General features: G+C 42.5%; 3 protein-coding genes across 6 annotated transcripts in view; 2 read left to right on the top strand and 1 right to left on the bottom strand.

Annotated features, from left to right (window-relative positions):
- LOC135511110 (attractin-like protein 1) overlaps positions 1-13,508 on the top strand; it is a 327,206-nt gene extending 313,698 nt beyond the window's left edge. For all 4 annotated transcript variants that reach the window (XM_064932650.1, XM_064932647.1, XM_064932648.1 and 1 more), the window contains 2 exons: positions 132-246; positions 11,647-13,508. In XM_064932650.1, the coding sequence (XP_064788722.1) occupies positions 132-246; positions 11,647-11,771 (240 nt within the window). In that variant the 3' untranslated portion in view covers positions 11,772-13,508. The remainder of the gene's footprint in view (positions 1-131; positions 247-11,646) is intronic.
- A 9,801-nt stretch (positions 13,509-23,309) lies between these two features.
- Positions 23,310-123,348, bottom strand: LOC135511109 (GDNF family receptor alpha-1-like). The gene is made up of 9 exons (XM_064932645.1): positions 122,186-123,348; positions 121,204-121,506; positions 120,450-120,533; positions 44,721-45,072; positions 42,606-42,715; positions 40,817-40,951; positions 30,018-30,217; positions 26,730-26,777; positions 23,310-25,786 (listed from the first exon to the last, which is right to left on the bottom strand). Exons 1-9 carry the CDS (start codon positions 122,223-122,225, stop codon positions 25,631-25,633), a joined length of 1,428 nt encoding a protein of 475 aa, XP_064788717.1. The 5' UTR covers positions 122,226-123,348; the 3' UTR covers positions 23,310-25,630.
- Positions 123,349-127,983: 4,635 nt separating this feature from the next.
- On the top strand, positions 127,984-132,870 carry ccdc172 (coiled-coil domain containing 172). The gene is made up of 8 exons (XM_064930912.1): positions 127,984-128,062; positions 128,243-128,328; positions 129,570-129,686; positions 129,823-129,988; positions 130,176-130,277; positions 130,469-130,571; positions 132,656-132,743; positions 132,826-132,870. The coding sequence occupies exons 1-8, from the start codon at positions 127,984-127,986 to the stop codon at positions 132,868-132,870; spliced, it is 786 nt and encodes a 261-aa protein (XP_064786984.1).
- The last annotated feature ends 9,811 nt before the right edge of the window (positions 132,871-142,681 follow it).

The raw sequence follows: 142,681 nt of genomic DNA, 5'->3' as shown, positions 1-142,681 counted from the left end.
CGGGGCAATGTTCTCATAGAAACAGTGGAACCATGTGGTGTGTGGAAATCTGACGCACCCCTTTGTGATGGGATTTGGGAGTGTTTATTGGTTGACAGGACTGACATGTTCCTTCCTCTCTCTCTGTGCAGGGTGTGCCCAAGCCTATAGCAGTGGAGCCATGTTGGGGGAGCAGGGCCGGCGTACTGACCGTCCTCATGTGTCTGCCCAGAGTCCCTTCAGGAATACCCCCACCTGGCCAGTCTGGTAAGCACCTGTCTCCTCTCCACTCAGTGTCTGGCCTCTAGACCAGCCCTTCTCCCAGATCTAACACATTCTTCAGATACCACTATTTCCCTCTACCATTCCAGATATATACTGAGTATACCAAACATAAGGAACATCTTCCGAATATTGAGTTGCACCCTTTTTGCCCTCAGAACAGCCTCAATTTGTCTGGGCATGGATTCTACAAGGTGTCGAAAACGTTCCACAGGGATGCTGGCCCAAGTTGACTCCAATGCTTCCCACAGTTGTGTATAGTTGGCTGGGTGTCCTTTAGGTGGTGGACCATTCTTGATACACACAGGAAACTGTGTGGAAAAACCCAGCAGCGTTACAGTTCCTGACGCAAACTGGTGTGTCTGGCACCTACTACCATACAAAGGCACTTAAATCTTTTGTCTTTCCTTTTCACTCTCTGAATGGCACACATACACTATCCATGTCTCAATTATCTAAAGGCTTAAACATCCTTCTTTAACCTGTCTCCTCCCCTTCATCTACACTGATTGAAGTGGATTTAACAAGGGACAATAAGGGATCATAACTTTCACCTGGTCAGTCTGTCATGGAAAGAGCTGGTGTTCCTAATGTTTTGTCCACTCAGTGTAGAACAAAAGAGAAAGAGAAAAAGTTTCATTTAGAAAATACTTCCTCCTATCTCTATGTCTCTCTCTGTCTTTATCTCTGTCTCTCTCTGTCTCTCTCTCTGCCTCTGTCTCTCTCTGTCTTTATCTCTGTCTCTCTCTGTCTCTCTCTCACTGCCTCTGTCTCACTCTGTCTTTATATCTCTCTGTTTTTATCTCTGTCTCTCTCTGTCTTTGTCTCTCTGTCTTTATCTCTGCCTCTGTCTCTCTCTGTCTCTCTCTCTCGCTCTCTCTCTGTCTCTCTCCCTTTATCTCTCCCTTTATCTCTGTCTCTCTTTCTCTCTCTCTCTCTCTCTGTCTCTCTCTGTCTTTATCTTTGTCTCTCACTCTCTCTCTCTCTGTCTTTATCTCTGTCTCTCTCTCTGTGTCTCTTTCTGTCTCTCTGTCTCTTTCTGTCTCTCTGTCTCTCTTTCTGTCTCTCTCTTTCTCTCTGTCTCTCTCTATCTCTCTGTCTCTCTCTCTGTCTCTCTCTCTCCCTGTCTCTCCCTGTCTCTCTCTGTCTCAATTCAAGGGGCTTTATTGGCATGGGTAACATGTGTTAACATTGCCAAAACAAGTAAGGTAGATAATATATAAAGTGAAATAAACAATAAAAATTAACAGTAGACATCACACATACAGAAGTTTCAAAACGATAAAGACATTACAAATGTCATATTATATTTATATATACAGTGTTTTTACAATGTACAAATGGTAAAGGACACAAGATAAAATAAATAAGCATAGATATGGGTTATATTTACAATGGTGCGTGTTCTTCACTGGTTGCCCTTTTCTCGTGGCAACAGGTCACAAATCTTGCTGCTCTGATGGCACACTGTGGAATTTCACCCAGTAGATATGGGAGTTTTTCAAAATTGAATTTGTTTTCGAATTCTTTGTGGATCTGTGTAATCTGAGGGAAATATGTCTCTCTAATATGGTCATACATTGGGCAGGAGGTTAGGAAGTGCAGCTCAGTTTCCACCTCATTTTGTGGGCAGTGAGCACATAGCCTGTCTTCTCTTGAGAGCCATGTCTGCCTACGGCGGCCTTTCTCAATAGCAAGGCTATGCTCGCTGAGTCTGTACATAGTCAAAGCTTTCCTTAATTTTGGGTCAGTCACAGTGGTCAGGTATTCTGCCGCTGTGTACTCTCTGTGTAGGGCCAAATAGCATTCTAGTTTGCTCTGTTTTTTTGTTAATTCTTTCCAATGTGTCAAGTAATTATCTTTTTGTTTTCTCATGATTTGGTTGGGTCTAATTGTGCTGCTGTCATGGGGCTCTGTAGGGTGTGTTTGTGTGTGTGTCTCTCTCTGTCTCTCTCTCTATCTCTCTCTCTGTCTCTCTGTCTCTCTCTATCTCCCTGCCTTCTTGCTTCAACCATCACTCCTCACCTCCACCTTGCCCAGACAGCTGCTGACTGAAGCATGACAGCATAGAGAGCTGAAAACCCTCCTCTCCTCCCCCAACCTCCCTTACCTATCCTCTTTCCCTGTTAGATCTCAGCCCCACCTCCTCTACAACCCAATCTCTGTCAGACTGTCTTTCTCTCCTTCAGGCAGTTACATTTGGAAACCTGTGTACCATCTTGTTTGACGGACACAGATCTACTAGCTATTCGGGGCTTTGATTTGAGTGAGAGAAGGAAACTTGTTAGACCGGGAGGAATTAGCAGGCTGTTGGATCGATTGTTGCCTCCAATAGGTTTTCCAGCAGAGCCCAGCTGACCTCCTGTTTCTCCTAAGAGGATACGTGATATTTCAGAGGTGCTGAATATGCCGCTGTGCTTTGGATAGATGAATAGGGAGATGACCATTTGAATGGCACACAGTGTCACAGAGATGAGCTAGGGACTGCTTTAGAACTTGTATCACTGACAGCACCCAGTTAAATATGTCTTTCCCTCTGTCACTCTTTCCCCTTAAACATACAAGCACACATGATCTCTATCTCTCACTCACACACTCCATCACTCACTCACTCACTCACTCACTCACTCACTCACTCACTCACTCACTCTATCACTCACTCTATCACTCACTTACTCACTCACTCTATCACTCACTCTCACTCACTCTATCACTCACTTACTCACTCACTCTATCACTCACTCAATCACTCACTCACTATCACTCACTCTCACTCACTCTATCTCTCACTCTCTATCACTCACTCTATCACTCTCTATCACTCACTCAGTATATCACTCAGTATATCTCTCACTCACTCACTATATCTCACTATCTCTCATTCACCTCTCTCTCTGCCTCTCGCTTTCTTTGTTTTTCAGTTTCCCTCTTTCTCGCTTATTTTATTCCTTTCCTTTTCTCTCCTATTTCCCCTGAAGCCCAAGTCTTTCTGAGAGAGTGCTGTCAGCTCATCATGCAGGTATAATAAACTAGCTGAAATACGAGCAGGTGTTAAAGTGACTGCAGCAGGAAGCCTGTAAAAGACGGTAGAAGTTAAGCACTTTGCAAGGCAGCGGGTTCTCATGCTGGGAAAAGCTGCTTATATTACATTTAGAGGAGCCTTAAAAGCCACCAGTACTGGGAAAATAGTAGCAGCTTATAAGTTCAGCCAGTAAGTGCAGGCTACGGTACTGGCCACTGCTGCTGGGTAAATGCATTCTGTACAGTCAGTCCCTTGAGGATTTCACAGAGTTTTTTGTGATAGTTGCGGCCAAAAATGCTTGATTTTGATTTTGCTCTGGTAATTCTGACATTTTGCATGTCAATTTGCGATTTTCATCAAATTTTTCAAGAAATGTGGGACGAGTGAAAAGTTTGTTGACGTTGAGCTTGATTGAACCATTTCATGCAGTCAAAGTGCGGTGATTGGTTAACATTGCTAGCCCTCTGTTTGTAGTGCAGTGGTCAGACAGTTTTATGTGGTAATATTGGGGTGATTAGGAATTTGATATGCATATCATACATGGAACTATAGTAATGAAAGTGTCACTCTGCAGTAAGTCCTGAAGCAGTGCTGTGATACCAGGAAGAGGGAAGGGATTGGAATGCCTCAGGGGCTTTATGGGACACTCGGGGTGTAAACTGGAAATGGCTATTTAGCTGGTCCCATCTGTTTAGCACATCCCATCTATTTAGCACATCCCATCTATTTAGCACATCCCATCTATTTAGCACATCCCGTCTGTTTAGCTGGTCCCATCTATTTAGCACATCCCATCTATTTAGCACATCCCATCTATTTAGCACATCCCGTCTATTTAGCTAGTCCCATCTATTTAGCACATCCCATCTATTTAGCACATCCCATCTATTTAGCACATCCCATCTATTTAGCACTTCCCATCTGTTTAGCACATCCCATCTATTTAGCACATCCCATCTGTTTAGCACATCCCATCTATTTAGCACATCCCATCTGTTTAGCACATCCCATCTATTTAGCACATCCCGTCTGTTTAGCACATCCCGTCTATTTAGCTGGTCCCATCTATTTAGCACATCCCATCTATTTAGCACATCCCATCTGTTTAGCACATCCCGTCTATTTAGCTGGTCCCATCTATTTAGCTGGTCCCATCTATTTAGCTGGTCCCATCTGTTTAGCACATCCCATCTATTTAGCACATCCCATCTATTTAGCACATCCCATCAATTTAGCACATCCCATCTATTTAGCACATCCCATCTATTTAGCACTTCCCATCTGTTTAGCACATCCCATCTATTTAGCACATCCCATCTATTTAGCACTTCCCATCTGTTTAGCACATCCCATCTATTTAGCACATCCCATCTATTTAGCACGTCCCATCTATTTAGCTGGTCCCATCTATTTAGCACATCCCATCAATTTAGCACATCCCATCTATTTAGCACATCCCATCTATTTAGCACATCCCATCTATTTAGCACATCCCATCTATTTAGCACATCCCATCTATTTAGCACATCCCATCTATTTAGCACATCCCATCTATTTAGCACTTCCCATCTGTTTAGCACATCCCATCTGTTTAGCACATCCCATCTGTTTAGCACATCCCATCTATTTAGCACATCCCATCTATTTAGCACATCCCATCAATTTAGCCTGTCCCATCTGTTTAGCACATCCCATCTGTTTAGCACATCCCATCTATTTAGCACATCCCATCTATTTAGCACATCCCATCTATTTAGCACATCCCATCTGATGTGGGCAAACTGGTTAGGGATAAATGCCTACACCAGTTAGTATGTGAGTGCATGTGGGTGTGTGTTTGTGCATAGGTGTGCTTTTCAGTTTGTGTTTGAATGTGTCAGTGTGTGATACATTAACTACCTTGTCATGTGCCCAGGAACCATCACTCTCCTCCTCTGAATATTCCAAAATACTAGACGCATTTAAAAGTGCAAATATAGTCAGATGTTAACCCAGTAACATCCTAACTTCAAAGACTAACGACATAGCCCCAGTCTGGATAATGTGGAGAGGATTATTCTGTGATGTAGAAAATAGTCAGAATTGTCACACTGTGTTATCACTTAGAAACATGTATAGTATGTATGATGATGCTGGACAATACAGTTTTGTGTAGATTCGTTTTTCCCTGAGTACTACGCTTTCATGTGTATGTCGCTGGAAGTTCTGGGAGGTATGTGAGAAAAGGGTCAGAGAAGATCAGAGAGATCGCTAGGAGTGCAAATGCACACTACACACTAGAGGGAAAGGAAGAGAATGGGTAGATAAAGTCCTCTCTGAATGAAACAGAATATTTCACCCTCCTACCCTTGCTTTATTTTCTCTCTCTCTCTCTCTCTCGTGCTCTCTCTCTCTCCCTCTCTCTCTCGCGCTCTCTTTCTCTCTCTCTCTCTCTCTCTGTCTCTCTGCCTCTCTGCCTCTCTGTCTCTGTCTCTCTCTCTCTCTCTGTCTCTCTCGCGCTCTCTTTCTCTCTCTCTCTCTCTCTCTCTCTCTCTCTCGCGCTCTCTTTCTCTCTCTCTCTGTCTCTGTCTCTCTGCCTCTGTCTCTCTCTCTCTCTCTCTCTCTCTCTCTCTCTCTCTCTCTCTCTCTCGCGCTCTCTTTCTCTCTCTCTCTCTCTCTGTCTCTGTCTCTCTGCCTCTCTGCCTCTGTCTCTCTGTCTCTCTCTCTCTCTCTCTCTCTCTCTCTCTCTCTCTCTCTCTCTCTCTCTCTCTCTCTCTCTCTCTCTCTCTCTCTCTCTCTCTCTCTCTCTCTCTCAATTCAATTCAAGGGCTTTATTGGCATGGGAAACATGTGTTAACATTGCCAAAGCAAGTAAGGTAGATAATATATAAAGTGAAATAAACAATAAAAATTAACAGTAAAATTAATATACAGAAGTTTCAAAACAATAAAGACATTACAAATGTCATATTATATATATATACAGTGTTTTAACAATGTATAATGGTAAAGGACACAAGATAAAATAAATAAGCATAGATATGGGTTGTATTTACAATGGTGCGTGTTCTTCACTGGTTGCCCTTTTCTCGTGGCAACAGGTCACAAATCTTGTTGCTGTGATGGCACACTGTGGAATTTCACCCAGTAGATATGGGAGTTTTTCAAAATTGGATTTGTTTTGAATTCTTTGTGGATCTGTGTAATCTGAGGGAAATATGTCTCTCTAATATGGTCATACATTGGGCAGGAGGTTAGGAAGTGCAGCTCAGTTTCCACCTCATTTTGTGGGCAGTGAGCACATAGCCTGTCTTCTCTTGAGAGCCATGTCTGCCTACGGCGGCCTTTCTCAATAGCAAGGCTATGCTCGCTGAGTCTGTACATAGTCAAAGCTTTCCTTAATTTTGGGTCAGTCACAGTGGTCAGGTATTCTGCCGACTCTGTACTCTCTGTGTAGGTCCAAATAGCATTCTAGTTTGCTCTGTTTTTTTGTTAATTCTTTCCAATGTGTCAAGTAATTATCTTTTTGTTTTCTCATGATTTGGTTGGGTCTAATTGTGCTGCTGTCATGGGGCTCTGTAGGGTGTGTTTGTGTTTGTGGACAGAGCCCCAGGATCAGCTTGCTTAGGGGACTCTTCTCCAGGTTCATCTCTCTGTATGTGATGGCTTTGTTGTGGAAGGTTTGGGAATCGCTTCCTTTTAGGTGGTTATAGAATTTAACGGCTCTTTTCTGGATTTTGATAATTAGTGGGTATCGGCCTAATTCTGCTCTGCATGCATTATTTGGTGTTCTAAGTTGTACACGGAGGATATTTTTGCAGAATTCTGCGTGCAGAGTCTCAATTTGGTGTTTGTCCCATTTTGTGAAGTCTTGGTTGGTGAGCGGACCCCAGACCTCACAACCATAAAGGGCACTGGGCTCTATGACTGATTCAAGTATTTTTAGCCAAATCCTAATTGGTATGTTGAAATTTATGTTCCTTTTGATGGCATAGAATGCCCTTCTTCTCTGTCTCTCTCTCTCTCTCTCTCTCTCTCTCTCTGTCTCTCTGTCTCTCTGCCTCTCTGTCTCTCTGCCTCTCTGTCTCTCTGCCTCTCTGTCTCTCTGCCTCTCTGTCTCTGTCTCTGTCTCTCTCTCTCTCTCTCTCTCTCTCTGTCTCTCTCTGTCTCGCTGTCTCTGTCTCTCTCTCTGTGTCTCTCTCTCTTTCTGTCTCTCTGTCTCTCTCTCTCTCTCTCTCTCTCTCTCTCTCTCTCTCTCTGTCTCTCTGTCTCTCTGTCTCTGCCTCTCTGCCTCTCTGTCTCTCTGCCTCTCTGCCTCTCTGTCTCTCTGCCTCGCTCTCACTCTGTCTCTCTCTCTGTCTCTCTGCCTCTCTGTCTCTCTCTCTCTGTCTCTATGTCTCTCTGCCTCTCTGTCTCTCTGCCTCTGTCTCTCTGCCTCTCTGTCTCTCTGCCTCTCTGCCTCTCTCTCTCTCTCTCTCTCTCTCTGTCTCTCTCTCTCTGTCTCTCTGCCTCTCTGTCTCTCTCTTTCTGTCGCTCTCTGTCTTTATATCTCTCTATCCTCTCTCTCCTCTCTCTCTCTCTTTCTCTCTCTCTCTCTCTCTCTCCTCTCTCTCTCTGGAGAGGCCCTTCTAGGATCAGAGCTATTCCACCATTGATCTGAGTGTGTGTGGAAGTGAAGTCACTTTAGGCGCGCTCAGCCCGTTCCCAGCGCTCTCTGTGGACTCACTTCAAGAGGAATGTTTCATGAGCACAAGCTATTTTTACCTCTCTTTGTTTTTTCTTCTGCTCTCTCGTCGTTCCTTCCCCTAGTAGCGTCACCATTATCTGACCCCCTTCCTAGAAGCGGGGAAGAGGAATGTATACAATTGTTTGTGTAGTGAAAGGCATCCCCTGCATGCAGTCCTTGTTTTAATATTTAAAAGCGCCAGTTTCAAACTGAGTCTCCTCTCTCTCCTTATGTGGTGGTTTAGAACTCCATAGTAATCCGCCTCTTAGAATCTTGACGCTTTTTCTGATTTTGGGAAGTGTGTGGATGTTGGGGTGCTGGAGTTTTTGTGCTGGGTAGAGCAGCCCTATCTGGTCCAGTGCTCTGACACATTGTTCTGTAATGCTGCTAACAGCAGAGCTGAGGCTCCCAGGATGGCACAGGTGGATACCGGGTTCATCTTCATAGGAAAAGGCACATATACCGACGATATCCATACATAACACCAGGGACAATATGTCACCTTTCAACTGTAGTTTCTGCTACAAGTAGTATATGTTTTTGTTGTATAGGTTGTTATCTGGTATAGACAATCTGCCTACATGTACACAAACATACCCACAAACACCCTCCTCTCCACAGGCCTCTCTCGAAGTCCACTTCTCTAAGCCCTTGTGTGACACTGCTTTAAAGTGCTCTGCCGAGGAGACTAGGTACACCTCCGTCTCTCCACCAACACACACACACACACACACACACACACACACACACACACACACACTCCCTTCTTATTCTGCCTAAGTCAGTGTAGGGATGGCTCTAACCAAACCTAATAATTCATTCAGACTAATAGTTGAGTGGGGAGTTATTGTAGGAATGTGCTAACTTTGATTCCAACCTACTGGGACTAGCTGCTTAGTGAGGAACTTCCCTTGAATGTAGGGAAGTTGGTTTCAACTTAATAATATGTCTGAGGAATGGTGTGTACTTCTAAAAGTCGGGCTTCTCAGACAGATTTACAGCTGGAGCTGGATTGGCACATGGATAAAATATCCGACAGACATGCTCCAATTTGCTGAAGGGACAGAGACTGACAGATGGTCAAATGGATGGACATATGTCTATCAGCCATCTACCTCTGTTTCCCTGCTACCTCTCATCCTTCCATCATGTCTACCTCCTCCTCCATTGTTGTGGGCCCCTAATGGATGAGAACTAGGTCAAGACAGGGAAGGAGCCATCTGCCTGCCAGATACCAGCATGTTCTCAGGGGTTTAAACATAGTCTCAATACAAACACAGCAATCCCCTTCTCATCAACGATAATCTGCCTATTCAGGAGGAGATGTGGACCAACCATGACAGAGAGAGTAAGAGAGAAAGGAAGCGGGAGAGAGAGAGAGCAGGATGGAGGTGTGAAGGAGATTTATTGAAGTGCGGTCTGAGGTAAGAGTCTGTGGTGGCACCCTCAACCCCCAGCGACTAGCGATTTGCATTTAGCTGTGGTGCCTGGAGAGACACGTCTTCCAGTCCCAGGTGGTTGATAAATCCCTTGGCGTTCCCCAAGCCAGTGGAGGAAAATGAAGAAAAAACACAATCAGTGCCCCTGTTATCTCTCCTGTTCTGCTCCATCTCTCTATCTCTCTCTCTGCCGTGTTGCCTCCAATGGTGCCCCGTTCCCCATCACAGCCTCGTGGTCCGGTGGCCTGGGCTTTTCCTGAGCGCATTAAACTAACGTGCTGCTGAGTGTGTCGAGGAAAGATTAAGCACACAAAATAAAGATATGAGTTAAACATTTTTCCTTAATCCCTTTTTCTTTTGGAATGATGTCACCATTATTGGGAATGTAAGGAAATGCTAGTGTATGGTGTTCTGTTTTCAGGCAGAGTGTCTATGAACATCCAGCCTCTGGGCTCTCTGTCTCTCTCTGGCCGACGGTGCAGGCTGGGTCCTCTACAGCTTTGTTCTGAGGGTACCACAAGCATCATCTTGTCTCCAGAGCGGATTGACCCAGAGTGGACCCTCTATGTAAACCTTTCATTGACTTCCAGTCTAAGATAGTATCTGTCCTGAAATGTTTGGTGATGGGGTTTTAAAGGACTATTAATAAGTAGTTATTTAACATGTGAAAAACAGTATGCATTAAATGTCGTTACTATAGGAACTGCCTTTGGGATGAAGCTAGCACATCTAATCTACATTGTCAACCACATTTTCCACATTGTCAGGTGAAGATATCAACCAATGACAAGGTTTCAACAAGGATTCTCACTCTCCTGTTTGATTTAATTTTCTGTGCATTTGGGGTCCCTTCCTGTTCGGAAGCACTTTGTACATTAATGGTCCAGGAACCTCACCTGACAAAACAATCCCATTTATAGGTTTCATTAGTAGGGAGCGCCCTTCACCTCCACTCATCTGTATCCTGATTTGATTATGTTGTCCAATTAATTGAATTTGAGATGGATATCTCATGTCATCCAGAAACCATTGGCTTTAAATAGTACTCTGTCATGACCAAAAAGCTATTTTGTAGTTAGCGTTCATCTTCGGTTGAGTTACCTCAACTGGCATCTAGAAAGACAACTTTGTCATGAAATGTTTTTAGTTTTTCATTAAAAAAATAATATTTTAAATATATATTTAAAAAAATATATATATTTAAAGTGTATAAAGTTTGTCTTTCAAGGGTTACACATGGTGGTGATTTCTATCCAAGAGTAGTGGTGGCTTTCAATCCCATGGTATTCAAGATCAGACATATTAGCTGCACTGTTACATGTAGTGATTGCTATAGAAAAGTGTCAGGTAACTGTGTTGGAAGGATCTAGTTGGGATTTGGAGTGAACTGGCTGACAGGTAATCTGGTCTGGGATGGTTCCACCAACCAGACACGTCAGACTGTAGACTAGAGTGTCGGGCCCAGGCTCTTTTCTCTCCTCCACCCCCATCTTCATCCCTCCATCCATCCCTGTTTAAGTCGTACATCTTGTTTTATAATCAATGCTGAAGGCCTGCCTTCTGTCCGTGGCAGCGGGCAGCGAAAGACGGTGGGAAAGGGCACTGAAGCGATTTTTGTGATGAAGGGCGCACTGTGGCTGGACCAGACAGACACACACACACACAATTGGTTTTCCCTCTGCAATAGCCCAGGAATCACTGGTGTGTGAAATGCTTAAGCATGTTGTGTCCAAATTGGTGAGCTTTTCCTTGTTTTTCTGCTTCTGTTTTTTTTGGCTGCATACAAGAATATTTAGTCCCTGTCCTAATGAGTATACTAGTCAAGCCTACTGCTGTACAGAGGGCAAGCCATGCTGAAAATCCATATGAATTACAGCATGCCAACAGAACGCAGGAACATCTGCTGTCATTGTGTTCTCTACTTGTCTGCCTTTTGGAGAAAATAGCTGACCAATCAGATTGTTGTATTGAGAGAAATAACAGCCCAGAGGGGTGTAGAGCTATGCTTCAGTGACCTGTAGGCTGTCGTTGCATCCTGCTGAACTCTGATATGTGAGGGCTTGGACTAGAGTTGGGGAAGTGGTGCTAAGGAGTTGGGAATGGGTTTAAGCCGGCGGGAGGCAGTGAGCTCATTACTGGTCACTGTGTTTTACCTGCCACGCTGCTGTTTACTTTGAAGCTCACCTTCATTTTTCTGTCTCTCTCCCTCCTCCTTGTAGGCATTGCCATCGCTAGTGCCCTGATCGACACCTCACAGCAGAAACCTGGAGACTTCAGAGACAAGTACCATGGCCTGAAGAACCGTAAACCGCACGCAGTAACGCATCAGGGGACCTGTGTTTGAAACACCTGACCAAAAGGGGAGCCTGAATGCACCTGAAAGGACCGCAAACGCTTCTGTTTTCTGACAAGTTCTTGCTCTCTTTTTACCCGTCTCTCAACAGCACGGCGTGCTGAAGTGAACCCGATGACAACGGAAGCCCTTTATTGTGACGTCGAGTGTCCACTACGTGTGCCTCCTCACCTCCACACTCTGTAATGGAGTTTATCCAGAGTGACTTGTCTGCTCCCTGGTTGGGTCTCTGCCCAGCCCAGCTGGGGGGGTTCTGCACATCCCATTGGCTCTCAGCCAGGAAGTTTGTAGTCTGCACTTCCTCCCTGTGGATACATCTCCTTAAGAGTTTAGGAGGAGCAGGTCGCCACTTGAGGTTTGACTGTCATGTGACGTGAGTCTGAAAGAACAATGTCACGGGTCTCGTGCTGGTGAGATATGTGCTCATTTTGATACAAAGACATTAGAGAGAAGAAAGCTCCCTCCTGTTTTCTGTTGTGTTTTCTTTTAATGTACGATCTGCCCAAATTCAATCCATGCTAAATAAACAGAGCAGCCTATGGGTCTAGAATAACTTGACTTGACTATAGGATGGCCTCACTCTGAGTTAGTATATCCTGTGCTGAGAGACGGTTCTGCACTGAGTTCCTCACAGTATGCACCAAGAGCCTTGACTTAGCCTACCAGCAGTAGAGTATGTCACGGGCCAATGAAGTAGTTGGATGCAAAGAACAGCAAAAAAAAGAAAGAAAACTTGTATATCAGAAACGAAACCTGCCTGTGTTTATTATGTTAAGGTCATTGTCAAAGCGCAATGGCATGACATGTATTCTGGCATTCAAATGCATGACCTTTCCATGTTTCATAGCTGTGATGTTTCAACATATTTCTCATTATCCGTCAACACATATCCTTTATACATTTCAAGGTTTATTTAATTATAGATTTAGAATATAAAATACTATTTTAATTACTACTCATATTGTTTTATTTTGCCATCTTTTATTGTGAATGATTGTGTTTCTAATGAAATGATGAAGACAATACGATCATAAAAGGTACTTAGTTCTAATGTTTTCTTGTACAGTATGTTAATAATACAAATAATTTTAAAAATGAAAAAAAATATATATATTAATTTAACCTCAAATCCAGGTCCATTAATTTGTTTTACACACTTACTCAGCTTCAATCATGCAACTCGATTCAGCCTATAACATTCTCAGGCCCTGTTCCAAAATGCTACATTCATTTCCTTTCCTACTCTCTGGGATTACTTCAAGGAAGAGAGGAAGGAAGCATAAATTGGAAGATATCCTCAGTCAGGGTGTGGGTCCTGTGGTTCATCCCACAGTATCATATGAAGAAATCTTTTTTTGTTTCCTTTTTTATATTTCTTTTACTTATTTTTGGCATTTAGACAGTTTGACTGTTTTCTCTGTATCACTTTGAAGTTCATTGTGTTTACACTTTTATCCGAAGCATCCCATATTCTGTCGCATTTTGTTCTGTCTTGTAAATCAGTGTAAACGTAACCTAATAAATGGTTTACGCTTTTAAATGTACATAAGAAATGTATAAATGTGAGAGATCTGATGTTTTCTGTTTAGGTGAACACTACATGTAATGTATCTTACACCGATCTGTTGAAATGTGTATGAATGAAGAGCGGCTCACCTCATTATTTTCTTCATATGGGCATATTGTGTAAAGTTGCAAATAAACATTTTGATGCTTCTTCATACTGTACTTTAGAAATCGCTCCTTCGTATTTTGTGGCTTCAAGTCTCAAGCTTTATTGATTTGATGCTCAGGATGTCAATATGATTGATTTACAAGCATAGCGCACATAAAGAAACTGACATCGGACACCTTGATGGATTCCCCTGAATGATGTCTTGGTTTGATCGCTCAGTTGAAGAACGTGTGTTGATTTGGAATGTTTCTTAAGACTAGTTATATTTCCTCAAACACTTACATTGAATGTCTAATGTTTGTGCGCTTGAATAGTCGGCGAATTGTGAAGACATTTCGATGGGCATGGGGAGTGTAGATCTCAAATGTTTGAGGTAGTGTTTAAGGTAGCAGTGCACCATCCAATGAGATACTGCCAATACATGCTGTCTTCTCCATTAGGAAGAGTTTGAAATGTACTGTGTGGCGGGGGCTTTAAAAATATTTACACTGTTCACACATTAGCCAGCTTTTGACATAGTTTGTTCCACTCAACAGCGCCGGTATATAAAAATGTGTTATCAGATACTCTTCTATTTTTAACAGTGAATATTAGAATCTCTGGCTATGGTATGATGCTGATGGACATCTCTAACAAATGAACAATTGTAAGATAGGTACCTGGCTGCCGAGTCTGTGATAATTCTGTGGACCAGACCAAGTTGAAATAATACTACTCTTTTGTTCCCCAGATAGCCAGACGCTATGTGTGTGGTTTTTACATTAGATCAAACCTATCACAGATAGGCTTGCAAAGGGTCAGAAACTTTCTGCTAAATATCCGTCATTTTTCCCAAAATCTTCAATGGGAAGTTAAGCTTGGGAATATGGGGGATTTTGCTGAAATTCATCAAAATTAGCTTATAACAGTGAATCTTTTTTTGTGGGATACACATAAGGCAATTCTCGGTCTTGTGGCATATTTTGGTTAAACTATCCCTAATTTAATGGAATTTCAACCCTCTATATGTACAGTGCATACTTCCATCACATGTGCAGTGCACTCTTCCATCACATGTACAGCTGATTCTCAAGACCTTGCACACTAATGAGATGCTATTGAGCCCACACTACACTGTCTGAGCCAAGGACTACATGCTTTCTGGTAAGTTTTGATTACAGTGCTGTTGCTGGTTGGGTGACTATCTTATATGACATACATTATTTGTTGTTAACTGGTATATAGTAGCCTACAGCAAAGTGTGTTTAAATCATTTCTAACTTGTTAACAATTTCTGCTAGTTCGTTTTTGCTACCATGTGGGTTTTAGCTTACTGAGAAGTGTTCATTCATCTGTTTCCATATATGTTTCATTTTAAAACATGTATCTTACAAAGAAATTGTTTAATCTAACTGCTTAACTATTTATCTGTACATGGAATTGATTATTTATTTATTTTTACAAAAGAAATTCTAGTCTTTAACAGGAAAATGCCACGGGCACTATTTGATGTGTGGAGACATTTCACTGCAGCTAATGTAGAAGGAAAAGCTGTGTACATTTGTGAATACTGTGCCAATCATATGTGAAGAATGCAACAAAGATGAGGAATTATCTAGCCAAGTGCATAAAGTTCCCTTAGAGCTCACAACAAGCAACCTCTGACAAAAGTCCCTCTACAACAATTTGAGGTGAAAATGATGAATCAGACACCTTATCGATAGCACAGCTCATGGTCCTCCTGGAATCACTCAATGGAGGAACATAGTCAGAGAAAGGCTGATGAATGTCTTTTTCGAGCTGTGTATGCAACTGGTTCACCTCTGATGCTCACAGGCAATGTGTATTGGAAGAGATTTCTGAATGTTCTTTGCCCAGCATACACCCCTCCAACCAGACATGCTTTATCTACTCTTGCTGGATGCAGAGTTCAACAGAGTTCAAGTGAAGGTCAAGCAAATCATAGAGAAACCAGACTGTATTGCAATCATCTCTGATGGGTGGTCGAATGTTCGTGGGCAAGGAATAATTAACTACATCTCCACCCCTTAACCAATATTCTACAAGAGCACAGATACAAGGGACAACAGACACAACGGTCTCTGCATTGCAGATGAGCTGAAGGCAGTCATCAATTACCTTTGACCACAGGAGGTATTTGCACTGGTGACAATGCTGCGAACATGAAGGCTGCTTGGTATAAAGTGGAGGAGTCCTACCCTGTCATCACACCCATTGGCTGTGCTGCTCATGCGTTGAATCTGCTCCTCAAGGACATCATGGCATTGAAAACAATGGATACACTCTACAAGAGAGCCAAGGAAATGGTTAGGTATGTGAAGGGTCATCAAGTTATAGCAGCAATCTACCTCACCAAGCAAAGTGAGAAGAATAAGAGCACCACATTGAAGCTGCCCAGCATCATGCGTTGGGATGATGTCATCATGTTTGACAGTGTCCTGGAGGAGATGGAGCCTCTCCCAAGAAATGGCCATATCACAGTCTGCCAATATAGACAGCTCCATCAAGAGGATCCTCCTGGATTATGTATTTTTGGAGAGTGGGGTAAACAGCCTGAAACTCCTGAAACCTATAGCAGTAGCCATTACACAGATTGAGGGAGACAATGTCATCCTGTCTGATGTTCAGACTCTGCTTGCAGATGTAAGAGAAGAAATCCGTACTGCCTTGCCCACCTCACTGTTGCTCCAAGCAGAGGAAACTGCAGTTCTGAAATACATAAAAAAGCATGAAGACTTCTGCCTGAAGCCCATACACACTGCAGCGTACATATTGGACCCCAAGTATGCTGGCAAGAGCATCCTGTCTGGTGCAGAGATCAACAAGGCCTATGGTGTCATCACTACTGTGTCTCGCCACCTTGGCCTGGATGAGGGCAAGGTTCTTGGCAGTTTTGTGAAGTACACTTCCAAGCAAGGTCTTTGGGATAGAGATGCAATATGGCAGTCGTGCCAACATATCTCATTAGCCACCTGGAGGAAGGGACATAGTGGATCTGAGGCTCTTTCCCCTGTTGCCTCCATCATCATCCAAATCCCACCAACATCAGGCACCTCAGAGCGCAACTGGTCCTTGTTTGGGAACACACACACCAAAGCACACAACAGGCTGACCAATACAAGGGTTGAAAAAATGGTGGCCAGCAGTGCAAATGTTTGGCTTTTTGAGCCAAAGAGTCATCCTCAACAAGGTTGGAAAGTGACAGTGAAGATGAGGCCTCAGAGTCTGATGTTCAAGAGGTGGACCTTGAGGAGGTCCAGGGAGAAGACATGGAAGCCTGAAGGGAAGACAACCAAAGCTTTAGTTTCTAGACTATTATTTTACAGATGTATGTTGAAAACGTTTTTGGGAGATGCGATGGATCATTGGGGATCATTCAATATTCCCTTTCTTTTGTTGTTTAGTGAAATCATCCCATGTGAAGAGTCAACTCATTTAATTAAAGTTAAAGTTAATTAAATTAAAATATTTTATTTTATTGTTATTTTATTTCTATTGGAAGGATTTAATCATTTGCAATTATGTCTACTTATGATAAGGTCAAATGTTTATGTTTCTGTCTCCATATGTTACGGTAAATTTATCCAATGCAAAAAGTATCTACACTTAAGAGGTATTAATATTAATTTGCATATATTTATGTTAATTCCCAAATATTCCCATTAATTCCCGCATATTCCCATTTAATTCCAACAGAAAGTTTCCACCTGAATATTCCCCAAAATGTGCAACCCTAGTCATGGATAATGTTTTGAAAATGTTACAAACACAAAATGGCAACTTGACCTATATCTGGGCCAACTGGCATGGCAAACACAAATGAAAAGTTTTAAGTGTACTGTAACAATGACAGGTCAGTGGCATCTGCTTAAAATGCTTGACCTCCAGGTGAGTATGAGGGGGGAGGTTAAGTAGAATTGTTACAAGCTTGTTTTGGCTGGTCTGTAGCTTATTCTTTAGATGTTTGGGGCTACTGCTGAACCATGATGTGCAGGCATAATCAAAGTGACACTAGACTAGCGCACTAGCCAGCATCTGAAGGGTGTCTATAGCTCGATGTCCTTCAGGGTGTCTATAGCTCGATGTCCTTCAGGGTGTCTATAGCTCGGTGTCCTTCAGGGTGTCTATAGCTCGGTTTCCTTCAGGGTGTCTATAACTAGGTTTCCTTCAGGGTGTCTATAGCTCCGTGTCCTTCAAGGTGTCTATAGCTCGGTTTATTTCAGGGTGTAACGGCGTTCTTCTGTTGAAGGAGGAGCGGACCAAAATGCAGCGTAGTGGTTACTCATGTTTATTGATGAAAAAATACTAGACACGAAATAACTGAAACGTACAAAAACAACAGACGGAAACGTGAAAAAACTATACAGCCTATCTGGTGAAAATAAACACAGAGACAGGAACAATCACCCACGAAACACTCAAAGAATATGGCTGCCTAAATATGGTTCCCAATCAAAGACAACGATAATCACCTGACTGATTGAGAACCGCCTCAGGCAGCCATAGACTACGCTAGACACCCCACAAAACCCCAAGACAAAAACACACCACAATAACCCATGTCACACCCTGGCCTGACCAAATAAATGAAGATAAACATAATATATTTCGACCAGGGCGTGACACAGGGTGTCTATAGCTAGGTTTCCTTCAGGGTGTCTATAGCTTGGTTTCCTTCAGGGTGTCTATAGCTAGGTTTTCTTCAGGGTGTAGCTAGGTTTACTTCAGGGTGTCTATAGCTAGGTTTTGTTCAGGGTGTCTATAGCTCGGTTTCCTTCAGGGTGTCTATAGCTAGGTTTCCATACACCTGGTGATAGATTTTCATGCAAATATTCAAAAATCCTCATAAAAACAATATGCAATATTTCCCATCAAATTGACTTGTTGGGGATAAAAGTCTGCTCGTAAATAGTAAATACGTAGTGCAGATATAAATAACTTTGTACCGAATAAAAAATACAAGTTAAATGGGTTTCCATTGCATTTTCAACTCTAGGCCTACTGATGGTTTTGTCACAGAAAATGTTGCATAGGTATAGCAAATGTGTCCACACTGGTACAGGCACCTGCGCTCTAGCTCACAACAGCTCAACAGCTCACAGATACAGTGCAGGTATAGCCAACTACATGATGAGATTATTATGGACAAAAGTGCAATACATTTTTTTATTTGTCAAATGGCGACCGAGCTTCGATCATCATGTCACCAGAATAAGACCTTCGAAATTTATTGGAAAGGAGCATCAAGCTCATCATCTTTCACCACCCTGTGAAGTTCATCATAACTTATTTTATAAGTACCCTAAAAAACTGCATGCTTTCCCGAGTCATAGTGGAAGGACCACACAACATATCATCGCGTGACTCCAAATTGACTTCGACATGATGGTTATTAAATAAATATTTGTAAAGGCATTTCCTCCACCATTTCTCATGTGATTCATTTTACCGTCACAAAAAGATCCAACTTTTTCTAGCAGGTTTAGTTTTGTCAACATTTGGAATGTACACTGTAAAATGTTCTGTTTCCATCAGGTCTGTCAAGACATTTTTTATCCAACTTTACTCACGTTAAAAGGTTGGATGGAAACCTGGTTAATGTCAAGCCATTTTGAGAATGCTGGAATTATATTTTTTAACCCCCTCGTGGGCCAAATGTTTGACACCCCTGCTTTAAATGGATTGTGACCGGCCGAACTCTCTCACCTCATTGTGAAGACTCGGGGCCAACCGACCCATGTTCACATGATTGATCCCACACCCAGAACTCAATCTTTACATCATTACGCCATTATGTTCCAAATGCGGAGGGTCATTTCCTCTCTGTAGATGACTGAGCAGGGCCGGCCCTCTTACAAAGCACATGGTTGTCCCCTGGACCCCCGTGTCCTCAGAAGAAGGGTCCTGTGTTCTATCCCATACAAACCTGACCAGTTTTACTTCATGCTCTTCACCACAACAAAAGGAGGCCTTCTCCTCACATCAGACCAAGAACAAAGAGAAAAGGAAAAAATGGAATATAATGACAAATTAGTATCTGATGAGATGGGGAAGAGTGATGGGAAAGTCTGGGTCTTCGGTCTGTGTGCGAGGGGGACTTCTATGTCAAGACTTTCGGGTAAAACTTTATTTGGATATTCCATCTGCTCTACAGACTATCAGTAACATTTCAACTAACTATCTACTAACACTAGCCCTAACTTTAACCCTAAACTAAACCCTTACCCTAACCCTTATTCTAACCCTAACCGTAACTTTAGCATGCAGTTGCTTATCAACAGGTTGTTTGTAGATAGTCTGACCATCTGAAGAGCATCTATAGATGGACTATCCAAATAAAGTGTGACCAAACTGAGGAGCGTTACTGGTTCATGCCGTTGGACAGGCTTTCATCTGAATCAATTAGTAATACATTTTCCCATAAGAGCTACCATGCATGACAATAACATTGGTCTTTGGTACTTTATTAGGATCCCTATTAGCTGTTGCTAAAACAGCAGCTACTCTTACTGGGGTCCACATTAAACATGACATAATACAGATCATTAATAGACAAGAACAGCTCAAGGACAGAACTACATCTATTTAAAAAAAAATGGTTACATTGTTATGTGAACTGTGGAATACAAGTTCATTTGTGAGCAAGATTCATCCAGGTCAGTATATCTTTACAATATCATTTGAAGGGATATACAGTATGGTTGTAAACTAGCCTCATTAGGGATTATAATACAGTGGAATAATTACAGCCTTAACATTTATTAGTATTCATAAACCATTTTTCCACCTGCCATTAACTGCCCCTGGGGGTTTCAGTGAGATACAGCAACCCACATGTGACATGTTTTTATAGATGTGAATTAATGTGTAAGAGGACTTGAAGTGTTTGATGCTCCCGTGACGTCTTTTCAGTTTTTAAAACCTATCAAGTAGTTTCAGAATTTACTTGCAGACTTATTCAGAGTATGGGTGTGGTCTCCACTAATAACAGCAATCTTTATGATCAGTTTAGTGCAAAGATTGACATGGTAAGGCTGGATGAAGGGAGCAATAAATTTCAGGGTTGTAATAGTTGTTGTTGAAATAATATCCAGGGCCTTCAGAAAGTATTAACACCCCTTGACTTTTTCCACATTTTGTGGAGTTACAGCCTGAATTTAAATGGACTAAATTGGGATTTGTTGTGTCACTGGCCTACAGACAATACCCCATAATATCAAAGTGGAATTATTTTTTTCTAAATGTTTACAAATTAATGTCACTAGCTGTGCCAATATCATATGCACACACACACACACACACACACACACACACACACACACACACACACACACACACACACACACACACACACACACACACACACACACACACACACACACACACACACACACACACACACACTCAGTGCATAGTTCTAGTGTATGCCTCTGGATATAGATGGACTGGCATAAATTGGGAGCTCATTAAACAGTATTTTACCACTGGTGTGATGGTGATCTTCACTGGGACAGCGTTGCTGTAAGTGATAGCTCTCTCCTGCTGCGGTGCTCTGGGAATGGTCAGGCCTGAGGCACAATGCAGACAGACAGTGTGGTCAGAATGAATGTTGAGGTTATTTCTGCTACTCAATATTATCTGTTGTCTTCATCTCAACTAAAATAGTGTACCATAATTTCTCCTTCGAATACTAACTCTGCCCATGGACACAACTACTGTAGTAACTACTGTAAAAACTACTGTAATAGCTTCTTCCAATATTAACTCTGCCCAGGGACACATAACTACTGTAATAACTACTGTAATAGCTTCTTCCAATACTAACTTTTTTAGATTAGACACGTCCTGTGCAAGGCCAGCTTTATACAAAATTAGTTTCAATATGACTTCCTTATAAAGCCAGCTCATCACATTCACCAATCTCCTCATTAGACCAGTCTCTTACAATACTATTTTGTTAGACCATTTTAGCCTTTTTAATTGCCTGAAAGATGTCTTCAGGTACTTCTGCTGATAGTCCAGTGTTTTCTTGAAGTGCAGTTAAAGGTCATCTCCATAGCAAAGGTTCCTTTAGGTCAGCACTATATAGAAGCCTCCTCAAGGTCTAGGCCAATAGATTAGGTAACACTTCTTAGTAAGCACATCTCCAATGTGAATTGCTGTTTGATTCTCATTATCAAACATCTAATTCCCCACATTTACGAGAACTAATGCTCAATATCTTTATTTTACTGTTCCATTTTTTTGCCAGAGGGCTTTTTCATTTCAAGGTTGTGTATTGCATTTGTTTGACATTTATACCTTTTATCCTTCTGCTTGAAAAGGCATTATCCACCTTTAGCAACTATTTTTCGCTTTTATATGATTGGAAATATTGTGCGTGTGTGTTCGGGGGGGGGGGGGGTTACATAACATTGGTATTATTTGGAACACATTCCATTCAACCTCAACTGATTTTTTATTTTACTAGGCAAGTCAGTTAAGAACAAATTCTTATTTTCAATGACGGCCTAAGAACAGTGCCTGTTCAGGGACAGAACGGCAGATTTGTACTTTGTCAGCTCGGGGATTTGAACTTGCAACCTTTCGGTTACTAGTCCAACGCTCTAACCACTAGGCTACCCTGCCGCCCCAATACATATTCGTCTCAGAAACCCAGGACTGAAATCTTGACTAGTTGCGTTAGATGCTTGATCAATGTTACGTGTATCTGTCCACGAGAGATTATCCATATCACTCAGACCCATTTCAATGTACGTTTATCTCAGCTGCTGATGCTGCTGCTGCATCTGTCAATGTCTGTATCACATGTTATCCCATACTCATTATTTCTGTCCATCTTGAGATGAAGAAAATACCTGCAAGAAACACAGACTTACATGAAGTACCAGGTGACAACTGATATACTGTTGAAACAACCACACCAGTGACATTTTAGCCCTGTTTATACCTGCCGCTTACATACGTCCTAATATTGTTCTGATCACGCCAGTTCACTGTACACTTATAAGATCTGATCAAAATCAGTTCACAATGTGATTTTTAATCGTCTACACCTGTCTAAAAATGTGGGCACAATCGGAATGAGGAGAAGAACAGGACAAATGACGCATGTTAGAACCAGGTATAAACGGGGCTTTTGAGTTGATTTCTGAAAATAAAACTGAACAACTTGATGTAATAATTGTGAAGCTTTCTCTAATCTGAGGGATTGGAAAGGTCAACCCCGTTGGCTGTCTTTCTACCCATTGCAACTAAACAACCCCCTCCTGCGCCCAGGAAAAGGCCATAACTACAGCCATTGGATACTATTTTCTTGCGTCCCTGTGGAAAGGTGCATGCATGACATTTACCCTCCTTTCTGTCACGTTTTCTGTGTTTATGCATCTGAATTTATCTGTTTTTGCATTCCATGTTTCGTTCCTAGAATATTTCAAGTGGGATTACCTTGAATTTGACCAGATGTGTTCTGAGAATAATCTAGGCCCAGGGAACAGTCAAACATTTTCAGAACTTTATTGTGTTTAAATCATGACCCGAAGCTAATTTTTCATTTGACATTGTTGAACATTTTTCCTGGGAACATTGGAGCTGTTTAGCTGACATGGTAAAGCCAAGGCTGATGTCCGGCTCTCAGCATGTCATAGATAAACTGTTGTGTGTCAACATGGCCAATCTGTTCAGCACAGCTCCAGATCCCACCACTCACACAGCACATCCACAGGTACCAGACAATGGCTACACATGTGTCTAATTAAGCAGACTCTCTCTGTCTCTCTCTCAGCCAGCAAAACAGAGTTATAACAGGCCACAAAACAACCCCTAAGCAACAAAAAAAACAACCTCACTGTTGGATGAGTCAACATTTTAATTATAATTTTATTTAGATTGTACATTTTCACAGGCTAAGAAGTATTGTGGATAGCTTAGGGATTCTTTGTTTTCAATCTGTATAAACATTGCAATTAGTTTCTTCTAGTTAAACAACCAATGTGATGTAAATGAATACAAATACTCTAGGGTATTTTATTTCTTCACCTGCCTCTTAGTGGGCTTATTATCCTTCCTCACCCACAAATTCCAACACATTCATCCTCTGTCACTGTGAAATATCAGCAATCTGACTACAGATAGCAATGCGTTAAACCACCCAGCTGCCTCAGACCTCATAGATAAAATGTTTGTCTTTATCCTTTATTGCATTTCCTATCACCCATGTGATTTTTTTGTACTTTAACCTCTGGGTACGGTCCTATATGCTCCTTACTTGTGCAGGACGTCAAAGTGTAATAAATAAAGGCCCAAATAGTAAAAGATAGAAAGAATAAGATGTTATATACCAAAAAACAATATCATATTCAGGCAACTGCACAAATGAAACTATGGTAGAATATTTGTTGGCTCAGGAAATATAACAGGAGAGCTAGATCGATATCTTATCATTTACAATAGTTCCATCATATGTACTGGGGAAAATATGTAGCTTGCTGTAAAACAAAAATGCTATTCTCTAATGTGATGTATTTCATGGGGAATTTGAATCTGATCTAAATTGCTCACAATGCTCCTGAGCAGGATAGAAAAAGACATTTCTTATCCAAGTACTGTTTCAATCAAGTACACACATCTAATTTGAATGCCTAGTAAATAACATGTAATATACATTGTTTTGAAAAGCCACACGAACCCAAGCAGCATGTCACAAATGCTTTAAAATGTCCAGTAGCTAAAGTAATGTGTCGCACATGCCACATGTATGTGTGAAGTGACTGTGTGCTGGGTTATCCACATGAGGAAATTATTATTTCAAATGTATCTCAAAATGAATTGACATTTTCAACTTGCACATTACATCTGAGAAGTTACATATGGTTATGATACAAGGTTGATACTTTCTCAGCAATTCTCAGGAGACATACAAAATGCTACAATTTAAGTACAAGAGTCACATGTTCTGCGTCAGCTTGACTCAGATGCCAATCGTATAAGATTTACAAGGCTTTGTTCCAATAATATTGACAGTTTTATTGTGAAGGCAACATGACAATAGATTGAGAGCAAATTGATGTTAGTGTGTTGAATGGTTGTGTGTAATTAAAGTGTACACAACAGAGCGGTGAGTATGAGAATCCGTCTGTCACGTGATCTGTTAGAACTCTTAACGCCGTCATCTGTACGGCTGTTGTCAACAGCTCCAGAGCGCTTTACCACGCGTACAGAGCAGAGAGTATAAATTCATTCAGGTAGGAATGGTCTGTCTACCAGAGAAAACCCTACACCCATTCCCCCCCTTTCATCCAGTATAGAGAAAATATGTCAAACAGCTTTGATAGACCAAAATAATGTTTGACTCCATAATGTACATTCGCCATATCCCCCAAATAGCTTATTGTACATGTTAGGAAGAAACTAACCTTGACATGTGAGTGTGTACTGCATGTGTCTTTGCGTGTGTGTTTTTTGCATGCGCTACAATGTCAAAGTGAGCTCTTGAAATTAGTGTTTTGCTGCAGAGGGCCGAGTTAGTGATAAAATGGTGGCGTCCCAACAGAATAATGAGTTCTGTAGACCATTCTAGATGAAAGGTTCCATGGTGGTCTAGCCATCTATACTGTCTGTCCTCTGGGCCTTCGTAACTCCATCCCCATCTCCATCTCCAAATGATACCATATCAAAACACACACACAGACCACAGATGAGATATATTGACACCTAATACGCTGCCTACCTCATTTAAACCACTGCCATCAAAGTGATGGGGATTTTTTGCTTCTTCAAAGACCTCAGCCTTAACACACAAAGTCCCTTGGATAAAAGCGCCTGCCTAATGACCGTACCATTATTAATACAGTAAATCCCATTGTACCAGGAACTGACAAAAAGCCACCCGCCATTGTGTATTGGAATGTAGCAATGCATCCTATATTCTCATGATCGCCCAGTGACCGACACAGAAGCTTTTCCCTTTGTAAAACAGAAACGGGAGAAACACAGCGAAACTGAGTTACATTGAGATCACTTTAGCACACTGCTTCAACGTAAGCCTCTTCAAACTAGAGTTTAAAAATAATCAGAGAGAAGGGAAATAAAAATACAACAGGTATACTGGGAACAGAGAATATAATTTCATCTTTTTACAAATTTAGTCTGTCCATGCTTTTGAAAGGTAGCATGGCTACAAGACTGCCGCGGGGTAGAGCGCCGCCAGGGTGCAGTGTAGCAGCGCGACCAGCAGGGGCAGCAGTGAGTATAGGTGTGTATTAGATGATGGCAGACCGGCTGAATTCCTGGCGATGGAGTTGGAGGTACCGGAGTCGTCGATCTGTGGGTCCTGTGGAGGGAGGGACAGAGAATGTCAGAGGAGCAATAGAACAAGTTAACTTAGGCCTGATCAAATGCTTTTTTCTGGGGGGACATTTGTGCCATCACTTTGCTTGCTTTTAGACTTTTGTCCAACTGTCAAATTGAAGCAATCTGACAAATCCCGGCTGCATCTATAACCCCTGCATTTACATTGTCCACGTTCATGCTCTCTTGGGGCTACACTCGCAAAACACTATAATAAAGAAAAATAAACAATTAGAGAACTGACATAATCCAAATCAAATAAGAATGTCTTAATAACACCACAAAAGTGTGTGATTAAATTGGCCCATTAGATTAGAAAAAAAGGTTGTTTTGAAAACCAAAATGCCAGTTGGCTCTATCATATCCATGTGTTGCTTTGGAGATGAGATAAAAAATCAAAAAGGTATTTAACGCACTAATGAAACGTTGAGCTGAAAAGGGGCCATCTCTTCTCAGGCTGTTTGAACCTGTCACTGCCTCCTTAAATGTCACTCTATGGAATAATGCTGCTTTATTATGTACAATGACATTTACTGAACTTTAAAAGGCACTAGATAAGCAATGCTCACGTCAGCATAGAGGACTACAAAGACCATGAGCACATGTGCAAGAGGGGTCGCCTTGACTTCTGTCTGTAGGCCTGTGACCTTTGGCATGAGATCAGGGTCTGAGTAGTAATTACCATAGTCTTTCCTTGTAATTGAAAATTGACACTACTGTTCATACATGTAATTTTACATAGATCAATGATGAACTAGGACCCACACAGATTTTTCTGGTTAGGTCATGTGTTCAGGAAAAACTCCTGGCCTTAGTCATAATCGACTGTTAGTTGATAGTTCTGGCTTAAACTTAGTATAATCTATTTTTTCCTCAAACAAGTGTAATCAGGATAATCAAACTATGTAGATATGCTGTACACTTACCACGCAAAGCACACCATCAACTGAAACGTTGGACTTCAGTTTCTGAGCCTGTAAAACCAAGAGAGATGGAGAGATATGGTCAAAACCACCCTACTGTGTGTGTTTATGTGTGTGCTGAGTGTGTGCCGTTTGAATTTGTTGCCTTGCTCAAACATCAGTGATTTGTTGCTTTGGAAGGATCTCTGCTGAAGCACATGTCGCCGTTGATCCTTATACAGCATTTAGATCCAGTTTGTTACAGATGACTTGAAAGCAATGGGACTTCCTGTATTTCCCAGACTAGACTGTATGAGGATATGTCTCCAGTCACAGTAAACTCTGAGATTTTCCTCTTCTTAATCTTTTTTATTTATAATTTGCCTTGAATAAGAGCAAGGCTGCTGTAGGTAATTTAATATCCTGAGACACAGGCTTATCCAGTTTCATCTGGTATTTACAGGGTCTCAAGTGGACAAAGACCTTGAAGGAAAACAGTAAAACAGAAGTGAGGATCTACATGAGTCGCCTGTGTTCAGTGCCCTATGTTAGCCAGTCACTCTCATGCTTTACAATAGGCTACTTGTAGTTTTACATTTAGTAAGAGCTAGAGAAAACTGTGGGTGTTTGTGTGTGTGAGTCTGAAGTATTACAAACTTCCCTTGCCACTAAGAATAATATCCGTCATTCATACTCTGTTTGGAGGACTGTACTTTGTGAAGAAAACAAATTACGACCAACCAAACATCAAAGCAACACAGAATTGCAAGTATAATGCCTAGCCCAACACCATATGACTGGGGCATTCAGTTAGACTGATAGCTAGTCCTGATCAATGTAATGTGGGAGTGTAGAAGACAGTGTGAGGGTGTGTGGATTTGGCTGTAGTGGGAGCTGGATGGGACACAGCAGAGGAAAATGACAGATGTTTGTCATTGCTCACTGAACGGAACCCAGAGCTGTCCCACAATTCATTTCTCTCCCGTTGGCCTAAACCATCCATCAGCTTGACTGGGCATGCGGTTATTGTTTCAGATATACCACCATGCATCATCTACGGGACTTCATGTGGAACAGAGGAGAATCAGTCTTGCATCCTTTACGACTACATGTATGTGTAAGGTGTTGAATACTAATAACCTGCAACCAGTTTACCAAGTAAAAAACCTTCTAATACAATCAGTATACAACCTAACCAAGATGTTACAAAAGACGTCATTGCATCCAATTTCACCCACTGGGGATGTGGATGCAGAAATGCTGACTGAATTCATATGTTTTACTCATTAACTATTCAAAAGTAAAACTGAATCACTTCTGGGGACCACATTGAATGATCTGTTTTGCTGCTCTTAACTCCAGGCCCAGGTTGCAGAGCGCTACAGGCCCTGCTGGGCTCAGCAGCAACACAACAGACTCTCCTTCCTTTTGTTTCAGCTTCTTAGACACGCTAGGAGCCAACTGACTTTAATCTCCCATGTGGGACAAAAGGCATTCCTGCCTGCGCCACTTTCAATACACACAAAGAGAGGCAAAGTGAGGCAAAACCCTCTCACAAGACAAAAAAACCCTTCCTAATTCAGTTTGAAGCTTACGGTAAAAGAAAACAAATCCTGGCAGTTTGAGGAATACATAGTGAAGCTAAATTAGATTTGAGAAAATTAACAAAAGGGAAGCAGAAAAAAACACATATTTCAAGCTGCTCACATAGAGATCCTCACACAGGGAGAAGTTGTCTTTTGGCTAGTAGTCTAGTGGGGCCCTGAGTCATTGGACGAGTGCTAAAGCTGTCTGGCAGTACCAGCACAGAGGGTTTCTAATCGATGATGAGAGGAGAGACGAGTGAATGTTCTTACAGGCCCGTCCCCTGTGTGATTAGAAAGAGCTTGTCTGCCTCCGACAGCCATCCCTGCTCAACACATGCTCCAGTGCAAACAGGGCTAACAGTGTGTGTGTGTGTGTGTGTGTGTGTGTGTGTGTGTGTGTGTGTGTGTGTGTGTGTGTGTGTGTGTGTGTGTGTGTGTGTGTGTGTGTGTGTGTGTGTGTGTGTGTGTGTGTGTGTGTGTGTGTGTGTGTGTGTGTGTGTTTGGGTGTAAGTACTGTAAGTATTTGTGTGTGTGTTGTGTGTGTTTGGAACTCCTTGCGAAGTGAGAGCTTTCCTCTGATCAGAGAGTGTGTGAATCTATAACAGTAGCCTTGTTGGTTAACAACAATAACACAGTGAGCTTCCCAACTCTAAACATTTTAGTGGCTGAGTTTGCTTTGTGGAAGCCTTTTTGTATTTTGCCCAGAAAGACTAAATTCCCACTGATCGAGTTCCAATCTTAGATGTTCATCTTAACCTCAGCTCATGTAAATCATCACTGAAAGCCCCATCAACCATCCTGAGCTCTGATACAACATCAGTGTCTGTAACATTGACAGATCCATCTCCAGCAGGTTGTCTAAGCCAGGAGTCACCCTGACAACATCACAAAGATAACCCACTCCACCCCTGGACCTGAACACTATTTATCTCCCGTCCAGATCAATTGGGGTAATCTATTCTAATTTGTCCTATTAGCATATGAATGCCCTTTCAAATGGCGCTGGCGGAGCATCCAGGGACGCAGCCAGGGACGGAGGACCTCATCAGGCGAGGGGTCGGCTGGCTGGCAGTCAGGCAGGCAGTCGTCTGTGTTAATGGGAGATGGGTGGCAGCCGGTGACATTCAGATCAGTGTGGGTGACCACGCGTCACCTTGTCACTCGGTGACACCACCAAGCCTTTATTACTGAGGTGAATGAAGCCTACATGCCGGCAATGTGGGATTCTCTAGGGCACTAGAGTGTGTGTATGCTGTGTCAAATCGAATCAAATCGAATGTTATTATCACATGCTTCATAAAACAACAGGTGTAGGAGTGAAATGCTTGTGTGATGGAGTATATAATATATATAAAATATACTATACTGTATATATGTAGTGTGTATGCTGTTTGAATTGCAGTGTGTAGCAGGACATGCTGACTGACTCACTGAAGGACAGTGTTCTGTCTTTGAGGAGGACTGATTCCACTCAGTGTGTACACCACTGATAGATAAACACTTCCATCTGTGTGCCTCAGACTCCTATACTGCAGAGCAACTGTTAGTCCTTTACAGTTAATTCAGGCTCTGCTGAAATGAGGCAGTATCAGTTCTCAAATCGAATCAATAATGCTTAAATTAATCCAGCGCCTAGCTAAAATAGTTCCCTCAGAATAGATGCTTGGCCGTTGGCCTCCAGGACAGGAGGTCCATGCGGTATGAAATCAGCTGTTGGAAACCTCACCTGCAAGCTTCCACAGAAGTGGTAGAGGGACTCATCCCCTGCCTTGAGGTGATTGGTGTTTGTGGCGACATCCAGTGAGTTGGGGGACCGGTCCTTAGCCTTCTGGGAAGGAGTGGTGGTGGAGGTGGTGGTCTGCACCGGTGGCATGGGCTGCCAAACTCCCACATCTGTCCCGTTCCCAAACGCCTGGATGGCATTGCCTACAGAAAGACCAGACACTGTGTTAGACATCAATGTTGTAGAGAGAGGGAGCGAAAGAAAGTCCACATGTGGAGAGACTACATCTGTCCAAAATCTAAAGCTTTTCATAAAGACATTACTGGTGTAAAACACTATCCATTTCCCCTAAAGGGTATCATGAGGCTATCTTTCCCTAACACTATCCATTTCCCCTAAAGGGTATCATGAGGCTATCTTTACCTAACACTATCCATTTCCCCTAAAGGGTATCATTAGGCTATTTTTCCCTAACACTATCCATTTCCCCTAAAGGGTATCATTAGGCTATCTTTCCCTAACACAATCCATTTCCCTAAAGGGTATCATTAGGCTATCTTTCCCTAACACTATCCATTTCCCCTAAAGGGTATCATTAGGCTATCTTTCCCTAACACTATCCATTTCCCCTAAAGGGTATCATTAGGCTATCTTTCCCTAACACTATCCATTTCCCCTAAAGGGTATCATTAGGCTATCTTTCCCTAACACTATCCATTTCCCCTAAAGGGTATCATTAGGCTATCTTTCCCTAACACAATCCATTTCCCTAAAGGGTATCATTAGGCTATCTTTCCCTAACACTATCCATTTCCCCTAAAGGGTATCATTAGGCTATCTTTCCCTAACACAATCCATTTCCCCTAAAGGGTATCATTAGGCTATCTTTCCCTAACACTATCCATTTCCCCTAAAGGGTATCATTAGGCTATATTTCCCTAACACTATCCATTTCCCCTAAAGGGTATCATTAGGCTATCTTTCCCTAACACAATCCATTTCCCTAAAGGGTATCATTAGGCTATCTTTCCCTAACACTATCCATTTCCCCTAAAGGGTATCATTAGGCTATCTTTCCCTAACACTATCCATTTCCCCTAAAGGGTATCATTAGGCTATCTTTCCCTAACACTATCCATTTCCCCTAAAGGGTATCATTAGGCTATCTTTCCCTAACACTATCCATTTCCCCTAAAGGGTATCATTAGACTATCTTTCCTAACACTATCCATTTCCCCTAAAGGGTATCATTAGGCTATCTTTCCCTAACACTATCCATTTCCCCTAAAGGGTATCATTAGGCTATCTTTCCCTAACACTATCCATTTCCCCTAAAGGGTATCATTAGGCTATCTTTCCCTAACACTATCCATTTCCCCTAAAGGGTATCATTAGGCTATCTTTCCCTAACACAATCCATTTTCCTAAAGGGTATCATTAGGCTATCTTTCCCTAACACTATCCATTTCCCCTAAAGGGTATCATTAGGCTATCTTTCCCTAACACAATCCATTTCCCCTAAAGGGTATCATTAGGCTATCTTTCCCTAACACTATCCATTTCCCCTAAAGGGTATCATTAGGCTATCTTTCCCTAACACTATCCATTTCCCCTAAAGGGTATCATTAGGCTATCTTTCCCTAACACTATCCATTTCCCCTAAAGGGTATCATTAGCTATCTTTCCCTAACACTATCCATTCCCCTAAAGGGTATCATTAGACTATCTTTCCCTAACACTATCCATTTCCCCTAAAGGGTATCATTAGGCTATCTTTCCCTAACACTATCCATTTCCCCTAAAGGGTATCATTAGGCTATCTTTCCCTAACACTATCCATTTCCCCTAAAGGGTATCATTAGGCTATCTTTCCCTAACACTATCCATTTCCCCTAAAGGGTATCATTAGGCTATCTTTCCCTAACACTATCCATTTCCCCTAAAGGGTATCATTAGGCTATCTTTCCCTAACACAATCCATTTCCCTAAAGGGTATCATTAGGCTATCTTTCCCTAACACTATCCATTTCCCCTAAAGGGTATCATTAGGCTATCTTTCCCTAACACAATCCATTTCCCCTAAAGGGTATCATTAGGCTATCTTTCCCTAACACTATCCATTTCCCCTAAAGGGTATCATTAGGCTATCTTTCCCTAACACTATCCATTTCCCCTAAAGGGTATCATTAGGCTATCTTTCCCTAACACTATCCATTTCCCCTAAAGGGTATCATTAGGCAATCTTTCCCTAACACTATCCATTTCCCCTAAAGGGTATCATTAGGCTATCTTTCCCTAACACTATCCATTTCCCCTAAAGGGTATCATTAGGCTATCTTTCCCTAACACTATCCATTTCCCCTAAAGGGTATCATTAGGCTATCTTTCCCTAACACTATCCATTTCCCCTAAAGGGTATCATTAGGCTATCTTTCCCTAACACAATCCATTTCCCTAAAGGGTATCATTAGGCTATCTTTCCCTAACACTATCCATTTCCCCTAAAGGGTATCATTAGGCTATCTTTCCCTAACACAATCCATTTCCCCTAAAGGGTATCATTAGGCTATCTTTCCCTAACACTATCCATTTCCCCTAAAGGGTATCATTAGGCTATCTTTCCCTAACACTATCCATTTCCCCTAAAGGGTATCATTAGGCTATCTTTCCCTAACACTATCCATTTCCCCTAAAGGGTATCATTAGGCTATCTTTCCCTAACACTATCCATTTCCCCTAAAGGGTATCATTAGGCTATCTTTCCCTAACACTATCCATTTCCCCTAAAGGGTATCATTAGGCTATCTTTCCCTAACACTATCCATTTCCCCTAAAGGGTATCATTAGGCTATCTTTCCCTAACACTATCCATTTCCCCTAAAGGGTATCATTAGGCTATCTTTCCCTAACACAATCCATTTCCCTAAAGGGTATCATTAGGCTATCTTTCCCTAACACTATCCATTTCCCCTAAAGGGTATCATTAGGCTATCTTTCCCTAACACTATCCATTTCCCCTAAAGGGTATCATTAGGCTATCTTTCCCTAACACTATCCATTTCCCCTAAAGGGTATCATTAGACTATTTTTCCCTAACACTATCCATTTCCCCTAAAGGGTATCATTAGGATATCTTTCCCTAACACTATCCATTTCCCCTAAAGGGTATCATTAGGCTATCTTTCCCTAACACTATCCATTTCCCCTAAAGGGTATCATTAGGCTATCTTTCCCTAACACTATCCATTTCCCCTAAAGGGTATCATTAGGCTATCTTTCCCTAACACTATCCATTTCCCCTAAAGGGTATCATTAGGCTATCTTTCCCTAACACTATCCATTTCCCCTAAAGGGTATCATTAGGCTATCTTTCCCTAACACTATCCATTTCCCCTAAAGGGTATCATTAGGCTATCTTTCCCTAACACTATCCATTTCCCCTAAAGGGTATCATTAGGCTATCTTTCCCTAACACTATCCATTTCCCCTAAAGGGTATCATTAGGCTATCTTTCCCTAACACTATCCATTTAGACTATCTTTCCCAAACACTATGGAATAGGTGGGAGGAACAATCTAATTATATGGAAATACACCGGGGGAAAAACTCATTTCTAAACTACAAACCTAGTGAGTGTGAGAGAGGGGGGGAAGAGAGAGAGAGACAGAAGGAGAGAGAGGGAAACCTAGTGAGTGTGAGAGAGGGGGGGAAGAGAGAGAGAGACAGAAGGAGAGAGAGGGAAACCTAGTGAGTGTGAGAGAGGGGGGGAAGAGAGAGAGAGACAGAGAAAGATAGACAGAAGGAGAGAGAGGGAAACCTAGTGAGTGTGCTTAAGTTTGTCTGGGGGATATGAATATATTAGCTAAGGCCATAATAATAATAATAACAAAGTGATGATGTGGCCTTTTACCCAACACATTAGAGTGCATACACTGTTCCTGGTCTATCTTTGAAGTGAAGCAGACAGGCAGATCTGAAGCTAGATGGATCAGCGTTATGCACCGCTCACAGAATAATTCAACTATTTCTTCCCTGGGTCATTGAATCCATTTAAACTGTGAGCCAACACTTTGGAAAAGGACGGACATGCTTTTTATTATTATTTTTTACTTGTCAGCTCATTTGGGCTTGAATCGTCTAAGGCTGTATAGGGCCACACCTCTTAAATGCTGGCTGTGAGGGAATCAATTAAAGCTGGTTTCATTATCTTGCGGTGAAGAAAGCGGGTGTGCCACTGAGCCTATCCTAGTGCACTAATACTGTGTGCTAGCACAGCAGTGGCCTGATGTGTATTGCATTTGTTGATAAGGTCTTTTATGGAGCTTTGTTCTCAACAAAGACTAATTAGAGACATCGCATTAGACGGCGTCGTCTGTCACGGCTGATGAGGTGCTTTTCTAGTTTGGAATTTAGGCACAATGCTTGTGCTGTGATAATGTACATGAGTTTAGCTCCTATTTAGCTCTAGCTCAATGTCAGGGCTTTCAGTGGAGTTTGAGGAATCAGCAGCACTTGAGAAATACTAACATGTATAACCTGCCAGTCAAGCCCCTGAGAATACACACTGTAATTCACTCCTAACAGGATGAGTGTATTCCTACAGGCATCGACTACACTCTGAGGAGAAAAGGTGCTATCTAGAACCTAAAAGGGTTATTCGGCTGTTCCCATTAGGAGAACCCTTTAAAGAGCCCTTTTTGGTTCCAGGTAGAACCCTTTTCTTTGTAGTTATAACCTTTTGGGGTTTCATGTAGAACCCTTTCCACGTTTCTACATAGAACCCAAAAGGGTTCTACCTGGAACCAAAAATGTTTCTCCCTCGAACCAAAAAGGGTTATCCTATGGGGACAACCGAAGAACCCTATTGGAACCCTTTTTACTAAGTGTGAGTGTACAAACTGGACCCTGTGTCTTATTCTTGCTGACAAACGAGAGTGTGATTTAACACTGGACCTTTACTCTGCAAACACTGAGCAATGTTAGAATCCAGACACCCAGGAAGTCCCGGCAGGCTGTTCCAGCTGCACAGGAATGCAGTGTTTGTCTTGCCAAGAGGAGATAAATCCCATGTTTAAACACAGGGAATATCACACTGTGTGCAAACAGCCTGGAATCTGCACAATCTGCCACTTAATCGTTTCTGTTTCCATTCATCAAGTGCAAACAGCACATGGGTAAACATGATATCATATCAGTGACATTTACATCAACCAAAACACTGACAGACAGGCATTAGTGCGCATGGCCGTCTGTTGAACCAAACAAATAGGCCCATTTTGCTATGGCTGTATTCATTAATCTAGCAAGAAGGCAATATTTTGAATAATGTAGAAGTGTGTCGTGTCCGCCCCTCTTGCCAACGTAAAAAAAAGTTTGAAGGTGCGTTCGTAAAATCGCTCTAGTTATCTACTCCGATTTTAGAGCACTGTCGTCCGAGTGTGCCAGAGCGCAGAATAACTGATGAATTTACGAACGCTCAACACGTGTTGAATATGGCCGTTGTCAGTAAACATCGGCTAAAAAGCGTAATTAAATTTTTGCCAGCTGCAATTAGTCATCAGCGCTCTGGATAACATGAAAACAGCCTAGCCAGCTCTGCTAGGGCAAGTAAAATGGTCAGAGTGAGGTGTTCTCTCATTTATGTCTGGAAGTAGCTAGCAAGTTAGCCAACGTTAGCTTGGGTGCTTGACTGCTGATGTTACGTCAGAGCGCTCAGATTAACCCTACTCCTCAGCCAGAGCGTCCAGTATGCGCTCTGAACGCTCCGAGAGCGAAACGCTCCGAATTTACGAACGGACAATCTGACAACGCTCTGAATTTACGAACGTCCAGAGCACACTCTGAGCGCTCTCCAGACTGAATTTACCAGCGAGTCGATTTAGAGAGCTACTTTTCTAAGGGCCTCCCTATAACGTGACAAGGATCTGACCAATTGGATCGTAATGACGCAGCAGACCACTGGACACATTTATTCAACAGATAATTCGTTTTATTTTTTAACCTTTATTTAACTAGGCAAGTCAGTTAAGAACACATTCTTGCAATGATGGCCTACACAGGCCAAACCCGGACAATTGTGTTCCGCCCATATTGGTATTATTATAAAAACATGTTTTACCTTTATTTAACTAGGCAAGTCAGCTAAGAACAAATTCTTATTTACAATGACGGCCTACCGGTGAACAGTGGGTTAACTGCCTTGTTCAGTGGCAGAACAAACATTTTTTTAGCTCAGGGATTCAATCCAGCAATTTTTTGGTTACTGGGCCAACACTCTAACCACTAGGCTACCTGCCATCTAGGTGTCCTAGAGCAGTACAGTTTCTTGTGTTCTGACATAAAACAGTAGGAAATGAATAAAATAATAATGTAAACATACTATCAGCAATTGCCCGTAAATCTATTGCCCGAAATCGGGCACTGTAGTATTTATTTAACAATTAACATTGACATTATTGCAATAGTCAAGAGTTTTGGTGTTTGTTTTGCAGAGTCATACAGAACAAAGATACAATCGATCAGTGTAGGGATTGGATATACTAGTTATACATAGTTAAAAGCGTGTCTCCTCCGATAAGAGGGTTTTTATAGGAGAGAGCTAACACCAATCTCTGATCTTTTGAACTAAGAGTGAGTGCTTAGAAGTGGCATAAAGGAGCCTTGCCAATGCGCCCGCTGGAGTTCCACTCAGGCTGTTGGTCAGAAGAATAGGACCATTACTGATCTCCTAGGTGATTTCTCAGGAGCACACAGGGTGGATGCCCCCTGGGCACTTATGGATTGCTGATAATGCTGCCGGTTACTCAGTGTGACCTCTCTGTTGGGATATTATTTCTCACAATGCCACTGCTACCAGCAAATGAACCACCAACCACTTTATATGTACCATCGAGCAGAAGTAACTCTACTTCTCTTTTCTCACTTCCAACATTTTTGGTCACGTAACAACCCTGTAATGCCTTTTGTCATGGCTGAATAAAGCTGTATGACAAATACTGAACTACCATCACTGTACTGGATTGAAGAATGGTGCAAGAGAACAACAGTACTTTACTCTGCTGACCTAGAGGCAAATGCAGGAGAGGATCCTTAACTGGGAACAATGTATGCTTCGCATTAGATGAAGCAAATCAGCAGCTATGCTTTGTCTTCTAATGCCTTCCAAAAGAGCTTTCCGTAAGAGGACAGAGCCCTCCCGCTGGCCCCCTGGTTAAGGAACCAGAGCAAGGCCCTATCACAGCTTCAGAGCCACACCAGCACTGACGGTTGTGTGGGAGCATATCTGTCATTGTGTGTTAGTGCTGACAAATGTTCCCTCTGAGCTGCATGGGTAGCCCCGAGACCGCCACATGTCATGTAAAAATCTTCCCAGTGTGAAATAGTTCCCAATCGTTCTGATCGTATTCTGATTGTGACGTCATGCTGTAAAATTTCTCCCACCGTGAAAATGTTCCCAGTTCAATAATTGCACACGTAACTCTTTATGTGAATGGCTGTGCTCGTGCGGATGTTTCTCACAAACCCTCCCTCGATCTCGAAAAATTGTTCTGTGGGCACACACATTTGCTTCACACATCTGCCAATTAATGGTGGCCAGGAGTATTGACTCTGACCAATCAAAAGCTTTTTGAGCCGTAAGGTCGGCATATAATACCCGGACTTGCGGTCAAAGCGCTGAGGGTTGATGTGAGGAGAGAATTTTTGCGATTGCAAAGACTTGGGCACTACGTTTTTGATTGAGAGTGCATATATTTGTTAGTTAGTGAGCTAGCTATACAAACAAGTTAAAAATGCCTACCTCTGAGAACAAGCCATCTCGACTTTACAGCTAAACTTGCATGTTACTGTAGCTAGATAAATCTAGAGCGAGGTGGGGCTGATAGAAACATCTGCCATCCACACAGACGTGCATTCGATTATTGACTGGGATAATTTTCATGCTGTGAAATTTTTTACAACATGACGTCACAGTCACAACACAATCACAATAATTTGTTTTATTAGTTTCAGAGAGAGATAGAGAGAGGGGATTTAGCCATGCCTTGGTACTCTGAGGGGATCAGAGGCTGGGCTCCCCGCTTGTGCCATCAAACCCCTGAAACTCTTCCCGCCTGCTGTTCAATCTTTCCAAGTTCTCCAATGTCACCCCGCTCCTCCACACTCTCTACTGGCTCCCAGTTGAAGCTCACATCCATTTCATGATCCCGGTGCTTGTCTATGGAGCAGAAAGGGGAACTGCACCTCCCTACCTTTAGTCTATGTTCAACACTTGCACTCAGGGCCGGATTACTGAACAGGCCCGCAGGTGTTGGGGGTGCACCCCCAGATAGCATATGAACACGACAGTTAGGAACTCCCTGGAGGTCATAAGCCCTGGCAAAATGTGTAGAATAGCATGAGATTAGCTACAAAACTGAAAATGGTTCTGTCTGTCACTTGGCAAAATGTGTAGAATTGTAGGAAATGAGCTTAAAATCAGCCAATTTTTCTTTCACCCTCATAGCAAATGTGTAGATTTGCAGGAAGTGATCTGTTTTCTTACTAGCACTGACTTTTCTGATGATAGGTACTTTATTGACGAAAAGTTGTACTTACTATGACTGTGATACGTGTTTGTCTTACCTAGCTACCTTAAGATGAATGCATTAACTGTCCCTCTGTATAAGAACGTCTGCAAAATGACTAAAATATGAATATAAAATGGAATAGAGGGAGAGTTGGACACAGTTTAACCCGGACAAGCTTCACAGGCTCTTCCTGGATGTCTAGAGGAGCACAGAGACGTGTAGTGACAGCAAAGCACTCCTATTAAGGACAGTGCTGTCACGCCCTGGTCGAAATATATTATGTTTATTCTTCATTTATTCGGTCAGGCCAGGGTGTGACATGGGTTATTGTGGTGTGTTTTTGTCTTGGGGTTTTGTGGGATGTCTAGCGTTAGTCTATGACTGCCTGAGGCGGTTCTCAATCAGAGTCAAGTGATTATCGTTGTCTCTGATTGGGAACCATATTTAGGCAGCCATATTCTTTGTGAGTTTCGTGGGTGATTGTCCTTAGTGTCCTTGTTCCTGTATCTGTGTTAGTTTACACTAGTATAGGCTGTTTCGGTTTTCGTTACGTTCTTTTGTTTTGTAGTATTTGTATTGATTCGTGTTTACGTTTGTTCATTAAACATGGATCGCAATCTACACGCTGCATTTTGGTCCGACTCTCCTTCACCGCATGAAAACCGTTACAAGTACTAGTTCTGGGAATCATGTCAGATTTTCTTGCCAGGAGAACAAATATTCAGGGAAGGTGCTCTTCAGACAGACAGCTCTCCCAAAAAATCAAGAGTTTGGGTAGGGACAAAATAATCCCCTCGGAAACATGACAAAGGCGGACTGTGTTTACTGGCAGACACAATGCGGACGCAGATATCTAGGCTAATTTTAGCCACAGCCAGTCAGTGGTTGTCAGCCTGTAACACAAACGTCATGGCGAATGCAAACTACTCACTTGCTAAATGTTTACGTCAGGAAATGAACAGATATGACGCTGGACGGATGTCCACACTCCTCCCTTTCCTCCCTGCCAAACTGACGTTGGTCTAATTGCAGACGTGTATGCTGGACCTTTGGTACATTGTGGGAGGAAACCTATCTTTCTATCTCAATGGCTTTCTTTCTCAAAGCTAAAACCCAAATCCTTCTCAATAGCAGTAGGTCAAATAGACTTCAATGACACTGAAATTCCCCTAAAGAAATTGCTCTGTTGTGATAGTGCTGTGTCATGCACATTGTCACATTGGGAACAAAATGTTATATATAACACTATCTCTATAATACAGTGAAAACAAACTTCCCCATAGGGTCGGTGAGAGTGTGACTATAGTGGATCCTACTGGCTTTGAAAAGGGCTGAGAGACAATGCTATACCAATAACACAGCAGAGGAAGTTGAGCTGTGATTGCACAAAGACAGGCACCACAGCCATGGATCTGCTATCTCCAGAGGCCTGGCACCTTGTGATAGTGAAGGAGCTGTATTTATTAAAGAAGGAATTGCTGTGGCGGGGGAGTGGATGGAGAGAGAGAGGGGTGGGACGGAAGGGGGGGGGGGTGGTGGTTAATTAAATCTGTCTGATATGTGAGAGGAGGGCCACCAAGTTAGAAGACAATGCCCAGGGCCCAGTTTTAAAAAAAGGTGATATATCTGGATTTTGCCAATCGGACAGTGTTAAATGCATAGAAAAATAATGAATAGAATGGACAAATCATTGGCTTGAATGGGGATTACCATTCTATTCATTCTATTTCTATGCATTCAATCATATCCGATAGGCAAAATCTGGATAAATCACTTTTGAAAAATTGGGCCCTGGCTATCGCTGATCCAGGAGAGTTACTCCGGGGAACTAGTCACTCACACAAGAACATTATTATTATTAATGTGCACACGCACACACGCACACGCACACACACACACACACACACACACACACACACACACACACACACACACACACACACACACACACACACACACACACACACACACACACACACACACACACACACACACACACACACACACAGCCTTATCATTGTTTCTGTTTCTTCCTCCTCTCTCTCTGATTTTCGCCAAAAAGCTCACAGGAGAAATGGAGCATCACTTGGGAGAGAGGGAGGATGAAGGAAGGAACAATGAGAGAGGGATGAATAATTGTCAGGAGACCTGCAATGAAAGAGTGGAGGAGACAGGAAAATGGTATGAGAATGAAGATGAGAGGAGAGGACAGCAGATGCGTGGTCAGTCACTCACGGAGGCAGCTGTTGTCTGTGAAGAACTCTGTGAATTTGTCACATTCCTCCTTGCCATTGCCACTGCTGCTGCAGTCACAGTAGGGGACAACACTGATCTTAGGAGAGCGCAGGTAGTTGGGCGTCATCACGGTACCTGTTGGGAGGGGGAAGAAATACAATAAATTACCCAATGCAGCTGTTTTTATATCAATAACAAATCATTTTCGGGTAACAATTAAGTACCTTAAGATTTCCATTAAATTGGACAAGAATAGTAAGAATTTAGCTAGGACTGTCTGGAAGTGGTCTGAGTGGGGAGGGGAAAACTGAAAACTAGCTGTTATTGGCAGTGAGGTTTGAAACTCTCTTTGTAAAGCCGAAACTCCCGCCCATGCAAAACTGCAGATTAGAAGCTCCTGTGTTAGTTTAAACAATGTTAGTTTAATCAGCTGTTGTACAGTATTATACAAATCACAGTAAAACGGAATTTTGACTGCACTGGGCCTTTAAAGAAAGTTTTTTTGTTCCGTTTGGTTTGCTATAGACATGGTATCCTCTGTGGCAGAGCCACGACCTATTGGTATTCTTGGCTGGTCATTGGCTGGTTATGAAGTATGGTGAAAGAGGATCCGCCTCCCATTGCACCTAACCATCATGTAATGGTGAATCCCTATCATACTGCAACTGTTAGCAAAAGCTTTCTTCCAGCTCTATTTTCATCCAATTCTCTCATCAACACGTAACACTGAAAACATAATGTAGTATTTTCAAAAGTGACAATATGAAGTATTTCCAAAGGCAGTGGGAAGAATTAGGTTTCTCCAGCTTTGTAGAAAACTAAACAGCTACAGTCAGTGATTTCTTGCTCCCTTAATGCATTGTTCCCCTACTGGCGTCCATCCAAACAAGCCCTTTTTGTTTTGCGGCAAAATGAATTGGCATTTTGTTGGTTGCTGTGTGGACTATCTGTAACAGCTGTGCTAGTCAGGAAAATGTGATGGATTGAGCTAGGATGGTTCCCTCAGCACACAGAAGCAGAGAGAAGGGGAAGATAAAGGAGACAAATCTTCTCCCACATTCCCCCTCTCTCTTTATCTCTTTCACACTACAGGAGGCTGCTGAGAGGAGGACAGCTCATAATAATGTCTGGAACGGAGTAAGTGGAATGGCATCAAACACATAGAAACTATGTGTTTGTTTTATTTGACACCATCCCACTTATTCTGTTCCATTCATTACCACGAGGTCGTTCTCCCCAATTAAGGTGCCACCAACCTCCTGTCTTTCACACGCTCATTCTTTCGCTCTACTGCGTTGTTTGCAACTATGAATCTTGGCATCCTTGGTTTCCTCTGGAACAATGAGCTAATTTCATGAAATGATGTGGAGGGGCAGGATGAAGTGGTGTGACGTTGGGTTGTGCTGCTCTGCACTCTTAGAAAATGAACACTTTGAACCTTTTTGGTTCCAGGAAGAACCCTTTTGAGTTCCATGTAGGACCCTTTTGAGTTCCATGTAGGACCCTTTCCAAAGAGAGTTCTACATGGAACCCAAAAGGGTTCTAAGTGGAACCAAAAATGGTTCTCCCTAGAACCAAAAAGGCTTATCCTATGGGGAAAGTGGAATAACCCCTTTGGAGAGAGGATAGGAAGGGGGTGAAGGGACTCTGTGACACATGACTATAACAACAGATAGGAGAGCCATTCAGGGGACAGTATGAGGATTCAGTGAGAAAATGAAAGACCATAGTGAGACCCATCAATGTGTGTGAGGAAAGGTTGACTAATAGAAACAAGGGAGAAACTCACCGATGAGGCCAGAGTAGGACAGCAGGCAGTCAGCGTAGTTCTCCTTAAGACAGCCAGAGAGGGAGCGTGGCTCAGACTGACAGTTGGCAAAGAAATCAGCCAGACGGGACCTGAAAGACAACAGTGAAACCTCTGAACTATCTCATCTCCCCTATATCAGCAATGGTACTGATTGGTACGGTTTATAAACACACGCACACACACAGTACCCATCAATCTGTTCCTGGGCTAGTTGGAGGAGAGGGAGAGCTGTTGATTCCACTCTGTGATACTGTCGTGGAAATATTGAATCAAATATTTCTCAGATACCGGAGCTTGTAAATTCAAACAGACTTTATTACAAAAAGTAGCAAAGCCGAGCAATTCCATGGAAGAACTGACTCTCCATTCTTAGTACTTGGCTTTTATACAGTCTTACCCTTACATAAGATCGTCACTCCACTTTATGAATCTTGTTGTCTTGCTTAGTTTCCATTTTCTTATTGGCTCAAACACTGGGGCATAGATTCTATTGGTGGCATGACATACACACTCCTACTGCAGGTCTAATGGTGCCTATAGCTGATTAGCTAATGTTCCTGTCCAAAGGTCTTCACAAGTTCAGGCCAATGTTGTCTATGTATGATTCATGCATGTGCATGTCCAGTAGCCTTCACAAGATCAGCAATGGCCCAGACCAGTCATCTCTTGTTGGTCTACCTTACCTCATCCACATGGATTCTGCTTACTGTTCTGTTTTGTACATGTCTAATATTTAAACTTATATCGATTCTTCTTTCTACTTCAAAGAGAACATTATAGGTACTGAAAATCACCAGATGACTGGACATTCTCTAACAATACCACTCTCATAGGGTGATGGAGCAGCCAGCAGGTAGGTATGCCTGGTCTTATAATCCCTCCCACAAACAGAGAGGAGCTCTGGATACCAAGCTCGTGATACAGCTGGAAAACCTACTACCACCTAGTGTTACACATTTGTTGAGAAGGGGAAGAGAGTGAGAACAAGAACATTTAGCTAAAGGAAGAGATATAAAGAGGGCGACAGACAGAGGGAGATAGAAATAGAGGGAGAGAAAGAGAAGTGAGAGCGTGAGAGAGAGAGAGAAAGAGAGAGCATGAGAGCGCAAGAGAGAGTGAGACAGAGCGAGAGCAAGAGAGATCGAGAGAGAGCACGAGAGTGAGACAGAGAGAGAGCGATCGAGAGAAAGAGAGCATGAGAGCGAAAGTGAGACAGAGAGAGAGTGAGAGTGAGAGAGTGAAAGCAAGAGAGAGAGAGCGAGACAGAGAGAGAGTTAGACAGAGCGAGACAGCAAGAGAGAGAGAGCGAGAGCCTGATAGAGAGAGAGAATGCACAGCCCTGAGGCTGGAATCCAAATGGACCCAATTTATTTGCACTAATGCCTCCATTTGATCCCAGACAGAGTGCTGTGGTTCTAGAGGCAATGTCAGACGTCACTCATTGAGTCCAGTCCGTTCCGCTGCATTTCAATATGGCCTCTATTACTGCCAATGAAACAGATGCCACTTAACCCAAACACATCCACTCCGCCGCCCAGTAATTCTAACCAGAATACTGCTACATGACAGCTAAATGAATCACTTGTCTCAGAAAAGACGAGCATTCAGAAAGAAAAGCAGAGTGTTTCACTGCTTAACTTGAATACTCTCAGTTATTGTAGGTAGATTTAGTGTTTGCTTCATGCATTAGTGAATAGTGATGGTTTATTTCCCATGCAATCTCCCAAGATCCTCCCTCCAGTTATCTTAATAGGTTTGTTTATGGTGTTTTTCACAGGGACAGGTATGTTTCTCAACACCTCTGAAAGCATGATAGCAACCTCCACGCTGTTTATTTAGACACCCCTCCATTTTGGTGCCGAGCTAGAATGTGTAATCTGTCTCCAGCACCTCTTTATATTACAGAGGATGCTATCGGGAAGGGTTTGAGAAAATTAACTGTTGTTGACTGGAATGTAGTTTTATCCATACATTGACAATGGTTGGTATGTGGTGTGAGTCTGACACGTGAGACTATGTGATTGTTAGCCATTTTATATGTTTGATGCCTGTGTACAATCTTGTGCACTGTGACAACTGTTTATCCTGGTGTACCTGCAGATGTAGTTGGTCTTGCAGGAGGTCTGCAGGGAGAGACAGTTGGGCTTCTCCCTGTCCTCATAGGAGCAGACCGGTACAATGGTTTGGCGCCGGCGCTCAGAGCAGGCCGACTGGTCGCCGGCTGGACAGGAACAGAACAGCATGCCATAGCTGTGCTTGGGCGGGACCTTGTCGAAGAACTGTCGCAGGGCCTTGTGGCACTTGCGCTTGTTGCAGACCTCCGCAGTGGAGACACGGCTGGTGCAGGGGCTGATGTAGGCCGAGCGGTACTTCTTACACGTGTCGTTCAGGTTGCAGGCCTTGGCCGCGTTCAGACAGTTGTTCTCCCTCGTCACAGCGGGCTCGCCTGTCATAAAAAGGACAACAGGGTTAGTAATTTTCCATCATCTCTGGGTTGGTAAACTCTTTTTATAAAACTGACAATAATATGAACAGGAGTGCTAGAGAGAGTTACGCATCACGTGACTAAACTTATACTGGAGTGGATGGAAAAATAAGCGATGTACAGTAAATAATGTATTAATAATAATAATAATTAATCATTTAGGAACCTTGCCAACTGTATATTAATCTCTTCCTGGCCGCTGCTGATTGATAGCAAGGAGCCCATTTACTGCTACCCTGTTTCTAGCCCTAAATCAAACAGTGCCCCTCCTCTCCGCAGCCTTTAAAGCAAAACAAATATGCAGCTCTCCCAAACTTCAGAGTCATCAAAGCATCCGGCACCACGGCCTGCTCATCTGTCAGGTCTCGCTAATTGCCAGCTTTCTTACAGATGCCACGTTAATTACCGTTTCGCGATACTTTTTTTGGAAAATGGAGCAATAACAGCATTTTTCTTTAATGAGCGCCAATTAAAAATAGGAGCGGTTGGTTGGTAGAATCCGGCTTGGGATGAGCGGTGCGTGTCGTGCTCCGAAAATAGTGTTAATAAGATTCAACACGTCTCTTGATGAGGACAGTGGATGGTCCAGTGGTTTCTCCATGGTAACAGAGGTGGTGTTATACCAAACTAAGAGGCAGCCTTTACACTCTGCTCCTAGGGGTTGTCACAACTCTGCTCTACAGGGGTGTCACACTCGTGTCATCGAGGACCACAATGTCTGCTAGTTTTCAGGCTTGTATGTGCTTGCCACCAGCAGCAACACCCATAAACCAAGAGGGACTAAGACTCTCGAACACTTTGATTTAATTTGATAATATTAGCTCCAGGAAAGAGAGAAAACTGGTAGATACTAAAGCCTGTGAAGACTAGAGTAGGATACCCGCTCCTCAGTCAAGACACTAACACACTGCTGTAGACAGGAAGTGTCTTCTCTAAAGGTCGTAGATGTGCAGTCAGGGTTCCCGGACCGGTCCCTGCGGCCAATCCCAGATGACTGGCCGGGCTGGTCTGCCAGCCGGGGCTCACGGTGACCTTTCACTGAAATCTGAAAGTTCTCCTTCACTCTGTCTGTCTGTGCTGCTCTCTTCTACTTTGCTCAATGACCAGACACATTAACTCTTTCTGGAAATAAGTACTCTACAGCTTCCTGCGAGCTGCCTCTCCTGTTGGCCCTGAAGTCTGTCTGTCAGTCAGTCTGTCCGTCTGTCTGTCATTGGCCATAACAGCTCACCCCAGTCAGCCAGACAACACCCAAATGAGGACAGCCCTGACCAGACCTTCACCCCCTCCTGTGTCCCCAAAAGGGCATTTCCCCTCAGGGCCCAATGGCAAAAACCAGAGCTCTGGGGCAAGAGATCTGTATCTGTGTCAACAGGCTCAATGTTTATCTGTGTGAGCATGTGAGTATGTATAATGTACTAGTATGTGTGGACATGTGCGTGTGTGTGTGTGTCGTATTTTTGTACGGTGTGTATGTGCGTATGTGGGTGTCATGTGCCATGCAGCTGTCCAGTCACCCAGCCGTCTGTCTCCTCCCTCCCACAGAGGTAGACTGCAGTGTGTCGAGATCCTCTCCTCATCCCTCCCTGCGGCTCCTCCAGTGTCAGAGAACACATCTGCTGAACCCCAAGTGTCTTGCTGGCAGATGGCACTGTCTCTCAAGCAAACACGCATACTCAATACGCAGACCCTAAAAATCCTCACACCCTAAAAATCCTCACACCCTAAAAAGCCCTCCTGCACATGCTCTCCTTCCCTCCCTCCCGTTGTCTCTCCCCACCCCTCCCCTCCCCTCCACCCTTCACAGGCCCACACACGGCTGGGGCCATCTGGTCTCTTCATAGGGAGCTGGAGCACCCGAGCAGCTCTTGTTTCCGATGCAGCCTCAAATTGATTATCATGTCGCCTGTTACCTCCAACCCCCTCCCTAATTTCAATTACGACGGGACTTTAGGTCGAGTAATGACCTCTGTCTCCTCCTCCAATCCACAGGATAAGAAAACAAGGCAGAATATTTGGGGGATGATCCGTCTGGAGAGATTGTTATGGATAATGGACTTGCCAAAATATCTTTGTCATCTTTATTTGTCCCTTTATGATCGTTATCTTATCTGTGTATTTCCACAGAGTTATTGGTGTAACTCTGACACCAACCAGTTAAATACAGTGTGACATTTTCAATCATATTCTGATTAATATCTCTCATTTTTTTCTCTCATCTTATATCCACATCTGCATTGGAGAGAGGACTGACTAAATGGTAAGCAGTAGGTGGGGTTAATCACAAATCCACAAGGAGCCTTACTCTACATTCTTAGAAAAAAACGGTGCTATCTAGAACCTTAAAGGTTTTTTTGGCTGTCCCCATAGTAGAACCCTTTGAATATAACTTTCCACAGAGGGTTCTAGATGGAACCCAAAAGGGTTCTACCTGGAAGCAAAAAGGGTTCCCCTATGGGGACAGCCAAAGAACCCTTTTGGATCCTGTTTTTCTACGTGTAGCTTGCCAGGTTTGGCAGACTGTGAGTCCCATCCCTCTAACACCTTAATGGAGGGACTTGATTAAACCAAGGCTTCAACCTACGTACAGTCGACTGTAATTACACCTTCCATATGGATAGTATACCTTTTCACCTGTACAGCCTTGACCTCCCTCCATATAACCTGCATCTCAATGGGCGTGCCAGCCCTGATGCGGGTGACTGGCAATATAACCTGAGGGTAAATAATTGGCTGATCGATAGATAATGATGTGTCTGAACAGAAGGGAGAAATTAAAAAACAAATTCCCACACAAATCCTGTATGCGTCCCCATCTGCTAGCTTTGGGGAACAGTTTGCTGAAGAGACACAGGGGCTCAAGGTGAATTAATATCAGTCACAGACAGTGCTGAATCACTCAGGCGTAGAGGGCATGCAGAAAGTTATCAAATCAAATCAAAGTTTATTGGTTGCGTACACAGTTTTGCAGATGTTATCACATGTGCAGCAAAATGCTTTTGTTTTTAGCTCCGACAGTGTAGGAATACTTAGCAATACAAACAATACACAAATAATCCAAAAAGTAAAAAGAAAGAAATTAAGAAATATCAGAATGAGCAATGTCTGAGTCAGTCCCGAATATATACAGTATATACACTGGGTGTACAAAACATTAAGAACACCTTCCTAATATTGAGTTGCACCCCTGCCCTGTTGCCCTCAGAACGGCCTAAATTCGTCGGGGAATGGACTCTTTGGGTGTTCTTGAACCATTCTTGAAACACACAGGAAACTGTTGAGTGGGAAAAACCCAGCAGCGCTGCAGTTCTTGACACACTCAAACCGGTGCGCCTAGCACCTGCTACCATACTCCCGTTCAAAGACACATTTTTTGTCTTGCCCATTCACCCTCTGAATGGAACACATACACAATCCATGTCTCAATTGTCTCAAGGATGAAACATCCTTCTTTAACCTGTCTCCTCCCCTTCATCGACACTGATTGAAGTGACATCAATAAGGGATCGTAGCTTTCACCTGGATTAACCTGGTCAGTTTACATCATAGGAAGAGCATAATGTTTTGTATACTCAGTGTACAGTTCATTGGGAAAGTATTCAGACCACTTTACCTTTTCCACATTTTGTTGCGTTACAGCCTTATTCGAAAATATATAGTGTTTTTCAATCTACACACAATACAAATCAAATCAAATTGTATTAGTCACATGGGCCAAATACCTTACAATGAAATGCTTACCTACGAGCCCCTAACCAACAATGTAGTTTACAAAAAATACGGATAAGAATAAGAAATAAAAGTAACAAGTAATTAAAGAGCAGCAGCAAACTAACAATAGCGAGACAATATACAGGGGGTACCAGTACAGAGTCAATGTGTAGGGACACCGGTTAGTTGAGGTAATATGTACATTTAGGTAGAGTTATTAAGTGACTATGCATAGATGATAACAACAGAGAGTAGCAGTGGTGTAACAACAGAGAGTAGCAGGGGGAGGGAAATGCAAATAGTCTGGGTAGCCATTTGATTAGATGTTCAGGAGTCTTATGGCTTGGACGTAGAAGCTGTTTAGCGGCCTCTTGCGACCTAGACTTGGCGCTCCCGTATCGCTTGCTGTGCGGTAGCAGAGAGAACAGTCTACGACTAGGGTGGCTAGAGTCTTTGACCATTTTTAGTGCCTTTTAGTGCCTTCCTCTGATACTGCCTGGTATAAGGGTCTTGGATGGCAGGAAGCTTGGCCCCAGTGATGCACTGGGCCGTTCCGCAAGGCACTCGAAGGACGAGCAGTTGCCATACCAGGCAGTGATGCAACCAGTTAGGATGCTCTCGATGCTGCAGCTGTAGAATCTTTTGAGGATCTGAGGACCCATGGCAAATCTTTTCAGTCTCCTGAGGGGGAATAGGTTTTGTCGTGCCCTCTTCACGGATGTCTTGGGGTGCTTGGACCATGTTAGTTTGATAGTGATGTGGACACCAAGGAACTTGAAGCTCTCAACCTGCTCCACTGCAGCCCCATTGATGAGAATGGGGGCTTGCTCGGTCCTCTTTTTCCGGTAGTCTACAATCATCTCCTTAGTCTTGATCACGTTGAGGGATAGGTTGTTGTCCTGGCCAGGTCTCTGACCTCCTCCCTATAGGCTGTCTCGTCGTTGTCGGTGATCAGGCCATACCCCATAAAGACAAAGCAAGGTTTTTAGATGTTTTTGCAAATGTATATATATATATATATATATATATATATATATATATATATATATATATATATATATATATATAAATGCAATATCACATTTACATAAGTATTCAGACCCTTTACTCAGTACTTTGTTAAAGCACCTCTGGCAGCGATTACAGCTTTGAGTCTTCTTGGGTATAACGCTACAAGCTTGGCACACCTGTATTTGGGGAGTTTCTACCATTCATCTCTGCAGATCCTCTCAAGCTCTGTAGGTTGGATGGGGAGCGTTGCTGCACAGATATTTTCAGGTCTTTCCATTCAGTAGATGTAGATGTTCAACCGGGTTCAAGTCAAATCAAATCCAATTGTATTGGTCACATACACATATTTAGCAGATTTTATTGCGGGTGTAGCGGAATGCTTGTGTTCCCAGCTCCAACAGTGCAGTAATATCTAACAATTCACAACAATACACAAATCTGAAAATAAAATTATGGAATAAAAAATAAAAAAAATATTAGGATGAGCAATGTCGGAGTGGCATTGTCTAAAATACAGTAGAATAGAATACAGTATATACATATGAAATGAGTAAAGCAGTATGTAAACATTATTCAAGTGGCCAGTGATTCCATGTCTATGAATATAAAGCAGCAGCCTCTAAGGTGCAGGGTTGAGTAGCCGGGTGGTAGCCGGCTAGTGATGGCTATTTAACAGTCTGATGGCTTTGAGATAGAAGCCATTTTTCAGTCTCTCGTTCCCAGCTTTGATGCACCTGTACTGACCTCGCCTTCTGGATGATAGTGGGGTGAACAGGCCGTGGCTCGGATGGTTGATGTCCTTGATGATCTTTTTGGCCTTCCATTAGCGAGAAATATACTTGGAAGCGGTGCCCTCCTCCTGATTCTGACTAGAAGTCAACTCCGAATAACTCTTCTCCACCGGCAGCATCTTGGAGCAGCCTCTGGGATAATTGCCCTGGGGGGTACGAACAAATGATCCAATTCGGGAAAGTCGTATTCCTGATCGTAATGCTAGTGAGTTACCGCTGATATCCAAAAGTCATTTCCGGCTGTATGTAATAACACAAAAAACATTCTGGGCTAATAATGCAACAAATGATAAGTTGCTTAGGAGCTAGAAGCAGAGCTGCCATGTCAGTCGGCGCCATCTTGAGTAGCAGGCTCTGGCTGGGCCACTCTAGGACATTCAGAGACTTGTCCTGAAGCCACTCTTGCGTTATCTTAGCTGTGTGCTTAGGGTCGTTGTCCTGTTGGAAGGTGAACCTGTTGGAAGGTGAAACCCAGTCTGGGGTCCTGAGCGCTCTGGAGCAGATTTTCATCAAGGATCTTTCTGTACTTTGCTCCGTTCATCTTTCCCTCGATCCTGACTAGTCTCCCAGTCCCTGCCGCTGAAAAATATCCCACAGCATGATGCTGCCATGGGGTTTCCAGGTTTCCTCCAGATGTGACGGTTGACATTCAGGCCAAAGAGTTCAATCTTGGTTCCTTCAGACCAGAGAATCGTGTTTCTCAATGTCTGAGAGGCCTTTGGGTACCTTTTGGCAAACTCCAAATGGGCTGTCATTCCTCTTTTACTGAGGAGTGGCATCCGTCTGATCACTCTACCATAAAGGCCTGATTGGTGGAGTGCTGCAGAGATGGTTGGGGTTCTGGAGTTCTTCTCCCATCTCCACAGAGGAACTCTGGAGCTCTGTCAGAGTGACCATCGGTTTCTTGGTCACCTCCCTGACCAAGACCCTTCTCCCCCAATTGCTCAGGTTGGCCAGGCGGCCAGCTCTAGGAAGAGTCTTGATGGTTCCAAACTTCTTCCATTTAAGAATGATGGAGGCTACTATGTTCTTTGGGACTTTCAATGCTGCTCCCGGCTTGGTGTTTGCTCTGACATGCTCTGTCAACTGAAGGACCTTATATAGACAGGTGTGTGCCTTACCAAATCATGTCCAATCAATTGAATTGACCACAATTTTACTCCAATCAAGTTGTAGAAACATCTCAAGGATGATCAATAGAAACAGGATGCACCTGAGCTCATTTTCAAGTCTCATAGCAAAGGGTCTGAATACTTATTTAATTAAGGTATTTCTGTTATTGTTTTCCAAACAACAATTTTTGCTAAGTCATTCTGTGGTATTTTGTTGTAGATTGATGAGGGAAAAAATGATTTAATCCATTTCAGTATAAGGCTGTAAAGTAACAAAATGTGGAAAAAGGGAAGGGGTCTGAATACTTTGTGAATGCACTGTACATGGACAGTATGGGCAGTACATGAATATAATATAAATGGTGTGTACAGCAGTAGTTATATAGGATTATGCTTGACTAGAATACAGTATATACAGTGGGGCAAAAAAGGATTTAGTCAGCCACATATTGTGCAAGTTCTCCCACTTAAAAGATGAGAGAGGCCTGTCATTTTCATCATAGGTACACTTCAACTATGACAGACAAAATGAGGAAAAAAATTGTAGGATTTTTAATGAATTTATTTGCAAATTATGGTGGAAAATAAGTATTTGGTCAATAACAAGAAGTTTATCTCAATACTTTGTTATATACCCCTTGTTGGCAATGACAGAGGTCAAATGTTTTCTGTAAGTCTTCACAAGGTTTTCACACACTGTTGCTGGTATTTTGGCCCATTCCTCCATGCTGATCTCCTCTAGAGCAGTGATGTTTTGGGGCTGTTGCTGGGGTTGAGATCTGGGTTTGAGAGTTTGGCTAGGCCACTCCAGGAGCTTGAAATGCTTCTTACGAAGCCACTCCTTCATTGCCCGGGCGGTGTGTTTGGGATCATTGTCATGCTGAAAGACCCAGCCACGTTTCATCTTCAATGCCCTTGCTGATTGAAGGAGGTTTTCACTCAACATCTCACAATATATGGCCCCATTCATTCTTTCCTTTACACGGATCAGTCGTCCTGGTCCCTTTGCAGAAAAACAGCCCCAAAGCATGATGTTTCCACCCCCATGCTTCACAGTAGGTATGGTGTTCTATGGATGCAACTCTGCATTCTTTGTCCTCCAAACACGACGAGTTGAGTTTTTACCAAAAAGTTATATTTTGGTTTCATCTGACCATATGACATTCTCCCAATCTTCTTCTGGATCATCCAAATGCTCTCTAGCAAACTTCAGACAGGCCTGGACATGTACTGCCTTGAGCAGGGGGACACGTCTGGCACTGCAGGATTTGAGTCCCTGGCAGCGTAGTGTGTTACTGATGGTAGGCTTTGTTACTTTGGTCCCAGCTCTCTGCAGGTCATTCACTAGGTCCCCCCGTGTGGTTCTGGGATTTTTGCTCACCGTTTTTGTGATCATTTTGACCCCACGGGGTGAGATCTTGCGTGGAGCCCCAGATCGAGGGAGATTATCAGTGGTCTTGTATGTCTTCCATTTCCTACTAATTGCTCCCACAGTTGATTTCTTCAAACCAAGCTGCTTACCTATTGCAGATTCAGTCTTTCTAGCCTGGTGCAGGTCTACAATGTTGTTTCTGGTGTCCTTTGACAGCTCTTTGGTCTTGGCCATAGTGGAGTTTGGAGTGTGACTGTTTGAGGTTGTGGACAAATCAAATCAAATCAAATCAAATTTATTTATATAGCCCTTCGTACATCAGCTGATATCTCAAAGTGCTGTACAGAAACCCAGCCTAAAACCCCAAACAGCAAGCAATGCAGGTGTAGAAGCACGGTGGCTAGGAAAAACTCCCTAGAAAAGCCAAAACCTAGGAAGAAACCTAGAGAGGAACCAGGCTATGTGGGGTGGCCAGTCCTCTTCTGGCTGTGCCGGGTAGAGATTATAACAGAACATGGCCAAGATGTTCAAATGTTCATAAATGACCAGCATGGTCGAATAATAAGGCAGAACAGTTGAAACTGGAGCAGCAGCACGGCCAGGTGGACTGGGGACAGCAAGGAGTCATCATGTCAAGTAGTCCTGGGGCATGGTCCTAGGGCCGCGGTTCAGTTGAAACTGGAGCAGCAGCACGGCCAGGTGGACTGGGGACAGCAAGGAGTCATCATGTCAGGTAGTCCTGGGGCATGGTCCTAGGGCTCAGGTCCTCCGAGAGAGAGAAGGAGAGAATTAGAGAACGCACACTTAGATTCACACAGGACACCGGATTGGACAGGAGAAGTACTCCAGATATAACAAACTGACCCCAGCCCCCCGACACATAAACTACTGCAGCATAAATACTGGAGGCTGAGACAGGAGGGGACAGGTGTCTTTTATACCGATAACAAGTTCAAACAGGTGCCATTAATACAGGTAACGAGTGGAGGTCAGAAGAGCCTCTTAAAGAAGAAGTTACAGGTCTGTGAGAGCCAGAAATCTTGCTTGTTTGTAGGTGACCAAATACTTATTTTCCACCATAATTTGCAAATAAATTCATTAAAAATCCTACAATGTGATTTTCTGGATTTTTTTTCTCATTTTGTCTGTCATAGTTGAAGTGTACCTATGATGCATATTACAGGCCTCTCTCATCTTTTTAAGTGGGAGAACTTGCACAATTGGTGGCTGACGAAATACTTTTTTGCCCCACTGTACATATGAAGTGGATAAAATATTATGTCAACATTGTTAAAGTGACCAGTGTTCAAGGACTATGTACGTAGGACAGCAGTCTCTAAGATGCAGGCTACACACTGATGAGATGGTATTATTGGATGCAAGAAGTAAAGAGAGTTTTTCAGGTGCTTGATCGAGTAACAATTGAGTGGTTCTAGTCCATTGTGGGCAGGCAGCGAATGACAAAGGAGGATGTTGTTGAGCTCGGGAATCATATGATGGGATGTATTGAGTGTCCATAGCACGGACTCCACTGATATTGTAGGGATTACTGTCATGGTCAATCATTAGTCATTGTGATGAGTATTGACATTGCTGCAGTAACCTAGTGTCATGGGGCTAAGTCAGTGATGAAGGGTCTCAATGGAGTTTCCTGAAGATCTGATGAATTATAAGGGGTTTTGGTCATCTATGAACATCTTGGCCATGTTATTTTATAATCTCCACCCGGCACAGCCAAAAGAGGACTGGCCACCCCTCATAGCCTGGTTCCTCTCGAGGTTTCTTCCTAGGTTTTGGCCTTTCTAGGGAGTTTTTCCTAGCCACCGTGCTTCTACACCTGCATTGCTTGCTGTTTGGGGTTTTAGGCTGCGTTTCTGTACAGCACTTTGTGACATCAGCTGATGTAAGAAGGGCTTTATAAATACATTTGATTGATTCTTTGGTTTTGCTGTATGAAAGACAGTATGATGTCTGTGGCATCGCTGTGATAGATTTTAATGGGTTGTACACTGCTGTGATAATTTGCGGTGAGTCATGTGCATACTGGTAGTCACTAAAATTAGTGTGAAGATGTGTGATGAACTTCTAAATGGGTGTGAGGAGACGTCAGCTATGATGATTTGTGATCGGTTTCATCAATGTTGCGGTTCATGGCGCAGTATTCAATGTAGTGGTAATTATAAAGCGTCTACTCAGTCTCTTCTTGATTATCATTGCTTTGAGTTACTCCACTCGCAACTTTAATGGTCTCCTACTGAAAGTGCCTGATAAGCAGAAATGAATGAGAGGAGGAGTGGGACGGAAGAGAGGAAGCCCCCAGATTTACTCATCTACTTCTTTCCTTCTTCTGCAACGCTTATTAAACTCCCTGTTTCTCCTGACTGTGTCCCAGTGCAATAAACCCACATGGCAGGGCAGCAAATATGATAACTTACAAACCCTGTAATGGATCTCTCTCTCTCTCTCTCCCTATATATACAGTATATACTGTATAAACAAGTATTAACTATCATTAAAACTCGTTTTTCAACCACTCCACAAAGATCTTGTTAACAAATTATAGTTTTGGCAAGTCGGTTAGGACATCTACTTTGTGCATGACACAAGTCATTTTTCCAACAATTTTTTACAGACAGATTATTTCACTTATAATTCACTGTATCACAATTCCAGTGCATCAGAAGTTTACATGCACTAAGTTGACTGTGCCTTTAAACAGCTTGGAAAATTCCCGAACATGATGTCATGGCTTTAGAAGCTTCTGATAGGCTAATTGACATCATTTGAGTCAATTGGAGGTGTACCCGTGGATGTATTTCAAGGCCTACCTTCAAACTCAGTTCCTCTTTGCTTGACATCATGGAAAAATCAAAGAAATCAGCCAAGACGTCGAAAAATAAATTGTAGACCTCCACAAGTCTGGTTCATCCTTGTGAGCAATTTCTAAACGCATGAAGGTACCACGTTCATCTGTACAAACAATAGTACGCAAGTATAAACACAATGGGACCACGCAGCCGTCATACTGCTCAGGAAGGAGACGCATTCTGTCTCCTAGAAATGAACGCACTTTGGTGCGAAAAGTGCGAATCAATCCCAGAACAACAGCAAAGGACCTTGTGAAGATACAGGTACAAAAGTATCTATATCCACAGTAAAACTAGTCCTATATAAACATAACCTGAAAGGCCGCTCAGCAAGGAAGAAGCCACTGCTCCAAAGCTGCTATAAAAAAAGCCAGATTACGGTTTGCGACTGCACAAGGGGACTAAGATCGTTCTTTTTGGAGAAATGTCTTCTGGTCTGATGAAACAAAAATAGAACTGTTTGGCCATAATGACCATCGTTATGTTTGGAGGAAAAAGGGGGAGGCTTGCAACTTGAAGAACACCATCCCAACTGTGAAGCACGGGGGTGGCAGCATCTTGTTGTGGGGGTGCTTTGCTGCAAGAGAGACTGGTGCACTTCACAAAATAGATGGCATCATGAGGATGGAAAATTATGTGGATATATTGAAGCAACATCTCAAGACATCAGTTAGGAAGTTAAAGCTTGGTCGCAAATGGGCCTTCCAAATGGACAATGACCACAAGCATACTTCCAAAGTTGTGGCAAAATGACTTAAGGACAACAAAATCAAGGTATTGGAATCACAAAGCGCCAGAGGTGTGGACTCGAGACACATGACATGGACTCGAGTCAGACTCGAATCACAAATATGGTGACTTGCAACTCGACTTTGACTTTAACACCAATGACTCGTAACACCTTTTGACTCGAACTGACTTGATACCCTCCCAAGTCCAAATAATAAAAATGATGCTATTAAAAAAAATGTGCAGCGCACATTTGGAAAGTCATAAAGTCATAAAGTCATAAATAAATACATTTTTAAAAGCATTCATGATTTGTGTAAATGTAATATACTAACTATTACTCTTGTTAAAAATATGAAATGGTATTACATTTGGTGAAGAGCACATTATGGACTCGAAACTCAAAATTTAGGACTTGAGACTTGAATTGAGACATGTCGGTCTTGACTTGAAACTTGACTCGGACTTGTCTGTCTTGACTTAGCACTCAACTCCCAAGTCAAGTCCTAAGACTTGAGACTTACTTGTGACTTGTAAAACAATGACTTGGTCCCACCTCTGCAAAGCCCTGACCTCAATTCTATAGAAAACTTGTGGGCAGAACTGAAAAAGCGTGTGCGAGGAGGCCTACAAACTTGACTCAGTTACACCAGCTCTGTCAGGAGGAATGGGCAAAATTCACCCAACTTATTGTGGGAAGCTTGTGGAAGGCTACCCGACACGTTTGACCCAAGTTAAACAATTTAAAGGCAATGCTACCAAATACTAATTGAGTGTATGTAAACTTCTGACCCACTGGGAATGTGATGAAAGAAATAAAAGCTGAAATAAATCATTCTCTCTACTATTATTCTGACATTTCACATTCTTAAAATAAAGTGGTGATCCTAACTGACCTAAGACAGTACATTTTTACCAGGATTAAATGTCAGGAATTGTGAAAAACTGAGTTTAAATGTAGTTGGCTAAGGTGTATGTAAACTTCCGACTTCAACTGTATGTATATATATATATACTCTCTCTCTATATATATATATCTTTCCACTCTCTCTTTCTATATCTCTCTTTCTCTCTCTCTTCCTTTCTCTCGCTTTCACACTCTTGCCTGCTCTCTCTCTCTACCCTCTCTCCCCCCTTTCCCTCACTCTCTTGCCACCCTCTTTCCCCTCTCTCTTGCTCCTTCTCTCTTTCTCTCTACTATCCTTTCAAGTGAGACCTTTCCTCTCCCTCGTACTCTCTGTGTTCCCTGGTCCCCTGTGGGAGTGAGGGTCCTCGTTGCGAGGACAGACACTGTTCCTCTCGGATATTGCATTACACAGTAATTAATTTCTACTGTGACTTGTTTCATGACCAACCAGGCTGTGTGGAGATCAGGTGGTAAGGAGGACCTCCTCTGGGAGTGAGCCAGAGCAGGCTAAGAGGGGCCTTTAATAATGTCTACAAATACTACCGCCCTTTCCCCTTTCTCCCCACAGCCTTCCAGCACGCCAGCCCACACAGCCCCACAGCCTTCCAGCACGCCAGCCCTCACAGCCCCACAGCCCACTCCTTATGAGAAACAATCAGCCACCGCACAGATAGATGAGAATATATCAACAAAAAAATCCTGATTATTTCTTGCATTACAAGCCTCTACTACACAAACACAAAATGTAGGCTGCAGGCAGCAGGTGGCCTAGTGGTTAGAGCGTTGGACTAGTAACCGAAAGGTTGCAAGATCGAATCCCCGAGCTGACACAACATGTCGTTCTGCCACTGAACAAGGCAGAACGACTGTTCCTTGTCCGTCATTGAAAATAAGAATTTGTTCTTAACTGACTTGCCTAGTTAAATAAAGGTAAAAAAAATGTTTTTTTTAAATGCTGTGAATGTACTGTATTCAACACTATATCTCCAGACCTTTTATAACGATTTACAATAGTGGTACCAAAGTGCCAATGAACTTGTTACAATGCAGTAAGACCAGGGGATGTTATGTCGGACGATAATTAGCCCTACTGGTGCCCTTTCAGACCATGAATTGTGGGTGGTTATCTGTAGGAAAGTGTAAGAGGGCTTTGAGAATACATCTGTCTGACTCCTATGATTTTCTTGAGGCTTCTAGCATGGCTATAATCAACATGATAATATAACATACCAAAGTTTGTCATATCAGCTGGACGTTTTATAAATGTAACCTAGGACACGTGTGGCGCAGCGGTCTAAGGCACTGCCTCTCAGTGCTAGAGGCGTCACTCCAGACACCCTGGTTTGAATCCAGGCTGTATCACAACTGGCTGTGATTCGAAGTTCCATAGGGTGGCACACACTTGGTTCCAGTGTCTGGGTTTGGCTGGTGTATAGTAAGTCATTGTAAATAAGAATTTGTTCTTAACTGGCTAGTTAAATTAAGTAAATAAAAATCAATCCTTGAAATGTGTTCCTATATTTTTTTAATCATGTGAAAATACAGTCATTTTGACATTGTCCTAGGAAAGTTTTTTGCAATCTATTTTTCGGGCAGTGTCAGATGAAAGACATGGAGCACTTCTGTTATGATATGGTCTGACGGTACTCAGTACCACCTTTCATAATGGATAAAGGAATGGCAGTATGTAGCTACTGTAATGGAATGACAATAGGATAGCCTGTCCCGTCATGTTTGGATCATAAGGTTTATTGTAGCTCAGAGTTGACTGCCATGTGAAATGGCTCAATTTAGGCCGTAGTTTGATACAGTCACATGAAGGCGCCTCGTCTGCATTGGCCAATCGTTACATTGAGCCCCTATTACTGTTGGAAGGGGACTCGAGGTCACATCGCCCACTACAGAACAGTTCAGACAGCCTCGCTTATAACACAGATCAGCTGAGATTTACATGGTGTTGAATAAATTGCATGTTGTAATGTGACACAACAATTATAATATGTTATAGTACTTCTTGGGTTGGCAGTCCCTGTAGTTTTAGTCAACACAGACTATATGTCAAAGTTGAACTAATGCAAGAACAGCTCATTCAAATGATATTCAAATGCCTTTTAAACTTTTCATGTATAAAGATTAATAGGATATGAATTGGAGATAAGCTCAACATAAATACTTATTCAAAAGAATCATGTTGGTGACACAATCTACATGGGTGGATGATCAATAAATCAAATGTTAAATCTACATTACCTTTGGACCATTGTTGTCTCTGGCTGAGTTTATTGATCTCGATTGTTGGATTGTTGGGCTCGATGTACAGTAACTTTTCATTGGAAAATAAAAATCCAGCTCTCTCACCATGCATTAATATGCTGCTTTGCAATGACCACATCCATCACATTTGTTTGACAGTGTCCAAATATCGGATGAAAGACTGCCCAAAGGTTCTCCTCTGGGACAGCGTCCTAAAACTAGTGACATTTGGAGACTTTTAGCGGCACAACAAACAAACTTTCCCAACTGTCACCACTATAATTGGCTATGGTGATGCAGCATCAGGCTGGAGCTGTATTCACAAAGCATTGTGGACTGGAGCCTGTGATTGATGATATTTATTTTCTAAACTGTGTCTTCAATACCTTGTGCATATGACCCAGTTCTTTGGGTGATACGTTTTTAATTTAACATCCAGCGTGCCAAAGTCTGCCCTGAAGATGGATTAGTCCCTACTCTCAGACTCCTGGCAGGTGGAGCTGAATAATGTTGATGGGAGAAAAAAACTGTTAGGTTTGGCAGGCATATGGAGAGAGCAGATAGAAGGTTTCTAGAAGTATCCATATAAGGAGAACTGAGTGCTACATTGACTCCATCAAGACTGCTGACAAAGGAGGATAAGAGAGCGGGATGAGGAAGAACAAAGAGAGGGAGAGAGAAAGAGAGAGAGAAAGAGAGCGGGAGGGGAAAAGGGAGTGTGTTTGAAAGAGAAGCAGAAAGCTCAGCAGACATGATGGCAGCGCAGGGCATCAGGAGGAGGCTGTTTGAGGATATTAACCATGTAAGGCTCCCACTGACAGAGCAGATATGAGGATAGGAGAGCTAATTGCAGGAGATATTTGACCCCCCGTGAATATGTGCCGCTGTACACTCGGCAGCGAGTCTCAGAGCACAGATCAGATCAGAATACAAAGGCACAACATTTTCTCTTCCCTCTGAAACCTCCCCGCTATTTCATTTCACAGCGCAGACTTTTGGAATCCATCTCTATGCACAAAACTATTTTTCTTAAAAAACAAACAAAGAAAGACATGACACAGGAAGTCAGGGACACATCGTGTTGTTCTCACAATACTCCTCTCTGTGAATGTGAAAGATACATAAACGAACCATGAGGTCATTACTAAATGAGATGACCTAATGACTTCACAGGCAACCATCCTGGCCCAGGGCCATATTGAGACAGAATTACTTCCCCTGTCATTATCTAGAAAAACTAGAAAAGTCATTGTATGTTGAGGCAAAGCTCAATCACATTGTCTGATTGTTTTTAAAAGCAGAGTTAAGAAATCCATACATTTACTAAGGTAATTGTGATCACTCAGAAAACAAACTCTGTAGCATTTTGAGCATTTTGTGTCCTTTTGCTTCTGTTACCATGTACTAGAAGAGCTGGACTTATTGTGAAGCTTCCTTCTAAAAGGCTGGGGTTTGAGTAACTCAGGGTGTGTGTTGCTTTCTATCCGTTAGGGGAAGGAAGGTGGGAAAGTAACAACGGATTGATAGAAGGAGAAAAGCAGCTCTGAGGGACCACTCTACAGTGAAAATACATGTAGTTGTGGGCTTCTTATTCTTAATGGCTAGACTGACACTATCACACATATGTGAACTGCTACCTCGTTTCAAACTAATGTTCACCCTAAGGTTATGAGTTCCCTCCAACTTTTTACCAGTGAGGTAACATCCATTCAACCGTCTCAAACTTACAAGGGAGGAAAACTGAACAGAAATGTCATCAAGCTGCCTAGGGCACTACATCGCAGTGCTAGCTGTGCCACCAGAGACTCTGGGTTCATGCCCAGGCTCTGTCGCAGCCAGGAGGTCCGTGGGGCGACGCACAATTGGCCTAGCGTCATCCGGGTTAGGGATGGTTTGGCCGGTAGGAATATCCTTGTCTCATCGTGCACTAGTGACTCCTGTGGCGGGCCGGGCGCAGTGCACGCTAGCCAGGTCGCCAGGTGCATGGTGTTTCCTCCGACACATTTGTGAGGCTGGCTTCCGGGTTGGATGCGCGCTGTGTTAAGAAGCAGTGTGGATTGGTTAGGTTGTGTTTTGGAGGACACATGGCTGTCGACCTTCGTCTCTCCCGTGCCCGTACGGGAGTTGTAGCGATGAGACAAGATAGTAACTACCAACAATTGGATACCACGAAATTGGGGAGATAAATTCCAAACAATTCAAAAAATAAATAAATAAAATGTCATCAAGCTCCGTACATGTTAAATCAAAGGTATATAAAACAATAATCTTTAAACTTCGTAATCTGTGACTCCATCTCCAAGGTAACTCAAATCTATGTCATATATAGAAACAGCAACAATATACGAGTTTAGTGGCAGTCTCTTCAGGGATTGGTGGTGCTTTGAGCCATGACCAGGTGAGTGGTGGTTTATGGGGATTCATACAGGCCATTACAGCAGAGGTTACGTTACATTACAGCGGGGGACGTTTTATCTGCAAACACATAAAGAACAGACATCCCATATTTCTGGCATCCCAGGAATATATGTACTACTGTTGAGTAGGAGCTGAGAGATGATAATACCAATCACCTCAACTATTCATACCTGCTTGTCTCAAGAGAGTTGAACCATAAAGAGATATAATAGCCAATCACATATACAGATGTGGGATCTTAATTTGATCACCCTGTTGCTAGAGAACTTTCCTGCACTGCAGTATTTGAGCTTTAAAAAGGCTTCCGAAGTTTGTCAATTCCACTTTGAAGTTTCAGACTTGATATTCCCTTACCATTTATTTGCATCATACCCCTACAAAAATGCCCATTAATTATAATCCACATAATAATTAACATTTCCTGTTACTGAAACATTATTTTCCTGCTATAGCAAATTCGCTCAAATTAAGATTCTACATCTTGTATGGTCATTTTGAGAGATCAGACCACAAAGAGCTTCGCTAGTAGGTAATCACATCGCCTCTCCCAAGTCTGTACGGGAGTTGCGGCAATGGGACAAGACTGTGAACTACCAATTGGATACCATGAAAAAGGGGGTAAAATAAATAAATAAATGCAGCCATTAAAACCTACCAATGACCCAAGCCCACCTCTTTGGTCTCTGTGAGATGTGTAAATGATTCAAACATCTATAACACTCCACACCACCACTACTATAATGACACCAGGCAAGTGTCCAGCAAAATAATAATCTCTCTCATTTTCAGATTAAATTCGTACTGTGAGACTTGTCTCTTCGTCAGAGTTTAGTCTCAGAGTGTGGAACTTTGGCCCCAAGCTTTGTGGGCTTCTGTGCAGTGCTTCATTTTAACCGGATCCTGCTGGAACAGGATCTGGGACTTCTCAGGATCCGATACCTCTCGTGGCATGAAAAATATTTTCACTGATTACAGTGTAAAAATTCTAATAAAAGTAATCAGAGTTAGTTGACTCTGTAATTCTCCTGGCTGCCCCCTAAAAAACGTTATATTCTAATAATTGATTTGTGTTGGGCCAGGCCGGATTTATGGTTTGCCCTACACTGTAGCCTATATAGACCAACGCGTGACCAATGATGTGGAGAAATAGAAGCTCACTTGTATCTCTCACAGAACTAGAAGGAGATTAACTTTTTATGATCTCTCTCGCTCCCTCTCTGATAGACATGACCCTGTAACTGTCATCTTTCCAGCATTGCACTTCATCATTTATTTCCTTATAGAATTATTGCCGAGCAAAGGGTTCTGGAGGTGCCACAGCACCCCTGATAAATTGAAATATATTTGCCAAATTACTGCTGTCTGTTCAGAAATAAATGAAATCATTCTGAATACTACACCAGTAGTAGGCCTATAATTTAGCCACAGAGGATCAATAGCTTATTTAACATAAATAGTCTAGCTGTGGATTATGTGTAGCCCAATCACAAGGCATGCCTACAGTCGAGAACGCGAGGCAAATCTGTCAGTGAACAGCATGCAGCCAAAACAGGCCTTTCGCAATATTTCAAATAAAATCACAGGAAAACACAGTTTGGAAAGCAAATGGATCCTGCTGAAAAAAGACTAATCTCTCTGTATGCTACCAAGTTATCAACATCCAAATAGGCCTATTGACTGAACAGCATTGTTTTACAAATTAAAACAGGAGAGAGATAAGCTTCTGGCATGAGCGGTGAGTGAGCTGTGCATCACTGGGTGAGTCAGTGAAACTGGAAAGCTTTTTTAGGACTATAATTCCCTCCTCATACTGTACAATATGTGTGTCTCCACACACCGAGACCTAGGTTATTGATGGATTCATGACAAGGTTGTTTTAATTGATCAGATTTGGAGTTTGTCAGTGTCAAAGTAGCCTGTCATTTTGATCATTATTGAGGTGTTAAAAAAGATTCTGCTCAAGTCTCCAGTCATCTACATTGACGTAGAATTGCATGAAATTAGTTTTTAAAGGCCACATTTTTCCCAGACCCTTGGCTACAAAAAATGTTCCCCACGTGTGCAACTTCTGCAAGTGCCTCAACTCTACTCTGCTGCTCTATGCCAGTATGCAAAAGCAAGGATAATGCATGCAATGCTTTATTATAAAGGTGCCTTCCCATACCTCAGAGCCTCCCAGATCACCCCTCTCTTGGGCTCTCTTTTCGTTCCGCCACCTCCCAATTTACAAATGAAGCACTGCCTTTGGGATGAGCCGTGCCACAGCCCAATAATATAAGTTACCATGATATAACTGCAGCAGTGGCCACCTCATCAACGCTGGAGTTCTGCAAGGATCCTTCAGAGGAGGAGAGGGGGAGGAAGGAATAAGGGGCGAACTACTAGGGCTCAGTAGAGATGAATAGCCTGCTATCCTCCATGGGAAAGTGTCATGTGAGGAAGGAAAGAAGGAAAAAGAGAGGGGAGGGTTTATGTACGAGGGAGCAGCAAATAGTGAAACGGAACAACAGCCTTGGACTACGAGGGTTGAGATCCTTAGACTACGAGGGTTGAGATCCTTAGACTATGAGGGTTGAGATCCTTAGACTACGAGGGTTGAGATCCTTAGACTACGAGGGTTGAGATCCTTAGACTACGAGGGTTGAGATCCTTAGACTACGAGGGTTGAGATCCTTAGACTACGAGGGTTGAGATCCTTAGACTACGAGGGTTGAGATCCTTCGACTGCGGGGGTTGAGATCCTTAGACTACGAGGGTTGAGATCCTTAGACTACGGGGGTTGAGATCCTTAGACTACGGGGGTTGAGATCCTTAGACTACGAGGGATGAGATCATTAGACTACAAGGGTTGAGATCCTTAGACTATGAGGGTTGAGATCCTTAGACTACGAGGGTTGAGATCCTTAGACTATGAGGGTTGAGATCCTTAGACTATGAGGGTTGAGATCCTTAGACCACGAGGGTTGAGATCCTTAGACTATGAGGGTTGAGATCCTTAGACTACGAGGGTTGAGATCCTTAGACTATGAGGTTTGAGATCCTTAGACCATGAGGGTTGAGATCCTTACACTACGAGGGTTGAGATCCTTAGACTATGAGGGTTGAGATCCTTAGACTACGGGGGTTGAGATCCTTAGACTATGAGGTTTGAGATCCTTAGACTATGAGGGTTGAGATCCTTAGACTATGAGGGTTGAGATCCTTAGACTATGAGGGTTGAGATCCTTAGACTACGGGGGTTGAGATCCTTAGACTACGAGGGATGAGATCATTAGACTACGAGGGTTGAGATCCTTAGACCATGAGGGTTGAGATCCTTACACTACGAGGGTTGAGATCCTTAGACTATGAGGGTTGAGATCCTTAGACTACGGGGGTTGAGATCCTTAGACTATGAGGGTTGAGATCCTTAGACTATGAGGGTTGAGATCCTTAGACTACGGGGGTTGAGATCCTTAGACTACGAGGGATGAGATCCTTAGACTACGAGGGTTGAGATCCTTACACTACGAGGGTTGAGATCCTTAGACTACGGGGGTTGAGATCCTTAGACTACGGGGGTTGAGATCCTTAGACTACGGGGGTTGAGATCCTTAGACTACGGGGGTTGAGATCCTTACACTACGAGGGTTGAGATCCTTAGACTACGGGGGTTGAGATCCTTAGACTACGGGGGTTGAGATCCTTAGACTACGGGGGTTGAGATCCTTGGATTTTTACAACTGTTAAAATTTTGCAGTTGTAAGATTTAGGGCAAAAGTGATGCCTCTGATTTGACCTGCAGGAAGTATCATATCTTGTTTGCGAGTTCGCTGAAGGGAACATGTTATTGTTATTGTACAAAGGAATCCAACAAAACAAACTCAGGGACAATTCACCCTTTTACTCGAACCTCAATTTCTGGCATTCACACGGTCATTCTGAAATTTAATATGATTCTTGGAAGTGTGGTCATGTGAGACTAAAGTGGTGAAGGGTGGGTTTATTTGAAGGACCTTGTTTTGCTTGATTGCTCCTATTGACAGCTCATCTTAGCCTTGTGTGTTCAAAAGACAAGAGAACAAGAGAAACAACACAAGAATAAAGACAAGAGAATAGTCTATTTTTCGAGTTAATCAATGCAGTTCTAGGTTTAAGGCAGAGAGAAGCCTAGAGAGCCCACAGAGCATCTCCACACAGCAGAAGGGCTTTGATATGTACTTAGAGCTAAGTGGCTGGGCCTAGTGATGTATATTTAAACACCCATATGCTATTTAATAAAACTGTCTCAAAATGTAAAGAATCTATCCTCCTTTAATCTGCAACAACCACCCAAGCCACTGCCTGTTCACCCCCTATCATCCAGAAGGCGAGGTCAGTACAGGTGCATCAAAGCTGGGACCGAGAGACTGAAACATAGATTCTATCTCAAGGCCATCAGACTGTTAAACAGCCATCAGTAACACAGATAGGATGCTGCCTACATACAGACTTGAAATCATTAGCCCCTCTAACAAATGGATCCCTAGTCACTTTATTAATGCCACTTTAATAATGACGTTTACATATCTTGTATATACATCTTGTCTATGCCGGTCGGTCATGGTCCATCCATATGTTTATATGTACATATTCTGATTCCATCCCTTTACTTAGATTTGTGTGAATTAGGTTAAAAAAAATATTATAATAATATAATTTTTAAAAATTATTTTTGTTATCTAATGTTTCTTCTCAGTAATTCTGGTGGTTTTTATGCTCAAAATTACAAAAACTAAAACTGCATCAAAACCACAGGATCAGGGTATGCCTTCCTCCCCAAAATCCTCATCCACTCAAATTGTTGATGTGCACGGACGTTCCTGACTGCAATGACTGTTTAATGGACAGGGTCAGCATAGAACTCACCGCCCTGCCTAACCAAGTTGGGGAAACCCTGGCCTAACTGATATTCGTTGCATTGAGTGAATTTCATATTTTGCGCATGTGCATTGCCTAAACATGTTGTGTGGGTATTACCTGGGGTAGCTGTGCTCATTTGGGCGTCTACATAACGTGGCACCCGCATACCTGGAACTGAACAGCGCACACACACACACACACACACACACACACACACACACACACACACACACACACACACACACACACACACACACACACACACACACACACACACACACACACACACACACACACACACACACACACACACACACACCAGTGACGTGTGGTGAGGTCGGTGGCTGGGTTAAGCACGGGCTATTATCAAAGCCAGGTTTATAAATATACCAAGCTTACCATACAACAGATAACACCAACAACCAGAGTGACATAGACTATTAACCAAAATTGACTATTAACTTTCACCAAATGTAAAAATGACTCACTGCTCAGCTCAGCTCAGCTCACCCTTAAACTGATGTGGCATCCACAGTTACAACCAATAGGTGGCACTAAAATACCAATATATGGACACATTTCATTGGAATAGTTTGCAACGCAAACTTCATAGCCTTTCACAATGGATTTACAATTCTTTCAATGCGCGGCGGCCACAAAAATTGCACACATATATAATAAAAAAGGTTCTAGCGAAATGTACATATCAACAATCGAAATGACAAAAAAATCTTAGCAAAACGAAATTACAATGCATTCAAAGAGATGTTGTCCATTCTCATGATTCAACAGAAGCCTAGCCTGCAAATTGCAAAGGAAAATGCATTTAGGTCTACCTTTACTTGTAAATGAAGTCCATTCGTCTGGTAAACCTCTCAGTGACAGCGCTGTAGAACTCACAGCAGAACTCCATTATTTTATTCTGCACAGAGCAGACACATTCCCAATGCCTCCCTGGTTCCATTTTCACACTGACACAAAACGTATTCCCATTCCTTACATCCACAAAACAAAAGTAACTGTGCAAGATGTGCAAAAGTCTTAATTGGTAATGACGTTTCAGACAAGTGGACAGTCCAGAACTGTTCGCCTTCCCGACAGCTTGAAGTGAGGGAGATGGTGGTTGCCTATCATGTCACGTCTTAGTCTTGTAGAGCTCCTGTATGCTGGCTCTGTCTGGTCTTAACATGCAGGATGTGAATGCAACAAAGCAACCTAAAACAATCCTATCACCTGGTCAATATCTTCACTCACTCATGCAGCTACAACAGAGGCCAGATTGAACACTTGTATTCATGTAGCACACTTTAAAGAGTCGATTCCCACACCCCAGAGTGATCACTGATTTCTAAGCAGTGCTGCAGATTATTAAACACGATTGAACATGTCAGCCACTCTATTTTCTAAGCCGTTTGTTGAAATGACAAGCGCAGTATAATGGTTCAACTGTCTAAACTCTCGCCTTTCTGAAGAGCCTAGCTATGAGATCTGGGGACATCAATGCGTTCTAGGGGCTGTAGTCCCATTACAAGGACAGTAATTATTGATTCACTACTTCTTTTCTGTTTGATTGTGGGGGAAATCATGCTCTGTACCGGCTCTCTCTTATTGATTTGAAATGAGCTGTCATTGAGTGAGGTGGGAGCTAGAGCGGCGGTAAAGGCCGGTGTGTGCGTGTGTGCATGTGTGCATGCGTGTGCGTGTGTGTGAGTGTGTCCACACACTCATATCTGCAGGCCTCTCCAACAGTAATATCAACACAGCAGCATTTCTCTATAAGGGTCTAGATTGAGAGTTGCTGAGCTTTCTCTACAGCCACTAACATCACATCTGACACACAGGAAATTACCCTGGCTAGTAAAGTGCTGTACCGATAAAACAATTGTTGTGTTGTTTTATGGTGCCTCTGTGGTTTTACACTCACCCAATGCTGTTAAACTATGACTCCATTTCCATCGCAGTGGTGGAAGGTCAAGATGTCGCAGGTCAAGTTTGAGATCAACCAGACAGTGGAATCGTTCCAGAGTATATGCTACGAATAAGCTCAAAAGCAAGACGGAGGGGAATTACAGACCTTGGCACAGAGCAACCTGAATTTTAAATGGTGATATTACAAAGCACATTATAAAACCTAAGACAGCTTCTTTCTAAGCTCTCTTAGAGCCCCACTTTTAAAGGCCAAACAGTAAACTTACAAACTATAAACACCCACTTCAACATGTTTATTTCACACAGAGTTTGAGCTTTACCCTGCCAGAGTATGGTGGCGTATGGTGAGGGAGAGGTTCCTTTGATCAGTGTTCCTGCAGTGACCATTAGGCAAGCTGGCGTGATACCCTCTGGGTTGGAGGAGGAACCCCCCTGCTGTGACTGAAGGCCGGAACCATCCCAGGTCTCTTACTCTCAGTTATGTTCAAACCACTCCTGTCTGTCACCACCCTCTGTCTTTTGAACACAACATCAAACAGACAGGGGCCTCGCTTGACTTGGTCCACTTTGCATTGTGTGTTGTTCAGGCATGGTGAGGTACATGAGCGGAGAGACTCACTTGGCAGCGTAAAGTCTCACCTGATCTTTAAAATAGGATAAGAACGGTTGTATACAACCGACCCTCTGGGAAAACCAAACCACTGAAGACACAAGAAACACTACTACCAACAACCACATCTACTTCAGTCAGAATCCCCAGTTCTTGAATCCATCTGCCACTTGAGATCAGATAAGTAGGATACTGTTGCTGCATTCATATGTGGCTAATATATAATGCGTTAGCAGACTTATTGTTATGAACACTGATGAAGTAGTGGCTGATGTTACACAGACTTCCGCGTGAAGGTATACCAGGTTTGTTTTATATAGATCCTTATCTGTTTGAAATGAGAATGTACACACAGAACATCCTAGTCAGTAAAAAGCTTAGGTCTATCCATCACACTCCATAACAGAGCTCCATCCCTGACACACTGTTTAAATAACACAGTCCTGTCTCCCGATGGAACCTGGGGATTGGCTATGATGGAGCTGACTGGGAAATGACCCCATCCAGTGACCCTGGCGTGATCCCTGTGACCACAGGGAAAGGTGAGAGTACCGGTGGGGACTGTCACTGAGACACTGTCCAGATGTTCCACATTCCTCACCCTAAAGGAAGGAAGGTGTTCTCATCACAACCTACTGCTGTTAAGACGAAGGATAAGAGCTCCATTCATGGGCGCACATAGGAACCACAGTAGGGCCCAAAGGCTTACTGGTCATGTCATGTGGTCAAGGACAACTCAGGATCTGAGTCCCGAACCACATACTGCTGTGTTTGTTACACAATTTAGTCAGCAACATTCTCATCACTGTTATTAAGTATACCATATTAGTGGAGATTGCTGGCCATCTCATCTCAAATGAATGTTGACTGATAAGAAATATGCTTCCGTTTGTGACTGATATTTTCACTTCTCCAGTACTGAGAAGCACTTAAATAATAATTGGCCCATGGACATTTATAAAACTGTCCCATGTTTTCCAGACACTAACTTCCTCATTCAACCTCTGGCTGTGAAACATAATATAGAATCTTGCATCTGACCTGTTGGATGTGCTTTCTTTTTTTTTATTGCTCTGCAGATTTGAGTTTTCCTGGAGAGACAGACAGACACAGAGAGAAAGCTGTGATGTAGAGTGGAAGTCCAGCTCTGCAGGCTTCCCATGTTAAGCAAGTGCCAGCTGGGCTATTGATGTATGTGAGCAGCACAGGAAGCTGCTGAGGGGAGGATGGCTCATAATAATGGCTGGAATGGAGAGAACGACATGAAATCAAACACATGGAAACCACATGTTTGATGAGTTCTATACCATTCCATTTATTCTGTTCCAGCCATTATTATGAGCCCGTCTTCCCCAATTAAGGTGCCACCAGCCGTTTGTGGTAAGCATCTGTGTGGAGTTGTTGTGTGGATGGGATGAATGGGTCCCTCTCTTTCCAGAAACACTTACAGGTGAGCACTGGGGGAAATGGACTCACATGACCAGGCCATTCATCAGCACTGGCAGGTGGGCAAGAGCGGGTAGGGGGAGAGAGTGAACAGACAGAGGGGAACGAAAATACATTCACGTGTGTGCACACAAACACCCATGCACCCATGCGAAGCAAACACACATGACATTTTTTTACAAAATAAATGTACACTCATACGCACATTAGAATTGCATAGGTTTGCTATGTGTGTGTGGAAATTACACTGGAGAGTGGACAAGTATATTAAGAAGTATATAAAGACACATATTAAGATGTATATTTAATTTTTACCTTTATTAAACTAGGCAAGTCAGTTAAGAACAAATTCTTATTTTCAATAACGGCCTAGGAACAGTGGGTTAACTGCCTGTTCAGGGGCAGAACGACAGATTTGTACCTTGTCAGCTTGGGGATTTGAACTTGCAACCTTTCAATTACTAGTCCAACGCTCTAACCACTAGGCTACCCTGCCGCACCTATAAAGACATATATTAAGACGCATATCAAGTAATATATCAAGACGTATATTAGGTCGTATATTAAGAATTTTATTAAGACGTATATTAAGTCGCATATTAAGATGTAAATTAAGTTATATATTAAGAAGTACATTAAGTTGTGTATTAAGACGTACAGTTGAAGATGGAAGTTTACATACACCTTAGCCAAATATATTTAAACTCAGTTTTTCACAATTCCTGACATTTAATCCAAGTAAAAATTCCCTGTCTTAGGTCAGTGAGGATCACCACGTTATATTAAGAATATGAAGTGTGAGAATAATAGTTGAGAGAATGATTTATTTCAGCTTTTATTTCTTTCATCAAATTACCAGTGGGTCAGAAGTTTCCATACACTCATTTAGTATTTTGTAGCATTGCCTTTAAATTGTTTAACTTGGGTCAAACGTGTCGGGTAGCCTTCCTCAAGCTTCCCACAATAAGTTGGGTGAATTTTGGCCCATTCCTCCTGACAGAGCTGGTGTAACTGAGTCAGTTTTGTAGGCTTCCTTGTTCACACACGCTTTTTCAGTTCTGCCCACAAATGTTCTATAGGATTGGGGTCAGGGTTTTGTGATGGCCACTCCAATACCTTGACTTTGTTGTCCTTAAGCCATTTTGCCACAACTTTGGAAGTATTCTTGGGGTCATTATCCATTTGGAATAGCCATTTGGGACCAACCTTTAACTTCCTAACTGATGTCTTGAGATGTTGCTTCAATATACACATAATTTTCCGAATGTAAAACCAAATGTAATACCTTTTCATATTTTTAACAAGAGTAATAGTTAATATATTACATTTACGCAAATCATGAATGCTTTTAAAAATGTATATACTTATGTCTTTCCAAATAAACTTTATGTTTCCATGGAAATACATGGGTAGCCATGAGAAAGACTACCCCCCCATTGCGATCGACTATCGTGGATCGCTATGGAGTGCAATCGGGCGATATAGGCTTGTACACAATTGCCCAACACTCTCTGTGTGTGGTTACAGTAGGCTAACGTATGTCATTGATTGGCTACTGTCCGATTCAAACTGTAATCCGTAAATGAAGATTTCATGCGCTGCACATTTTTTTTAATAGCATCATTTTTATTATTTGACTTGGGAGGGTATCAAGTCAGGTCGAGTCAAAAGGCTCAAGTCCAAGTCAAGTCACGAGTCATTGGTGTTAAAGTCAAAGTCGAGTTGCAAGTTACCATATTCGTGATTCGAGTCTGACTCGTGTCCAAGTCATGTGACTCCAGTCCACACCTCTGGGGCTTTGTGACTCCAATACCTTGATTTTGTTGTCCTTAAGTCATTTTGCCACAACTTTGGAAGTATGCTTGTGGTCATCGTCTATGGGAAAGACCCATTTTTGACCAAGCTTTAACTTCCTAACTGATGTCTTGAGATGTTGCGTCAATATATCCACATAATTTTCCATCCTCATGATGCCATCTATTTTGTGAAGTGCACCAGTCTCTCTTGCAGCAAAGCACCCCCACAACATGATGCTGTCAACCCCATGCTTCACGGTTAGGATGGTGTTCTTCAGCTTGCAAGCCTCCCCCTATTTCCTTCAAACATAAAGATGGTCATTATGGACAAACAGTTCTATTTTTGTTTCATCAGACCAGAGGACAATTCTCCAAAAAGTACGATCTTTGTCCCCATGTGCAGTTGCAAACCGTGGTCTGGCTTTTTTATGGCGGTTTTGGAGCAGTGGCTTCTTCCTTGCTGAGTGGCCTTTCAGGTTATGTTGATGTAGGACTCGTTTTACAGTGGACATAGATACTTTTGTACCTGTTTCCTCCAGCATCTTCACAAGTTCCTTTGCTGTTGTTCTGGGATTGATTTGCACTTTTCGGACCAAAGTACGTTAATCTCTAGGAGACAGAACGCGTCTCCTTCCTGAGCGGTATGATGGCTGAGTGGTCCCATGGTGTTTATACTTGCGTACTATTGTTTGTACAGATGAACGTGGTACCTTCATGCATTTAGAAATTGCTTACAAGGATGAACCAGACTTGTGGAGGTCTACAATTTTTTTTCTGAGGTCTTGGCTGATTTCTTTTGATTTTCCCATGATGTCAAGCAAAGAGGAATTGAGTTTGAAGGTAGGCCTTGAAATACATCCACAGGTACACCTTCCATTTACTCAAATGATGTCAATTAGCCTATCAGAAGCTTCTAAAGCCATGACATAATTTTCGGACATTTTCCAAGCTGTTTAAAGGCACAGTCAATTTAGTGTATGTAAACTTCTGACCCACTGCAATTGTGATACAGTGAATTATAAGTGAAATAATCTGTCTTTAAACAATTGTTGGAAAAATGACTGATGTGCACAAAGTAGATGTCCTACCTGGCATGCCAAAACTATAGTTTGTTAACAAGAACTTTGTGGAGTGGTTGAGAAACGATGACTCCAACATAAGTGTATGTAAACCTCCGACTTCAACTGTATATTAAGACGTATATTAAGTTGTACAGTATATTAAGACATATATTAAGACATATGGTATATTAAGTGAAACTTCATGTGTTTTTTCCCATCATGGCTCATTGTATATCATACCCTTCATCTTTTAGCTTGTCTCAACATCATTATTATAAAATTACTTTATATCAATTGAAAAAGACAATGATGGAACAGTGAGTGAATTCATTCACTTTTAAGTGTTGCCAACACATTATTGCTCGATGGGCATAAATATTAAAAGCCCTTGTGAATTGATTAAATTCAAAACAACCACATACTGCAATTTGAGCACACAATGGAATTCATTCATTGGCCTCAAAAATTATTAAACAGTTGAATCTCTTCCCGAAGTTGATGTAAAATTTTCTTTCATTTATTCATTAGCTGTCTATTAACCTGGGGCTTTTCTTAAAAAATTACATGTATTATTCACTGTTGACATTATAGTGGCGGAACATATTTACTATAAAATAACCAGAGTATCAATTGTTGTCTCAGCTATGATGTGCTGTGTGTGTGTGTGTGTGTGTGTGTGTGTGTGCACATGCGTGTGTGTGTACCTCTGTTCACAGTGCTCTGACGGTATGTACAGTACCAGTCAAAAGTTTGGACACACCTTATTCTACATTGTAGAATAATAGTGAAAACATAAAAACGATGAAATAACACATATGGAATCCATGGCGTAACCAAACAAGTGTGAAACAAATTAAAATGTATTTTAAATTTGAGATTCTTCAAAGTAGCCACCCTTCGCCTCGATGACAGCTTTGCACACTCTTGGCATTCTCTCAACCAACTTCACCTGGAATGCTTTTCCAACTGTCTTGAAAGAGATCCCAGATATGCTGAACACTTGTTGGCTGCTTTTCCTTCACTCTGCTGTCCAACACTGCTCCCGAGTGGTGCAGTGGTCTAAGGCACTGCATCTCAGTGCAATAGGCATCCCTACTGTCCCAGGTTGGATTCCAGGATGTATCAAATCGGGCCGTGGTTGGGAGTCCCATAGGGCGACTCACAATTGGCCCAGCGTCTCAATTGGGTTGAGGTCGGGTGATTGTGGAGGCCACATCATCTGATGCAGCACTCCATCACTTTCCTTCTTGATAAAATAGCCCTTACACAGCATGGAGGTGTGTAAGGTCATTGTCCTGCTGAAATACAAATGATAGTCAGATGGGATGGCGTATCGCTGCATAAATCACAGGCAGTGTCACCAGCAAAGCACCCCCACCTATCACACCTCCTCCTCCATGCTTCACGGTGGGAACCACACATGCAGAGATCATCCGTTTACAGACTCTGCGTCTCACAAAAAGACACGGCAGTGGGAACCAAAACACTTAAATGTGGGCCAAAGGACAGATTTCCACTGGTCTAATGTCCATTGCTCATGTTTCTTGGCCCAAGCAAGTCTCTTCTTATTATTGGTGTCCTTTAGTAGTGGTTTATTTGCAGCAATTTCACCATGAAGGCCTGATTCACATAGTCTCCTCTGAACAGTTGATGTTGAGATGTGTCTGTTACTTGAACTCTGTGAAGCATTTATTTGGGATGCAAAAACCCTTGAATGAGTAGGTGTGTCCAAACTTTGTTCGGGTACTGTACAGTATGTTTGTCTTCTCACACACACATGCAAACACACACACACACACACACACACACACACACACACACACACACACACACACACACACACACACACACACACACACACACACACACACACACACACACACACACACACACACACTTTGCGTGTGCTCATGTTCTTTTCTATAAGTGCTCTGTAGACCATGGAGAATTCCAGGAAGTGATGTTACTTTTCATCTGAACTGAAATCATCTCCCTCTGGCCAAGTGTGGCTCAGTTGGTTGACCACGGTGCTTGCAACGCTAGGGTTGTGGGCTCAATTCTCACAGGGGGCCAGAATGAAAATGAATGCCCTCACTACTGTAACTTGCTCTGGATAAAAAGCACCTGCTAAATGACTTAAACTGTAAATGTTTCCAAAGAAATCCCTTTGATGGTGTTAGAGCAAACCTATCCTAATATTAATTTGTAATCTGCAATAGTTGCTACACTACATATTAGGCCCATTCTTAATTCAGTGGAATCTGTTTTGGTCTAAGAAAATAACTATCTTAAGCTATGAACACTTGTACTTTTACATACGCCATCTTCTTTTCCATTCAGCAACCTAAACAGGCGCACACACACACACACACACACACACACACACACACACACACACACACACACACACACACACACACACACACACACACACACACACACACACACACACACACACACACACACTTTGCGTGTGCTCATGTTCTTTTCTATAAGTGCTCTGTAGACCATGGAGAATTCCAGGAAGTGATGTTACTTTTCATCTGAACTGAAATCATCTCCCTCTGGCCAAGTGTGGCTCAGTTGGTTGACCACGGTGCTTGCAACGCTAGGGTTGTGGGCTCAATTCTCACAGGGGGCCAGAATGAAAATGAATGCCCTCACTACTGTAACTTGCTCTGGATAAAAAGCACCTGCTAAATGACTTAAACTGTAAATGTTTCCAAAGAAATCCTTTTGATGGTGTTAGAGCAAACCTATCCTAATATTAATTTGTAATCTGCAATAGTTGCTACACTACATATTAGGCCCATTCTTAATTCAGTGGAATCTGTTTTGGTCTAAGAAAATAACTATCTTAAGCTATGAACACTTGTACTTTTACATACGCCATCTTCTTTTCCATTCAGCAACCTAAACAGGCGCACACACACACACACACACACACACACACACACACACACACACACACACACACACACACACACACACACACACACACACACACACACACACACACACACACACACACACACACACACACACACACACACACACACACACACACACACACACACGCCATCTTCTTTTCCATCCAGCAACCTAAACAGACACACAACTGAAGCAACAGCCGTCATCACTACGACCCTGAACTAGCGCATGTCTTAAAAATAACTGTCAGTTCATATTGATCTGTCCTTTGTGTTTTATACCATGCTTTCACGTAGTGTCTCTCACATGCATTTGGATGTATTTACCATGGATGTGTTTCTCCGCAGGTGAAAGTGATTAGGGCATTTCACATGCTATTGGATGACTAATGCGTTAGGCATGTTCTGACCTTGAGAATCCAGTCCTCTTTGCTACACTACTGTGATGGCTCCAGGTGGATACAGTCTGTTCCTAATGGAAATATTCCTGTTTAATTTCCCACTCCTCTCTCTCTCTCTCTCTCTCTGCCTTCTTGAGTGGATGTTTTAAATATGTTGGCCCTAAGGATATTTGATTTCACTCGGTGCCGTTTTATCTGACTGCGTGGCTAATTGGGGAATCTGCTCATGTACTGATTATTTGTGTGTGTGTGAGACAATGGATCCTCATTTGTGTGTATACCTGCCTGTATGTGGTAAATGCCAGTGTGGAAAAGCATACTAGTGGAGCCTATGTGATTCTGGGAAGCAGAGATGTAGGGCGTACCCAACATAAGGATCAATTCAAATCAAATTTTATTTGTCACATGCTCTGAATAAAACAGGTGTAGACCTTAAAGTGAAATGCTTACTTACAAATCCTTAACCAACAATGCAGTTTTAAGAAAATACCTATAAAAAGTAAGAGATAATAAAAACGAATAATTAAAGAGCAGCATTAAATCACAATCGTGGGGCTATATACAAGGGTACCGGTACAGAGTCAATGTGTCAATGTGCGGGGGCACCGGTGTTGAGGTAATTATGTACATGCAGGTATGGTTATTGAAATTGGCTATGCATAGATAATAAAAAAAAGTGGTGTGGGGGGGGGGGGTGCAAATAGTCTGGGTAGCCTTTGATTAGGTGTTCAGGAGTCTTATGTCTTGGGGGTGGAAGCTGTTTAGAAGCCTCTTGGACCTAGACTTGGCGCTCGGGTACCGCTTGCCGTGTGGTAGCAGAGAGAACAGTCTATGACTAGGGTGACTGGAGTCTTTGACAATGTTTAGGGCCTTCCTCTGACACTGCCTGGTATAGAGGTCCTGGATGGCAGGAAGCTTGACCCCAGTGATGTACTGGGCCATACACACTACCCACTGTAGTGCCTTGCGGTCGGAGGCCGAGCAGTTGCCATACCAGTTGCAGCTTTTGAGGATCTGAGGACCCATGCCAAATTGTTTCAGTCTCCTGAAGGGGAATAGGGTGTGTTGTGCCCTTTTCACGACTGTCTTGGTGTGCTTGGACCATGTTAGTTTGTTGGTGATGTGGACACCACCAAAGAACTTGAAGCTCTCAACCTGCTCCACTACAGCCCGGTCGATGAGAATGGGGGCGTGTTCGGGTCCTCCTTTTCCTTTAGTCCACAATCATCTCATTTGTCTTGATCACGTTGAGGGAGAGGTTGTTGTCCTGGCACCACACGGTCAGGTCTCTGACCACTTCCCTATAGGCTGTCTCATCATTGTTGGTGATAAGGCCAACAATTTTTGTGTCATCAGCAAACTTAATGATGGTGTTGGAGTTGTGCCTGGCCATGCAGTCATGAGTGAACAGGGAGTACAGGAGGGGGACTGAGCACGCACGCCTGAGGGGCCCTCGTGTTGAGGATCAGCGTGGCGGATGTGCTGCTTCCTACCCTCACCACCAGGGGGGCGGCCTGTCAGGAAGTCTAGGATCCAGTTGCAGAGGGAGATGTTTAGTCCCAGGGTTCTTAGCATAGTGATGAGCTTTGAGGGCACTATGGTGTTGAAAGCTGACCTGTAGTCAATGAATAGCTTTCTCACATAGGTGTTCCTTTGGTCCAGGTGGGAAAGTGCAGTGTGAAGTGCAAAAGAGATTGCATCCTCTGTGGATCTGTTGGTGCGGTATGCAAATTGGAGTGGGTCTAGGGTTTCTGGGATAATGGTGTTGATGTGAGCCATGACCAACCTTTCAAAGCATTTCATGGCTACGGACGTGAGTGATACGCGTCGGTAGTCATTTAGGCAGGTTACCTTAGTCTTCTTGGGCACAGGGACTATGGTGGTCTGCTTGAAACATGTTGGTATTACAGACTGGTTTTACAGGCTATTACAGACAGGGAGAGGTTGAAAATGTCAGGGATGACACTTGCCAGTTGGTCAGCGCATGCTCGGTGTACACGTCCTGGTAATTCGTCTGGCCCTACTTGTGTGAGTGTGTATTAGTGTTGGGTTCAAATCGAATTGAAGGCAGTTCAGGAAGTGATTTGAATTTTAAAAATGTGTAACTTTTGAAATTAATAGCTTGAGAAGTAATTGAAAATAAATACCCCTTTTATTTATTTTAGATTTTTGAATTAACTGCCTTTGATTAGAATTGAGCCCAACCCTAGTGTGTAGAAGTCTGTGTGTACACATAAATAATGTTTCCATTAGTTCTCTCCACTCGGCTTATAACAGCTTTACAGGACACATTTTAAATTCATAGCGCTTAGTGCCTCTTAATCCAAGCGAAATCAATGTTTAATAACCTATGAACATTTACATGTTCTGTTTTACCATCGCCAGCGGCCTAGTCATACACCCTTGGGGCCTAGGCTTTCAATTTGCCTCATTAGCAGTAATAAAACAATCTCAACCAATATAAAAGATTACTGCGAAGGAATCAAATGAGGTGAACAGTCTGTTCAACTGGGGTCACAGGAGGCATGATCTAAGAGTGATGAAAACCAGTTGAAAAAATACTGCACTGCCCCGCAAAATCATCATATAACCTAGGGGTCAAAGACAGATGTCATTGCCAACCTCCTAGGTAATCTGACACCGGTTACATGTCATTTCACAGTATGTGTCTCCATTTATGGAAGTGCATATGTGTGTGTGATCAGTCATTGCCTATTCAAGTGTTTATCAATCTAGGATTTGTCTAGTCATAAAGTCCATGTATACTTTCATGTTCAAGTGTACATGTGCCTACTAATGCCTGTGGCCATGTCACTTAATCATTGGTATGGCAGCACTACTCAGCCCTGTGCTAGATGGATGGGGCTGTCTGGGCTAAGCCCCCATAGTGAATAGGAAAGGCTTGACCTGCTGTGGTGTAAACACTGCTGGATGAATGCTGGGGCTCAGAGGCACCGGGATGAATGCTTCCTGCTACAGACACGCCAGAGCCAGGACCAAAATCCCTCCTTCTTCAGCTGTCATAAATGCTTATACGTTATTATTGCCAGTGGGATAATCTCTACCAGATATTAAATCCATCTGGTTCCCCTGCTGGGTGATCTCTACCAGATATCAAATCCATCTGGTTCCCCTACTGGCTGATCTCTACCAGACATTAAATCCATCTGGTTCCCATGCTGGCTGATCTCTACCAGATATTAAATCCATCTGGTTCCCCTACTGGCTGATCTCTACCAGATATTAAATCCATCTGGTTCCCCTACTGGCTGATCTCTACCAGATATTAAATCCATCTGGTTCCCCTGCTGGCTGATCTCTACCAGATATTAAATCCATCTGGTTCCGCTACTGGCTGATCTCTACCAGATATTAAATCCATCTGGTTCCCCTACTGGCTGAACTCTACCAGATATTAAATCCATCTGGTTCCCCTACTGGCTGAACTCTACCAGATATTTAATCCATCTGGTTCCCCTACTGGCTGAACTCTACCAGATATTTAATCCATCTGGTTCCCATGCTGGCTGATCTCTACCAGATATTAAATCCATCTGGTTCCGCTACTGGCTGATCTCTACCAGATATTAAATCCATCTGGTTCCGCTACTGGCTGAACTCTACCAGATATTAAATCCATCTGGTTCCGCTACTGGCTGATCTCTACCAGATATTAAATCCAACTGGTTCCGCTACTGGCTGATCTCTACCAGATATTTAATCCATCTGGTTCCCCTACTGGCTGAACTCTACCAGATATTTAATCCATCTGGTTCTCCTACTGGCTGAACTCTACCAGATATTAAATCCATCTGGTTCCCCTACTGGCTGAACTCTACCAGATATTTAATCCATCTGGTTCCCCTACTGAAAAAAAACAACCTTCCTTTCCAGGGCATTTTCTTAATAACATACATAACTTCCCCCGGGCAAAAGCACTTCTCTATGGCCTTGACAACTTAGATAGCACTCTGAAAAATCAATGCCTGCATCTGGCCCAGTGTGTAAAATATGGGTATGAGGGAGAAATGTGTCTGTGGGAGAGAGAGCGAGAGAGGAAGAGGTGGGTGGGTGGGGGGGCAGATATTCCCTGCCAAATCATTCTGCTCCACATGGCATATACAATACATAACCGAAACCCTCCCCAAACAAACTGGTAAGTTAACATACTGAACTACTTCCGTGCTGAAAAACCAGAGGAGCTGAAGCAAGAGGTCTTGTGTTCATGACTCAGATCATTAACAGACCAAAAATGGCACAGACAATAAACATATACCTCTTCTGATAACGCTGGTACAATACAGACCCACCCCTAAGCTAAACTTTCACTGGCTGGCTTCTCATCTACTACTGTGGCCAAAAACCAAGAGGTCCTAAAAGTAAGACTAGGTGTATATTTACCCCTCAAAAATATATGGGGGATTGGAAATGATGCAGACAATTACATTGATGAAAGCTACAATCTATCCTCAATATTAAAGCTGATCTAACCCCTAAAAAAGACTTGGTGTGGCTGTCAGACTCTTCTCTACCAGAATAAAAACAGCTATGACTACCAATACCTGTATCACCATGGCAATTGTCTTTCAGACATAAAGGGAAGAAAAACACACCATAAGAGCAAATGCAAATTCTGGCACTGTCTTACAGTGGTCTTTATGAATGATTGATGACCCAATCTGGGAGTATTGTAGGGATATGTTTTAATACATAGGCACTATCTGGCTTTAGGTCATGGTTTGCTATTAATCATTCTCCCACCTATCACTTATCACAAGGTTATAGGCACGCTGACCACTTTCTGAAATAACTTGTTCTAAATTATAACGAATGCTTACGTGACATAAATATGCTTTGTGGAATCTGCTTAACAGAGGGGAGAAGGATAGAGCTTTATGAGGAGACCCATGGTACTATATGTCTGCCTATGGTGGGTAATGCAAACCTATGGTCACACCAAATATACAGAATTGACTGTCAAAAGTGAAAGTATTGTGTTGTTTAGGAAATATATATTTTGTCTACAGTAACTATTGAAATGAAAACTAAAAGTTATGTCAGATTAAATGACGTATTTAAATAAATAAATACAGTTTAAAGATGTTTGCCGTTTTACCTGGGGCTGGAGAGAGTAGTGTGGGGGAGAAAACTGGACTCATCTGATGTTAAAGTCCTGCTATAGGATGGCTTGCTTCCAAAAGGCATTTCCCCCAGAGGTTGTACGCTTCACCACTTCGTTCCACCTCCCTCATACATGCAAATGAAATGCAAATTAAACGCTTTGCTGCATTTCAGCAACAAGTAAGCGTTTTCCAGATGTGCGTGTTTTCCTGTCGTCAAAGTGAGTTAGTGAGTCATATTCATCTCAACTACTTTGAAGTGTTTTTTTAATGACAGAATAGTACAGATAGACTCACATCAAATAGTCCAACGTGAGCTCGCCATAACAGTGTCTCTGTTAATGGCTATGGGACCTCAAACTTTGTCCCATTCTGACTGACAAGCGGATGTTAGTAACCTTAAAAGAGGCATTGGGGATTTGTGTGTGTGCTTGTGTGTGTGAGGTAGAGAAAGAGAAGGGGGGAGAGACAGAGAAAGAAAGATGGAAAGAGAGAGAGAAAAGAGAGAGAGAGAGAGAGAGAGAGAGAGAGAGAGAGAGAGAGAGAGAGAGAGTCCATGTGTGTATGTGTGGACTTGTTTGTGAGAGACTAAATCTGCCCAAAATCTAAACACTATCCATTTAGACTATCTTTCCCTAACACTATCCATTTAGACTATCTTCCCCTAACACTATCCATTTCCCCTAAAGGGTATCATTAGGCTATCTTTCCCTAACACTATCCATTTCCCCTAAAGGGTATCATTAGACTATCTTTCCCTAACACTATCCATTTCCCCTAAAGGGTATCATTAGGCTATCTTTCCCTAACACTATCCATTTCCCCTAAAGGGTATCATTAGGCTATCTTTCCCTAACACTATCCATTTCCCCTAAAGGGTATCATTAGGCTATCTTTCCCTAACACTATCCATTTCCCCTAAAGGGTATCATTAGGCTATCTTCCCCTAACACTGTCCATTTCCCCTAAAGGGTATCATTAGGCTATCTTTCCCTAACACTATCCATTTCCCCTAAAGGGTATCATTAGGCTATCTTTCCCTAACACTATCCATTTAGACTATCTTTCCCTAACACTATCCATTCAGACTATCTTTCCCTAACACTATCCATTCAGACTATCTTTCCCTAACACTATCCATTTAGACTATCTTTCCCTAACACTATCCATTTAGACTATCTTTCCCTAACACTATCCATTTAGACTATCTTTCCCAAACACTATGGAATAGGTGGGAGGAACAATCTAATTATATGGAAATACACCGGGGGAAAAACTCAATTCTAAACTACAAACCTAGTGAGTGTGAGAGAGGGGGGGAAGAGAGAGAGAGACAGAGAAAGATAGACAGAAGGAGAGAGAGGGAAACCTAGTGAGTGTGAGAGAGGGGGGGAAGAGAGAGAGAGACAGAGAAAGATAGACAGAAGGAGAGAGAGGGAAACCTAGTGAGTGTGAGAGAGGGGGGGAAGAGAGAGAGAGACAGAGAAAGATAGACAGAAGGAGAGAGAGGGAAACCTAGTGAGTGTGAGAGAGGGGGAAGAGAGAGAGAGACAGAGAAAGATAGACAGAAGGAGAGAGAGGGAAACCTAGTGAGTGTGAGAGAGGGGGAAGAGAGAGAGAGACAGAGAAAGATAGACAGAAGGAGAGAGAGGGAAACCTAGTGAGTGTGAGAGAGGGGGGGAAGAGAGAGAGAGACAGAGAAAGATAGACAGAAGGAGAGAGAGGGAAACCTAGTGAGTGTGAGAGAGGGGGGGAAGAGAGAGAGAGACAGAGAAAGATAGACAGAAGGAGAGAGAGGGAAACCTAGTGAGTGTGAGAGAGGGGGAAGAGAGAGAGAGACAGAGAAAGATAGACAGAAGGAGAGAGAGGGAAACCTAGTGAGTGTGAGAGAGGGGGGAAGAGAGAGAGACAGAGAAAGATAGACAGAAGGAGAGAGAGGGAAACCTAGTGAGTGTGAGAGAGGGGGGGAAGAGAGAGAGAGACAGAGAAAGATAGACAGAAGGAGAGAGAGGGAAAGAAAGAGAGAAATAGAGGGACAGTGTTTCACACAACAGTGAAAAGATGCATCTCTATTCCTCTAACTCGTCAGTCTAAACAGATTACTTCACATACAACAAACAAATAACTGACACACAGCCCGAAACCCCGGTTAACTTAATTCATTTCAATCTCTTCATTAGTGGACAAATAGTCACCATTTACTCCCACTGATTCATAGTGTGATACTCTTTAAATAAACCCTTTACATAACTTGCATTGTATTTTAAAGTCTTCCTAAAATGCCTGCATCTAATATCAGCCTTTTCTACCCCCAAAATATCACTAACACTTTTGACATCACATCAAATCTCCCCAAAGTGAATCTAATAGGTTGTTTTCACCCCAGGACCAATCGAAACGGTCATTATGGAGAGAGGGCTCTCTCGTGCAGGTGGAGTACCTATGCATTTACTCCCTTTACTTGGCTTCTGCAGCAGTGTGAGGCCTGTCGACATTTCGGCAGCCGGCCTGGCTGGGCGCAGTGCTGCGTCCGCACTACACTGTGCTGCTGGAGGATTATATACTCAGCCTGTCAGTTCTGCCAGGTTGGCGTTGCTGTGGTTCGGTCGCAAGCTTAGTTTGATTGTTGCTGCTTGCTGTCGTTCAGACATCTCAGGGCTGTTCACAGCACCTTGCCCCCTTCCTCACTCTAGTGCATGCTGTATTTAAACAACCTACTGCTTCTCTTCTCTTTTTCCTACCAAATAAAGGTTGGCTACAAACTACAGCCGGGCGTGGGCAAACTACAGCCAGGGGTGGGGAAACTACAACCAGAGATAGGCAAACTACAGCCAGCCGACTAAATGCGTCCCGCGAGGGATTACAATTATTTTGATGTATCACTTTGTACTTTAGCAGTAAAATGTTATGTACACTGTAATAGATACTGTAATATGGCAACTGCTCGGCATCTGACCATAAGGCGCTACAGAGGGTAGTGCGTACGGCCCAGTACATCACTGGGGCCAAGCTTCCTTACACTGTCAAATACTCAAGTCATCCAAGTCATACATGTAGACTCTTTTCCCTGCTACCGCAAGGCAAGCGGTACCGGCGCGCCAAGTCTTGGACCAAAAGGCTCCTTAACAGCTTCTACCCCCAAGACTGCTGAACAATTCATCAAACGGCCACCTGGACTATTTACATTGAACCCCCCCTTTGTTTTTACACTGCTGCTACTCGCTGTTTATTATCTATGCATAGCTACTTTACAAATGACCTCAAATAACCTGTAACCCCGCACATTGACTCAGTACAGTCGCTCTGGATAAGAGCGTCTGCTAAATGACTTAAATGTAAATGTAAATGTACATTGACTGTATATAGCCTCGTTATTGTTATGTAAACATCTTGTGTTACTTTTTATTTTTTTAAACTTTAGTTTATGTAGTAAATATTTTATTAAACTCTATTTCTTGAACTGCATTGTTGGATAAGGGTGTGTAAAGTAAGCATTTCATAGTAAGGTCTACACTTGTTGTATTCGGCACGTGACAATGACAATTAGATTTGATTTGATTTAATTACCTCACATCTCAGGCAAGTTTGTGGAATGACTGCAGTCAGTTACACTTTGAAGTAAAATTAAAAGGCAATTGGTGCGTGTACGTGTGTGAGTGTGTGCGCACACAAGTATAGAATGTGTAGATTTTATAGTGTATAACTTTTGGACACACAGTGTTTCTAGTATAACACACAGGGTTTGTACACCAGGCGATTTCATGGGGCAAATTGAAACAGTCATGTTGGTGTGTGTAGGTCTGTACTGGGTGCCATCTACCACCAGGTGGTTCCTCAGACTGATGCCCGACCTCATCCAGCAGGATTGTCTGAGAGCTGAGAGTAGGAACAGGCTCTGGTTTCCCTCCAGTGAAACTCTACCCGTCGCCATGTCTCTCTCTCATTCCCGCTGACATATTCACACAACAGACCCTGCTGTTGCTCTTCACGCCGGACTTTTCCAATTAACCTATTTGCCCCTAAGCGCTGTCACATGAGATGCTATTGGAGGTTTTATGTAGCCAACTCAATTGGTCAAAGGGCAAACTGCTAAAAGAAATGTGGCTTTTGAGTGATTTATTGCTCAGATTGAAAGTTGAGTGCTTGGTAGAGAAGCAGGGGAGAAAATGGAAAAAGCCTGTTAAGTCAATCAAATTGAATTGTATTTACAAACAAATCCCAGTTGTTGCCCTTGCCCTATTTACAGTCCAAATAACCTGTTGGGTGACAAAATAATCCCTCCCTATTGCCTTCGCCGTGTTGTTGGTTGGACGTGTACGAGTTAGTCTGGGATAGTGTGCTTCTGCAGGAGTGAAAATACCCATCTCGTCTGTGGTAAAAACATTCAGATCACATGTAGTGGAGGTATGGACTGTGTCGTGAGCTTCATCATTGGAGGCCCGGGGCTTGATTTGTGGCACAACTCAGAGAGATTGAGTTGGAGAAAAAAACCTGAGGAAGGGAGATGCCATTACACGCTAGTGGAGCTGGTCGACTCCCACTGGTGTTGATCCTGCATATCATGGCTGGCAGGGACAACGTTTTAACTCCTGATGATATGAAATTCATATATACACTACCGTTCAAAAGTTTGGGGTCACTTAGAAATGTCCTTGTTTTTCATGAAAACATCCATGAAATGAGTTGCAAAATGAATAGGAAATATAGTCAAGACGTTGACAAGGTTATAAATAATAATTTTGAATTGAAATAATAATTGTGTCCTTCAAACTTTGCTTCGTCAAAGAATCCTCCATTTGCAGCAATTACAGACTTGCAGACCTTTGGCATTCTAGCTGTCAATTTATTGAGGTAATCTGAAAAGATTTCACTCCATGCTTCATGAAGCACCTCCCACAAGTTGGATTGGCTTGATAGGCACTTCTTATGCACCATACGGTCAAGCTGCTCCCACAACAGCGCAATAGGGTTGAGATCCAGTGACTGTGATGGCCACTCCATTATAGACAGAATACCAGCTGATTGCTTCTTCCCTAAATAGTTCTTTCATAGTTTGGAGCTGTGCCATTGCCCTGTTGTAGGAGGAAATTGGCTCCAATTATGTGCCGTCCACAGGGAATGGCATGGCGTTGCAAAATGGAGTGATAGCCTTCCTTCTTCAAGAGCCCTTTTGCCCTGTACACATCTCCCACTTTACCACCACCAAAGCACCCCCAGACTTTCACATTGCCTCCTCTATGCTTGACAGATGACGTCAAGCACTCTTCCAGCATATTTTCATTTTTTCTGAGTCTCACGAATGTTGTTCTTTGTGATCCGAAAACCTCAAACTTTCTATAGATTCGTCTGTCGATAACACTTTTTCCCCAATCTTCCTCTGTCTAGTGTCTGTGTTCTTTTGCCCATCCTAATCTTTTATTTTTATTGGCCAGTCTGAGATATGTTTTTTTCTTTGCAACTCTGCCTAGAAGGCCAGCATCCCGGAGTCGCCTCATCATTGTTGACGTTGAGACTGGTGTTTTGCGGGTACTATTTAATGAAGCTGCCAGTTGAGGACTTGTGAGGCGTCTGTTTTTCAAACTAGACACTAACGTACTTGTCCTCTTGCTCAATTGCACACTGGGGCCTCCCATTCCTCTTTCTATTCTGGTTAGAGCCAGTTTGCACTGTTCTGTGAAGGGAGTAGTACACAGCGTTGTACGAGATCTTCAGTTCCTTGGCAATTTCTCACATGGAATAGCCTTCATTTTTCAGAACAAGAATAGACTGATGAGTTTCAGAAGAAAGTTCTTTGTTTCTGGCCATTATTGAGCCTGTAATAGAACCCACAAATGCTGATGCTCCAGATACTTAACCAGTCTATTAAAATGATAAACTTGGATTAGCTAACACAACGTGCCATTGGAACAGTGATGGTTGCTGATAATGGGCCTCTGTACACCTATGTAGATATTCCATTAAAATAAGCAGTTTCCAGCTGCAATAGTCATTTACAACATTATTTTAATGGACAAAAAAATTAGCTTTTCTTTCAAAAACAAGAACATTTCTAAGTGACCCCAAACTTTTGAACGGTAGTGTATACTGTATACAGTATATATATATTTAAATGTATTTAACTTTTATTTAACTAGGCAAGACAGCTAAGAACAAATTCTTATTTACAATGACGGCGTACCCCGGCCAAACCCGGACGACGGTGGGCCAATTGTGCGCCGCCCTATGGTACTCCCAATCACGGCCGGTTGTGATACAGACTGGAATCGAAACAGGGTCTGTAGTGACGCCTCTAGCACTGAGATGCAGTGCCTTAGACCACCGAGCCACTCGGGAGAAAAATACATAGGGAGATCATTTCAGTTATGGAATAACTATTTAGGTCATGGAATAATATTATGGATATTCTTACACAACAGGATATTTGAATAAATTAGCTAATCTGATATGCATCAGCTGTTGATGTGATTTCCTCTATACAAAAAGACTAACAATCTCAAAGTGAGTGTGAGTGACTTTAGAAAGATATCACCCACGTTTCCACTTGTAACAAAATGTGATTGGTACCAAAGTCCTAAGCACATTTTACATTTCAGACTTCCTCAGTTAGACCTAGCAGCAGTACTTTGCATGTAAATCTAAAAGTTAAGCATGCAGCCCATACATATTTTCCAAAGCTCCAGAGCGAATCCCACTCCACCTTGCCAGACTGTATTTCCTGCTATACAGGACACTTCAAAATGAGTCACTCCCCTGTAAGAATGAATAACAAACGCGAAAGTAGGCTGACGGCCACTTCTCTCCATTCTCATTCATCTGCTGTCTCAGCAGGTCACTCCGCAATAAGGTGCTTGAAAGCTAATAGATTAGCTTGAGACACAAATATCACCGTGGTGTCTTGCCAAACTGCAGCCGTCGGGGGACGCGGATAAAAGCCAATGCACCAGCCAAGCCACGCAATCACTGCCCACTGGAAGACATTTGGGGATTATTGCTTTGCCCATCATTCAGTCAGCAGAAAGGCACAATGATGTAGTGATGGGCGGCCATGGCTGGCAGTTTATTGAGGGTGTGAGCGCACCCGCCCTATCAATGATTTTTAATGGAAGAGCTCCACAAGCAAGCAGGCAGGAGCCATCCGGGGCAGACCACAGCTCAGGAATAAGGCTCTCTTCCATAATGTCTGGGAAAGCCTCATACTGTACACAAGTGCATGCAAGCACACACACACACACACACACACACACACACACACACACACACACACACACACACACACACACACACACACACACACACACACACACACACACACACACACACATACGCACACACACACACACACAATGTCCCTTCTTATGTCTCTGACCTCATCCCTCTAACTGGGTGAATCAGAGTGTGTGAATAATGTATGAAGTACAAGCTGTAAATCCTGGCCAGCCACAACCCCGCCAGATGAGGATTTAAACTTTACTTTGATGCGTTCAAATGCACTGAAAACATCGTCTGCATACCGAACTGCTTTCTGTTGGTAGGCAAAGCATCATCCTATTGCTCAATAGAGAGACCACTGGCTGTAGACATGGGTGTTTCATGATCAAACTACTTTTGGAGTCAGACTGATGCATTATGACATATGGTGTTATGCTGATTCATGTTAGACATAGAGTACATATTTTTAATGAATATCAACATGTTCCCAGTCAAAAGCTGCTGTTTTCCCTCAACCTTTACCATGTCCTTACAATAGTAGTTATGTGAAAAACCACTATGTACACCTTGCCTGCCTTTCCCCTCAGGACTGTTGGTTGCCATGCCAGCCACAATTTTCGTAATGCTCTATATCTGGCAGATTATTACAAGGTCTTCAAGAATGCTATTTTTTTCTTTCTTTTTTAAAAAGTCACCGGGTCGAGAGGCGGAAATCATGCATGTGTGGCTGGTTTTGTGCCACCAAGTCCTCTAGGCATTTTTAGGAGGCTCGGTGACCTGTTTAGCTCTTTATCCTGTTTGGGATAGGGGGCAGCATATTCCCTTTTGAATGAAAAGCATGCCCAGAGTAAACTGCCTGCTACTCAGTCACAGTTGATAATAAATGCATATTTTTAGTAGATTTGGATAGAAAACACTCTGAAGTTTCTAAAACTTTTTGAATGATGTCTGTGAGTATAACAGAAGGCAGGCGAAAACCTGAGAAAAATCCATCCTGGAAGTGGGAAATCTGAGGTTTGTAGTCTTTCAACTCTTGGCCTATCGAATACACAGTGTCTATGGGGTCAAATTGCACTTCCTAAGGCTTCCGCTAGATGTCAACAGTCTTCATTTTAAATGTTTCTACGGACTGTAATGGAACTTTTTTACTTTTCGCCTGCTCATACGTCATGAATTTGGATTACTGGGCTGAACGCGCTAACAAAAAGGAGGTATTTGGACATAAAGATAAACTTTATCAAACAAATCAAACATTTATTGTGGAACTGGGAGTGCATTCTGACGAAGATCATCAAAGATAAATTAATATTTATAATGCTATTTCTGACTTCTGTTGACTCCAACATGGCGGATATCTGTATTGTTGTCTGAGCACCGTACTCAGATTATTGCATGGTTTGCTTTTTCCATAAAGTAAAAAAAAAATCTGACACAGCAGTTGCATTAAGGAGAAGTATATCTTTAACTCTGTGAATAACAGTTGTATATTTTATCAATGTTTATTATGAGTATTTCTGTATTGATGTGGCTCTCTGCAAAATCACCGGATGTTTTTGGGAGCAAAACATTACTGAACGTAACGTGCCAATGTAAACTGAGATTTTGGATATAAATATGCACTTTATCGAACAAAACATACATGTATTGTGTAACATGATGTCCTATGAGTGTCATCTGATGAAGATCATCAAAGGTTAGTGATTCATTTTATCTATATTTCTACTTTTTGTGACTCCTTTCTTTGGCTGGAAAAATGGCTGTGTGTGTTTTGTGACTTGGCTCTGACCTAACATAATCATATGTTGTGCTTTCGCTGTAAAGCCTTTTTGAAATCGGACATGATGGGTAGATTAACAAGAAGTGTATCTTTCATTTGGTGTATTGCACTTGTTAATGTAGGAAAGTTACATACATCTAAAAAATATTTTAGAATTTCGCGCACTGCCTTTTCAGCGGAATGTTGTCGAGGGGTGTCGCTAGCTGTAAGAAGTTTTAAGTACTGATCGCAAATGGCCAGAAACTAAATAAACATTACATGAAAGAGTGGAGAGCAGAGCAGAAGGCCTAACAGCAAACAAACCCACCGGTATAAACTGCTTGGAATATTCACACAGGACCTAAGTCTCTCTCTGGAACTAGCTTTATATTATGCTAATACGGTGAATTTAATTTCCCTGACAAAGTACAACATGTACACTCCAAAAATACAAATATTAACATTGTCAAAGAACTATAATTACACTCAGTCTGGAATCTTTGTGAGAGATTTTCTTGAAAGTTAATTCATTATTGAGAATAGTCTAAAACAAAAGAAAGGTTTGGCATTTAGAATAGTGTTGAAAGAGACACTGGTCTGATTTTCTAGGCATTTCCCTAGATGATCTGTGTATGAGGATTACAAAATCATATAAAAGTACGCAACTTTGACTTATCACCCATTCTGATAAAACAGAGATGTCCACTTAATTAATATGGTTAAAACAGCAACAACCTCATCAGAATATGCTACAACACTTCCACACAAAAAGTACACTTACCCAACAGGATGTGATGCTATTAAACGACTAATTACTTAAAACAATAAATCTGCTTTAATAATGTGATTAATATTTCCAAAAAAGTCTTTACGGGAAGCCCACAGCTTCATTCCTATTAACTTTAACAATGACTAACAACATTCAGGGGATTTGAGTTTTAATTCATCTGAATGTTCCTCCCTGAGGGCCCTGGTTCTCACAAACTTGGCAGTGGTATTAATTGTAAGCCACTGAGAGGTGGAGAGAACTCAACACATTCCCTGCTGAATCCAACACCTATCAAAACAAAATGATAAGGCTGTAGCACATTTAGCAGGGCCACTGGACCTTCAATGCCCTGGCAGACTGGTAGAATCCCTGGTTATATTAGCACTGGACCTTCAATACCCTGGCAGACTGGTAGAATCCCTGGTTATATTAGCACTGGACCTTCAATATCCTGGCAGACTGGTAGAATCCCTGGTTATATTAGCACTGGACCTTCAATACCCTGGCAGACTGGTAGAATCCCTGGTTATATTAGCACTGGACCTTCAATACCCTGGCAGACTGGTAGAATCCCTGGTTATATTAGCACTGGACCTCCAATACCCTGGCAGACTGGTAGAATCCCTGGTTATATTAGCACTGGACATTCAATACCCTGGCAGACTGGTAGAATCCCTGGTTATATTAGCACTGGACCTTCAATACCCTGGCAGACTGGTAGAATCCCTGGTTATATTAGCACTGGACCTCCAATACCCTGGCAGACTGGTAGAATCCCTGGTTATATTAGCACTGGACCTTCAATATTCTGGCAGACTGGTAGAATCCCTGGTTATATTAGCACTGGACCTTCAATACCCTGGCAGAATGGTTGAATACCTGGTTATATTAGCATTGGACCTCCAATACCCTGGCAGACTGGTAGAATCCTGGTTATATTAGCACTGGACCTTCAATACCCTGGCAGACTGGTAGAATCCCTGGTTATATTAGCACTGGACCTTCAATACCCTGGCAGACTGGTCGAATCCCTGGTTATATTAGCACTGGATATGTTTGTGACATGTTTTACCTCTTAATGTCACGGTCGTCCTCCTCTTCATCTGAAGAGGAGAGGCGAGAAGGATCGGAGGACCAAAATGCGGCGTGATATGTGTAAACAAAATAACAACCGTGAAGCTAATGCGAGCTGCGCTGAAACAAGCCATCAACATAGACAATCACCCACCAACAAATAGTGCAACCCAGGCTACCTAAGTATGATTCTCAATCAGAGACAACTAATGACACCTGCCTCTGATTGACAACCATACTAGGCCGAAACATAGAAATCCCAAATCATAGAAAATCAAACATAGACTGCCCACCCAACTCACGCCCTGACCATACTAAATTAATACAAAACAAAGGAAATAAAGGTCAGAACGTGACAGTACCCCCCCCCCAAAGGTGCGGACTCCGGCCGCAAAACCTTAACCTATAGGGGAGGGTCTGGGTGGGCGTCTGTCCACGGTGGCGGCTCTGGCGTAGGACGCAGACCCCACTTCAACATTGTCTTAGTCCGCCTCCGTGGCTTCCTAACCATGGCAACTCTTCTCAATGGACAGAGGGGCAGCTCGGGACAGAGGGGCGGAAGCTCGGGACAGAGGGGCGGAAGCTCGGGACAGAGGGGCGGGAGCTCGGGACAGAGGGGCAGGAGCTCGGGACAGAGGGGCGGGAGCTCGGGACAGAGGGGAGGAAGCTCGGGACAGAGGGGCGGAAGCTCGGGACAGAGGGGCAGGGGCTCTGGCGCCTCTGGGCTGAAGGGTTCTGGCGCCTCTGGGCTGAGGGGCTCTGGCGCCTCTGGGCTGAGGGGCTCTGGCAGCAGCGCCGGACAGGCGGGGGGCTCCGGCAGCAGCGCCGGACAGGCGGGGGGCTCCGGCAGCAGCGCCGGACAGGCGGGAGGCTCCGGCAGCAGCGCCGGACAGGCGGGGGGCTCCGGCAGCAGCGCCGGACAGGCGGGAGGCTCCGGCAGCAGCGCCGGACAGGCGGGAGGCTCCGGCAGCAGCGCCGGACAGGCGGGAGGCTCCGGCAGCAGCGCTGGACAGGAGGGAGACTGCGGCAGCAGCGCCGGACAGGAGGGAGACTGCGGCAGCAGCGCTGGACAGACAGGACCACCTGCAGGGAGGAGACAGAGAGACAGCCTGGTGCGTGGGGCTGCCACAGGAACCACCAGGCTGGGGAGACCTTCAGGAGGCTTGGTGTTAGGAGGAGGCACCTGAAGGACCGGGCTGTGGGGGAGCACTGGAGCTCTGGTGCGCAACCTTGGCACCACTTCCCCAGGCTGGACAACTACTCTAGCCCGGACCCTCCAGAGTGCAGGCACAGGTTGAACCGGGCTGTGGGTAAGCACGGGAGATCTAGTGCTTACTACACGCACCTCTCCCTTAGGCTCCACTCCCACATTTGCCCGACACGAGCGGAGAGCAGGCAGAGGACGCACTGCACCCTCCCAGCAGCATGAGGAGCTAGCACGGCAGAGCGGCTGGAAGCCCGAGAGGCAGCCCCAAAAATTTCTTGGGGGGGAGGCACGGGGAGAGTGTGGCAGAGTCAGGAGTCAGACCTGAGCCAACTCCCCCTGTTTACTGTAAGGAGCCATGGATGGATTTGGAGCTGTCGGCAAAGCTGAGTGCTGAGTCTGAGAGTGTTGAGGATATATTGGACAGAGTAGAGTGAAGGCTGTTGGTTTGGCATAGTAGGCAAGGCATTTGCCCTGAGGTGTGTGTCCCCAGCCCGGTACCACCAGTGCCGGCACCCCGCACCAGGCTGTCTCTCTGTCCCATCAACACAGGTGCTCCCGGCCTGTCCGGCGCTACCAGAGTTTCCGCCCCTCAGTCCAGAGGCGCCAGAGCCCCTCAGTCCAGAGGCGCCAGAGCCCCTCAGTCCAGAGGTGCCAGAGCTTCTCTGTCCAGCACTGCCAGAGCCTTCCTGTCCAGCGCCGCCTGAGCTACCCGTCTGCACAGCGCCGCCTGAGCTACCCATCTGCCCAGCGTTGCCTGAGCTACCCGTCTGCCCTGCGCCGCCAGCACTGCCAGTCTGCCCAGTGCCGCCAGTCTGCCCAGCGCCACCAGTGCCGCCAGTCTGCCCAGCGCCACCAGTGCCGCCAGTCTGCCCAGCGCCGCCAGCGCCGCCAGTCTGCCCAGTGCCGCCAGTCTGCCCAGCGCCGCCAGTGCCGCCATTCTGCCCAGCGCCGCCAGTCTGCCCAGCGCCGCCAGTGCTCTTCAGTCTGCCTAGCGCCGCCAGTCTGCCCAGCGCCGCCAGTCTGCCCAGCGCCGCCAGTGCCGCCAGTCTGCCCAGCGCCGCCAGATCCGCCATTCAGCCAGGATCTGCCAGAACTGCCAGTCAGCCAGGATCCGCCAGTCTGCCAGGATCTGCCAGAACTGCCAGTCTGCCAGGATCCGCTAGTCAGCCAGGATCTTCCAGATCTGCCATTCAGCCAGGATCTGCCATTCAGCCAGGATCCGCCATTCAGCCAGAATCTGCCAGAACTGCCTGTCAGCCAGGATCCGCCATTCAGCCAGGATCTGCCAGAACTGCCTGTCAGCCAGGATCCGCCATTCAGCCAGGATCCGCCAGTCAGCCAGGATCTGTCGGAACCGCCAGTCAGCCAGGATCTGCCGGAAACGCCAGCCAGCCAGGATCTGCCGGAACCTCCAGCCAGCCAGGATCTGCCGGAACCACCAGCCAGCCAGGATCTGCTCGATTCATCAACCTGCATGAGCTTTTTCTCAGTCCTGAGCTTCTTCTCAGTCCTGAGCTTCCTCTCAGTCCTGAGCTTCCTCAGACCCGAGCTGCCCCTCAGTCCGGAGCTGCCTCTCAGTCCAGTGTGGCCCGTTGTTAGGGTTCCTAGGCCAAGGTTAGCGGCGAGGGTTGCCACTCAAGGGACGCTAAGGAGTGGGACTAAGACAATTATGGAGTGGGGTCCACGTCCAGCGCCAGAGCCGCCACCGCGGACAGATGCCCACCCAGACCCTCCCCTATAGGTTTAGGTTGTGCGTTTGGAGTCCGCACCTTGGGGGGGGTGGGGTGGGGGTGGGGGGGGGGGGGGGTACTGTCACGTTCTGACCATCGTTCGTGTGTGTTTTCCTTGTTTTAGTGTTGGTCAGGACGTGAGCTGGGTGGGCATTCTATGTTGTGTGTCTGGTTTGTCCATTTCTATGTTAGGCCTGATATGGTTCTCAATCAGAGGCAGGTGTTAGTCATTGTCTCTGATTGGGAACCATATTTAGGTAGCCTGTTTTGTGTTGGGTTTTGTGGGTGATTGTTCCTGTCTTTGTGTTTGTGGCACCAGATAGGACTGTTTTGGTTTTTGCACGTTTCTTGTTTTGTAGATTGTAGTATTTTCATCTTTATTAAAGATGCACAAAACTAACCACGCTGCGCTTTGGTCCGCCTCTCCGTCAATGGAAGAAATCCCTTACACTTAATCCCAATAAATCAGAGGAAACAACACTTCTGTTTTCACTCCCACAATGTCTCGGTATAAGACGGAAAACACTGGCGTGAAAGTACCCTCCAAGTACCCCATAGTACCCTCCAAGCTCTCCAAGCTCGTCATCAAGCTCGAGACCCTGGGTCTCGACCCCGCCCTGTGCAACTGGGTACTGGACTTCCTGACGGGCCGCCCCCAGGTGGTGAGGGTAGGTAACAACATCTCCTCCCCGCTGATCCTCAACACTGGGGCCCCACAAGGGTGCGTTCTGAGCCCTCTCCTGTACTCCCTGTTCACCCACGACTGCGTGGCCACGCACGCCTCCAACTCAATCATCAAGTTTGCGGACGACACAACAGTGGTAGGCTTGATTACCAACAACGACGAGACGGCCTACAAGGAGGAGGTGAGGGCCCTCGGAGTGTGGTGTCAGGACAATAACCTCACACTCAACGTCAACAAAACTAAGGAGATGATTGTGGACTTCAGGAAACAGCAGAGGGAACATCCCCCTATCCACATCGATGGAACAGTAGTGGAGAGAGTAGCAAGTTTTAAGTTCCTCGGCATACACATCACAGACAAACTGAATTGGTCCACACACACAGACAGCATCGTGAAGAAGGCGCAGCAGCGCCTCTTCAACCTCAGGAGGCTGAAGAAATTCGGCTTGTCACCAAAAGCACTCACAAACTTCTACAGATGCACAATCGAGAGCATCCTGGCGGGCTGTATCACCGCCTGGTACGGCAACTGCTCCGCCCTCAACCGTAAGGCTCTCCAGAGGGTAGTGAGGTCTGCACAACGCATCATCGGGGGCAAACTACCTGCCCTCCAGGACACCTACACCACCCGATGTTACAGGAAGGCCATAAAGATCATCAAGGACATCTACCACCCGAGCCACTGCCTGTTCACCCCGCTATCATCCAGAAGGCGAGGTCAGTACAGGTGCATCAAAGCTGGGACCGAGAGACTGAAAAACAGCTTCTATCTCAAGGCCATCAGACTGTTAAACAGCCACCACTAACATTGAGTGGCTGCTGCCTACACACTGACACTGACTCAACTCCAGCCACTTTAATAATGGGAATTGATGGGAAATGATGTAAATATATCACTAGCCACTTTAAACAATGCTACCTTATATAATGTTACTTACCCTACATTATTCATCTCATATGCATACGTATATACTGTACTCTATATCATCGACTGCATCCTTATGTAATACATGTATCACTAGCCACTTTAACTATGCCACTTTGTTTACATACTCATCTCACATGTATATACTGTACTCGATACCATCTACTGTATCTTGCCTATGCTGCTCTGTACCATCACTCATTCCTATATCCTTATGTACATATTCTTTATCCCCTTACACTGTGTATAAGACAGTAGATTAGGAATTGTTAGTTAGATTACTTGTTGGTTATTACTGCATTGTCGGAACTAGAAGCACAAGCATTTCGCTACACTCGCATTAACATCTGCTAACCATGTGTATGTGACAAATAAAATTTGATTTGATTTATGATTTGAACTGTTTTTAATGGAGAGCGCTTGTCACTGTTGTAGGACATGTAGGGAAAATGGTCCTCTGTATCCTTCATTTATAGCATGGTCAGGTTACTGAATTATTCATTCAATGTGAGTAGGTGGGCCACGATACAACCAAACACCACATTGCATGACACTAAATAAGGTGTTTAGTTTTAGATTTAGGTTTGTTTGTGGGAGAGTGAATGAGTTTGCAATGAAATGAAAAACAAAAGATACCTTGTAAAAAAAATATATATATACTGCATACATATAATATTACTATTATTGTTTTATTACGATATTTTTTAGGGTCAACAATTACTTGTATCATATTACTAAATAAAGTATATTTCCGTTTTTTAGCCTGTTTAGTTTTTTTGATCTGTTTTGTTTTTCAGGTTATTTATTGTATTTGTTTTTTGTGTGTGATTTTGTTGTGATCTAAAAGCATTTTAAGCGAACAAAATTCTTATCCACACACAATGCCCTCCCCCACAGTCCTTACAATGCCCTCCCCCACAGTCCTTACAATGCCCTCCCCCACAGTCCTTACATTGTGATGCATTTGTACGTGAGCATGTGATGCATTTGTTACATGTTTGCCTTCATGAGTGTTTTTAAATTGTATCTATTCCAAATTGCTCAGTGTGAGAATGAACCAGGGTTTTGCCACCTCATATAGTGAGTTAAGACCCCCAGATCCCCCTGAACACTCACTGAAGCACAGAGCAAGCACAACACTGGGAGTGGGTATGGGTGTTTGGTGTGTGTGTGTGTGTGTGTGTGTGTGTGTGTGTGTGTGTGTGTGTGTGTGTGTGTGTGTGTGTGTGTGTGTGTGTGTGTGTGTGTGTGTGTGTGTGTGCGTGTGTGTGTGTCCTATGATGTAGTGGTAAAAAGAATCGAACGCTCCCTACATTTGCCATGTATTTTCTGCTATAGTTGGGGAACGATTGTGCAAAACCAAAAAGGTGCGTAGACGGCTTTTACATGAATTTACCCTCCACTACACCACTGACCTTACCCACAAACAGCCACTTAAACAGCCATATCAAATATTTACACTCTTTTTAATATTATGAGAATGTAAAATCATCCAGGTTGGTAAAACCCAACTCTCCCCATAATCTTTCTCTCTGCTCCCCAGGGCCTGAGCTTAGAGCACATCTGCTCTAAAATATATTTCCCAAGGATGCTGCAACCCTCATCCTGACTTAGCTACCACCGAAACAACTATTTATCTTAGGGCTGGATGATATCGACTGAAGTCTACATACTGTAACTTTTTGTCATGATATTATTGATATTTGTTACAAAACCCAATTATAAAAAATAATAGAACAATGTCATCCCACAGCAGTCTTCAAATCAACTACAAACAAATGCAAAGGCACAATATCGCAACATAACCCATGTACTATAACACTGGTTCTCATCAACATAACCCATGTAATATAATACTGGTTCTCATCAACATAACCCATGTAATATAATACTGGTTCTCATCAACATAACCCATGTAATATAACACTGGTTCTCATCAACATAACCCATGTCATATAACACTGGTTCTCATCAACATAACCCATGTAATATAATACTGGTTCTCATCAACATAACCCATGTAATATAATAATAGTTCTCATCATTATAACCCATGTACTATAACACTGGTTCTCATCAATATAACCCATGAAATATAATACTGGTTCTCATTAATATAACCCATGTACTATAATACTGGTTCTCATCAACATAACCCATGTAATATAATACTGGTTCTCATCATTATAACCCATGTACTATAACACTGGTTCTCATCAATATAACCCATGTAATATAACACTGGTTCTCATCAATATAACCCATGTAATATAACACTGGTTCTCATCAACATAACCCATGAAATATAATACTGGTTCTTATCGACATAACCCACATGATATAATACTGGTTTTCATCATTATAACCCATGAAATATAATACTGGTTCTCATTAATATAACCCATGTACTATAGTACTGGTTCTCATCAACATAACCCATGTAATATAGCAATGGTTCTCATCAACATAACCCATGTAATATAATACTGGTTCTCATCAACATAACCCATGTAATATAATACTGGTTCTCATCAACATAACCCATGTAATATAAGACTGGTTCTCATCAACAAAACCCATGTAATATAATACTGGTTCTCATCAACATAACCCATGTAATATAATAGTGGTTCTCATCAACATAACCCATGTAATATAATACTGGTTCTCATCAATATAACCCATGTAATATAATACTGGTTCCCATCAACATAACCCATGTAATATAATACTGGTTCTCATCAACATAACCCATGTAATATAATAATGGTTCTCATCATTATAACCCATGTACTATAACACTGGCTCTCATCAATATAACCCATGTAATATAACACTGGTTCTCATCAATATAACCCATGTAATATAACACTGGTTCTCATCAACATAACCCATGAAATATAATACTGGTTCTCATCGACATAACCCACATGATATAATACTGGTTCTCATCATTATAACCCATGTACTATAATACTGGTTCTCATCAACATAACCCATGCAATATAATACTGGTTCTCATCAACATAACCCATATAATATAATACTGGTTCTCATCAACATAACCCATGTACTATAACACTGGTTCTCATCAACATAACCCATGTAATATAATACTGGTTCTCATCAACATAACCCATGTACTATAACACTGGTTCTCATCAACATAACCCATGTACTATAACACTGGTTCTCATTAACATAACCCATGTAATATAACACTGGTTCTCATCAACATAACCCATGTACTATAACACTGGTTCTCATTAACATAACCCATGTACTATAACACTGGTTCTCATCAACATAACCAATGTACTATAACACTGGTTCTCATCAACATAACCCATGTAATATAATACTGGTTCTCATCAATATAACCCATGTAATATAATACTGGTTCTCATCAACATAACCCACGTAATATAATACTGGTTCTCATCAACATAACCCACGTAATATAATACTGGTTCTCATCATTATAACCCATGTAGTATAATACTGGTTCTCATCAACATAACCCATGTGCTATAACACTGGTTCTCATCAACATAACCCATGTAATATAACACCGGTTCCCATCAACATAACCCATGTAATATAATACTGGTTCTCATCAACATAACCCATGTACTATAACACTGGTTCTCATCAACATAACCCATGTAATATAGTACTGGTTCTCATCAACATAACCCATGTACTATAACACTGGTTCTCATCAACATAACCCATGTAATATAATAGTGGTTCTCATCAACATAACCCATGTACTATAACACTGGTTCTCATCAACATAACAGATGTAATATAATACTGGTTCTCATCAACATAACCCATGTACTATAACACTGGTTCTCATCAACATAACCCATGTAATATAACACTGGTTCTCATCAACATAACCCATGTAATATAATACTGGTTCTCATCAACATAACCAATGTACTATAACACTGGTTCTCATCAACATAACCCATGTACTATAACACTGGTTCTCATCAACATAACCCATGTAATATAATACTGGTTCTCATCAACATAACCCATGTACTATAACACTGGTTCTCATCAACATAACCCATGTACTATAACACTGGTTCTCATCAATATAACCCACATGATATAATACTGGTTCTCATCGACATAACCCATGTAATATAATACTGGTTCTCATCGACATAACCCATGTAATATAAAACCGGTTCTCATCAACATAACCCATGAAATATAATACTGGTTCTCATCAACATAACCCATGTAATATAATACTGGTTCTCATCAACATAACCCATGTAATATAATACTGGTTCTCATCAACATAACCAATGTACTATAACACTGGTTCTCATCAACATAACCCATGTAATATAACACTGGTTCTCATCGACATAACCCACATGATATAATACTGGTTCTCATCGACATAACCCATGTAATATAATACTGGTTCTCATCAACATAGCCCATGTAATATAATACTGGTTCTCATCAATATAACCCATGTAATATAATGCTGGTTCTCATCGACATAACCCACATGATATAATACTGGTTCTCATCATTATAACACATGTAATATAATACTGGTTCTCATCAATATAACCCATGTAATATAATACTGGTTCTCATCGTCATAACCCACATAATATAATACTGGTTCTCATCAACATAACCCATGTAATATAATACTGGTTCTCATCAATATAACCCATGTAATATAATACTGGTTCTTATCGACATAACCCACATGATATAATACTGGCCCTCATCATTATAACCCATGTAATATAATACTGGTTCTCATCAACATAACCCATGTAATATAATACTGGTTCTCATCAATATAACCCATGTAATATAATACTGGTTCTCATTGACATAACCCACATGATATAATACTGGTTCTCATCAACATAACCCATGTAATATAATACTGGTTCTCATCGACATAACACATGTAATATAATACTGGTTCTCGGTTCTCATCAATATAACCCATGTAATATAATACTGGTTCTCATCAACATAACACATGTAATATAATACTGGTTCTCATCAACATAACCCATGTAATATAATACTGATTCTCATCAACATAACCCATGTAATATAATACTGGTTCTCATCAATATAACCCATGTCATATAATGCTGGTTCTCATCGACATAACCCACATGATATAATACTGGTTCTCATCAAAATAACACATGTAATATAGTACTGGTTCTCATCAACATAACCCATGTAATATAATACTGGTTTTCATCATCATAACCCACATGATATAATACTGGTTCTCATCGACATAACCCATGTAATATAATACTGGTTCTCATCAACATAACCCATGTAATATAATACTGGTTCTCATCAATATAACCCATGTAATATAATGCTGGTTCTCATCGACATAACCCATATGATATAATACTGGTTCTCATCATTATAACCCATGTAATATAATACTGGTTCTTATCAACATAACCCACGTAATATAATACTGGTTCTCATCAACATAACCCATGTAATATAATACTGGTTCTCATCAACATAACCCATGTAATATAATACTGGTCCACATCGTCATAACCCACATAATATAATACTGGTTCTCATCATTATAACCCATGTAATATAATACTGGTTCTCATCAACATAACCCATGTAATATAATACTGGTTCTCATCAATATAACCCATGTAATATAATACTGGTTCTCATCGACATAACTCACATAATATAATAGTGGTTCTCATCAATATAACCCATGTACTATAATACTGGTTCTCATCGACATAACACATGTAATATAATACTGGTTCTCGGTTCTCATCAATATAACCCATGTAATATAATACTGGTTCTCATCAACATAACACATGTAATATAATACTGGTTCTCATCAACATAACCCATGTAATACAATACTGGTTCTCATCAACATAACCCATGTAATATAATACTGGTTCTCATCAACATAACCCATGTAATATAATGCTGGTTCTCATCAACTCCTGAAAAACCTTATTAACCCCCACCCACCCATCTTTATTTATTTCTCCATATCTCTCTCTCTCTCTATCTCTCACACAAACACAAACACACACGCACCTGTGCACACACCTTTACACACACACTTCCTGCCGTGCATAATGTAAGTCTTGAGGTTCATTACCCAGAATTGCCCAATTGGGATGGGCTCTCCTGTTTCTACTGGGGTCTTCCACTGCTCGACCCCTGACTTGGGGCCCCCTCCCTGTGGGCACTGTGACAGTGCTGCTCCTGGGGTCGCCGATGACCCCTTCCTCTGCAAGAAATGTGCTTCATTCAGGACCACAGGGTGAACAGAGCTCACAGTACAGTGGACCAGGGGACAGGCCACACTCAGAGGGTAAAGGGGACAGGTCAGAGGCAGGAGAGTCACCAGGCGGGGAAGGGAAAGGTGTTAAAGAGGAATACAGCTTGCTGGGGTCTTGTTAGTGGAAGGTTTGGTATCATACAAAGGAGAAGAGAGGAGGTCTTGTTAGTGGAAGGTTTGGTATCATACAAAGGAGAAGAGAGGATGTCTTGTTAGTGGAAGGTTTGAGACAGTACAAAGAAGAAGAGGGGAGGTCTTGTTAGTGGAAGGTTTGGGACAGTACAAAGGAGAAGAGGGGAGGTCTTGTTAGTGGAAGGTTTGGGACAGTACAAAGGAGAAGAGGGGAGGTCTTGTTAGTGGAAGTTTGGGACAGTACAAAGGAGAAGAGGGGAGGTCTTGTTAGTGGAAGGTTTGAGACAGTACAAAGGAGAAGAGGGGAGGTCTTGTTAGTGGAAGGTTTGGGACAGTACAAAGGAGAAGAGGGGAGGTCTTGTTAGTGGAAGGTTTGGGACAGTACAAAGGAGAAGAGGGGAGGTCTTGTTAGTGGAAGGTTTGGGACAGTACAAAGGAGAAGAGGGGAGGTCTTGTTAGTGGAAGGTTTGGGACAGTACAAAGGAGAAGAGGGGAGGTCTTGTTAGTGGAAGGTTTGGGACAGTACAAAGGAGAAGAGGGGAGGTCTTGTTAGTGGAAGGTTTGGGACAGTACAAAGGAGAAGAGGGGAGGTCTTGTTAGTGGAAGGTTTGGGACAGTACAAAGGAGAAGAGGGGAGGTCTTGTTAGTGGAAGGTTTGGGACAGTACAAAGGAGAAGAGGGGAGGTCTTGTTAGTGGAAGGTTTGGGACAGTACAAAGGAGAAGAGGGGAGGTCTTGTTAGTGGAAGGTTTGGGACAGTACAAAGGAGAAGAGGGGAGGTCTTGTTAGTGGAAGGTTTGGGACAGTACAAAGGAGAAGAGGGGAGGTCTTGTTAGTGGAAGGTTTGGGACAGTACAAAGGAGAAGAGGGGAGGTCTTGTTAGTGGAAGGTTTGGGACAGTACAAAGGAGAAGAGGGGAGGTCTTGCGTTGGGCAGCATTTTGCTGAGGGAGTATAGTTCTTAGAGACAGCTTTTTGACAGCAAGTTGCTGGTTAACCTGGTAGCACCAAAAACAAGGAAATGGAGGATAGATGCTATTCCCAGGTCACTGGCCTGCTAATTACACTGAGTATACCAAACATGTGTTCTTAATGTTTTGTATACTCAGTGTATATTACACAACATGAGATACAGCTCAATGGTGACTAGACAGGTATATGAAGTATTTTTGCATTTTCTACCCATACTACCCACGAACACCCACAACAATACCCACTCATATCCCCCTCAGAAGTTGTTAATTTATGGTAGCTGGTGGCAAATCAAAGACCCTAGTGGTATACTACGATGCTAGCTAAATCTACTCAGGGTTTTCTAAAGCTAGGCAGCTTCAGTTAGCCTCACATTCCAGCTCAGGCTTCATCCGTATTACGACTGTGGATATTGCTCGTATGCCTGCTGCTAACTCTAGCAGGCTTGTAACTGCGTGTGCATGCCGCATGTGGCTAGTTGAACGCTGAACTCTTCATCGAGACTATGGTGAGACATCAATCCATAGGTGAGTCAGTGCCACGTCTTCATTTTTTCCTACATCAACATGAAAGAAATGTTATCTTGCTATGGTGTGAAATAGGCTTTTAGAAGTGCCATGTGCAACTTTAATTACGTAGCGTTATTGCCTGGATTTGGTGTTCTTTGGTGTGCTTATCAATGCATAAGCACGATAAAATATGTCATACAAAAGTTTTACTGTGGGGGAAGTTTCAAATGCATCCTGTCATTACTAAATGTGTAATTTGATAGGTATTTTAATGTAAACAAAAATGTACACACAAATATTTGGTAAGTATACTGTACGTTCAATTGATGGACTTACACAAACTGTACCCAAATGGAACATCTGAAGATGTTTGTATATTAGTGGCACACAGCACAGATGCAAATGTAGTATCAATGCCCTCATTTAACATGCTTGAGATCAAGAATGTCGCAAAGCCAAAAACAGCTGGATACTGGAGATATGCATCTTTTCATGGTCGTCTGTTCTCCAGGAAGTTTACAGAGTGAAAATGTGATTAAAAGTGTTGGAGGGGGGGTGGGGGGGTTTGTTCTCTCGAGACAAGAGCTGTAGCACATTGTCTTGTATAATCAGAGGACTACTAGCATTTCCAGCCATGATTAGAAGAGTCACAGACACACATAAACAGACCATTACCTCCTTCTCGGCTGGAAAACAAAACAGCTGCAGCCTTAAAAAAGGATTAACATCTATATTCTCTCACTTCATTTGAGGGCTTAGGACTGTCGCTCCACCCAAGGCTAACATCTCTGAGTCTGGCAGTATGTATGCTCTTGCATAATGATCAATTGAATCCCAACCAATTCATCACTAACTGTATTGTACCAATTAATATTTTTTCAATGGGGGGGGGGGGGGGGTGTATGCCGCAAGTGACAATTTGATCAAACGTGGTTACTCACAACATTTATCCGACTTTAGACTGACACCTCACTGTTTGCTGTATAGGTAATTATGCAAATGTGCATGCATCTGGGCAGAAAAGCATTAGAGGTAGCTGGCACATGTGATGCCCCTGGTGAATCGAGCTGTCAGGAGCGTCAATTAACTATGATGAATCACTCTCCCACTTTATATCCAATCAGAAAACTCTCAGGACTCCATTCTGGTCACCTTTAACTCAATTATCTTTTGGCCGCATAGAGCTAGACGCAGGGACAAGGCTGGAACCCGATGCTGCTGTTGGCATTATTCTGCCATTAGGGTGCAGCTGTGAGAGTAATGTCTGGAACGGTATGTGCATTTAGCAGCAAAAGACCCTACGACCTGTGGCTAAATCCTCCGTGTGATTTGGAGGGAAAGCTATAGACATTTGGATGAAAGTCAGACAGACAGACAACAACAGACATCCTGGAAGCTCTGTAAAGCTTCGGTATAAAAAACATATTTAAAACCTTCATCGGGATCTAATCTTGAACCACCCTTGCCTTTCGTGAACTAACACTCGCACTTTACATTTTCCTACTAGCACTGGCTTTTTACTAGAACTGAGAAAACTGTAAGTTGCACTGGATAAGAGCCTCTGCTAAATGAAAAATGAAATATATGTATATAATCAATCTCCACATCAGGGTTCCCCAACTGGTTTCATTTGGAAAGTTTTCTGAGCAACAAAATCAAAAATAAGCTTTTTTAAATGTTTTTCCTTTTCATTGTTGGACATAAAAGACTGTAAAAACACAAGGAAATAAGCTCCAAGTGATTTTAATTTAAGAAATCTGTTCCCACACATAAATAGAGAGACATGTAATCATGAACAAATGTAAGCAAGGTTCGAATTGATTATGTTTTAGTCAAACATTATAATCTGGAGGCGGAAAAAATGCACACCTGTTTAGGCGAGGTGCTGGCTAGCGGAGTAGAACACTTGAAAAAGAAAAGGAGAATCATTAGCCAGCCACTCTAGGAGTTCAGATGCAACAATTTAATAACCTGATAACCAACGTTTTGACAGTCAAACATATGTTTGGGATTCTTGCGGTCAATTTGCAGTCTACAAATTATAATTCATTTTGTTTCCGCCATCCGACCATCCGCTCATCAAAAAATGTGCCCTTGGCTGAATCAAGTTGATGATCCCTGCTCTACATTTACTAATATGGCCGATAAGAATGGAGGAGTCAAGACAACCCAGTGGATACTCCTCAATTCTCCAGAACGATGTGCATTGTGCACCCTGCAACAGAGGGATTATAATTTTATCCAGTCCAACGGAAGAGATATGGCGAAAAGAGAAATCAATAGTTTCTTGCACACACAGCCTCAAGTTTCTATTTTAACATGGCTGGCTATTGATTCGCTTTCATATGCGATGTCTCCCTTCGACAGCAAACACTCTAGGAGGATTTGGAAGTCTTTAGTGTAACAGAATAACCTTGTAAAATTGGAAGGAGGGAGTAAGGGAAGGTTAACATAGAACCGCTATCTCAGTCAATGCTCACTGAGGAGGCTGAGGCCACAACTCTGACAGACAGAGCACTGCTGTACCCAGACTTCAGAGGCCCGGGCTTGGCTTGTGAGTGACACATCTTGACACAAACAACCAGACAGTGGCAAAGGGAGTTGCTTTATCAAAGTAGCCATTTTAATGACATTTGTTTGTCAGCTGGCACATGGAATATCGATATGGAAACGCTGCAGATGGTTTTCAAACACGTCTCCTTCAATTCTCTTTATCTCACACAAACATTTTAAGTTGGGGAAAGTACAGAGAGTCAAACACCAAAGCGATACCACTGAGAAGGGTTTTGGTTGGTTGCTGGAAACCAGGGTTGAAAGTGTCAAAATACTTCCACCAACGCACTATTAAATGCAGAGCTACTCCCGGGTCCAACCACACTATTAAATGCAGAGCTACTCCTGGGTCCAACCACACTATTAAATGTAGAGCTACTCCCGGGTCCAACCACACTATTAAATGTAGAGCTACTCCCGGGTCCAACCACACTATTAAATGCAGAGCTACTCCCGGGTCCAACCACACTATTAAATGTAGAGCTACTCCCGGGTCCAACCACACTATTGAATGCAGAGCTACTCCCGGGTCCAACCAGACTATTAAATGCAGAGCTACTCCCGGGTCCAACCACACTATTAAATGTAGAGCTACTCCCGGGTCCAACCACACTATTAAATGTAGAGCTACTCCCGGGTCCAATCACACTATTAAATGCAGAGCTACTCCCGGGTCCAACCACACTATTAAATGTAGAGCTACTCCCGGGTCCAACCACACTATTAAATGTAGAGCTACTCCCGGGTCCAACCACACTATTAAATGCAGAGCTACTCCCGGGTCCAACCACACTATTAAATGCAGAGCTACTCCCGGGTCCAACCACACTATTAAATGCAGAGCTACTCCCGGGTCCAACCACACTATTAAATGCAGAGCTACTCCCGGGTCCAACCACACTATTAAATGCAGAGCTACTCCCGGGTCCAACCACACTATTAAATGCAGAGCTACACCCGGGTCCAACCACACTATTAAATGCAGAGCTACTCCCGGGTCCAACCACACTATTAAATGTAGAGCTACTCCCGGGTCCAACCACACCATTAAGAGCAGAGGTACTCCCGGGTCCACACCATTAAGAGCAGAGCTACTCCCGGGTCCAACCACACCATTAAGAGCAGAGCTACTCCCGGGTCCAACCACACCATTAAGAGCAGAGCTACTCCCGGGTCCAACCACACCATTAAGAGCAGAGCTACTCCCGGGTCCAACCACACCATTTAAAATATATATATAATAATTTAACTAGGCAAGTCAGTTAACAACAAATTCTTATTTAAAATGATGGCCTACACTGGCCATACCCGGACGACGCTGGGTCAATTGTGCACCGCCCTATGGGACTCCCAATCACAGCCGGTTGGGATACAGCCTGGATTCAAACCAGGGTGTCTGTAGTGATGCCTCAAGCACTGAGATGCAGTGCCTTAGACCGCTGCGCCACTCGGGAGCCCCATTAAGAGCAGAGGTACTCCCGGGTCCAACCAACATATGCTATTCTCTTTCCCATTCCTCCCACTGGGCACAGACTTCAATTAAACATCTATTCCAAGTTGGTTCTAATTAATTTATTGAAATGATTTGGAAACAAAGTTGATTTAACCAGTGTGTGCCCAGTGGGCTCTCCCTCCTCTCACTCTGTAAGAACCCCTAGCAGCAGTCTGTTCTCATACACCGCTGGGATCTGAGTTCATTATTAGAGTGGCATTCCAACAGTAGTGAGCTGTGTTGACAGGCTCTCAGCATCGTGTCAGTACGGGGATTTAAGGTGTTGTGTGTTCTGTTTGCAAGGTTGGGACTACTACTGATGTTTTCACACATACACAGCTCAAGGTCGAGGACTTCAGAGAGAGAGAGAGAGCACAGGATTGGCTCCAGTTTGACAGAATGAGACAAAATATTGCTCAAAAGAAAACATGTAAAGAGTGGAAAACGTAGGGAGAAGAAGGACAAGGAAATTAGGAGACAATGTCAGAATCGTCTTTTATCCCAAATACAGCCACCCTTCAATTAAAATAATTAAAATGCCAAGTTGTGTGTTCATGTGCTGAGCTCATAATCATCATCCTGATACAATATCAGCTCAGACCACAAAACTTAACAGGTCTCAGAACATAATGGAGTGATATAGAAACTCATCTTCATTCATAGTAGTACTTCACAAATTCCTTATGTCCTTCCTTATGTCCTTATCCTTTTTTCACCACTACCTCATCATTTAGGCAATTTCAGTCCAGCCAGTCTCGCCTACACGGCAGACTCACTATTCCATTTTGTGTCACATTTTTCCCCCCTTTTCATTTTTCTCATTGGCGGACTGAACATTAAATGACAATAGTCTGACATTTAAAGGGGCTTTATCTACAAACAGAGTGATTGTACCGTAGCTGTATCTCCATGGTGATAAGCCAGACCATTTAATAACATATTTGAGTTTTCTTCAGTTTAAAGCTACAGTACACTTCCACGAGTCAACCTCCAATGAGTTTATACTTCCACGAGTCAACCTCCAATGAATTTACACTTCCACGAGTCAACCTCCAATGAGTTTACACTTCCACGAGTCAACCTCCAATGAGTTTACACTTCCACGAGTCAACCTCCAATGAGTTTACACTTCTACGAGTCAACCTCCAATGAGTTTACACTTCCACGAGTCAACCTCCAATGAGTTTACCCTTCCACGAGTCAACCTCCAATGAGTTTACACTTCCACGAGTCAACCTCCAATGAGTTTACACTTCCACGAGTCAACCTCCAATGAGTTTACACTTCCACGAGTCAACCTCCAATGAGTTTACACTTCCACGAGTCAACCTCCAATGAGTTTACACTTCCACGAGTTAACCTCCAATGAGTTTACACTTCCACGAGTCAACCTCCAATGAGTTTACACTTCCACGAGTCAACCTCCAATGAGTTTACACTTTCACGAGTCAAACTCCAATGTTATGCCACGCATACAGCAAACAAACCTTTAGTTATTCTAGTTCTCAAGATCGAGGAAAAGAAAAGTATGCACATAGGTCAGTATGAAAGGCTCCAGACCAGTGAGTGTTCCTGAATATGTTCATATGTAACTCTGCTGTGTATTCATCCATTTACTCCACTGCTTGCCTCTTGGGCAGGGGCAAATGGCCTGGGAATAATGGAAGTCCACTTGAATCTGTGAGAAATTGGTTCTTACTGCCTTCTCTATGGATCAGTGCATCACACGATGGCAAACTGGTGGGCGGAAAAGGAACCATTTCATTGAATGCTCTTCCTCTATTCCTTGTTTGCTTTTTCGCTCATTCGCTCATGCATACACACATACACCCATACACACATACACCCATACACCCATACACACATACACCCATACACACATACACACATACACACATACACACATGCACACATGCACACATGCACACATACACACATACACACATACACACATACACCCATACACCCATACACCCATACACACATACACACATACACACATACACCCATACACACATGCACACATGCACACATGCACACATGCACACATACACACATACACCCATACACACATACACACATACACACATACACACATACACACATACAACCATACACACATACACCCATACACCCATACACACATACACACATACACCCATACACGCATGCACACATGCACCCATGCACGCATGCACACATGCACACATGCACACATGCACCCATACACACATACACACATGCACACACGCACACACGCACACACACACACACACACCCATACACCCATACACCCATGCACACATGCACCCATACACACATGCACACATGCACACATGCACACATGCACACATGCACACATGCACACATGCACCCATACACACATACACACATACACACATGCACCCATACACCCATACACCCATACACCCATACACACATACACACATACACCCATACACGCACACACGTACACCCGTACACACGTGCACACGTGCACACGTACACACGTACACACGTACACCCGTACACCCGTACACACGTGCACACGTGCACACGTGCACACGTACACCCGTACACCCGTACACACGTACACACGTACACCCGTGCACACGTGCACACGTACACACGTACACACGTACACACGTACACACGTACACCCGTACACCCGTGCACACGTGCACCCGTGCACACGTGCACACGTACACCCGTACACCCGTACACCCGTACACACGTACACCCGTACACCCGTACACCCGTACACCCGTGCACACGTGCACACGTACACACGTACACACGTGCACACGTACACACGTACACACGTACACCCGTACACCCGTACACACGTACACCCGTACACACATGCAAACATGCCAACATACACAAATGAGTGTACAAAACAAATTCAATGGTCTGGTACTTCATTCATGAGCATTCCACCTCTCTGTGTGAGTTAACCATTTCTCTTGATTGAAATGACCTACCTTGTCTGTCTTATGAAAGCAGTTGTGGCTTTCGTGACCCTTTACCCATGAACCACTCCAAACTAAGTATGTTTTACCGATACCCTAACCTGGCACACAGACAACAGCATGGCACTTCTTGCTAATAAGAAGCAATGAGCTCTGCAGACACCGGAAGCCCAGAAGCATTTAATGATCCATTTAATCGAGTAGAAACACAGACATCAATACAGGTAGTTCTCCCTGAGAGAGACTTAGGATTTCTGTAAGGAAATGGAGGGGAAAGAAACAAGCTGCACCACTTGTATTAGAAGAAGAAGAAGAAACACATAACTCAGCTACAGCCTCAAAGCATGATGTGGTCACTGATGTGGTAAATGAGTGTTGCATCAAAAAAGGCCCAATTCGCTATCTGCTGATTTTATTCATTTGTGTGTCGAGATATTATTAAAGTATTTTTTGTCAATGTGACTGAAATGGAAAATCGAAATCAAATCAAAAATGTGATTGTTCTGTTCTTCAGATTAAGTTTCTCATGTGGCAACTTCTACCACATTAACCTCTTGAATGTAAAGTCCCCATATTTGGGGACCCTATTAGATGTTTTTTATTCAATTCAGTCTGAAATGAGAACGGTAGCTCCTATCTGCAAAAGCAGGGTGTCTGCGGAAATCTGAGTATCTTGGCTATTGATCTGTGCCTTAAAATCTTTGGTGTGACCTACTACAATATATGGGGAAACAAATGTATAAGGACAAGCCGAGCCGATGACCTAATTTCAAGGTGGCTGCTAGCTACATTCTGGTTAGCGTTGTGAAACATAAATGAAATAAACACGGAACAATATTGATACACACCGAAAGCTGGGACTCCACAGATCATGAGGATGTCTTATTTGTCTGCCTGTGACCTACCGTTACTGATCACCAGCCCAGAGAGTCAAAATATTTATTTTACACAACGTTAACACCAAACAGGAAACATCTTACTAGGTTAACTTCGATTTGGTCTGTGTTTGAGCTAAAGCTACATGGCGAGTATGAAAGGAGCCTATTGCCAATGCTATCTGATGATGTGTGACTTAATGGCAACATTGAATGTCTACCGGGTGACTATATCGCTGCGCATTAAAAATATGATTTTGCCTGCTTACACAGGGTATTGGCTACTATGGCACCTTGACAGTCTTGTAGCCAATGAGATAAGCTTTCCAGGGATATGTAGTTGACCTGGGTGGGACAAAGCAAGGCCTAGAAACTTTTATGCATAATGCAAACTATTGCTAACTGGCTCAGAGACGAGACGCACCAAGCACGCTACATTACATTGTAAACAGATTTAATCGCTTTAATTTCATAGCTTCAGCATAAAATATGGCTTCTCATGGGGGGAAATAAAGGTCAAAACTAAGAATATCGAACAGGAAGCTAAAAAGAAGACAGCTATGAATAAGTATACCGACAGCTATGAATAAGTATACCGACAGAAACTTTGAATAAAATACTGGTCAGACTCGGATTAGGGGAGCGATTTGGACTACGAGGATTTGGATTTAATTTACATAGACCTATGTAACAAGTCATTTTAATGTTATATAATTCCAAAGTAGTTCATGTCTATGTTTCATATTAGTTCACTGTTTGCTGTTCTAAGTTTCATCCTTGTAACTTTGGAGAGACCACTGAACTCTTATGGCCATTCTTAATTTGTGGTTCTGACCTCTGTCTTTGTCTCCAAAGTGTTACTTTTTGCATTGTGTGTGTGCTTGACACCTTCTATGTGAGTCACTGTACAGATAAAGTTTAGGCTTGGTGTTTTTACTTTACATTAATGTTGTTTTGTAAATTTAGTCAACTGAAATTCTGTGTGTCTTATAACAGCATATCCCTGTATTTTATTCACTACAGAGTGGAGGATTTGGATGATGATGTTTGGGAGCCACCCCTCACCAGCAAGCGCACCCGCCAGTCAAGGTCTTCACCCCCCCATTGCTATGTCAATCACCCTGTCTGATGGTTCAATTCCCACTTTTCATAGACCTCTTGAAAAATAAAATTGGGGCTTGTGGCACCATTCCTCCTAACAGAATTGGTTTCCCGAATATCAAGGTAAATAACAGGGTAAAGACAGCGGAGAGGGGGACCATAGGTTTGATCAGGACTAACAAGCTGCTTTTTGTGAAATGGAAGGGCACTAGGAAAGTAACCATGCTTACCACACAGCATAAGGCATTCAATAACGACCACGTCTAAAGGAGGGTGAAAAGGGAAGAATGTCCCCGTTTCTGTGAAGGACTACAATGCCAACATGGGGGGTGTCGACCTATCTGATGCTCTGATAGGCTACTACCAGGTCCTCCACCAGACCAGGAAGTGGTATAAGACTTTTTTTTTACCACTTTGTGGACATTGCTACAGTAAATGCTTTCATTCTCCACAAGCAGATGGCCAAAGCAAAAGGTCAAACACCTCTCTCCCAGTTGGCCTTCAGAGAGCAGCTGGTGTTGGAAATGGCTGAATTGGGGGCCCAAAGCAACCTCACAACCATCACAAGACCCCCCCACTCAAGGTGAGCGCCACTATAAAACACATATGCCAAAAGACAAAAGGAAGAACTGCAAGCATTGCACAAAACACGGGGTAAAAGGGGGGAAATGCCAGATCTTCTGTCCAAAATGCCAATTTGCTTTTTGTTTCCTGGCAGAGAGGGACTGCTTCAAAGACTATCACGATATGCACAAGCTACGGTGATAGTGAAATCCAATCATCTAAACCTGGGATGTAAAACGAACACAAATGCAATTTGTAAATAGTTCAGCTTTTTTCTATTTTTACACCTTTTTTAGTGAATGACACGTGTGTAACCAAGTTGGTGTTTGATAAAACATTTTTATATATTTTTTATGTATTCCTGTTGCTTTTACACTGTTTTTGTAAAACTGTCATTTGTATGTGGGATCAATACAGTGGATATGCCTAGACTAAAGGTTCAGGTACTTTGGAGAGGTTGAAATGGTAGAAATTGTGTTTTTATATTGAACAAATAGCATGTAGGGATTGCAAATATGTAATAGCACTGGAATGATCTAATTTACAGACATAAGCCACTTTGGAGAGGTTCAGGGACACTTGGAAACGTCCTGTGACCACACCTGACACCACCTACTAAAACATCTACTCATTTCTAGTTGTTAGGTCTATCAATCCCATTTTTTTTAGGATATTGTTCAAATATTGTAGAAGCCATCTGATTTGTTTCCAGCTCTGGGTATCAATCATTCACTTATAGCTTGTCAATGAAAGATGAGTTTTAACATAAAAATACAAAAAAAAAGTTATTTTGTGTGTGCTTGTGTATTCTGAACTATGTAACTCTACCAGAGTCATGTAATTACACATGAGTAACAGTTACTTTAGGGTATGTCTATTTAGGCAGAAATCTAAATGTTGCTATTATATTTAGGAGGTTTTAAGAGACTGACTTACTGGGAACAGACATCATTTCAATGTTTAGTTTTGCTTTACATTTGGTTGAGTTGTCAATTTACGTGAATTCAACATTAAATTAAAAAAGATATCACCATGTCATTGGATTAAGTTTAAAAGTTGGGTGAAAAAAGAAATTCCCTTACGTTGATGACTTTTTGCAAATCCAATCAGTTTTCCACATTGATTCAGAGTCATCACATTGATTTTTTGCTTGAAATGACGTGACAACAACGTTGATTCAACCAGTTTTTGCCCAGTGGGAAGTGACTCACCCTGACTCAACATAAGGCTAAAAGCATTCTACCTGCCTGGAGAAAATATTTGAAAATAATGTAATTAACTTAGAACTGGATGTACACTGAGTGTATAAAACATGAGGAACACCTTCCTAATATTGAGTTGCACACGCATTTGCCCTCAGAACAGCCTCAATTTGTCTGGGCGTGGACTCTACAAGGTGGCGAAAGCGTTCCACAGGGATATTGACCCATGTTGACTCCAATGCTTCCCACAGTTGTGTCAAATTGGCTGGATGTCCTTTAGGTGGTGGACCATTCTTGATACACACAGGAAACTGTTGAGTGTGAAAAACCCAGTAGCGTTGCAGTTCTTGACACACTCACACCGGTGCACCTGGCACCTACCACCATACTCCGTTCAAAAGCTCTTAAATCTTTTGTCTTGCCCATTCAACCTCTGAATGGCACACCTACACAACCTGTCTCCTCCACTTCATCTACACTGATTGAAGTGGATTTAACAAGTGAAATCAATGAGGGATCATAGGTTTCACCTGGATTCATCTGGTCAGTCTATGTCATGTTTTGTACACTCAGTGAATGTGTGTGTGTGTGTGTGTGTGTGTGTGTGTGTGTGTGTGTGTGTGTGTGTGTGTGTGTGTGTGTGTGTGTGTGTGTGTGTGTGTGTGTGTGTGTGTGTGTGTGTGTGTGTGTACTTGTGTGCAGTATGAGTCTTTGGCTCTGTCCCAGACATTGTGGAGTATAGCCTTATTCCTGAGCTATTGACTGCCCTGGATGGCTCCTGCCTGCTTACCTGTGGAGCTCTTCCATTAAAAATTGTTGATAAGGTGTGTGTGTATGTATGGGCAAATGTGTGTGTGTCCATGCAATCACGCTCTGGGCTTTCCACATCCTCTTCACACATTTGAGCTGCTGTTCTAATGCTACTCTATTCTATTCTCATGTGACTTAATAAAGGACAGCCAGCATGCTTTAAGGCAGCTACAGTATAAGCTTCACTGATATTGTTCAAGCTTTATGTCTGGTTCAGTCCATCAGAGGCCTACAGTACCCAGAGTGGAGGTGGGAATGGGGACAGTGGGACCTGGGGGTCAGTGTGTAGGAAAGATCAGGAATAAACCTCACTATAATCAGGAAGGGTCTGAGGAGAATGACCAGAGTGTCACTGGAGATTATGAGGCTCAGGGCCAAAGCAGGGGCCTATTACAGATTAATTACATCTCACAATGCCTCCCTTTGTTCCCCACTATGAATCAGTCAGCTGATCTATGAGTCCTCTCAGCCTTACGGAGACAGCCATTTTATAGGGCTGCCTGGAAGTAGGGCCTGTGGGAGGCACTGTGTTGAACTAAACCTCCCTGACACCCGTCCTGTCACCCCTCTCACCCATAAGGTGTCCCTCTCACCCTGCCTGGCCCATAAATTCCCCATGATAAGCAAGTACGGATGATCTGTGGGACACGTAGCTAAGAGAGAAATGTGCAACCGTCAATCAACATAAAGAGCTTTTCAAAGGGGAATAAGGAGCACCTTCAAATGCTGAGCGCTTTCCTATAAATCTTTCTGTTCTGGTAGCTCAGAGGGGAAAATGTCTGGGGCTGTTATTTGCCTTGATATGAACTATGCTCCTAAGAAGCTAGAAATGTAGCTTTGATGTTTGGCTCTATTCTGACAGGCATCTATAATGACTGATGTGTAATTTCCACTTTTCTGAAATTAGAGTATTTGTCCTAGAAACATTATTTGGGTCTTTGCCCAAGGACACATCATGTTGCTGCAGTTTATGTCTCTATCGCCATTGATGATTTAACGAAATTGCCCCTTGATTTTGTCAGTTTAGCAATCAATATACAAAAAATAATTAACTAAAGGAACAACCATAATTGTCTATGCTTCCAGGTTATATACACTACATGGCCAATAGTGGATTTGGCTATTTTAGCCACACCCGTTGCTGACAGGTGTATAAAATCCAGCACACAGCCATGTAATCTCCAAGACAAACACTGGCAGTAGAATGGCCAGTGAGCTCAGTGACTTTCAACATGGCACTGTCATAGGATGCCACCTTTGCAACAAGTCAGTTTGTCAAATTTCTGCCCTGTTTGAGCTGCCTTGGTCAACTTTAACTGCTGTTATTATGAAGTGGAAATGTCTAGGAGCAACAACAGCTCAGCCACGAAGTGGTAGGCCACACAAGCTCATAGAACGGGACCCCCGAGTTCACTACCGAGTTCAAAACTGCCCCTGGAAGTAACATCAGCAAGTAACGTCACAATGACTGTGCATCGGGAGCTTAGGGAAATGGGTTTCCATGGCCGAGCAGCCCACACAACCCTAAGTTCACCATGTGCAATGCCAAACTTTGGCTGGAATGGTGTAAATCTCGCCGCCATTGGACTCTGGAGCAGTGGAAACACGTTCTCTGGAGTGATGAATCACACTAAACCATCTGGCAGTCTGACGGACGACTCTGCGTGTGGCGGATGCCAAGAGAACACTACCTGCCCCAATGCATAGTGCCAACTGTACAGTTTTGTGGAGGAGGAATAATGGTCGGGGCTGTTTTTCATGGTTCGGACTAGGCCCCTTAGTTCCAGTGAAGGGAAATCTTAACGCTACAGTATACAATGACATTCTAGACGACTCTGTGCTTCCAAATTTGTGGCAACAGTTGGGTAAGGCCCTTTCCTGTTCCAGCATGACAATGCCCCTGTGCACAAAGCGAGGTCCATACAGAAATGGTTTGTCAAAATCGATGTGGAAGAACTTGACTGGCCTGCAAAGAGCCCGGACCTCAACCCCATCAAAAACCTTTTGGATTAATTGGAACGCAGACTGCTAGCCAGGCCTAAACGCCCAACATCAGTGCCCGACCTCACTAATGCTCTTGTTGCTGAATGGAAGCAAGTCCCCGCAGTATACAAATCTGTCGTTCTGCCCCTGAACAGGCAGTTAACCCAGGGTTCCTAGGCCGTCATTGAAAATAAGAATTTGATCTTAACTGACTTGCCTAGTTAAATAAAGGTAAAATAAATAAAAATAAATACCTTTGGTCAGGTTAGTGTAATTGAGAAATGTAGGCCTACTATATTATTTACACAAGTATGTCCACAAGTGACATAATAACAGGTGATTCCTTTTGCAGGCAGGATCAATACTTTTGCTCAGTGTTACAGTCTTGGCCATTTAAATTAGGACAGGAAATGTATGAAAAGATTAGCTCCCCTTCATATTCACAATCCGATTGCAAATCTAAATAGAGCCAAATTTCTGTGTTACATTTCTATGTGCTTATGAAACTCATCTCAAGCTCTCTTATTCTCCATCACCAGCCACACAACATGGCACCTCACCAGCACCGGATTGTAGTTTCTCACAACATAGACCAAGGTAAAGTCAAAGGCCGCTATAGCTTCCATGGATAGCACCTGTGCGATCGTGAACAAGGGAAAATATTGCCATCTAGAGGCAGCTCATAATTGAACATAAACTCACTCCACCAATGCGTGTAACGGGTCCTATGTGATACCCCCTCCCCGCATTCAAGATCGATTTGATATGACCATCACAATTCAATGTACAATTTAAACACAGCTCAATAAACTATGCTACAACCTGACGCATTTTTACATTTTTACAACTCCACACCACCACACTCCGTGTTGAGCTCTCAGTGAACACTCAGAACTATAGCTCCCCGTGCAAATTCACTAACAATGGTCATGCATTTCATTGGGGCGAAAGAGGGAAAGTGTGAGGATTGTAAAAAAAAATAGAAACACAATTTCACTAAGAACATGCACAGACAGCATTTCATCTGTATACTTTCACAAAGAAGCCAAGTGTCCGTTCGTGAACTTTTAAATAAGTTGCACGATAGTAAACTCTTAATAAATCCATGCCCTTACCTGAAATAATGGGGGCCAGTCGGAATATGTCAGACAGCCTGCTATTCATGGTCTCATAAGGAGAGTCCTCGAGGAAATCGTTCCCTGAAAGGAATATTGAAATACAATGTGATTTTTAACATACTCTTGTAGTGTTAATAGGCATGTACATGTTGCAGACAACCAGCTAGACAGACATACATACATACATACATACACACATACATAAAGATATATAGATTTTATTTAAAGAGCATGCACGTGGGTTATTGTTTTCACTAAATGTTTGTAAACTACCATGGCTTGCCATTTCTTCACATGCGCATACACATGAGATGGGTATCTAGGTCAGTCAATTTCCATGACGCCCTACTACTCGTTAGGCTATGGTTGATTAGGCATATTGGTCAGCAACTGAGAACCCCTACTGCCCCACTGGCCACTGGCATTAGGCAGTACACTTTTTGTGTGCGATCTACTGCAAGATGACGAGTGACAAAGGGCTTTACACTCGATTCATTCTAAGAGATTGGTTTAAGGTTATTACTCACTCCTTTCCCATTACGCACGGACGGGAAAGTTACGCACCCAATAATGTGTTGTTTTCTCCCTGAAACGGTATTGCTTTAGCAGTTTACATGGTCCGTTAATACATTACTCATACAGCAGGTCTGGGAAATGTTTTTTTTTAAAACCATTGATTAACATCAGATTGACTTCTGACAATGTGTGATTGCTGTGTTGTAGCCAACTGCAATGATACCAAAGTGCATACCCTGCAAAGTCTGGTAGATTCCCCAATAGATGCGAAGGCAGTTCTTCTCTTTCTTCATACCCCTTTTACATCTGCAGTTATACAGGGGGCTCTGCTTGAGCGCATCCATGGCGCTCCGACATTCGTCCTGCGCCTCCAGTCCGGCTACCATGCTAAAGTTTCTCTCCTTCCCCCCAGCAACGCACTGTCTCATTGTCCGATACTTGGTGCTGCATCCTTGCTCCTTCATACACTGCTCACTCGCCTTGACACAGTCGAGGCGGTTGGGACCAGAAAGGACATTCTCCTGGGCATACAATACATCTGTTTGGGGAGAATAAATAGTGATAATACTAATAATGTTTCTGTCGTTTAAATGTTAAATATTGTAGGCTTTACGGGATTTAGTCACAATACACATTCAGAGATTAATCCAAATGAAAGCTTCTTTACAGATTAACATACTGTATTAACGCTGTACTGAGCGTATTTTAGTGCGCAACTCCGTGACAATAACAACAACACAAACATCTCATATAGGCTACTCGTCACTGACATAGTGATCAATGCATCGCATACCCTATACATTTGTGAAATATTTAAAAAATCAGCTGAGAACAAGTAAAGTTATTAAATATGAAACGGGTAAAACATGTTATGCTTTTTATTTTTCAATGTAGGCTATAGTACTGTATATAGGCTATACATGAGAGACGGATAATGAATTGCCACTGTGTTTAGTTGTGTCTATTACCGAATTAGAACTCAGTTAACTTCGATTAGGCTACATGAGCTCGTATTTGATTTTTCGGTAGTCAATGGGCATGGTCCGCATTATGGTGGCTCATCTCTCTCCACAAAGATCACTATAGGTTTCCTATGTACTCAACTCAGCTGCCCTCTGATTTCTTATTATTGTCCATTTAAAAATGCACATACTAGGCATGTATAGCATATATTAGTCATATTCATAAGTAATAGGCCTTGAGAAACTAAAACTTACCTAAAAGAGGCAGCACGACATAAAGTGTGATGAAAATCATTGCGTTTGTATCCGTGTGATGCCTTGTTACAATGGAATTTATAGAACATATAGAAAAAAACTTTGTGATTTTATTCCCAAGGCATTTCCACTCTATTCAAATCCATTGAAAATATCGGGTGGATGAGGTCCGACATAGGCTACAGAACACATCCAGCTGACTTCATGCGTAAAACATTCCGACCCAAAAGTACTCCAATGTTTTGCGACAGATAACCGATACCATCAACCACAGAATGATTCCGTTTAAAAACTAAATAAAATACTTGGATGAGAGATCACAAGGAGACAAAACGAACCGGTGAGTGCTCTCCGAACTCCAGCTCGTAGGATGTCCGCGTGTGTCTTAGCGCGCGAGGATGCTGTAGCCCACTGCTCAATAGTGCAGTAACCCCAATCCGGCAGCAGCGGCAAGGCAGTGGAACTTCTGCGTTTCAACGTGGATTTCGGTGATGACAAGTAGATCAATTCAAACTTTCAGACACATTTTATTTCTGGAATACAGTGTCGATGTGAGGCTAAATACATACGCAATATCTTATTTGTGAAAACATATGGTATGACACTATTTGCAAATGTTTTGATTGTTGATTCTGTATTAAATTGTATCAAAATATTATAGTGTCTTGATTCATTCCATCGGACAAGGCTACACCCTTATAATTTACAATATTATATTATTCATGGGGTTACAGAGAGTTCACAACATGTAGAGGTTAAACAACGTGTTGTGTGACTATCCCCAATACCTTAGTCAAAACCAAAGCTGCTATGTCCGTTCAAAACAGCACACTCAAATTTTAGCGAGAGACAACCCCATGCGCACAGATAATATGCTGTAGCCTACAAGTACACTATCGATTGAATATCTGTGTTGACGTGCGACGCTATCCCACCAATTCGACTGAAACCTGTCACTGTTCCTTTTTCACATTGAAACATCTATTCAGATCGTTGCGTATTAATGCTGACTTAGTGTTTGCTATGCTCAGGTTGCGCTTTCGCCACACATTTGGAGCGTGTAATGAAAAAGGAGACGGAGCCTAAATTGTCTATCTGATGTGTGCTGCTGATTGTAGTGCAAACCACACAGTACCATACAGTACCAGAGCTGAGAGTGTAGAGCCAGCAGTGCGCTCCTTCTATCCACTCTTGACATCGGCTATAAAACGTGAACATGGGTGAATATCGCCATCTGTTGGTTTAAAAAAGCTTCAACATGTATCTGATTATAGGCAAAATAATGCAATCACTATAGCCTAGACGTGGCGAATGTAATATGAAACTATCTGAATTAATTGGAGGCTATACAAATCACAAAAATTGAGTGGTTTATGATAATGAACATTTTAACATATTTCATTAGGCCTATTAGGTTCATTTGACATACTTTTCTATATTAGGCCTACACTTTAACGTTGACCATATAATAACACAGATACACATCCTATTAAGTGAGATGTAATACATGCCCTATTGATTCGTTTTCAGTCCTTCACTAGGCTAAATACAGAAGGAATTTAAAGGAATTTTAAAGGAATTTTCTATGGTTAGACCCACTCGACTGTTGACCGAAACAATCAACAATGAATGAATGTTCCCCTCCACTCCACCATATCAACTGGACTAAATCCTTTAATACATAAATGGGAAGCTGAGAGAGCAAGGCTATTTACATTTTTACAGATAGTGTGAAAGAGAAGACTAAGGTGGTGTTCCCCTGCTCAGGCGTTGGTGACGCATGTCAGATCTTACAACACCTGGATAGGTATTTTACATGATACCACATATTATAGCAATCTAGTGCCCAGCTGCACAGTCAATGACGTGGCATGCAACCATTGGTTGATGCATGCAACATCTAAGCAGGGGAACGCAAGCTTTGCGTCAGACACGGAAAAGGAAGCGAGACATTTCACCCACTAATTATTTATGGTACAATTGAAGTCAATGAACTAAGCAGACCAGACCCAGATGCTATCACATTGGTGTCTATGGGCTACCCCGTTAAGCAAACCGAAACTGATAATTTTTCCAACAATAAGAGGCCTGAGTGAACTATCATGATTTATCCACTATCTTTCGAATATATAGGCCTACAAAGCAATGGAGGCTGCTGAGGGGAGGATGGCTCATAATAATGTCTGAAATGGAGCAAATGGAATGGTATCAAACCATGTGTTTCATGTATTTGATACCATTGTATTAATCCCGCTCCAGCCATTACCACGAGCCCATCCTCCCCAATTAATGTGCCAACAAAAGGGATCCCCCAAAAAAAATGGAAAGGATGTAGAATAAACTGTCTTTGCAAAAACTTTTACTGTGAACTACAGCTTTTAACCATAAAGCTGCACTTAATAAGGCCTCGCAACAAGCATGTCGTTTAACATTATGGCTGCCAGACAGGCAGGCGACTATCAGAAGTCAATGGGCGCATTCCTCTGCCCAGGTGTTGTTGACACCTGCCAGATTTGACAATTTCTGGATAGATATTTTACATATCAGCTAACCACATCATATGTTATAGCAATCTGTCAGTCGATGACACAGTCAATGACGTTGCATGCAACCATTGGTTAATGCATTCAACGTTTGAGCAGGGGAACACGCCCAACTGAAAGTCTGAAAAAGACAACATACCTGTTGACAGCCCTCCTGGATTGGGTCATACCAACTCACTACTCTAGAGAGGTAACATTAGGCACATCAACCTCTCAGCCTACATCTGTGAAATAACATTAATAAATGAATCACCATAGAACAAAATGGCCTTATGAACTCAAATGACACAAAGACTATATATTTATGTAATCTCAAAATAACAAATAGGGAGAAACTAAACCCATGAGGCAAAATTGGCTCCTCGAAACCGGGCATGAATTGGCACCAATCAGGTGCGTCGTCTACTCCTAGGAATAGGAAATACATGTCAGCCGGACTGCAAACAATGAAGCACATGAATGGGCTGGCGAGTAACATTTCTGAATTAAGTATGCTTAATAAAAGATGTTTAAGGACTGCATAATGCATAACTATTAACCGACCATGTAATCTGCTGAATAAAATTCCATAAACCAAATGCTTGTCCGAGAGTAGACTTAGATGATGATTTAACAAACACAGAAGCAAGCTAAGTGTGCATAGGCCTACCTTCTTGAAAACTCAGCAAAAAAAGAAATGTCCTCTCACTGTCAACTGCGTTTATTCAGCAAACTTAACGTGTAAACATTTGTATGAACATAACAAGATTCAATAACTGAGACATAAACTGAACAAGTTCCACAGACATGTGACTAACAGAAATGGAACAATGTGTCCCTAAACAAAGGGGGGGTGGTCAAAATCAAAAGTAACAGTCAGTATCTGGTGTGGCCACCAGCTGCATTAAGTACTGCATTGCATCTCCTCCTCATGGACTGCACCAGATTGGCCAGTTCTTGCTGTGAAACGTTACCCCACTCTTCCACCAAGGCACCTGCCAGTTCCCGGACATTTCTGGGGGGAATGGTCCTAGCCCTCACCCTCAGATCCAACAGGTCCCAGACGTGCTCAATGGGATTGAGATCCGAGCTCTTCGCTGGCCATGGCAGAACACTGACATTCCTGTCTTGCAGGAAATCACGTACAGAACGAGCAGTATGGCTGGTGGCATTGTCATTCTGGAGGGTCATGTCAGGATGAGCCTGCAGGAAGGGTACCACATGAGGGAGGAGGATGTCTTCCCTGTAAAAAAACAGCGTTGAGATTGCCTGCAATGACAACAAGCTCAGTCCGATGATGCTGTGACACACCGCCCCAGACCATGACAGACCCTCCACCTCCAAATCGATCCCACTCTAGAGTACAGGCCTCAGTGTAACGCTCATTCCTCTGACGATAAACGCAAATCTGACCATCACCCCTGGTGAGACAAAACCACGACTCGTCAGTGAAGAGCACTTTTTGCCAGTTCTGTCGGGTCCAGGCTTTGTTCTGTCGGGTCCAGGGTGATGTTTTTGCCGGTGATGTCTGGTGAGGACCTGCCTTACAACAGGCCTACAAGCCCTCAGTCAAGCCTGTCTCAGCCTATTGCGGACAGTCTGACCACTGATGGAGGGATTGTGTGTACCTGGTGTAACTCGGGCAGTTGTTGTTGCCATCCTGTACCTGTCCCACAGGTGTGATGTTTGGATGTACTGATCCTGTGCAGGTGTTGTTACAAGTGGTCTGCCACTGCGAGGAAGATCAGCTGTCCGTTCTGTCCAGTCAGTAGAAAGGCCTATTTAGTGTCCTACGTTTTCATAACCGTGACCTTAATTGCGTACCGTCTGTAAGTAGTGTCTTAATGACCATTCCACAGGTGCATATTCATTAATTGTATTTGGTTCATTGAACAGGCATGGGAAACAGTGTTTAAACCCGTTTACAATGAAGATCTGTGAAGTTATTTGTATTTTTACGAATTATCTTTGAAAGACAGGGTCCTGAAAAAGGGACGTTTCTTTTATTAGGTAGCCCAGAAAATTATGTAAAAATATCTTGTTGTTTTTATAGTAACTATAGTAAAAAGTAAATATTCCAAATAAACTTGGTTTAAAAGTACATTACTGTAAAGTTTACAGTAGGGTACTGTTAAACCAAATTTTTCTTTGGAACATAATGTACATTTTTACAGTGACTCACTGTCAGTAAGTCACGGTAAAGACAACAGGATTTTTTTTTTTACATCTTATTCAGGTCTTTTTTACAGTTTAGGGTAATTATACTGGACAATAGCAACATAAATTCAGTGAATGTATAAGGGGAACACAAATAGGCCTAGTCCTAAATTGCAAAACCGCATAGGCTCGGGCCAAATGTAAATGAAGTTTACAATTAATTGGCTTTTTCAAAGGGAGCTTTCAAATTATAGTTTTGTTCAAATAAAATAAAATATGGAAACATATAGTGTTAGTTAATTGTCTGGAAAACCTATATAATTTGGTAACTTGGCTATTTTAATTTCAAAGGGAAGGTTGCCAACCTCATGAAGGTGAGCAACATCAATCTGGGATTTATGAAAAGCCTCAATCAATATTTACTATTAATTTAGCAAATGAATGTCAGAATGATATAGTCCTGGTCATATAAGGAGGCAGGCATTCACACTTTAATGTTCTTCATGGCACTGGCTCAAACCATTCTTTCTAGCAGTGCTCAGGAGAAAATTGAGTAAAGTAAAGAATTAGCCTCTATAGGCCTATGTGACAAATCTTGAAGGAGCAAATGACACTGAATTAAAGCTATTGATTGCCAACTGTGCTTACAAACGTCAAACAATACTGTGGATGTCAGAACTAATAGTTCATTGAAGCAGAACTGTGATGAATGAAAGCGATCTTGAGAGAATGGCTGCACTGGTACATTTCTCAGTATGTTTAGGCCTACATAATGTATTCATTGTGGTAGGCTTCAATGAAAAGCCCCCTAGGCTACCCTCAGGTTCAACATATTTCTGTGGGTTTAAGAAACACATCCGCTTGGGTGAGGACTATTTGAAATGTTACACGATATTAGTAGGTTTTCTGGTAAAAGTAAACTGACCTCTCATGCCTACAAATAGGCTCGCGCACCCTAGAATAGGACTACATGCGCGCTATAGAACACGTACACATTTGTTGGCGGGAATTCGACTGGAATCTCAACACACTTGTATGTTTTACTGCTGTCCTGGTGTCATATTTAATAAACAATTAAAAAGTTAATACAGCTAGATAGCATATTTATCCGATAAAGATATGAGTTTGGATACTCTGTTTCAACAAATTCTACTAACTGAACAGCAAATATCGGAGAAAACGCGACAATCTCAAGAGGGTGAGCTGCCAACCATAATTTCCTTTCTAATATCAAGCTAGCTGTTATTGACACAATGTTAGCTAAATTATACTACTTTTAGTTTTCAATTAACTTTTGCAGGAATTGGTGGAAAGAATGTGACTGGTTGTGTTTGTCATGAAGGTCACTGTTGTGTTTCCTTATTCAATGTTCTGTCAGTCAAGGCTGCTATTGCAAGATGTCAAGACAGGGTCAAGTCATTGACAGCAAAATCAGAATGTCTCTCCAAGGAACTTGATGAACAGGTGAATCTGCTGTTATCATTACCTATGTGTGAGAGAGAGAACCTCAAAGCATGGTCTGACACAATATTGTTGAAGTGACAGAGATAAGAACAGACACTTCATTGAACAGTGAATGTAGGCTACAGAGTTGTACAGTGAATGTACAGTCAAATAGCTACATTAATTAGTCCCGAGAGAGTGTGTTGACAGATTAAGTGCAGTATATTGATACATATTGAGACACATTAAAGAGGTGATTAATTGTATGATTAAAACCCTTAATCTATTAGAGGCCTCATCAGAGACTGTGGATCAATTGCAAGTGGCACTACAAAATCAATTCCTAGTTTCCGCAGGATTACATTAGTATTATAGCAAGCAACGTTTTAACATGCTTGAAATGAATTATGTGTGGAAGATAGATTCATTAACTTTTCATAATATTGTTGAGCACTTCCTGTACATGTCAAAGAGGAACATAACAAGATTGCCAATTACAGGGGTCAAATCAAAAGAGTCATTCATTGAGATGAGATGCAATAACCTCTGAACTATAGGCTGCTGCTGAATATTACATATATATTCAGCCAATATATTCCATCTATTTTACTGATATTTAAGATTATGCTAAATTGAGTTGCTGTAGGTTAATAGCATACATATACATGTTTGATAAAGTGTTTTAAGCACACTAAGTGTTTTAAGCACACTATCTTTATGAAACAGCTCAAACTTTGTGTTTGTTGTTCCATAGTCTATGCCACTTAGCTTGCTCAATCATAAATGTGTCTTCAGCCAGCCAGTTTACTTTCAAGCTCTCTTTAACTGTTCCCTTCATTATATTTAGGACACTAAGGTTACTGTTTTATTTTTTTAACTTTAACACTCATAGTAACCAATTGTCCTGAATGCCATGCATTTTAGACAGTAATTTTCAATGCTTTCCACTAGCACAATTAACCTTCACAATTGCTTATATCATTTGAAGCCAGGTAGTATGTAATTACCTTAATGGTACCATTTGCCTTTTTTTGGTCTGAATGGCTTATAAAAAATATATATATATAAATATTGTGAGGGGAATGTTGAGGCTAGGCAATACAGTGTGCCTATAGTATAGCTACTAAAATGAGAACATATTTTCCCTTGATTTCAATATATTAACTGTTCAATCAAGTATCAAACTTCATGGAATGGGACAGGCTAACAAAAATATCATTTTTGTTTTGTTTTATGGAACTGCTAAAAGTGTGTCCTTCCAGGCTCAGCATCTATCAGAGACAAAGCTGCAGTATGACCTAATGAAAAAACATCAAGTACAAGTTGAAAAGCAGGCAGGGGAGCTTCTGAGACAGCAGAGGGATCTCAGGAAACACTTGGTGAGTGATTCTTGTCAAGGGCATTCAAGCACACTCAAACGTTAAACAAATACCACATGACAGTACATTGTTATTCAATAGATATAGGCTACATTAATCTATTTACCTTTTTTTTGCTGTGCTCATATGTTTGAAGGAGAAAATAAAGAAGTCGTCGAAGGAGGAACAGGAGAATTTCATGAAAGAAATCATGACTTTCAACAGCGACTTTAGCCTTTTGAATAACAGGGAGACTGTGTTTGAGAGCCAAACCCAATCTGAGATACGTAACTTGGGGGAGGAGGTTAGCTCTTTAAACAAAGGTAGAGAAGCCACTGTTTATATTAACATGTGAAGTAGGGTCATTTTATATTAATTGGGTATTGCTAGTTTATTAATGGATAATATATTTACATTATATAACCTGATGCTACACTAATCATGCCCTGTTCTGACCAACCCTGAGACTTTATGGTGACCCCTTGTACTGTTTTTTCCATCCTGTCTTAGAGATGGATTCCATGGGCCGGACGAATACTCAGATGAAGTCTATGCAAGAAGAAAAGAGAGGTCTCCATTTGGAGCTACAAGGACTGGAACATATTATGAAAGGTAGATTTGATCCAGCTCTGTTGTCAGGCAGACGTTTCAATGCTTGCCACCAGATAAAACAAACAATCCTAAAGACAGCGTACAGTAAAACGTGCAGACTAAACTGAATCCATCCCCTAGTGTCATTTTCTTTAGAGAAAAACAGACTGGTATGTGGAGGTAATGTTTACATTAAGAGTTGTTCATTTCAGACCTGGAGAGCCAGCTGAGTGAGGCTAAATCAATGACCGAGTCCTTAAGTGCAGAGAGTCTGATGGTCACCCAGAAGCCCCTCACAGACAGCACTTGCTTAAGGTAATCAACTGCACTGTCACGCCCTGACCTTAGAGAGCCTTTTTATGTCTCTATTTGGGTTCGTCAGGGTGTGATTTGGGTGGGCGTTCTATGTTCTATGTTCTTTATTTCTATGTTTTAGGTTTCTATGTTTTGGCCGGGTATGGTTCTCAATCAGGGACAGATGTCTATCGTTGTCTCTGATTGGGATTCATACTTAGGCAGCCTTTATCCCTTTTGTTATTGTGGGAAGTTGTCTTTGTTAGTGGCACTGTAGCCCTCGTAAGCTTCACGGTCGTGTTGTTGTTTCTTGTTTTTGTTGGCGACATTATAAATAAAGAAATATACGCTCACCCTAGCCCCGCAGTTGCCGGGCTAGGGTGAGCATCCAGCCAGGACGGGTTGTGCCAGCTCTGCTCTCCAGACCTCCAGTGCGTCTCCTTTGCCCAGTATATCCTGTGCCAGCTCCACGAACCAGGCCTCCTGAGTGTCTCTCCAGTCCAGTGATGAACCATGGCACGAAGCCTCCAGTGATGATCCATGGCACGCAGCCTCCAGTGATATTCCATGGCCCGGAGCCTCCACTGATGATCCATGGCCCGGAGCCTCCAGTGATGATCCATGGCACGAAGCCTCCAGTGATGATCCATGGTACGAAGCCTCCAGTGATGATCCATGGCACGAAGCCTCCAGTGATGATCCATGGCACGCAACCTCAAATGATGATCCATGGCCCGGAGCCTCCACTGATGATCCATGGCCCGGAGCCTCCAGTCATGATCCATGGCCCGAAGCCTCCAGTGATGATCCATGGCACGAAGCCTCCAGTGATGATCCATGGCACGAAGCCTCCAGTGATGATCCATGGCCCGGAACCTCCAGTGATGATCCATGGCACGAAGCCTCCAGTGATGATCCATGGAACGAAGCATCCAGTGATGATCCAGGGCACGAAGCCCCCAGTGATGAGTCATGGCACGGAGCCTACAGCGGCGGTCTACAGTCCGGAGCCTCCAGCAACGGTCCCCAGTCCGGGGCCCGCAACGAGGGTTCCCAGTCCGGGGCCTGCGGAGAGCCTCACTGACTAGTTCAATTTCGTGGATAGCGTTTGTGTGAGGAGAGTGGTCCGTTATGGATAGATCAAGGCTTATCCTGGGGTGTGGATAGAGTCAGAAGTTAGAGCAAAAATGTGCTCGGAAGCATATACAATAAATATGTGAGGACTGAGTTTTACAGACATAACAAGGATCCTATCGTCAATTCTGACAGAACAGCAAGAGTCTGGGTATTTGGTGTGTGGGTCACAAATAATTGCACATTTATTGTCTTCCTGTCTCATCCTGCTAATGATCCTGCTTGAAATGTGCTGAAAGGACCTGCACCCATCCTGCCATTCTTGTACTCTTCAGATCAGGATGCTTAAATAAAGCAACATTACCCCAATCTCTTGAATTAAGGCTTTGATCTGCTGCCTGTATTATCTGGTCAAAAAAGAACATCCTACGATTCTCATTTTAGGAACTTAATGAAAAGGATGGATCGATACAGAATCTGGCCCAGGGAGGAAGTGTTTGCCTCCTCCTGCTCTTAAATCATACGTGGGGGAAGCATGTTCTGTCCCTCTGTTCCACAAATCTCCTTCATTACTGACGGCCTGATTAGTCCACAGGATGTGCTGAGGGTGGGGCTTTTGGGGAAGCTGAGGCCCACTCGCTGTTATGATAATTCCTCTTGAGTGTGTTCATTAATCACGCTTTTTACTCAGCTATTGATTGTTTGAAATTGAATGCATGTCAATTTAATTAGTGCTGTCTTTTTAAAAGTGTAAGTGTGCAAACCATACAATTTTAATGTCATAGATTTAGCCAGTGGTAACTTGTGGAATAGACGCTGGCTGGAATGCAGTTTTAACCAATCAGCATTCAAGATTAGAACCACCCATTGTATAATATCTCTAGATCCAATTTGCTGGTAGGGTAAACTTTTGGTTGTACTATTTGCTCCAACTCTTAAATTCATGTTAGATAATTGTTTTATGTTACATTTGACGTGTGTGTAATGAGAGACTAGCTTTTCAGACACTTAACATTTCAAATGTGTCATAGACTTAAAAAGGAGCTGGAGATGCACAAAGAAGGAGAGCTGGAGCTGCTGAGAGAAGCCCTTAGCTCTGAAATCCTGTTCCTGCAATCGGTAATCACTCTGAGCTATTCAAATCTATTAGCCTCAAATTAAGTCAATAGCTCTTATTGTAACATTACATTTTTTATTGCAGAAACTGTCTCAGAAGACTCCCCAATACTCAAGGAAATTCACATAGTGTCCAAATTCCAGAGGTATGTTAGAGGTTAGGAGAGAGATTGATTATACCAGCAGTCTTAAAAACATAGTGTATTTTACTTATTTTGTGTTACTTTACTGTCAGCTCATTGAAGGTCTTGGCTTTACCCACCGAACATATTGTTACCAAAACATGATAAGATTTTAGCCATAGAACCAGGGTGTTGAGATGGGATGATATGGTTATAGTGATCAAGAGAACAAGAGCAAATCCCATGCATTTGTTTAAAACGTATATTACAGTTTTTTACAATCGCTTACACACTATTGTTACGGTTTTCTTTGTGCGAAGGAGAGTCGGACCAAAATGCGGCGTGTAGATTGCGATCCATGTTTAATAAACAAAAGTAAACACGAATCAAAATAAAAAAAACAACAAACGTAACAAGGAAACCGAAAACAGCCTATACTGGTGTAAACTAACACCGAACAAGGACAGGAAAAGGACATAAGGACAATCACCCACGAAACACTCAAAGAATATGGCTGCCTAAATATGGTTCCCAATCAGAGACAACGATAAACACCTGCCTCTGATTGAGAACCACTTCAGACAGCCATAGATTCATCTAGAACACCCCACTAAGCTACCATCCCAATACATGTGAAAAAAAACTAATACAAAACACACCACATACAAAAACCCATGTCACACCCTGGCTTGACTAAATAGATAAAGAAAACACAAAATACTAAGACCAGGGCGTGACAACTATAAGTGGTACGTGAGGCATACTCAGTGAAACCATTACCTCGTGTACCTAATCTTCAGACCAAGTCTGCAAAACTGCAAGCGTATTATCTGCTTTACACTCAGTTTGCAATTGTAAAACTAAACACAGTTCTACATTGGACACATCATTGAAAACTAACAGGTATTGTGTTTCGTTTGGAAAACACTGCCATTCCAAATACCACACTCATTTACCGATTACCTACACCCAGTGCTCACATGTGAAAACACATAGCTAATTTCTTCACTTAGAAATCAGAGCTTGAGCACTATAAATAGGCTTCAGGTTGGCTTTCTTGGTTTGGACAACAATGGAGGCCAATTTTGGAGAACGAGTTAGCGGAAGAGGAGTGAGAGTAAGAGGGGGACGAGGACAACAACAAGGAGGAGGAGGAAAAGGAAAAGCCTTTTGTTTACCTTCTACTGTATTTGTTTTGTCTGTTACTGTTCATCCTGAAATCTTGATGAAAATATAATGTTTTGAGAAATAAATGCATTTTATTTTCCCCCCCTTGCATTTCTGTTTATAGTGTAAATATATACTGAATATGCATACATACTGTATATATTTGTGCACACATACGTGTGAGTGCTATGACAAACTGCCGTGGACTCCACTGCACACTGAACATGCAAAAGACACAAGATTGTAGTGTTTTATATTTGTCATATCCGTGTATAGTTGGCGTGTACAAGAGCTAATCATTTGCTGGTTTGTGTGTAGAGTTTTATTGGAAAAACACAATTTTGTGAAGAGTTAAAATAATTTTGAATGAAGTATTTGGTTTTGCAAGAGATGTGTGACGTTTTGCATGTTGTGTGTGTGTTTTGGGGTTTTGTGTGTAGAGTGTAGAGAAAAGGAGCCATAGTTTCAGAAATCATGTGTAAGCTATTTTCAAAAACTGTAATTCTTTACCCCTGAAAACTGCCCTCTAGTGGAAATTATCGAAGTTGCAGTATCACATTGTACAGCAAAATCTGACTGAACCGGGTTGACAATAAAATATGTATATATGGACTATGAAAAGAATAAGAAAGAAATAAGATAGCAGTTAGAATCAGAGAACAGAAATAATCAAACCATATCAAGAACTCCACTGTAAAGTGGACTTTTCTGGTTGTTTTTCCATGAGAATACAAATGAATCAGATGATGTGTGGTGAACATGTTTTTGATGTGATGCTGGTCAATGCTCTCTGTTTCCAGGTACAGAAGCAGTGTTCAACCTCAAAACCGCCAGTGTCAGTGATATTTCTTGAAATGTAATTTTGAATGTATAGAAAATATAGTATGAGTTACTTTTACACCACCTACAAAATTCCAATGTGATCCCTGGCTATACATGTCCATAGAGAGAGAAGACTATTAAAACTGTAAATGTTTGCAGATTGCTTGTTGTATTCTTTGCTGCCCTCTAGGGGCCATTTTACACCACACATGGTGGCCAACCAGGATGTTCTTGTTCATGTTGTACTCTAGTACCAGCACAATGACTCATTAAAATAATTGACGATTATGGGATCTGGCATGTATCTTCTCCAGATCATTTTCATGTTATTCCTGAATTTGATTGACATTTGATTGACCGTCAGTTGATTGACTTATGATGTAATAGTTAATGAGTTCAAATCCCATTTGAGTCTTTGTTCTGTTGACTTCAGAGCATGACCCGGATTATTTCAAATCAGGCCATTTGACTAAGTGGTTTGCAGCTTCTGTACCGGCAGTATTCTGCTAACATAATCCTCACATCACCTGGGATTTAAAAATGCTTATTTTATATCCTTTGAGATTGCAGTAGTCTGACCATTTAACAACTGCATTTTTTATTTGAATTTGAAGCACATCAGATAAGAAATAAAGTAGAAGTGAATATGTATGCAACAAATCCACCCACTCTGACACTTAAACCTGAGGTGCTGGTTGTTAGAGAAATATTGACACACAAAGTAATGTTGCTACAGAAACATGTATTAGAAAAACAAGTCAGAAAAATAAAGTGGTGATGAAAATAAGTGCATTTGACATCAAGCAATTAATCTCCTGATTTCATTAATATTTCTTCCATACTTCAGTTCTGCTGAGCACAATGATATCAAGCTTCTTCGTTATTCTCCTCATTAATGTTGAGTGTTAGCAGCTAGTGATAGTGCAAAGATGATTGTAGCAGAGGAAAATTAATCTTATCTCTGGCAAATTGAACGACTAACTCTGAAGCTTTCCCCTCTGGTCTCACTCTTCTCTGTTATGGTTATCCACAGACGAGACAGGCGTATTCTGGCTCTCCGTCAATGCTTTTTTGCTCTTCAGCTCATTGATGAACTGCTTAATGAGCTTAGCCTCAAAATCATTGCAACTCTTGGTCGTCAGGCATTCCTGGTCCGTTGGAAAGTAAGGATTCTTAAGGATTCTGCATAGACAAAGGGACACGCATTCTTAGGAGTTTTCAAAAGCATTGACTTTGAAACATCATCCTTATTTCAATATGACTTAAAGGTCCAATGTAGCCATTTTTATCTCAATATCAAATAATTTCTGGGTGACAGTTAAGTACCTTACTTTGATTGTTTTCAAACAAAAATAGCTTTTTAGCAAAGGGCAATTTCTCAAGCAAGAATTTTGCAAGGATTGTCTGGGAGTGGTCTGAGTTGGGAAGGGAAAACTGAAAATTAGCTGTTATTGGCAGAGTGGTTTGGAATCTTCGTAATGGGCTATTAACTAATTTACTGCATGGTGATGTCACCAGACACGCCAAAAGTATTTTCAAAAAGCTCGTACAATAAAATATCATATATATTTTTTATTATAATATTCCAACCCCATAGTGTGGAAATGTATATAAAACACAGGAAAATCACGTTTTTGACTGCCCTGTGCCTTTTAAGACCTTACACCAGAATTAGAGGATGTTTTAGTGTTAAATATTCCACCTGTACAAGCTGTGCACCATCGCCTTTCTGTGGAGTTAAGGAGAACCTTTACAAAAGATTTACAGAGGGGACTTGCTGTTGCAAAAGGCCAGCTTGTTCCCGCCAATGTAATGGGTTGTCCATTTGTGTCTGGTGTCTGTACTGCACTTCTCATACAGACGACTTCTCCTGAAGAACACAAAATCATAGCCCTGTGTAATGAATTATAATGAAATATGGCAAATAATGATTTAAGAACCAAACATTTATATTTTAATTTCTTATTCCTTAAAGTTTTTTCTGTAGAAACTATTTTTGTTGTTGAAACTGTTTGTGTTTTATGTAAAGGCATAGCCTATTGTAGCACACTGAATATTTGTGCCAGAGGTTTTAGCTCATGGGGATGTGATGTTACAGGAAAGAGTTGCTCATTGGTTTACATTAACACTTCCTCATTTACTCTGGGCTACTGCAGCTGGACACTGCTTGGGCTCAACCTCCTTGCAAACTATATGAGGAAAACATATACAGTAACACAATAACTACTTCACAATTGTAAATGAGAACTTGTTCTCAACTTGCCTACCTGGTTAAAATAAAGGTGAAATAAATAAATAAATAACTTACCTTTAGAAAGACACAAAGTAAAGCCAATGTAGTTATGGGTTGCGCAAAATGAGGCCATTCGCTCTGCCATAGCTTATTCGTAGCCAATAAAGTCTTTATCAGCAGCATAATTATTATTGCACACAGATCTGTGTTTTGCTCGGGACTCTTAACAGTTTTTTTCTGTAGAATGTCTGTCAGTGCTCGCAGCGAGTTCAGCACAACAGCAGTCTAGTTATCGCTCCACTGGCTAGTAACGTTTTCAGCACATTGTGCTTTTTAGATATAGTGGAAAGATATGTCATGTGGAGAGAGAGATGTCAGATGGAAAGAGATGTCATTCATCTGTTTGAAATCCAAGTATCAAAACATGTCATCGTCAAGCTAGATTTACCTGGAGCAATTGATCAACATTGCAACATTGGTAAAAGTGGACCATGGTGCCCAAGTTTCCTTGATTGTATATATTTAATAGAATTTTACACACAATTCAATGAATGATGAAGGTTTTCATACCTGAAGCTGAGTAGAGAGCTGTTTGGATGAGGAGCAGCTGTTGCTCCCAACGTCTTCCTCCTGAGAAACAGTGTATGAGAAGGCAGCTGGTAGACCATTCGGTATTACACAACCGTGTCAAGCTAGTCTCTGCCATAGTTGTTCTGCTGATGGGAGAATGAGTACCATGACGTAACAGGTTAATACTCGGCATGGCTTGCCTTCTTACCTGTCAGTGAGCAACAGCAAAGTAGGACTCGTCTTGTTGTAGTTTTTGCCATGTTGTCAATGTTGTGTTTCTTTCCTCAGCCTGAGTTGTAACCGCTGTTGGTGTATTAAATGACTGACTGGACTTTAGGGAGGGTTCAGACTTGATGTGACCAATTTCCCAGTCATGGGCCAGGCCGTTGCCTTGTTCTGAAATTTTGTAACAACCAGTAAGCTATTTTATTTGAGTCAGAATGTATTCATTTTTTTAAATACTGGAACAAATTCTCACAGAGATGACATTATGTTGGTTTGGGATTTTGTTTTTGGCAGATATTGACTGAACATGAGTTATATTCATCTTACACTGTACGTTAGAGTCAATTCCTTAACTGAGCTCATGAGGGCACTGTTACTGCATGTATTTTAAAACATTGTCAACCGATCACTTTACATTTGTCAATGCTGGAAGTTGCCATTAAAATGTTTAAATGTATGATAATGCTTCATTCTTTTTAGAAGAGACCACTTGTACATTTGACTTGAAAATACTATAATTTCTGTGTTACAATATATCAAGTAAACATGATTAAACTGTTTCACTGTAATTACCAATAAGAACAAGCAACGTAGATCTTTGCTTAATTACAGGTTAATTATGCTGCTAATACTGTTCCTCAGGGATGAGTGAAATGTTGTTACGGTATATTCATGTTGTTTGCAATATCAGGTGGACTTTTTTTCATATTTACTGGAATTGAAGGAGTTGCAGTTCACATTGTTCACATTGCTCAATACAAGCACTACAATTATTTATTGGTTTATTGGTGTAATACTGACAGTGGGTGGATTATAATGCGTAGCATAAAGTACTTTTAACATGTATTGAGTGCTTGTGGCTTGTCCCATGAACATGTTGACCCCAATGAAAAGGGAGTTGACGAAGAGACAGCATAATAAGGTGTACAAAAGTGTACATGACAAAGGTGTACATACACATCTCTGAAAAACAAGACACAGTGATTCTATGTAGAACTTGGGACAACAATGTTGCAGGTTCACGCTCTAGACAATTAGTTATTTTGTTTCAGTTGAGTAAATGTTGCCTTGCTTTTTCCGGCAATGATGCATAGACCTCGGCATGTTACTGTAAGATATCAAAGACCCATTTGTGTCTCTGCCTGCACATGGCCAAAGGGATCGGTTGAGTCCAAAAGCATGACTGGCTAAATAATTCATTATGGGTGGCATTCATTATGTATGGAGATGATCAGAGAAACATGAATTATTTCACGAGTTTTGGAGTTTTGGAAAATAAATTGAGCTCATTAAGACAGAAAAGGGGTTTTCTTTGATTTTTAGAAAAAAATGAAATTATTCAAATGCAACATACAAGCTGTCGTCTTTGTCACACAAACTATCATCTTTTGACTGTTTACTATTTGACAATATATTTACTGCATTTACTGGCAATGCAATGCATTAATCTTTGTTTCATGGCATACTTTTGTTGTCTTGTAAATTGCAATCAGTATAGTGTGTGCCACATTTATGATAACAAATGCAAAAATAAACTGTAAATCACTGCAGATAGGGACTGTAGCACACATATAATTAGAATTCAAATTATATGGTTGGCCCATTCTATGAAAAGAGGCAGGCTGGATAGACAAAAAAAGGGTTATTGTCATAAAAATCTGATCATCCATTGCACAAACTGCTATGCCCCTATGACCGGAGTCAGTGCTGTGATGAATGGATGGTGATAACAGGGTTGAACCTTTTCCAAATACCAATGACATTCTACCTGGATTCTACTCCTCCTTCATATTTATTGTATTAAATTACCGAAGTGTGAGAAAATGCAGCTCAGTTGTCAAATCATTCACAAGGATGAATTCCTGTTTCCGAGACTGAGCTAATTGACATTCAAGCTGCTGACACCTATGGTTGAGATTATGTGTTGCGGCAAGTGGTAACACATTATTCGATAATAATGAATATTCCTTTTAATTGTTCTTCCGTTTTATTTTAAGATTGATTTCTTCCACACAGTCAAAAGTCACAGTGCGCTTTTTCATCCCCCCAAAATACAGTACATAAATATCTATAGTCTATCATGTCTACAAAATTGATTACTCTTTAATAAAAGCCTCTCTGTTCATGACTGGAATTAAGGAGGGGAAAATTGCCTGCCCATGCTTTTGAGGCAGTTTTCTCCTCAGAGCTTTTTAAAGGCAACTTGTAAGTAGGCTGTACTCATCTGTTTTTCTGTTTTGTTTCCACAAATTGACTCATCACAGAATCCACTTAAGGTGAAGGGGAAATAACACATTGAAAAAGAAGAGACTTGTCTTCAGCTTTTTTCTCAGCAAACACTCAGCACATACAGTTAGTCACCAGTACGCAGAAGATTAGTAATCACTTCAGAAACATGCACTTTACAAACGTACAAGCACTCCAAATCCTACATAATTACAGTCCTGGAAGCAAAGAAAGAAAGACAAGATAAAAGGAAATATCTCAATTTTTCAATGTGAACACTGGCAGGCACTGGTAGGCACAGCTATCCATCGAGACCAGACTGACAGAGGCCTTCTGCCATAGCTGTTCACATTGAACCCGTATCCATTGTCTTCATGTCAAGTACTTACTGTAGAGAGTTGACTTTACGCAGCATATGTCATTGCCAATGGCGGAAATGTTAGAGAAGTTCATTGTTTCCCACAATCATATAGCTACTACTACTGCTGCCATAATTCAAGGTTTGTAAAGACATTTCATTGCACAGTATGTCTTCATGTTTGTTTGTGCATGAGATAATGTTAGTGACGTCAACTGTGGCAGAACCTTGTCTCGTTCATGGAATAGGTGTCCAGATCAGTAGTTTGTGGATTGATCCAAAGTGTTGTCTATCCTTGTTTACCTGGTGTTGGGGATTGCCAAGCATCTACTGGCTCATGATAATGGGTCTTCCATCATTTCAGTGCAATAAGAGCGTTTCATTGGCTAATATCCATGAGAATGTTCATGTTAATGGGGGACTAAAAGGCTTTTCAGAATGATGTGGAAAAGTATCTTATATAGCTGACACCCTACACTCCCTGCAGTGTGGCTGGAGGGTAGCACTAGTCCTAAAGTTGGCTTTAGAAATATTTATTTTAGCTGAATGGGGAAACCTACAAAGTTAATGCCAATGTTAGCTTTGCAGTTAAAGTTTATTTTGAATGATTAATGACCCTGAAGAAGGCATACTGATGCCGAAACGTTGGTGATTTACCAAATAAATGACAGCTATCAGACCTTAGGACTCCACCCACACGAGTTGCTGGCTCCAGGTGGTGGGGATGGCTGAGACGAGGCACCGAAGAGTTGTCTCCAGGTCCTAATTGGCACGCTTTGACTGGCTTGGGGATGAAACCCGTAGGACAGATTGGCCGACGACCAAATGAATGTGCAGAACGCCTTCCAGAACCGGGACGTGAACTGAGGACCACAGTCGGAAACCATGTCCACCGGAAGTCCATGGATCTTGAAGACGTGCTGCACTATGGCTGAAGGTAGCTTGGGGAGGGGAATGAAATGGGCAGCTTGGAAAACCTGTTCACCACCGTGAGGATAGTGGTGTTGCCATCAGACAGTGAGAGACCAGTGACGAAGCCCAGGGATATATGTGACCAGGGACAGTGAGGGACAGGAAGAGGTTGAAGGAGTCCAGCAGGAGCTTGCTGAGGAGAATTGTTCTGAGCACAGACAATGTAGGCGGTGACGAATGCGGAGATGTCCGGAACCATGGTGGGCCACCAAAAGTGTCCAGGGTCTGAGCCCATTCCAGGCCCGGGGAGCCGGCAGCGTCGGGGACAAACATCCGGTTAGCCGGGCCACCCCTGGCTGGGAACGCTGCGCCTCACGAACATGGTTCCCTATTCCCCAGATGAGGGTAGCCGCCAGGCACAAGGTAGGAAGAATGATCTTGGGGTCAGAGGGTGTAGAAGCGTCAATAGCAGCAGGAAAGCGTGTCTGGCTTAAAATTCTTAGACCCCGGGCGGTAGGAGATGGTGAAGTTGAACTAGGTGAACAACAGGGCCCATCGAGCTTGCCTGGAGTTTGGAGGTGCCGAGATATTCCAGGTTCTTGAGATCCATCTACACTATGAATGGAAGTTTTGCCCCCTCTAACCACTGTCTCCACTCCTCCAAGGCCATCTTCACCGTGAGTATTTCTCGATTCCCCACATCATAATTCCTCTCCGTGGCATTAAGGCGATGGGAGAAGAAGGCGCAGGGATGCAGCTTAAGGTCCCGGTCAGAACGCTGGGACAGGATGGCCCCCACTCCGGCATCCAAAATGTATACCTCCACCACAATCTGACGGGACGGATCCGGATGGATCAATATGGGAGCTGTGGGGAAACGGTGCTTAAGGCCCAGATATGCCCGGTCAGCAGCTGGGGACTACATGAACGGGACCTTGGGAGAGGTGAGTGCTGACAGGGGGGAAGCCAGGATGCTGTTAACCCCCGGATAAGATGGCAATAGAAATTGGCGAATCCTAAGAAACATTGCAGCTGCACTCTGGACGTGGGTTGGGGCCAATCCACCACCGCTCTCTCCTTTCCCGGATCCACCTGCACATTCCCAGCAGTGATGATGTATTCAAGGAAGGAGATGGTGGAGCGATGGATCTCGCATTTTTCAGCTTTGACAAACAGCTGGTTCTCCAGGAGATGCGTTCTTGACGTGTTCTTGAGTCGGGCGGGAAAAGACGAGCATGTTGTTGAGGTAGACGAACACGACCGCGTCAACATATCCCGGAGAACGTCATTAACCAGGGCCTGGAAC

The sequence above is a fragment of the Oncorhynchus masou genome, chromosome 23 (assembly GCF_036934945.1).
Source record: "Oncorhynchus masou masou isolate Uvic2021 chromosome 23, UVic_Omas_1.1, whole genome shotgun sequence".
NCBI lineage: Eukaryota > Metazoa > Chordata > Actinopteri > Salmoniformes > Salmonidae > Oncorhynchus > Oncorhynchus masou.
This window is presented reverse-complemented; position numbering and strand designations above follow the sequence as displayed.

Bases quoted from the DNA above. Each gene is read 5' to 3' on its own strand.
- LOC135511109 (XM_064932645.1), bottom strand. From the start codon at position 122,225: ATGATTTTCATCACACTTTATGTCGTGCTGCCTCTTTTAG. The intron at 121,507-122,185 runs GTAAGTTTTAGT...CTCCCCAAACAG, and splicing joins TGTCGTGCTGCCTCTTTTAG to ATGTATTGTATGCCCAGGAG. The intron at 30,218-40,816 runs GTGAGTGACTGA...GTCTTTCTGTAG, and splicing joins CACAGACAACAGCTGCCTCC to GCAATGCCATCCAGGCGTTT.
- ccdc172 (XM_064930912.1), top strand. From the start codon at position 127,984: ATGAGTTTGGATACTCTGTTTCAACAAATTCTACTAACTGAACAGCAA. The intron at 129,989-130,175 runs GTAGAGAAGCCA...ATCCTGTCTTAG, and splicing joins GGTTAGCTCTTTAAACAAAG to AGATGGATTCCATGGGCCGG. The intron at 130,572-132,655 runs GTAATCAACTGC...AATGTGTCATAG, and splicing joins ACAGACAGCACTTGCTTAAG to ACTTAAAAAGGAGCTGGAGA.